Source organism: Cucurbita pepo, chromosome LG10, assembly GCF_002806865.2.
Source record: "Cucurbita pepo subsp. pepo cultivar mu-cu-16 chromosome LG10, ASM280686v2, whole genome shotgun sequence".
Lineage (NCBI taxonomy): Eukaryota > Viridiplantae > Streptophyta > Magnoliopsida > Cucurbitales > Cucurbitaceae > Cucurbita > Cucurbita pepo.
In genome coordinates, this window is record NC_036647.1 from 5,322,151 (window position 1) to 5,457,538 (window position 135,388).

The following is a 135,388-nucleotide window of genomic DNA, read 5'->3' on the forward strand; positions in this document are numbered from 1 at the left end:
TTGTACTGAAGACATCTAGAGCAGAAATTCCTTATAATGTAAACATCAAAGATCAGTAAACAATTCTAGTCAACATTAGAATATTTTACCACATATCATAATTCGAAGTCGTCTCCACCTGATCCGGACTCTAAATCTTCCGCTTCTCCATAGCAGACCAAATCCAGGTAGCTTCCGAAATGACTTTTTCCTAGTTAACTTGTGTTTGTTAACCCTTACCGTGCTATTCCGAGGCCCTGTGTTTCTGTCCATGAAAATACCATTTGATGTGCAATTAGTTCCGCGAGATCTAGAATCATGTGAGAGTCCGATCTTGATGGATGCCCAAGCATCACAGGTTTCTACATCAGAATCACTGCCCCATAATGGTATAGGCTTTATCGTGGGTGATCCACTGTACTTATCAAAATAGGTGGCCAAACTAGTATGCTGCATGTCAAATAATCTCCTGAGAGAAGTGTTTCCTGCTTTCATCAAGTCTAGTAAACTACAGCTTCTGGAAGATGATGCCGAGGTTGAGATAGAAGAAGATGAAGATGAAGATGAAGATGAAGATGAAGATGAAGATGAAGAATACACAGATTTCTGGTACTTGAGTATTTGTCGGATTCTTTCCTTTTGGACTTCAGGATCAATAAACTTAGATACCTCTTCTTCATCCTCAGTTATCTCTGATACTGACATAGCTATCTAAAAGGCTTTGGCTGATACTGATGAATCAGGAAAGACATTTTCGATCTATAGAGAGACATTAGAAACCTCCAAAACACATATAAAAAGCAACATAGACGGCTGAAATCGAATTAAGAAATATATCATTTGCAAAAGCCGGCAAAGATTACTTCACCGTTTGTTTGTCACAGGAAACAGTCTATCCGAGGTTGTAACTACTCTTTGTTTATATTTTTAAAAGGTATGATGTGCAATAAACTAGGTAATCTCCGTTAGTCTATTACAGAGAGAGTAATGGATAAATCGTCCCAAACTCCGCTCAGATCTTAGCAGATGAACAAGCAATTGAGGCTTGCTTGTAAAACCAAACTAAGACAATTGGAAAGAAACTTGTAAAACCATCTCAAATAGCTCAACTCAAGCTTTCGATAAGATGGAGGAGGAAGATTACTTATATTCCCTTCGAAACAAACGCCTGATAATGACGCAAAGATTATCTATGAAGCAGCAAAACTCAGAGTCTTCCTCGGAAATGGTTAAAAGCAAGAGGAGGCGAGAGAGAGAGAGAGAGAGACCATCCTTCGAGTAGACTGAAAACGAACAACAGATTCAAGAAGCTAATGAGTGGCTGAAAATTTTATATAAGAATAATGCGAATATAAGAAGTGGAAGTACCTTCTGAATCTAAAAACACATTCAAATAAACAGAATTAGAATGCTCCAAGATTATCTAGAGAAAAGAGACTCATCAATCTCGATCTTGATTTCGTCTCGGCGTCCCTTTCGTCTTGTCCCGAGGCCTTGCCTGATCATTCCCCTCCGAAAAGAAATCAAAACAAAAAACGAAAGAGAACACATCGAAGACAAAAGAGAAACTCACAGTCAGAAAAAGAATCGAAGAAAACGAAGAGAGTAGATGAGACACATACAGTTACGAACGAGTGCTTGAACCGCTTTCCTTTCTCCGTTTTCTTATCACCTCTGCCACAATACACCGAAAAAGCAACACACAGAACAGAAATTAAGCGATCGAAAGTGAACAGAAGAAACGAAAACACTTGAATCAAGCTAACAAATACATACCAGCAGGAATTGAAGAAGGACACGAAGTTGTAGAGATTGAAAGAGAACCAGTAGAAGAAGCACGCAGAGATGTTCCTAGGGTTTCAGATTTGGAGAAAGAGAAAGAACGAGGAAGCAGTCTGAAAGGAAGAGAAGCCATGGACGGATGAAGATGAAGCAGAGCGAACAAGCGCCTGTAAAAGAATCACGACGACAAAGTTTCACTATATAAGATTGGCGCTCTTTATCAACGACATGTCGTTTGAGAATAGCAATTAATAGCTACGAATTGGGCTCGTTTAAATTTCAAGGCTTCGGCCCACTATGTGGCCCACTAGACTTGTGGGCACAAGTTTAAAAGCCCATACTCCAGGATTGTTCTTTCTTTATTTAATTTCTTTTTTAATAATGATATATTATAATATTAAAAAAAAAAAAAATCATATTCCCTTCTTTATTCATGCAACCACTCTCAAACATTTAATTATATTAAGTTAATTTATGATAATTAACCATATTTAGTTAGTTTATTTTATGTTAAATTAATAAAATAAATATATTTGAACTTTAAATTTGAAAAAAAATATCAAAAATTAATAAATTATCTCCAAATTTTTTAATTTTACTTTAAATTTTTTTAATATTTTTAAAACGTGGAACTATCATTAAGTTTTTTAAGGGTGTTATCGAAAATAAAAAGAATATTTGACACCATTTTAGAACATTAAACATATTTTTTGGTATTTAATTTTATTTTTTTTAAATAAACAATAACGTGGAAGGGTATTTTTTTAATTCAACATTTTAAGAACACGTCTTTATTTGAAGGAAATTACAATTTTGCCCTCGCAACCTCACATATACATAAGAGAAAACAAGGAAAATATTGATATATTAATAAGAACATGGACATAACACATTAACTTATATATAAAATAAAATTAAAAAAGCACATAATTTAGGAAATTAGAGATTAAAATGAACTACACTAAGAAGTAATAGATAAAATTAAATGTAATTGAACAAAAATCCGAGACACACACATGAAAATTCAAGCCTTTTTTAAAGAGGAAAATTATGACGTTATGTTACAAAGTAAAAGTCGAGTTGATTCAGGGACGATGTGTCGGCGGAGGGGCCTGGGAGGGCGGCTTGCACTGATAGCATTTGGCAAACAGGCCGAACGAGTCGATCTGTCGTACGAAGTTGGTGATGCTGGCCCACCCGCCGAACCCGAACCCGACTACGAAGATCCACACCACTATGAAGCTGTTCAATACGTACATCGCCGTCCAGCTTGGGAGGAAGAACGGCGGCTTCTCCGCCGCATTCTGCCGGAATCGGATCATTTTACAATTAATAAATTAAATAATATAATGATTTTTTTTTTTTTTTTTTTTGAAGTTTGAATTTAAAGTAAACCAAACCTGTCTGGCGGAGGCTTTTCTGTAAGTAAGCATATGGGCGACGGCGGGGATGATGTAGACGGTGAAGCTAACCAAAAGAGCGCCGACGGCGGAGTTGATGGGTCCGAAGAAAGGGAAAATAATAGCTAAGAACCATATTGGGATAACCACCGGCAGCCTCACCAACGCCCTTAGGCACAGGCTTTTTGTGTCGTGCATTCCTATCACTTTCTCCCATACGAAGTACAACGGCGTACATGCAAACCCAAACGTTATGAACTGCATGTTAAAGAAAGAAATTAGGATTTGAAATGGTGGCGGGGTGTAACCGCCCAAGTACATCGCTAACAGACATTGTCCCTAACAACCCCTCCCCAACCGACGTGGGGATCTAGCAATTCACCCCCTTCATAGCCCCGCATCCTTATTGGCACACCACCTTATGTCCTCCCCCTTTAGAGCTCGACCTCCTTGCTGACATATCGCCCCGTGTCTGACTTTAATACTATTTGTAACACCCCAAGCACACTTCAAAGTTAGCTGACATTGTCCTTTTTGGACTTTTCGTTTCGAGCTTCGCCACAAGATTTTTAAAACATGTCTGCTAGCGAGAGGTTTCCACACCTTTTTTCGACATGGGATCTCACAAATAGTGTTTTCAAAACGGGTTCTATCTAACCCTATTTTCCATGCATTTCTTAGGGCTTTCGGGTATGCAAACATCGCATTATTCTCGATTAATTTATTTATGGGTAAAAACATAAAACCCTAAAAATTTAAATGCCAAAATTGTGGTTTAATGTTAAAGACAACAGATTAAAGAGGAAAATAAACAAGAAGTCAACGCGAAAGTCAAAGTCAAAGTATAAGAAAACGGGGAAATGGAACGGACCTGGTGAATGAGCATTAAGATAACGGCAGCATCACGGAAGCGGTTCTTGGGGAGTAGAGAGAAGGCGTTGGAATGGTTAAGAAGCTCGTCGCCAAAAGCCCAGTAGACGGCGGAAGCAGACGGAAGCGTTAAAGTGAAAACGTACAGCGTGGCCATAAGGTAAATGTACTTAAACTTCTGGGGTTTCCACATGGCATGCATTATTTCCCTGTCATCATTTTCCTTAATCTTATTGTAATAATTAATCAAAATTATAAATTAATAAACAAAACAAATATAATTTTTATTTTATATATATATATATATATTTTAAAAAAAAAGGGGGCTTACACAGTGACAGCGTGGCCGCCGAAGGTGTACAGAATATTGGTGGCGCCAGTGAAGTAAAGCACCAGTTTTGTCGGCCCCGAATGGGTGACGCCTTCAACCTAAACAAACAAAAAGGCAAGAGTTCAGAGAGAGACAAGGCGGAGAGAGCGGCGGAGAGAGAGAGAGAGAGAGAAGGACCTGGCCGTGAACGAGGGCGGCGACAGCCATGTACCAGGCGGTGTAAGTGGTCATTCCGAGGCCGAGAAACGACCAAATCCGGTAATTGTGAAAAGACGGTATGAAAACAGTGGTGGCGCAACATGCTCCGAAAATGTATGTCCATGTTCTTTTGTCCAAGTGGTCATTAATGTAATAAATATTACTGTCCTCACCAAAAACATTTTTAAATTATTTCAGCTCAATTTCCATTTTTTTTAATTAATTAATTATATATATATATATAAAACACAAATAAAATACTTAATTTAATAATTTTGGTTTTGATATCGTTACCTTGCGCATCCAATAAGCTGGATGACAGATCCAAATAGAAGGAAAGTACAGTTGAAAGCGAGCCCCACAGCCTTCCAGTAAGGTCCCAACAGCCCATCAAGAACTTCGAACCACTGCAGAGTTATAAAAAAACGGCGTCGTTTCATCATTTCGAGTCAAACTGTAGTGGGTTACGAAATTCGAAGCTTCTGAGAAAGCTTTAATGGAGGAACCTGGATGACATGGTTTTTGAAGCTGACGTTTTCCTTCTCCTTTCTGCTACGGTATTCAACATACAGAACACTGATCAAATACGCCGTCCAACTTCCGATCAGCCCATAAAAAATCTGGAAAATGATGCCGGAGAGCATTCCGAGCTGTGAAAATGAGTAGGGCAGAGTCAAAAGCACTTGAGCGACCTGTAAAAATTCGGCAAAATCCAGTGAGTGAGAGAGATTTAGTGGTTTCCCGGGGAAACTCAGAGCTGTATTCCGGTGAGGTAAGGGAGAATTTTACTTGATTTGAAGCGCAGCTAAACCAAGCGTCCCAAACGGAGCCGCCGTGCCAGAGGAGGTTTTTCATTTGGAAAACAGAGTTTTGTGGTTGTTCTCCGCCATCAAGTTCTCCCCCTTTCTCCTTTCCGCTGCTTTGCTCCACCTCGTTCGCGGCGGTCGGAACAATTGCTTCCTCTGCTTGTGTTTGTCCCACCATTTTTCTAAACGTCTAAATCTTTACAGATCTGTTGGAAATTAACGCAAAACAAGACATTAATATAAGACAAAGTTCCCAGATCCAAAAACAGAGTAACCCAAATCAAAATCATCCAAAAACGGAAAACAAAAACATTTAAAAAAAAAAAAACCCAATTTTCCCTTAAAAACAACAAACCTTACACGAAACGTCACTGTCTTCAACACCCAAAAAAGAAACAAACAGATCTGTTTACCGTTCAGTCCAAAACAGAGCAAGAAATCTCAAAACAGAGTAAAGCCTTTAAGAACTTTATTCTTCTTTCGTGGGGTCAAATCGCCATAAACGAGCTCAAATCGAAAAGGGTTAGCTAGTGGAGTCTCAGAAATTAATGCGCCACCATTACAGCAGTGATCAACCCAAAGACGGCGGCCGGCGACGGCGACAGACAGAGAATCTAAAAAGGGTAAAAAAAAAAAACAGAGTTGACAGGGGAAGCAGTAGTTTCTGCAAGTTTCGAAGAGGCTTTTCTTCAGAAAAAGGAGCTTTTTAGCACTGTGTATGGAAGCAGAGGAATGATTTATATCGTAACAAACAGAAGGGTTCAAGTTTTTGGCGTTTTTTTTCTCTCTTTCTCTCTCTAGGATGAGAGAGAAAATGAATGAAGTAATGAAATTTGGGCTGTGGGATTCGATTCTTCTTGAGGCGTTTTCTTTTTCTGGGAAACGCAGAATTTGGAAAAGAATTACAAGAAATTGTGATATTCTTTTGCATCAGCCACAGCCACTGCGCCTATTTATAGCCTCATTCTACTCGTCACCTGCAACAGTAAACTATTTCTACCGCAACTATTTACCGTTCCTGAGGTTAATTAGGGTAAATATAAACCAAATTAAACCGGAAGCTTTAAAAACATACCCCAAAAAAAAAAAACAGATTTTTTTATTATTTCATATTAATAATTATTAAATGCAAATTCGATACATTTTTACAATTTCTGGTTGAATTTTACAACTTTTTTACCATAATTACCCTAGTCAGGAGAATGATAAGAGATATAGATATAATCACATGATTAAAATTCGAGATTTTTTATTTATTTATTTAATTTGTTACTTAGATCACCGGTCATGATATTATAATTATTTATCAATATACTCGGTACATATTAGAAATTAAATTAATATTTTTTAGATTAAAAATTAAAATTATTAAGTGATAAAGTGATACGAACTAATAATTTTCTATTTTATTTATTAAAAAAATTATAAAAAGGGAAATAAATGTAATTTTGGAGAGAAATTATTAATATTTAAATTGTTTTAAATTATTAATATTAAGTGATAAAGTGATATGAACTAATAATTTTCTATTTTATTTATTAAAAAAATCCATAAAAAGGGAAATAAATGTAATTTTGGAGATAAATTATTAATATTAAATGATAAAGTGATACGAACTAATAATTTTCTATTTTATTTATTAAAAAAATCCATAAAAAGGAAAATAAATGTAATTTTGGAGAGAAATTATTAATATTTAAATTTTGAGAAGCTGCCGCTGCCACTTCCTCTCCGCCGCCCCAATGAGTGAGATGATTGAACTTCCGATTCCCAGTTTCTGTTCGACGGCGGCGGTGAGGCCCATCGGCGGGCAGCGGCTCCACCAGGGATCCAACGGCTGAGAGACTCTGATTTATTTATTTTAAAGAATAAAGAAAAAAAATTGGGATGGGATCAACAGCTGAGATGCAATACGGCAATTATTAGAGGGGTAGAGAGAATAATCACACGTGACATAGAGCATAAAGTGCTTCAGTTTCTAATAAAACTTTATAACTTTATTTAATAAAGTCAAATTTCATGGGTTCCTTCAAACCCTAAAAATAACCTTACGAATATTAATACGATAACGAGATAACGACCAATGGGTTAGAGTAGTGTGGAAAATATCGTTCGACAAGAGTATGAAATTCAACGATTTAGCGGTTTTATTGAGTTGACTCATGAAGCAACTTAATCTTTAAATTTATATTTTATATTGAATTCAGTGAATAAATGGTTTAGTATCGAACCTAGATTTGGCCTTAGAGGACTATTCAGCTTCTAGCTTGTTGATGAGGCTAAGTTACGAAATGATTTGTTGGGTTAGTAGCACCTATATTATGTAACAACCCAAGCCTACCCGCTAGCAAATATTGTCTGTTTTGACCAGTTATGTATCATTTTCAACCTCACGATTTTAAAACAAGTTTGACAGTGATAAGTTTCCACACTCTTGTAATAAATGTTTTACTCTCCTCACCAATCGATGTAGGAACTCACAATCCACCCCCCTTGGAAGCCAACGTTCTCACTGGTACACCGTCATATGTCTGGCTCTGATACTATTTGTAACAATTTTGTTTTGACCGTCATATGTCTATTTTGACCAATTAAGTATCATTTTCAACCTCAAAGTTTTAAAACAAGTTTGATTTTCACACTCTTATAAGAAATGCTTTACTCCCTTCTCTAATCGATGTAGGATCTCACAATCCACCTCATTGGAAGCCAACGTCCTCACTAGCACACCGTCATGTGTCTGACTCTGATACTATTTGTAACAATTTAAGCCCACCGCTAGCAAATATTGTCCAATTTATCCCATTACGTATCTCCGTCAAGCTCACCGTTTTAAAACGCGTCTATTAAGGCGAGATTACACACCCTTATAACGAATGCTCGGTTCTACTCTCTTGAACGGGACCAAATCTATTATCACAATGTAATAGAAATAAATTCACTCAACCAAATAAAGTTAACAAATTTAGAATTTTGACTAAAAACGTTTGTCATTTGACTGGTGCTAAAGTGGAGTAGGGGTGAGGTGGAGCCAACCAATAAAAAAACGCCCTAAGATTTCGTCAACACAAATAAAATAAAATAAAATAAACTTATTTTTAGGTTAATTAAACTTTGTGTTTAGTGGAAGAAGTAATGATTAGCGAATGGATTTTGTCCACACTAATTATTAATTATTATTAATTAAAAAAATAAACCCTAAAACCACAAAGGATCAAAATTCGGAGTATGTTCCATTGTTGAGATGCACATGGGACCCTCAATTTTCGGCCTCCTCGATTTCCACTCAAATATATATATATATATATATTTTTTTTTTAATTTTAATTTGATATAATTAAATAAGTAGATATTATATATATATATATATATATATATATATATGAAAATTGAGAGATTGGAAGTGGGTTCTAAAAGGGATTAGTCATTAGAATAAGGGCACTAAGAGGGGTACCCAATGCCTCCACTCAAAGTGATGGCGGACACCCTTTTCACACCTAGAGGAGAGAGAATAAGCACTTCCCAATTATTTTCCTTTTTTTTTTTCTTTTTTTTTTTAAATTTAATTTCAAATTTTAATATTTACAGTTTCTACCCAATAATAATAACAAGCATAGGATTAATTTCAAATATTATTCATATCATATCTTCATATATACACATATTCCCAATATATCATATGCTCTATAATATCCAATGAAACCAAATATTTGTCTAAACTATCATATTTGATATCACTCTTAAACTTTATTTTAAGATAAGATTTAAATTTTAATGAGGCATTCACATATATATTTATTTATATGGTGGAAAAGTGTTTTTTTTAATATAAAGGCAACTATATTTATGAACGTGGATTTGATTTATATGGGTTGAGATCTAAAGCTACTATTTATTTAAATTTTAAATTATATTATAGAATATGCTTTTGAAATTAAAAAAAAAAAAAANAAAAAAAAAAAAAAAAAAAAAAAAAAAAAAAAAAACTTCCATCCTATGATTTCAATTTTGATGCTATAAATAAATAATTATATATATATATATATATATTAATAAATTAAAGCAATTATAATTATTAAATATATAGTATTAAGTATGTTGGGAATAGTTTACACATGCCAATTATTCATATTTTGTGTGATGATATTTGATATGATTGATTTGTATATTTGCTTAATTAAAGTATATGAAAATAAATAAATAAATAATATTTAAATGTATAAAATTTAAAAATATTCGAAAAAGTGATTTCAAATGGAATCTTAGATCTATTTTCAATTTTGTCTACATTAAAAAAAGATAGTACAACAAATAAATAAAATCCCAAATTTTTCCTTTTTTATTTATTTATTATTTATTTTGAATGAAAATGGATTTTATTATGACCATTTTTTGGGTTTCTTTATTAAAATATTCTCTCTTCAAAAAAAATTATTTATCTTCGTTTTTAAATTTGACTAATATCACGTGACCACGCACGTAATATTCTTAATCCCATAACAATTTTAAAGTAAGGTATTAAAAATGAGAAATAGAAATAGAATTAAATAAAATATACTCTAAATCAAAAGAATATTAAGATATAATATCTAAGATATATTCTATCAATAATATATTCTCCAAATATTATATGTCAGTCCAAAGTTGAGTCAGAGTGTGAACCCTATTTTTAGATCGGTAAAGTTGATCCGACTAAAGAAGTTCCAATTCTCAAACCAACTAAATTGGTTTTAGAAAAATTCAACTTAATGCAAACTGAAGAAAAAAAAAATCTAATCTGACTCATAGTCCAAGTTGTTTAGACCATTAGGTCATATGAATATTTGTACAATTATTACAGAGCTATACTTGCTTTAGTGATGTTAATGGAACGCATGAGGTCAATATGATTGACAAATACTTTAATATTTATTAAGTGATTTTGATTTGTACGATATAAAACTAGAAAATTTAAGTGTGTTTGATTTAATTATCTCGATTATAAGTTGATAATCTCCTAATCTTACCTAAATTGAAACAAATCAAGTAAATCAAATTAAAACGTTTCCCTTTAAAATGTCAAAATAAATACGCTAAATTAATAAAAATATCTTTACATTATTAATTTGGTAGGGAATCGTTAGTACTTTATTTTAAAAATACCTTTAAACATTTATTATTGTTTAAAAAATATCTTTAAAATTTAAAACGCTTCGCTGATACCCTTCAACTTTAAAATAAATAAAAAAAAATACATTTTCCGTTAGTACTATGTTTAAAATTTATTTACGAAGATTTAAAAATAGTATTAATACCTTTTAAAAAAAATATGTTTGGTCGAAAACCATTTATCAATACTTCATGTATTATTTCAAAACTTTTTAATTTACCAGGGTTAAAAAGTATTTTTGAAATAAAATTTTTATTTTTTTTNTTTTTTTTTTTTTTTTTGAAAGATTAATAATTTTTTTAGATTTTTTAAAAAATTAAGAGTGGATGGATATTTTTGAACCTGAGAAATAAATAAATAAAAAGGAAAATCTCACGGTAACATTCCAGTTTAATTTTTTTTTATTTATTTCTCCTGTAAGCTTACGTAAGCATGACGAAGTATTGAGAAAAATAAATTTAAGATTAAATGGAATTATTGGTAGTGGAGAAGGAAAATATGATGGATTTTGTGTTAAATAATAATAATAATAAAATAAAAAGTGAATTAAAGTTATCACATAAACATTCTCTCATATTTGAGAATCTTTATGATTATTGGAAGCAAAAAGGGAATTTTTATGATTATCGTCTTCTTTAATGTAGGGACAACCAAGAACTTGAGGAATTTTACTTTTTATAAAATTAATTTACCAATATATTCATTTTTATTGAGTCAATTTAGTAAATGATTTTTTTTTATTTATTTTAAATTTCAACCTATCTTGATTCTAAAAACTTTTCGTTATTAACGTAAACATGATGTTTTGACACGTGACACAAATGAGCATATTGAGTCAAGAATCCACCCTCTTAAGGTATCCAACGTCCTCTCGATGTTTGACTCTCATACCATTTATAATAGCTCAACCCACTCTAGCAGATATTGTCCTCTTTGAGTTTTTCCTCAAGGTTTTAAAATGGGTTGACTAAGGAGAGGGAGAGGGTTTCACACCTTTACAAGAAATGTTTCATTCCCCTCCCAAGTGTTGTGAGATCTAACAATGGTAATCAATTCATTCTATTGGACAGTAAATATAGACACTGGTTCGAGAGGGAAACAAAACATTTCTGATGTAGAAACCTCTCCTTAATAGACGTATTTTAAAAATCGTAAGGTTGACGACGATACGTAACAGATCAAACGAAGAGTTTGAGTTGTTACCAGAACTAAAACAAAGAGTCCCAAATTTTATTACAAATCCTTACTAATACCCGTAAATATTTAGGAACTCCTAATTCACAGATGCTAAAAATCTAAATTAAATTTATTTTATTTTAAATTATTACCCTTCTTTGAAATTAGAACTAACATATTAAATTTATTTATTTGAATTAATTAACTAACTAATCAATTAAAAAAATCATATTAAGCAATTTGTTCTCTTATACTTCATTAATTAACCATATTTTTTCATCAGCAAAAACATACCCATTAAATCAAAAAAAGATTTTTTTTTTCTAAATTAATAAAAAATATTAAATATTTATTAATACAATTTTAATATTTTATATGCAAGTATTTAATGGTTTAAAATTACAAAACTAAAAAAAAAAAAAAAAAAAAAAAAACCCCCAACGTCTACCAAGCATTAATTATTAAGTCTTAAACATTAATTATTTCAAAGATTAATTATTCAGTGTATTCAAACATATAAATTAATTATTCAAAACATTTAAAATTTAGATATTTATTATCCATGATCCAAGGACCTTACGAATTATTATATTTTAAAACATCAAAATAATAATAATAATAATAATAATAATAATAAAAGAAAGAAAGACAGTGCGGAGATTTGAATCCGACAGAAGCATTGTAGTAATTAAAGATTTGGTATAGTGAAGAACATTGAATGGAACCATCAGAACGGCGCCTCCGGTGGTTCCGGCGTCGGGAAAGCCGCCGTGATTCTTTGTGTCAATTACAACTTTACCCTCCCACTGCCCATTGGATTGTCTTGTATTCTGTGTTAGAATTGGTCAATCCATTAGAATAGCTTGAAGTAATAGTGTGAGGCACAGTTTTGCATAAACTTGATATTCTGTATCCCTCGGCATTCGATCCTTTTTCTCATTTATTTCCCCCAATTTTTAGTATTNCGGCATTCGATCCTTTTTCTCATTTATTTCCCCCAATTTTTAGTATTCCCATAATACCCAATCCTTTAGTTCACACGGTCAAAATAATGTTTAAATTTTGTTATCATTCTTCAAGGTTATTTTGGTAAATTCATAATAATTTATCTATTTCAATATTTCAATTTCTCATCCTTTATTTTTATAAAAATATTGATTTCAAGTAAATTTTCAATGGATTATTTCTATTTTTTAATATAATTTCTATTAAATAATATAATATCTCTACTTGTCATGTATTTAAAATATTATTTTTAATAATTTCAAAATTTAACGGGATAATTTTCATTTAAATTTAAGTTATATTTTAAAATTGATTTCTCACATTAAAATTTAAATCTATATATAAAAAAAATTAAAATTAATTTAGTGGTGTGGAAGTTAGGTTAAAATTAAAAATATTATTTGTGTGGATTTGACGTTACTAATTTATTAGGAATCAAATGAGAACCCATACCAGTCTTAGAGAGGAAGATATTAATCCATTTATTTATCAACATTTATGCTTTCAATAAGGATATGGCAAGATCTGTAATTGTCAATAAAGGATCTCAAGATATTATACGCAACTGGATTTTTTTTTTTTTTCATAAATTTTATAATTTATAATTAATTTATTTACTGACTGGTAAATCTCTTTCACTCTCTTGTAAAAAAAAAAAATGTTTTATCTCTCAAACTGACGTGTGATCTTACAAATCATCTCCTTTAGTATCCTCGTTGACATACCATTTAATGTCCGACTCTGATACCATTTTTCAACTAATGTAGTATCTCACAATCCACCCCATTGGGGGCTCAACGTCCTGATTGGCACACTGCCCGATGTCTGGCTTTGATAACAGTTGTCAACCAATGTGGGATCTCACAATCCACTTTCTTTGGGGTTCAATGTCCTCGTAGCAGATATTGTCGGGTTCCGATACCATTTGTAACATCCCACTAGTAGATATTGTCTGCTTTTACTTGTTACGTATTGTCATCAACTTATGATTTTAAAATGCGTCTATTAAGGAAAGGTTTCCACTCTTATAAAACATGTTTCATTCTCATATCCAATTGACGTGGGACCTCACATTAATGATCAAAACTGAATTACACATTCACCATTTAGATCTAAGCTGCACGACTAAGAAATATAAATTCAAAACTCAGTTCAATAAGTCGAGTTTCAATATTATAATTTTTTATTTAAGAACCAACGGTATAATATTAAGAAACAAAAAGCTAGAACTTAATAATGAAAGTTGACGATGTCTTCATCGATTCAACGATACTGATATCGTAGTAACGAGCGTTAGTAAGCATGACGTATGAGATTTATGCAACTATGATAATGATATATAATAAGGTCTAAAAAATGAAAGCATTGTATACATAATAATAATAATAATAATAATAATGGGGTGAGATTGGTAACCCCACGAGGGGACATTGGGGCCTTTGGAGCGTGCGATGCAAATGGGCTCCCACGCACGCCCGTCGCCCTCGCCTTGATTTATAAATTTTTTTGCCTAAAATTTCATTATTATTAATTTCTTCCATTTTCAATCATAGCTTTGGCTTTGTTGTGTTACATGAACATATGCCCCCACCTCTTTGTGTTTTTGAACATGCAACTTTATCTCAACCACCAAAGATTATTGTAAATTGATTTTTTAATTTTTTATATAAAAAAAATTAGGAATATAAACGGGTTAGGTTCGAAAAATCTTTCGAACTAACTTGAAATTTTGGGTTCGATTGGTTGGTGGTCTAAACAATCTGGATAAAGTTCACAACTCGAGTAAGTTAGATTGTCTAGTTGTTTTTTTAATTACTGGAAAATTAATTTTAACTAAAATCTCATAAAATTTAAATATCAAATATTTATCCGTCATAATATATTATTTATATTATATATTGATTATAAATGTTAAATATTTTTATTATTTTTTAAAATAAGTAGGTTGAGTTGGATTGAATTGTAATCTTTATCAGTTAGTTGGTTGACTCAACTTAAAAAAATGTCAACCGATATAAATTTTTTATTTTTCAAAAATTAAATTTGAATCCTGAAAAAAAAAACATGTTTTTTTATGGTTTGAGTCGGTTATTGAGTCATATGAACCTCGTAAAAAAACCATGAAATTTAATCATTTTCTAAGAATTTAAATTGAGATTGTTTTTTTTTTCTTTTCCAAATTTTAAAACAAAAATGAAATGAATAATTATTTATCCATTTTTTAAAATATCTAATTAATACAACGCAATAATTTAAATATTTGGTTTTATAACGAACAAAAACAAGAAAATGTTATTGTACACGTTGCCATATTATTTTTTAAAATAAAAATAATAAAAAGAAAAAAAGAAATGATCAAATACAATTTTCTTTTTCTCCCTTGAAAAAACAAAAAACAATAAATGCAGATCTAAACGGAAATAAAACTACATGATCAAAGTCAAACTTCAAAAATTGTAAGAATAAAAATTATTAAAATTAATTTTTTTATTAAAATACATTAAACTGTTCAAAGTGAGAAAAAAAAAAAAGTAATAAAAATTCGTGTTTTCGTAGAAATTAAAATTATAATAAGCTGACACTAGAGTTGACCTTCTGATACATTCAGATTGCACGAGTTGCAAGAATTTGACTAAAAATAGGTTGACCTTTTGAATTCTTCGGAGATTACTATTTCAATTAAAAATTTAACATTAATTTTCCCTATAAATTTATATGAAAATTATTGTTTTTATTCAAAGGAGATGAAAATAAAAAAATAAAATTACGGTTTTTGAAAAAATGAATATTTTTNTATATATATATATATATATATATATATATATATATATATATAGTTTTGTATCTGTATATAATGTATGGTTTGGAGCAGAAAATTGGGTATGAGTGGGGACGATGAACATAATCTCTTTCATTCTCTATTTAAACGAAAATTCTTCAATCTAAACCTTAACTCCACAGATTAAATAGATGGTCGGACATAATTTCATATAGTTATATAAATATCCTGTTACGTCAATCAACATATAAAAATTATTTATTTATTTATAGCGGTTGAGAGTGAGAGTTTTTGGTCGAGAAAAAGGGTTTTCAACATATTTCTCGAATCCCAAATAATTAATTTGGCAAGTGAACGTTGTAGGGTAAATGTGTGCAAGTAAACATTGGTGTAGAGAACTCGAAATTAAATCTTAGGCAATTGAGTTTAGTCACATTATTGAACTTGAAGATCAATAAGATTGAAATAATGCGCGCGCATATATATATATATAAATTAAACTGTTTTCCATGTGACTATGTTTCTCCATGAAAGATACAGTTTTGGTCCCCAAGCCCATGCCCACACATTTTGATGCCCCTTTCAAGCATTAAAATTGTTTTCGAACCTATTATTTTCTTGTTCACGTTTCCTAAAAATACTTTTTCTCAAACTTGATCGAGTCTCGATCATCCATCGTTAACAGATATTGTATGTTTTAGCCCATTACGTATCGTCGTCAGCTTCACGGTTTTAAAACGTGTCTGTTTTGTTCCCCTCTCCAACCGATCTGGGATGTAACAATCCACCCCTCTTGGAAGCCAGTGTTCTCGTTGGCACACCGCCCTGTGCCTGACTCTAATACCATTTATAACAACTCAAGCCAACCGCTACCAGATATTGTCCACTTTGGCCATTACGTATCGCCCGTCAATCTCACTGTTTCATTTCAGCATGCTGTCTCCTAGGGAGAGGTTTCAACACCCCTTATGAGGAATACTTTGTTCCCCTCTCTAACCAACGTGAGATCTCACAATCCACCCTCTTGGGGACCACCGTCCTTGCGAACACACCGCCTGATGTCTGGCACTAATACCATTTATAACAACTCAAGTCCACCACTAGCATAGTCCACTCTGACCATTACATATCGTCATCAGCCTCACAGTTTCAACACGCGTTTTCTAGGGAGAGGTTTCCACACCCTTATAAAAAATGTTTCGTTTCTCTCTTCAATCGATGTGAGATCTCACACTCTTCTAATTATTATCGAGAAAAAAAAAACAAAAAAACAAAAATGTCGAAGACGGGTGAAGATATTATTTCCCTATTGTTTTGACATAAACAAAACCCTAAAAACAAAGGGACCCTACACAAAGAAGCATTGCATTAATTTCAGCCAATTTCGTTAAAGAAAAATTTGGAGGTGTTCCATGTCATGAATCCACTTTCTTGTTGCCAAATTGCAAACTCCAATGTGATCTGTCGCTCACTTGTCTGGTAAGAGGAGAATATGAGTGAAAAAGCCTTGTCCACCACAACCAATGCCAATCAACAAACACAGCAATTCAAATTCTATATGACCTGCTCTTCTTTTCTCTTGATGGGAAAACACACAACACTTCATCAATCTTTTCACATCAATTTGGCAATCATGGTTTCAAAATTTTGTATGGGTTTCTTATAATCTTACTTTGTGTGGCTCTGAGTTCTTTGTAGGGTTTTGGAATCTTGGCTAGCTTCCCATTTGCAATTCCTCCCAACCTTCTTTACCTCTTAGTATCGAATAATGCTTCATTTCTAGTGTATTGGCCCGTTACGTAGTGTTGTTAGCCTCACGAGGTTTTCACACTCTTATAAGAAGTGTTTCGTTTCACTCTCTTCTCAAACCGATGTGGGATCTCACCGTCCACCTCCCTTAAGGGCTGTTTCCATTTGTAACAGCTCAAGTCCACTGTTAGTAGATATTGTCTGCTTTGGCCCGTTATGTATTGTCGTAAGCATCACGGTTTTAAAACGTGTCTATTAAGGAGAGATTTTCATACCCTTGTACTTCGTTCTACTCTCCTCCAACCGATGTGGGATCTCACAATCCTTCTCCCTTAGGGCTGATATCATTTGTAATAGCCTAGGTCCACCGCTAACAGACATTGTTCGTTTTGGTCTGTTACGAATAGTCGTCAGCCTCACTGTTTGAAAAAGTGTCTACTAGGGAGAAGTTTCCGCACCCTTATAAGAAGTGTTTCGTTCCATTCTCCAACCAATGTGGGATCTCACAATCCTTCTCCCTTAAGGCTGATATCATTTGTAACAGCCCAAGTCCACTGGTAACAGACATTGTTCATTTTGGTCTGTTACGTATTGTCGTTAGCCTCACGGTTTGAAAAAGCGTCTACTAGGGAGAGGTTTCCGCACCCTTATAAGAAGTGCTTCGTTTCATTCTCCAACCAATGTGAGATCTCATAATCCTCCTCCCTTAGGGGCTGATATCATTTGTAACTACCCAAGTCCACCGCTAGCAGATATTGTCCGTTTTGACTCGTTACGTATTGTCTTCAGCCTCACGGTTTGAAAATGCGTCTACTAGGGAGAGGTTTCCGCACCCTTATAAGAAGTGCTTCGTTTCATTCTCCAACCAATGTGAAATCTCATAATCCTCCTCCCTTAGGGCTGATATCATTTGTAACCACCCAACTCCATCACTAGCAGATATTGTACGTATTGTCGTCAGCCTCACAGTTTTAAAATGCGTCTACTAGGAAGAGGTTTCCACACCCTTATAAGAAGTGCTTAGTTCCACTCTCCAACCAACGAGGGATCTCACAACAAGCCTAGTTATTAGAGATGTCCATGGGTGAAGTGTATCTCGTCCATATTTCCCGTTTAAATGTAGATTTTGCGCTCCGCTTAGGATGGTCCCCATATAACACTAGTCTCGTGGTTTAAATGGATATTTCTACTAGTTGTTACGTAAATTCGAACTTTAAATTTAATGGTGCGCAGTTTTCGAAACTTATAACCTAAGTATGTGAAGAACGAGGGTGGGGAGGAGGCTAGAACCTATAGCCACATTTGTTGGTTTGTGGAATATGAACCCTATAGCCCCATTTAGATGCTCGTGGTCAAATGAAATTGAGACCATTTACAAAGAATGATCAAATGAGTAGAGATTGGGAGGACCCAATTCCATAACAACTAGCCTACATATGTAAGACAATGACACACTATTTTGGAGAAAATAATCGAGAATAATACGAGAATGATCAAGTAACAAGAAAATCTCACCATCTATCTTCTTTGAGGCCCAACGTCCTCGTGGGCACATCTTTCGATGTTCGACTCTGATATCATTTGTAACAGCACAAGTCCACTGCTAGTAGATACTGTTAGCTTTAACCCGTTACATATCGTTGTTATCCTTACAGTTTTAAAACGCGTCGATTATGGAGAGGTTTTCAGATTCTTATAAAGAATATTTTGTTTCGTTCCCTAATTGACGTGAGATCTCATATATATATATATATATATATATATATATTTTTTTTATTCTAATTTTTACAACTTTATGACGTGTTTAATGTCAAACTAAATAAAAGTTCGAGAAGGTTATTAGAAATGGACTAAAATAAAAAAAATTTGAAAATTCAAGTATCGAAACATAAATTTTGAAAGTTTAGGAACCAAAATAGGAAATACTGAAAAGTCTATGGACTAAAATGAAAATTTAAAGTTTAGATAGACGAGTATTATCTCTTAGCTATGGAGTGGATACCCATCTTCGAGACTAGGTCCCATGTTCCTAAGCCAAATTACGAAACCACCCTCCCCAAACCATTGAAATTACCAGTAGAACAACAAGGTTTACAATGTAATTCTTAGTGGAAGGGAGGGGTATTTTGGGGACATAGATTATCCTTCTTGTCAAAGCATTTAATGGCGATTCAATGAGTTGAAGAGGTTTTGGCTAGAGTTTGGAGGAATTCGGAGACAAACATTCGAATTGAGGGGCCCTCGTGCTTGTCACGTGCTTATAGTCTTGTAGACCAAAAAGACAGTTGCCCAACAAAGCCAACTCAACCCCTCCCTTATCCCTCATTCTCCTGCCACGTAAGCAACCTACATTTCTCCACGTGGCATTCATAGCCTTTTTAAGAAGGTCCACTCCATGCCACGCTTGTAATTTTCTATTTTATTTATTAAATGTAATGTAAATGAAACTTACAATAACTTTATCCTAATCTTATTCTAATTAAAAAAAATAATAATAATTAGTGAGATTTACTTTTACAGTTAATATAAAAATAAATAGATCTATATATATATATATATATATATATTTTTTGTATTTATTATATATATATATATATTTTAAAAAATATCATTTTTCACATTTTATGAGAGAAAAAAATGAAAAAAAAAAAAGTAAAAGGAAAAGGAAATAATAACGGCCAAAAGCACTTTAGAGAATGGATAATTATTTAAAGGCAATAGGCGTATGAACAGAGCTCTGTTTGTTTCTTATGGCAATGACTAATCATTTCTCCTTTTTTCTTCTTCTCCTTGCAGACAAGGTGTTCGACGAAATGCCCAAATGAGATCTCTATATCAAATCCTTTCCCTTTCATCTCCACCTTTTGGCGACAACTAACAACATAGCGTGGTATGAAATTTAATTTTAAGATTTCATACCTAAATTTCTTTTTCACTTAGATATTAACACGAACTACAACGTCCACTATGGTTTGTTTTGACTCGTTACGTATTGTTGTCACCCTCACGATTTTAAAACACTTTTATTATAGAGAGGTTCTAGCCCTACTTTGACCAGTGTCTCGCATCGTTTGGTGACTGGCTCTAATATCATTTACAACGGCCCAAACCCACCGGTAGTAGATATTGTTTGTCTTGACACATTACATATCGTCGTCAGCCTTACGATTTTAAAACACTTTTATTATTGAGAGGTTCTAGCCTTACTCCGACTAGTGTCTTGCACCGTCCGATGACTGACTCTAATACCGTTTATAACATCTCAAACCCATTGCTAGTAGATATTGTCCATCTTAACTCCTTACATATCGCTGCTGTCAACTTCACGATTTTAAACACTTCTATTATGGAGAGGTTCTAGCCCTACTCCGATCAGTGTCTTGCATTGTCTGGTGACTAGCTCTTATACGATTTATAACAGCCCAAACCCACAACTAGTAGATATTGTCTGTCTTGACCCATTACTTATCGTCATCAGCTTCACGATTTTAAAACACTTCTATTATGGAGAAGTTTTAGCCCTACTCCGACTAGTGTCTCACTCCGTCCGGTGACTAACTCTGATACCATTTATAATAACCCAAACCCACCGCTAGTAGATATTGTCCATCTTGACCCATTCATATCGTCGTCAGCCTCACGATTTTAAAAACACTTATATTATGGAGTGTTCTAGCCCTACTCCGATCAGTGTCTCGCACTGTTTGGTGACTAGCTCTTATACGATTTATAACAGCCCAAACCCACAACTAGTAGATATTGTCTGTCTTGACCCATTACATATCATCGTCAGCCTCACGATTTTAAAACACTTCTATTATGAAGAGTTTCTAGCCCTACTCCGACTAGTGCCTCGCACCGTCCAATGACTAACTTTAATACCATTTATAACAGCTCAAACCCACCGCTAGTAGATATTGTCTATCTTGACCCATTACATATCGTCGTCAGCCTTAGATTTTAAAACGCGTTTGCTATGAAAAAGTTTTCACACTCTTATCTCTAATTGACGTGGGATCTCATGAAGTAAAAATTTGTATTAAAGAGCTTTTGTCGGGATAAGAATTGCAAACGAGAACGAAACGAGACCAAATTTGATTCGGTTTGTTTAAGCTCAAAATACAAAAGGTGAAGAAAGGTGGGTAGGGTTGAATGAGTTGAAAACCCACTAGATTTTGCCTGCTTATGAGTGGGTAATGGGTAAAATGCACGAAGGGATTGGAGGGTTTGTGGCAGACATGGAGGGAACTCATAGTGATCGAGTGTGTTTGTTAACAAGAATGCATGGAAAGAGAGATTCTTTTATGTAATGGTACATTGCCCACCATAATCAAAACCTTATAATAACAAAACACCTTTCTTTCGGTGTGTTTGGAATTCTATACAATTACTCGTTCTTCCTCGTAATCATTGTTTTTCTTTTCTAAGTGCTCGGGACCGAGTTTTAGCTTCTTCGTAATCGAAGGTGTAGGCCATAGTTGACCTTCGAATGGAACGTTTAGGTCATGTTTGATAAGTGTTTATGTTTCGTTTGATGGTCATTTGGTTTTAGTATTTAAAAATTATGATTTGTTTATGCAATTATTTACATGGTTTTCATTTTTTTAAAAATAAATATTTGAATTATTAGTGGGATTTCAAATAAATAATGTTAAGAAAATAAAATTGGATAAGTTTGATCAAGCTTGACATAGACAAGTACGATGGAAATGGTTGTCTCAATATTCAATTGGTCCTGTTTTTTCTCGAACTTGACTTGGATTTGAACCGATTAAGTAATGGGTAGGGCCGGGACGGGGAAGCCATCCTCGTCCTTATCCACGCCACCTATTTCATTCCTCATTTTTGCGAAATTCCCCCATTTATTTTTGTGGGTTTCATGGCCGAAATTCCTTATAAGAAATTTGGAGGGTACGTTAATTTTATTATTACATCATATTTTTTTAATAATTAAAAATTTTAAATATTAGAGAGTTTCAAAATTAACTAATTTTTTTTAATATAGGAAAAATGCATATGTGCATGTGTGATGAAAATATATTTATATTTAACGGGGCGGGGACGGGGACGAGGAATATAATCCCGTTCCTGATTCCATTTATCTAACAGAAAAAAATGTTTCCCATTCCCTCCTTCATTCCCCGTCTAAATGGGGAATCCCCTCCCCATTCGGGATGGGTCTCCACATGTAAAATGAACATCTCTACTACTTGTCCTTTAGTAAATCGTAAAATATGTCAAAAAGCTTCAAAACGTAGACCGATGATATACACTCGAATAAGCATAAAATACGAGAGAAAACAAAGAAAAAGACGAAAAGCAAGATAAAGTAAAAGCTAGTGACACACTAGACAAATATTTCGCTAGTTTTAAAAAATAAATAGTTATCTAATTAATTTACGAAATTGAATATGAGGGTGGATATTCACCTAAGACCTTCGAAAAATTGTAATTTGTAGAGTTAAACTTAAAGTTATACGAGTTCAGTACAATCTCGAACATATGAAACTCTAATTCTCGACCTATTTATTTTAGAAGTGTACTTCACTCGAGAGATCGGATCGAGTTTCTTGAAAGTTAAAGTCTTAGAAGATTTCTTTTATCTTGGAAGAACTCTTTAAATAACATTCTTTCAAAAGCTTGGAAGAACTCTAATTATAGAGTATTCAAGGAGTATTATGGATATTGGGCTTGGATAGCCTTCGGCCCAACTGATTGAACTTGGGCCTGGCTGACCTTTTGGGAGCCTATTTTTTAATTCAATTAATCCAAATGAAAAAAAGCACGTGGAATAATCGAATAAAGCAGGCTACAAAAGACTTGGGCTCGGCCCATTAGGCGTAGAATCATAACTCGCTGTGAAATTATCGAAATATTTACCACACAAGACGACTTTTTACCTTCCATGTCTGGAAATTAATCGCATCAGGATAAAAAATACAGGATCGCGATGAAGGGTAATTCCGTCATAAATATTGTTAACCCACCAACAGAATTGCCTCCGCCCGGCGCTTATTGATGCCAGAGGTCAGCGGCTTCCATTAATGGAGGACGAAATTATACAGCTAGCAAATAGAACCCTAAACCAAGAACGTATCAAGCTCAACGTCGGCGGTAAGCTCTTCGAGACCACCGTCTCCACCACACGTTCTGGCGGCCCGGAGTCTCTATTGTATGCTCTATCCAACCGGCCGAGAGACGATCGGAATCCGATTTTCATAGATCGCGATCCGGAGATCTTCTCGGTCCTCCTTTCTCTTCTCCGAACCAACCGCTTGCCTTCATCGGCTCGTCGATTTTCCAAACAGGAACTCTTCGATGAAGCTATCTTCTACGGCATCGAGGCGAATCTCAAATCAGCGATTTCTCCTCCGTCGTTTGACGGCATCGATGCGTCAATCGTCGCGAATATTCGCCCTACTTCCGACGGTGTTGTATCGGCTTTTACGGCGGGCGATGGGGACGGCTCCATCTGGCTTGCTCACGGTGGTCAGATCTCTTGTTACGATCGGAATTTAATCCACGACAGAACGATTCGAACTCACTTGGAGGAAATCACGTCAATCCGCCGCGTTTGGCCGGAGATTGCAGCGTTAGGTTCAGACGCCATTTCCGGTCTTCATTATTACAATTTCTCCAGCGGCCGACACATCGGTTCGACTAACTGGTCAGATCCAAAGGATCCCCGCATCTACAAAGCCAGAGTCACCGCAATCGCCGATTCGCCGACTAATATTTTCGCCGCCTTCGAATGCGCTCACAGAGAGAATTCCGTACTCGTCATCGACCAAACGACTCTCCAAATCACATCTGAACTCGGCCGGCAACTCGGATCCTCCGCCAAGAGCACCGTCGCCGGAAAGCTTACGTGGATACCGGAAACCAGCGTACTCTTCGGAAGCTCGGTAACGTGTGGTGCGTTTGGGTACTCGGGCTACGTCAGGCTCTGGGACTCTAGGTCAGGCGACGTGGTTTGGGAGACGAACGAGCCAGGCTCGGGCCGAAGCAGTAGGTTCGGAGACTCGTTCGCTGACGTGGATGTCGACGTGGAATCGATGAAACTGTTCAAAATCTGCTCGAAATCGGGGGATTTGGGAGTGGCAGATATTCGTAAACTAGGGGACGACCCGTGGGTATATTTGAAAGACAAGAATCCGGGAATGGGAAACACGGGCAGAAGGGGGAGTGGAAATATCAAAATTCACTGCTTCAGAAAACAGGTTTTGGTGGGGAGAGAAGGAGAGCTGGAGGTTTGGTCGAGAGTGGAAGAAAGAGAAAACGGAGTGGAAGAATCAAAAGATATCGGCGAGGATTTTTACCGTCGGAACTACGTCGACAAGGCGGAGGATTCCGAGAGAGGGATTATAAAGGAAATTGAAGGCGGCGGCGACAGGCTGTTTGTTTCTCGGGAAAATGTTGAAGGCATTGAGGTTTGGGAAACCTCCAAATCATCCGGCGCCGTTTCGATTTTGTGACCCAAAAACCGGTTCGCCCTTCGCAACCGTTCTCATCATTATTGGGCCTCAATTGGGCAACCGCTTTCATCATTATTGGGCCTCAATTGGGCCCTTGTTCCATCATTTTTATGGGCCTGGCACTTTGTTTTTCTTTTCTTTAGGGAAAATTCAAATTTCAATTTAAATTTTAAATTGGACTATACAAAATATGAGGTTTTTTAGTATTACTTCAATATATATTTATTTATTATATTAACGAAAATTAATAGTTTAAAATTTGAATCGTGATGGATATTTATATATTTTTGAAAGAGAAACGAAACCCGTACTTGATCTTACACGTGTGAAACCATGGAAGGTCAGTGGACCGAGGGTCCAAATCACACACGTGTGAGAAGGTGGAACGTGCCAGATATTTATTTATATAATATAATCTCTCTTTGTCGCTATCTGTATGGGATCGCTTTGGCGGCAATGATCATTTCCACAAAACCCAAAAGATAATTCCTTTGTGATCATATTCATATATTCTTCCTTCCTATTTATTTATTTTTCCAAAAATTAGAATATCGGTTACTGGCTATAGCCAGTAAAAGGTCGCTCTTCGGGGGCTCGTGTGGCGGCAATTGTTGCATGTGTTACCGGTAGTTCCGGTTGCTCTATTCAATTTCCTTCTCTCCCCGGGTTCGAATTCAACCCTGGTTCTTTTGAACTCTTTTGTTTCTTCTATCACTCTCTCTCTCTCTCTCTCTCTCTCTGAGTCTTCGAAATATCTCTGTTGTTGATTCTCTATTCTCTATTTCCTTCCCGATTCCTTTTGGATCGGACGGCTTGGTTCATCGAAGGTAATCGATTCTCAGCTTTCTAGATCTCTTCTCTTCTTTGTTTTTTGTTCGTCGTTCTACTTTTCATCTACTTTTGTTTGTTTTGCCTGCAAAATTATCGTCGGTTGAAGCTAATTTGTTTAGTTTCTAAGGTTGCGTTCGTTTTCTTTTCCTCTATTTCTGTGGAGAATGATCGTTGTTGATCTACATATGTTGTGTTTTTATGTATTTATCATCTTACTAATTGGTACTGGAGTTGTTTAACAACTTCAACGGGAGAGTGAACTGAAGAAATAGCAGCAAGAGTTCAAGAATTAAGTTGTGTGAATTCAATTACATTTTAGGTTTATTTTTCAGTCTAAAGCTCTGTCCCCGATTAAACAAGTGATTTTTCATAGTTGTAATACGTAAGAATCTGCCGAGTCTTATTTTCCTTTTTGTATGTACTGTTTACTGTTAATCGTCTGTAGCTGGTTGATGTAGTTAGTCAAACTTAGAGACGGTTTTTTCAATTGAAATTTAGGGATTCTAGTCTCGTTAAGGTCAAATATGTTTCAAGAACATGAATTATTACACTATTGACTTCCACTTGATTTGTTTGCTTCTGGATATTCCTCAATTAATACATATCATATCGTGTTATTGTTCCTTCTACTTCAACGGTTTCTCGAGGTTGCTTTCACTGCGTTTTTGTACTTTTGGCTTGTACTTTTATGTTAGCAATCTTGTTATATTGATTCTTGTCAGGACTATTTGAGGTACTGCGCTTTCTTATTTTGCCTCAAATTGTTCTAGTCCTGATTCTCGTGCATGTAGACTGTTTTTTAAACTGTTGCACTTTTTAGAACTCGCCGTATCATTATACTGCTACTCCATAACTAGTCATTTTGAACAGGCATTTGCCTTGCATAATGAAGGGACCCAAGGGTAAGGGAACATCAAGGGTCTCCAAAGAAGCTTTGAAGCCAGTGGATGATAGGTAGTTTTTTGCCCATTGTCCCACTAAGTTTTATTAGTCTGATAAAACCTTGCAATTGTTGGGTTAGGATTGTCTGCGATCCATGGCTGGCATCTTTTTTTTGGAGTATCGAATTTCCAGCAAGTTTTTTAGTTCTATTGAAATCTAATATCCACATACTTGGTGGTGTGTATACAGCGTTTACAGGAATTTTGTAGTGACGGATCATAAATATCTCTAATTCTTTTCAGAAAGGTTGGGAAGCGAAAGGCTGCCATCAAGGCTGACAAGGGTATCAAACGACCGACAAAGAAAGAATTGAAAGCCTTGAAAGATCCCAACAAACCTAAGAGGCCTCCGAGTGCTTTTTTTGTTTTCCTGTTCGTATTGCCTTTTGCCATTTTGTCTTCGGGCTAAAATCTAGTTGTTTGATTTCCTTTATGAAGCAAATTTCTAATCTTTTTGAAATTTTATGAAACAGTGAGGAGTTCAGACAGGAGTACAAGAGGGAAAATCCTAATGTGAAGGCAGTATCTGCGGTATGTGATCTTTGAAATTGTTATAAAGATTCACACAAACTTGAGATGCAAATATACAGTCAATTGTTAACGTTTCATCCTCACCTGCAGGTCGGAAAAGCTGGAGGACAGAGGTGGCAATCATTGACTCATGATGTAAGTAATGTTGTGTATTACATAACAACTCAAGCGGGCTTAAAATGGTTGCCCTCATTTCAGTTTTCCTGCATGTATGTATGATGTTGATTGAGGAAACTCTGTTTCTAGAGGTGTGACATGTATTTTTCTGCCTCTGCAATGATATTTTCTTAACATATATGTTGGACAATAATCCCATTTTTAATAATAATTGCCTGGGTTAAAAGGAAAAAGCACCATATGAAGCTAAGGCGGCTAAGAGGAAGGCTGAATATGAAAAGCTTATGAGGGCATACGACAGCAAGAAGGTAGGCGCGCTCTGTATTTTGTGTATCGATCAAACTTACAAACTTCACTGCGACAAACGCTTATACATGCTGTTATCCTGGAATAGGCTAGTGAAGCTGATGACGAAGAATTAGAGAGGTCGAAATCTGAAGTGAACGGCGAGGATGAGGCCAGTGAGGAGGTATTTGATACACAATACGCAAATGCTCCAATGCTTGTACATGTCTATTTCAGTTAATAATATGCAAATTCAGATCATATCTTCTGTTTCATGTGCGCATATTTCATTTTATAAGCCTGCTGATTGTTTGAAGTTGAAAGTAACAAAGTTATGTTCTACCTACTTAGCTTGTTGCATACTATGAATAGTTTTTCGCTTCTCTATCAACACGTGTTCAATACTCGAACTCTTTGCAGGAACATCACGAAGACGATGACGAGGAGGAGGATGACGAAGATGATGAAGAGGATGATTAAATTAGAAGCAACTTTCTAACTTTTGCAATAGCCAACCCAGCTGCTAGAGGGAGGGAGTAGCTCATGTATGTTCATATCTTCAGTACTTGCGTGCTTTCTGTTCTTTTGTATTTATGTGCAAATGATAAAGTGTTGTATGGCACTTCCGCAATATTACTGTTTAAATGGTCTGCTCCACTAGCATCGCCGTTGTCATAATTTGATAAAATCTCTGGCTATTCTGGCCTTCTGATAACCGAATATATAAAATTATCAAATCCGTCTTTTGGAAGCTGTAAATCGAGTTTTTCTCTAATTCTCTTGCCTTTTTGCAGTTGGAGAATTACGTTTTTTTTTTTTAGAACTTTTAGAGAGAGCCTCTGAACCATCCGTGATAGGTAATGGTCTGTCTATCTAAAGTCGAAGATTATGACAACAATAGTAGTAAAATAAATGTATAGGTTGGAGAATTCCCATTTTTACATCCTTGACAACATCCTTTTAGGCGTTTCTACATAAAAAGTTTACCATGAGTTACTCTAATGGACATGAAAGATAAGTAGCTAGTTCATTAATATGCTTGCAACTTTGCAGTTCTCTAATAAAAATATATTTTTGACACTAATGTATAGAAATATTAAACTTGAAATTTTAATTTTGAGGCTCTCTGATAAGTATCTAATTTTAAAACGTTACTTGATATTTCAGAAAATTATAAAATTGTATTAAAAGAAGTTCTTACTAATGGTTTTAAGGAAACTTAGACATAGTTGTTATGAATTTCAAGTTTTGAACTATGCTAATTAAATTTTAACATTCTCCGAGCTATAGAATCTATATGTGTAATTTAGCTTAAAAACCTCGTTAAGCTACGAGCCAAAACAAAGATACTGCAGTGAACCGATGTGGGAAGGGAGTGGTAGTAGAAGAATACCGTGGAAGAAAATTTTTCTCCATCCATTAACTCCAATGATACATCAAAGATAATTGATGGCCTTGTAAATCTTTCCCACACTTGTATGATTTCTTCTCTGTTGCAATCAACCGTTCCTGAAAGAAAGATACCAACATGTCCATCATTCTCGCGGTGTGCAATAAATGACTTACCGGTGGAAGGAAAAAATGAGACGACAAAAAGGTGAACCTACAAGAATCTGACAAGTAAATGAGCAATTAGCATCGGCAAGATTCAGCCACTACGTTGTAGCGGTTGAATAAAGAATAGCGGAAATTTCACGCAAAAATTTGAAATTTGTGCTGGAATTCTGTACGAATTTACAAATAATCACAGATGTTCATAAATTTGGAGAGTTTGCTTCGACACCGAAGGTATTAGCTCCTTACTCACCTCTTCAACATCTAGAAAAAAGTCCTATTAATTAAGCTCTTTCTTAAAAGCACCCTTGGACGGTTGTTCCTCTCTTTTTCTCTTTCCCCCCCAAAGAGAGCGAGAACAAAAAAAAAAAAAATCACTCGATTCCCTCACAACAAGGCAGATAAGAGACTTTTTTCCATTCTTAAGTCCAGGATACGAAAACAATTCCTCCCCACTAAAAAGAGCGATTGCGAGTGGATTTCAGGTTCGATAGTATCGAGAAGGTATTAGCCCCTTACTCACCTCTTCAACATCTAGAAAAATACGCATCATTCTTTCTTTGCATAATATCATACACTGCTATATGCTCCCCTTATGCCCTTGCTATGATACGAGTCACTTAAAAGTTAAAAGCATGTTTCCATTCCCATATACTTTCCAAACCAGAAGCAAAGCCTTGTAACCAAAAACAAAACAAAAAAAACGAACACTGGAAACAAGAGAAACTGCACGAGGATCTAGTGGTTCAATTGTGTTCTATGCATTGAAGTGAAAACATTACATATATTTATAGGAAAATAAGAAACTAGCCACTAACATAGGCCACCTTAATCATCCCCACTAATCCATAGGCCACCGCCCTACTAATTAAGAGGCACTGACCTAAATAAGTGCCAGTAAAAATATGGATACCGGTGTGTGAGATCTCGACGGCCTCTTTGTGCCTTTTGTATATCGATATGATAAAAATATGGATACCCGTGTTATTTAGTTAGCACAAATATTTGGTTCATGCACAACATGATACACATATAAGGAAGTTTCAACCTTCGATTAGCAAGATTTGGTTTCAGTTTAAGAAACTAATGATGAATGCATAAATGTCAACAACATAGGTGAGTATTTTTATGCTTTTCAACATAATTTAATTAAAAAAACAGGTACACGACTAGCTGTGTTAAATACCTTGGTAAGAATGCCAAGGGAAGCCAATGGTAGAAAATAGATAGGATGCATGGAGTAGCAAGATCAAAGGTGCTGCATAATAGGCAATTACAATTAAAGGTTTTACAGTTTTAATAGTAAAATCAACATTTCTGTTGTCAAAATTGAGAGATTGGAAAATGGCACCTGTCTGCACTGCCAATGAAGTCTGCATACATGCGCCATTGTTCTGGAACATCATCAAAAAGATTACCAAACCGTCCACCTGGAAAGGATGCAACTCACTGAAAAATTCAATATAATCTTCCATATTATTTTCTCTTTATGTGCAAAGTATCCATTATTAGGCCTTTTTGTGCGTACATATGAAAGTATTACATAGATAAGCTCAAAGATTACTCAGTCACGGACAATGCCAAGAAAATGTTGTGGGAAAAAAACACTTAGAAACCTGATGGCAGCATTAGAAGCGGCTGCAGTAGTAGTTCCAGAGAAGGAGCATATACCAACTGCCTGCAAATAGTCAATAAAAGAGTGGTTTAAATAATGTTAATGACCTTTTCTTTTCCATTTTGCTAACAGAACTGTGTTATAATAGAATGAAACTGTACTTTCAGAAACAGTTATCAATTATGTAGAATTTGAGTTTTGAATCCTCTAATTATAGGAACTGGATGTGACCAACGCGTGACACATCCATCCAATAATATTAGTGGGGAACTGCAGTATCATGTACCGCAAGTAGTTGTCTGAAACTGATTCTGCAATGAAATTTATATAAAAGTGAGATAGCAGGTATAACTAGATACTTCCTGAAAAAAGAAATTGAGATATTACTTTATCGATCATTTTTTCTGATAATCCACCATACTTTCATTGAGAAAAAAAGAAGATGAATACAAAGACATCCAAAATAACCAAGCCAACAAAAAGAGGAATTCCCATTAAGGAACCCCAATCGAGCAAAATGTGAGCGGATAAATAACAAAAGGAATTTGACACCGACGCCCAAAAGAAAACAAAGAACCTTGCAAGGGACCAAACATCCCTACTGTCTTGCTCACCCTTCTAAAGATCCTATTGTTTCTCTCTCCCGGAAAGGCCAATCATCTGGCTGTATAGCTACAAACAGCTTGAGCAAACATTAATGGATGTATTTGTCACACGTTGGTCATATCCCAAATGCTCATTGGCTATATGATATGAACTCTTGGCTGTAATCCATATGACAAACAAAAGTACATGCTCATAAAAAGTTTACGGTTTCTTTTCTATCTTCTAGTCGGTGTACACCCATACAACGTTTCCAATTTACGATTCATTACAATTGAAAAGCTTCTTTATAATCTCCTTGAGGTTGCGTGGATTCAAAAAGGGATAATCCAATTGTCCTTTTCATATTTTCTACTCTTTTTCGCATGACAGAACAATTTCTAACTGATGGGAATCAAAAGAGGGAAGAGGAAAACCTAGAAGTACTGGAAAAATCCTGATCTTTGGGAGTGCAAGATTATTGTAGAAAAATTAAATAAGTAAAACGGGATACATCTAGTTGTATGAATCAACTAGAACCCAAATATTCCCAAATATTCTAGCGTGGAAAACATCACGTAACAAAAAAGTTCAATGAAGAAATATTAATGGGAAAAGTGAGAAAGAAAAAAAGTCCACGCACATTAGGTATCATGTTAGGAATCACGACTCTCCACAATGGTATGTTATTGTCCACATTGAGCATAAGCTCTCGTGGCTTTGCTTTTGGCTTCCCTAAAAGGCCTCATACCAATGGAGATGTATTCCTTACCTATAAACCCATGATCATTCCCTAAATTAGCCAACGTGGACTCTCTCCCAACAATCCTCAACACCCTTGGGCAAGATAAAATCTTGAATGATATCTGGAAGCCAGGATAATTTTGTTTCCAAAAAATGAGATACTTTGAGACCATTGGATGTCGGAGATGTTTGTTCATCAAAAACAGATTGCAAACGTAGTTATCATCTAGAAAATACCTGTTCATGGAATCAAATTTCCCAAAATGAAACTCTTATTGTAGCTATAGGAAGCAGAAAACGGTATACCAGTTCTCAAAGTCTACAAACTATGCTGAATACCGATCGTTAATTATCTCAACCATCAGCTTTATCCTAAAAGAAATGTGAACCTCTATCTATCCTCAGGAAGTTTAAGGCAAATTTTTAATTCACATAAAATGGATCAAGCATATAGATTGCTTCAGTAGAGTGATATTAGCAAAACCATAGCAATATGAACGAGAATACATTATATCTATTATAAGAATTTGAAAAGACGAATTCGAGGAATGATTACGTAAAAAGTGAATTCTAAGGCAAACATCACCGGCTTCTTCACAGCGCCATTTCCGTACTTCTCGACAAAAATTACTCGCCGCTGGCCGTGTACTCTGCAACAAGAAACACAAGACAAAAGTAATACAATCAGATGGAATAACACCGAAAGCATTATCACTAGCAGAGAAACAATCACCACTTCCTCTAAATCGATATTTTCTTTCGCCTCTTGAGATATTAAGACATTTCGTCTCGGACATTTTCCGCTCAGTATGGAATGAAATTGATCAAGACTTCGAAAAACTTAAAACATTTCAGGAAGATACGATATATCACATACAAACTACGCTGAACTTCTCTTCATCCATTAATATCCACAAGTTTTCAATATAACAGAACAGAAGAATGTAGGGGAACAAAAAAAAAGATCTCGTACCTGCACGATCAACACCGTTCTTTACATTGTCTTCTCCATCGGAAAATCGGTTTGGCTACATAAAATCTGATGACGATTTCGCAGTTTTCCACTGTGAATCAAGCTCAAAGACTCAAAACGCACACACAAGTAGCCAATGAGAGTTGCGCAGCGCCAGGCATGCGGAGACAGCGCTTTCTGAAGCTAAGCGACGTGATAGAGCTCCTTATTCAAGTCTGTCAAATACATACGGATGAACGCACAGTCGCTGTGTGAATCTGTTGGCGGTTGCCTGTTTTGTTAATTGCCGCGCGGCAATCCAGGAAGACGGCCTTACTCCCCTAATTATTATTATGTTCATGCCTTTAATTATTTTAATTCTTTTATAAAATAAAATTTAAAAAAAAAAAAAAAAAAAAGAATCAAAATTAATTTTAAATGATTAAAAAGTAATTTTTTTTAGTAATTTTAAACATAAAAATGGATTTTTAAGCTTATAAATGCAATTAATCAAAATTAATTCACGGATTTTTTTCACATGTCCAAACATTTTCGTTTAAAAAATGAGACAAATTTTGAAATATTTCACGGAGTTTTGAATTACACTACGAATTTATATACCACCCGAATAAATAAATAGTACATGAATAAACGAGACTACAGAGCAATCTAAGGATAAGATGGCTACCAAAAACTTAAAAGAATTGAAACTTACTACCTTATTATCAACCAGATGTATCTTTGGTGTTTCAATCATAAATTTTCAAAGTTAAAGTGTCCTTACAAAGGGGGTCGCAGGACCAGGCTCGAGCGCGTGTAGCACTCTTGCAAGAAAATGGGCTCACTGCAGGAGGGGAATGAAAGGAGAGGAAAGAAAAGATTCGAGACCAAAGTGGAATCAGACTGAGTTTCAATTCATCGCAGGGGAAGGCTACTTCATGCTACGCGTCCGGACCTACTACGCCTGAGCCGCATTTCAATTCAAATCCGGATTTTGGAATTGAGAGATGGTTTTAAAATTATAATAATAAAATTTAAAGTATAATTAAAAAGGAGAGGAAAATAGAAATGATATGATTCTCATTACCGACATATTCTTATGATACATGAAAATTCAAACACAACGACGAAAAATGCATATAAAAACACAAATTAAAAAAAGCATAAAAATATTTATTGCAGATTGCATGCGATTAATTATTAGCCCACAAACTGCCTTCATCAAACTCCCCATAGTTTGAAATTTTCTAAGCTTTCCACCAGGCAGGCGGCATGCGTTCGATCCAGGCCAATTCTGATATCAAAGAATTTAATAACAAATCCATTTGATTTTGCTGTTTGGTCCTTCTTCATGACCAGATTTCAAAAGTAACCCCTCTCTCATTTTGCAATTTGACCCACTTAAAAGCATCATATTAGCCTTTAAGCTCTGAAGATTGATTGGCTTGATGATTGGAGTCCCAAGTTGGGGGCATTGTTGTCATCTGCAAGGGCGAAAAACAAAAATACGTTAATTTAATGACCTAATTACTCGACCCGATACCTAATTGAAGTACTTTCATTAAAAGTACTCATGTAAGAGCCCAAAATTAACCTAATTATTCGACCCGATACCTAATTGAAGTACTTCCATTAAAAGTACTCATGTAAGAGCCCAAACCCACCCTAGCAGATACTTTTGTTAAAAGTACTCATCATATAAGAGCCCGAACCCACCCCTAACAGATATTGTCTTTAGGGTTTTCCTTTCCAACTATCTTTCAAAGTTTTTAAACCCAAACTCACCCCTACCAGATATTGTTCTGTTTAAGGTTTTGCTTTTGAGGCTTCCTCTCAAAGTTTTTAACCCAAACCCAACGCTCGCAGATATTGTTCTCTTTAGGGTTTTGCTTTTGGGTTTCCTCTCAAAGTTTTTAAACCAAAATCTACCGCTATATTGTCCTCTTTGAGGTTTCCCTTTCGGGCTTCCCATCAAAGTTGTTAAAACACGTATACAAGGGAGAGGTTTTCACGATCTTCTCCAACCGACGTGGGATCTTACAATCCATCTCCCTTCGAAGCCCAGCGTTCTCGCTGGCACTCCCCTCTACACGAATTCACACAATTCAAACCCTTCTTAACCCTAAAACTACACAAAAATAGACTATTGAAACCCATGAACTAAACTCACTCGAACCGAACCCGAACCATGCAATTTAGTCACTCACCTTCTTGAGTCTTGGAAACAAAGAAGCAAGCAGCAATGATAATGTAGCAGAGGAGAAGAATGAGGCCTTTAATATAGTGAGAGGTTCCATCTTGTAAAGTGAAGGCCGTGGCAATAATGGCCAACCCAAGCGACCCCGTTTCCATGAGGTTAAAGTTCAGGTCCATGTCCACTCCCATTGTCCAAGCAACTATCACACATAGTGGAATCTGCAATTACATATTCTTCAGGGGTCAGTTGGTGCAATTTCAACCTTTTTCTAAGAGGGGTTTAAAGTTTTCATTAATTACACATACGTACCACAAAAAGTGCAATTTGTGTTGCAGATCCCAATGCAACTCCCAATGATATGTCCTGTAAACAAAAACAAAACATTTAATTTTATATTTAATAAATCTCGAAAAATTTAATTTTTTTAAAATTAATTGAACTACTTATACGTGAAAATTTACGATACTTACCAACTTATTCTTGAAGGCGAATATGATAGCTCCGGCGTGTTCGGCTGCATTTCCGACAATTGGGAGCAAGATTATACTAAGGAAACTGACCGACAAACCCCAAGTAGTAGATGCTTCCTGAAATTAATAATAAACTTTAGTTTATAAAAAATTATAATTATCCCAATTTTAATTTTTTATTAAAGAGAGAAAAAAATAATAATATATTTCATTTTTTGCTGAAAAGCCCTTTAAATATACAGTAATTAAAATTTACCTCAATTGTGTTGACAACGTATTCGGACAGCAAAGCAATAAGAAGTGTCATTCCAGCAAGCCATGCAAATGCACTCCAGAATCCGATCACTGCCTCTTCTCCAGAAACGTCGTCGTCTTCGGTTTCCTAATTTTCCAATAATATAATTAAATAATTTAATTCTCACACAATAAAATAAATAAATAAAACATTTCAATTTTAATAAATAAATGTTTATCTTGGTTCAAAAATCAACCCACGAAGACATTGGTTATTATTATTATAATTATTGTGTGTAATTTTAATAAAATCTTAAAAATTATAATTATTGTGTGTAATTTTAATAAAATCTTAAAATTAGTTATTTTTATTTAATTTTATAAAATACGAAACCAATTTATAGTCGGGACTATTTTTACGATCTATTAAAAATTTGAAACTAAATTTGAATATTTATTAGTAGATAAACGACTATTCTAGTGGAAGATTCGGGACCATAGCATTTTTCCGATAAAGTCGACTTTTGTTGTTGCTGTCGTGGCCGTGGTCGTAGTCGTAGTGGTTCATTTAGAACCACCAAAACATCCTTAGCCACTAGTCAGTGTGACAAATACATCACCTTCTTATAATTATAGTGTACTAACTTTTTACCTGATTTAATTTTGAAAATTAAATAATAATAATAATAATGATGGATAGAAATGGTGTTTATAAACTTAAATTATTTAAATAAATAAATAAATAAATAACTGAATTTTTTTAAATTAAAAATAGAATATTAAAGAGAGGAGAAGGAACGTACCTCAGTTTCAAATAATGTCCGGTGAGTCCAGAGTTGGAAGACCAAGTAAGCAATGTAAGCGGCGAGCATTACAATGCTGCTGGCTCTGGACAAGTGGAGGGTGGAGGCGGCGGCAGTGGAGGCGGAGGAGGCGGAGGAGGCGGCGTACCCAAACAATAACGGCAATAGGTGGCACAGTAATGACAGCATCAGCATTAGTGCGTTCACATCCGCTTGCCTCTGTTAAAATTACAAAATTACATATTTAATTATATTTCTAAGACTTCAAATCTATTACCGTTCACCTAATAATCCGGTTTAAAATTCACTTTCCTTTCCGCTTCTCCAAAATGCCTTATACCAATGAAGAGATATTTCTTAATTATAAACTCATGATCATTCCCTAAATTAGTCGATGTGGGACTTTTATCATCCAATAGCAATAACAGATTTTCACACCCTCCACTCATTGGGTCCATTATCCAGTTATGATATTATTATAATAGTTCAACTACACCGTTAGATATATTGTCTTCTTTAACCTCTCTCCCAATATTTTAAAACAGGTTTGTTAGACAGAGGTTTTCATATCATTTGTTCTCCTCTCTGACTTGTATGATCTTATTTAGGTCCGGCTTTCTCTCCTAGTCTTTTCCTAAAGCTTTAAAATGTATCTGTTACTTCTCCAACTAACTTTGAGATCTCACAGTAAAAACATGTTTTAAAACTTTGAGAGTAAGCTCAGAAAGAAAAGCCAAATATAACAATATGTGTTAGCGGTGAACTTAGATGGTTCGTAAAAAATTAATATAACGAGAGAGAGAGAGAGAGGTGTTACTTACTCTGTCATAAGTCTGCTCTTTATTAATAATGCCACCACAGAAGAGAGAGGTGCCAAGAACAAGAAGAAGGTTGGAAAGAACAGAGCCCAAAAGAGAGAACTTCACCACGTCTATCTTTCCTTGTGTCAGCGCCAGAATTGCAATTATCAGCTCCGTCGCATTCCCACATGTTGCATTCAAAAGCCCCCCAACTATATACCAAATTTTTAATTAAATCTTTTTTTTATTATTATTAAAAAAAAAAAAATTAATATAAACGACCGATTACCTGTTGGGCCGGTGAAATAAGCGATTTGCCTTCAAAGACGAAAGGAAACAATAAGAGGAAATTAAAGAATAATAATAAATATTTGATATTAATAAAAAGGTTAAGAGAAGCTTACTCGGTCAGGAAGCTGACACGTTCAGCCAATGGCGTGAGGCCAAGCAAGCTCAAAGCAAAAATCCACGGCTAAATACATAAATAAATTAGTTAATTAATTAAATTAACCAGAACGACATGTCGTTTCACGGGAAATAGAGAGGGGATAAGGGTTCTCACTCTTCCAAACCCGAAACTCTGAGCGACAATAGCGAGCGGAATGGCAGGGAAGAGAATGGAAAGTTTAGTTCCCAAAATGACCTCCTGAAGATTGATGAGGAACTTGCGGAGACAGCCGAATTGGATTTTGGAGACGAGGGTTAAATCGGACTTTTTGCGTAGGGAAGAGGAGGACAAGTTGTGGGCAGTTCGGCCATGGCCGTGGCGACTCTCCTTGGTTAAGCGCTTAAGGGTTCCGTTTTCCATGAGCCATGGCTCGGACTGGGAAGCCATGGGTTCGCTTTTTTTGAGGCTGGAAAAAGGGACGAGGAAGATAGAGTTGGCGCTGTTGGTCTCAGATGTTTTCTGAGAGATATGGCGGTAAGATGGAACTCTTTATAGGCTGAACCAAGAACCTTCCGCGAAATTTCGTAACTAACTGCCTACTTTGCCTCATCATATTCTGGGTCCGGTCCGGTCCGGTCCGGTCCGCTTTTCCTCCAAATCCATGACAAATTTGTAATATTAAAATATGTATTTTTAAAATTGAATCCTATAAATTTTATTAACTTAAATTAATAAAAACAACTTTATACTTAAAATAACTTTCAAGAATAATATTTTTACTGTATTATATTTATAAAATATATTAAACATTATTTACGTTTGTAAAAATAGTTTAAAATTTTGGATATTACTAAACTTATGAAAGGTCGATATTATTTTTTAAAACATTTTGAAAGTTCAATAATATTTTTTAAACAAAATGTTAATGACATTAAAACGTTCTTAAACAAATTATTTACGATTTTCATTTAAAACTATTTTTAAAAGTTTAAAACGTCAAACAAAATGTAAAATTTAACGATATTTTTATTCATTTAGTCAAATTTAGATTAGATTAATATATATATATATATATATATATATATATATATATATATATATATATATATATATATATATATATATACACATATACATGCACGCTTGCATGTATATATTCTTGAAATGTGAGGTTAAAAGAAAAAAGAATTGGGGAGTAAATACTTGAAATGATAAGATAAGGAATTCCTACCAGGGGAGTAAGATTCGGATTACGTTGTTGATCGAATATCTCAACACTAGAACACTTGGTTGAGATTCGAATCATTCCACAAGCAAGATTGATCATGTCGAGATTGAATGATTCTACACGCAACCTAAACTATATAGAATTGCAAAGAAACTTAGTCATTGGCTAAAGAAAGCATAAACGCTCCTTTTAATGTATTTTCAAAGTCTACTTACAAATACAACATATATGGCTTTATAAACCTTAAAATGAAACTATTAAAGACATTCCAAGAGTTGTAACATTGATACTTAATGGTCATAATTAACGTAACTATAACCTAAAGTAAATAAAAAGTCTTAAAATATATTAATGAAATATAATTTATAACAGAGAACTTCATTATTTTTCAATGTGGTAGGAATTGAAATATCTTTTGATACTTTCAACAATATTTTATTCACGTATTTATTGAAGTATATTATATGATTGATGTCTATTAGTTCATACTAAGGTCCGACAAAATGCAAAATTTAAGGATATTTTTATCCATTTAGTCAATTTTAAATTAAATTAATATATATATATTCTTGAGATGTGAGGTTAAAAAGGGAAAAGAAATTTGGGGCCCATTAAAAAGCATAAAGTGTATGACTTTATTGCATTTAATAAATAATTGGGCCCTTGATAATAATAATATGATTGAATTACCATGTGAAAGGACAAAATTAGAGCTATAAAGTAACATATAACCAAAAGGGGAAGTTCACGACTACCATATAACTTTCCAATGTTGTAGGACCTAAAAAGGGAATTTTATTCCTTACATTTATTGTCTTGTGTAAAATTAAAAATATCTAATAAAAATCCATCGAGTCACCCGCTTTAACTCAATTTTCAGATATTTGAAGTCTGTGTGTTGTTAGAAAAAAATTCATAAATTTACTAGACACGGATGAAAAGGTGATGAAAAGGTGATGAAAAGGTGATGAAAAGGTGATGAAAATGATGGATCTTTTAATATATTTTTATAATAATATGATATTGTCCACTTTTTTTTTGTATAAGTTCTCGTGATTTTACTTTTTAAATTACCCAAAAGTTATCGTACCATTCGATATAATTGTCCTCTATGTAACAAATGCGAGACTTTGTTTGTACCTAACGATCCTTCTCTCGAACACAATACCCCTTCAAGACTCCTTTCATAGCCCACTTCTATCCGAAATTGTTCGTTTTGACCCGTTACGTATTGTCGTCAGCCTCACGGTTTGTTTTAAAACGCGTCTATTAGGGAGAAGTTTCCACACTTTTATAAGGAATGTTTCATTATTTTTTCCAATTGATGTGAGATCTCACAGTTCACCTCTCTTAAGAGCCAGTGTCCTTGTTGGCACAATGTCGTGTGACTGGTTCTAATACCATCTTTCACTCGAACAAAGATTTAATCCTTCTATAAGTCTACTGGTGTTGATAAGGATATACTCTCCATCCAAATTTACCTAATTCCCTTGTCGCATTTCAATTACCTTTTTATCCAATCTAAGGACCGATACACAAACCTCATTAATTTTGTTTGGAATCTAAGAACATCACCAACACGACTAGGTTTTGACCATGATTCCGATACCAATCAATAAGAACAATCAACACTCTAAATATTTTTATAATAATATTGATATTGTCCGGTTTATGCATAAGCCTTTATAATTCTGCTTTCACAATCCTCGAAAGGTCTGAATCTCCCCTTCATAATTTTGATTAAAAAAAAAAATAAAATAAAAAATATTAAAAATAAGTTGATTAAAATAGTTTATAAAGTAAAATAATATTTTTAATCTAACTTTTCCAATAATGATGATGATACGGATTGGAAAGATTTCTGGTAGAAGAATAAAATCTCTCCTGCAGCAAGCCACGTGTTCCAACAGATTTTGAACACCTTCTGGCAGCTTTTTCTTATTTATTTATTTATTTAATTTCAATAAAAATATTAACTCCCTAGCTAAAATATCCAATTTATCAACATAAATAATATATCTTTCTTATTCCTCTAATTATCTTTTGTTTGTTTATTAGTATTCATAATATTGTTTATGAAAAATAATTAAGTTTGAGAAATATAAAAAATATATATTTACAAAAATATTGAGATCTCAAATTTTATGAAAAATGTCAATAAATATACCAATAAAATGTTGATAATGAATATTAAAAAAAATTAATTCATATTTTATACTTATTTGAAAAATACTCCTAAATTTAAAAAAAAAAATCTAAAAAATACGATTAAACTTAAAAAAAAATATTATTACGATTTTGGATGTAACAGTTAATACTTTATTTCAAAATGGTTCAAGGACAGTTTAAAATTTTAAAAAAAATACTTTAAAAATATATCCTTAAATTTCTTTAAAAATATTTAAAAAAAACACATATTTAAACTTAAAAAAAAAACACATTTACGATCCGTACACATTTCAACTTTTCAAAATAATATTAAAATATTTATAGATAATCTATAAGGTTTCGATTGACCGTAATAATATTTTGAACTTTTTTTTTTTTTTTTTTTTTTTATAAAAGTAAACGTTGTTAATGTTAATTTAAAAAATTTATGGGTATTTTTTAAAATGTAATTTTTGAATTCGAGACTGAAAAATGAAAGTATTAATGAAACTTTTTAAAGTTTAAATGTATTTTTGAAATATTATTAAAAATTTAATGGTATTTTTAAAACAAGTTACTGATTGTTTGTATCGAAAGCTAATCGTAATGATATTTTTTAAACTATTTTTAAAAAATTAAGAATATTGTTGAAATTTTTAAAAGTTGATGAGTATTTTTTAAAAGTCTTGGTTTACAAAATATTATAAAATATATATGAAAATAAAATAAGTGCAAATCTGGATTTTATTTTCTTCTTTGGTAATAATAAAAATAGAAATTCCAGAAAGAACTCGAAATAATAATAAATTTGAAAATATTGCCCCCATACTTTTAGAAATTAAAAAAAGCAACCCCAAAAATTTGCAAAAAGACCCAGATTTGTTATATATATAGCCAAATATGTTATGACTGCCACCTCACAAATGGACAATACAAAGGAAATTTCGAGGAAGTTTCTTGGGGATTTTCAAATTGACCCCTCAAGAATCAATCATTTCACTTCCGTTCATTTTAAGGGACACCTCTGCTAAAATTTAAAATATAAAAGCCTATGGGCCAAATTATTTGGGATAATTATATAATTTTATATCCCCATAAAATAAAATTAATTAAAATTTGAATAATTATAAATTATTAGTTTAAATTGGCCTGGTCGGCGGAATGATTGGACGTTGGAAATAAATAATATTTAAATATTTAAATTACCAAACAATAATATAAAACATTTCAAATTTTACCTTCAAACAATAATTTCTAAATTTTCATAAATTAATTAATTGTGGCCAACGTAAAAAATAATTATAAAATATTAATAAAGAATTTTAAAAAATATAATTTTATTCCATTTATTTCAACAATAATTGGGATTCGCAGAATGTTGGTTGGATTTATTATTATTATTATAAGAGATGGGAATCACATGGGTTTGGGGAAGCTACTGTGTTTTGTTTTTCCTTAAATGATCTGAACTATGCTCAAATTGATAGTTTACACTGATAATTAAAAGAAAAGAAAATCGTTTTTAATCTTTTTAGGTCGTTTTTGTCTTTTAACTCTAAAAACGGCCCCGTCCTTCTCTTCTTCATTGCTTGTCTTTTCTAATCATTTCACGTTCTACCCACTTGTTTTGGTTCCCCCCTTTATCTCATTTATTTCTTCTAAATCAATTGAATCATGCTTAAATTGACAGTTTAGATTTATTCGAGGTATACAACTTGAATCAATACTGAGAATTAAAAGGATACAAAATAATTTTTAATACTTTAGATCGTTTTTGTCTTCGGCCCCAAAAAACACCCCGTCCCTTTCTTCTTCATAACCATTAGTGTAGTTATTACATGTGTCAATTTCTCACCATTAATGAATATTCTCGATCAAAACAATAAATATGTAATATATTTAAAAATAATAATAATAATAGACGAGCTTCCAAGAAAATTCGTGAATAGTGACGATGATCGGTATGGATAGAGTTTTAAAGAAGTTGAAGCCATTTTCAAAAAGGACAAAGGGTTGCATGTTACTTGCTACGCTTTCATTTTTTCGTGCCATATAGAATGAACATGTCCCACGAACTCTACACTTTTTTTGTGGTCTAATATTCTTTGGGATTTGATTTCTGACCGGCCCTAGAGTTTTATAAGCCTTAATTATTTAAAATAATATAATAATGAAAGAAAAAATAAAGTATAACGTCTCACGCTCAAAACCCTGATATCGCACTGAAACATGGCTACATTACCAACTTCTCATAATTTTCAAGTAGTCACTAAATATAGAACAGCTCTAATCAAAACTAGTTTATCTTTAGAATCTTTAAGGTGCACATTGTTGGTATAGACAATAACTTTCAATTCTTTTTAAGTCTTTTTTAGACATCTTATCTTAAGATTCACTCACGTCCCCTTCTTTGCTCGGGTATTATACAACAATTATATTTACGTGATTCTCTTGTGCTCGTATAACCCACAAGCGTGAGATTAGAATTTGAATGGTTGAATGGCAATGGTCCACAAGAATTTCACTGAATACTCCATTTTTTTAAGTACTTTAGATCTCCACACATTCGGTCAAAAGAATGAGAAAAATATACACCATCGATCTAAATATATTTTAACTCGTTAAAACATATATCTTTGATCTAAGTCATAGATTTAACCATCCGTTACAAGAAGACGTATCCACCATTGATGGAATTTAAAGACGATAATTCACAACACAAGTCAATCTGCCGCTCCATTTTTGAAAAAATTTCATAACAGCTCCATCCTCAGCTCGGGTATATATATATATATATTTTTTTGGAAGAATGTCAGAGATTCTTCACATCGAGGCCACTCAATTCAATAAAAATATCAACGAAAATATCTTTGGGAGTGAATGATTTGTACTGAAAATTCGATAATTTGAAATTATTGGTACAATGATGAAGCATTATAATAATTTGGTTAAAATATCAGCTTCATCTTTATATTTTTGAAATTTATTTAATTTTAGTGCTTTTAGTAAAGATTTAAATTTATTTCCATTTTGTAACTTTTTATTATGATAATTTTTTTTTATTATTACATAACTAATTTTAAAAAAATTAAATTTAATAAATTAATATTTTATGAAATAAAAAAAATCGTTTTTTTCCGTACAAAGGACCGTGAGGTTTGTAATGGGCAAACTGTGGAGTACTCTGAAAAGGACACTGTCAAAGTTTTGGTTTCTGCCATACGGATGGATTTTTGTAGTTTTCTGCTAAAATAAGGGACCATTATTTATTTATTTATTTATTTATTTATTATTATTTAAAAAAAAAAAAAAAATTTTGAATATTTGATTTTAATAAATAGAAAAAGTAACATTTGTTAGACGAACACAACTATCCACAGTGGTATTGGTATGATATTGTCCATTTTGAGGGTAAGCTCTCATGACTTTACTTTAAACTTTTCAAAAGGTCTCATACGAATGAAGATAGTATTCTTTGATTATAAACTCATGATCATTCCCTAAGATGTGTGGCTTTCATCCAACAACATGAAAAATAATAAGTTTTGAGATAATGTATGAAAATTGACGGGGATTTTTTTTTATTATTATTATTTTTTTATATAAAGGGTATTATAGTATTTTTAGATTTTTATGATATAATTATTTTTATGAATTTAATGATAAAAAATGAATTTTGACATCATCAAATTTGGATACTATGGTACTATTTTTCTGTTCACTTTAATAAAGAAAAAAAAAAAGTAATTGTGGTCAGGATACTACGTGTCGTCAAATTGCTTCACAAGATAGGACGATGCATGATCTTTGGTGTCGCTTTCGCCGCGAGAGATCGAATCCGTGATGAACTTGGCCGACTTGTCGGTTGTCATATCCTGCGTGAGGCTGCCGACTACATGTCGTTACTGCATAATAATTGCTAACGTGGAGATTTGAATCTTTTACCACATCACAGAGAGGCCGTACAATATGAGCTTTACACCCGACTGCCATGTGGATGCCTCTTTGGGGGTCCACGTCATGTGAGATGTATCCTGGAAACTTCCATGAAACTTCCTTTGTCCATGTCACAAACCGAATTCAATAATAATAATATATTTCATATAATTTCCTATCTCTAAATTTTGATTTTTAAAATGGGGTTTTTATTCATCTAAATTCATTAAATAATGACAATTTTCATATTAATGTAAATATATTTCTAAATTTTTAAATGATTTATTCTTTTTCTTTTTAGAAAAAACCCAATAATAAATTAACATTATAAATTTAAATAATAATAGGTTATTAAGATTTTAAGAAAGCCGATATAGTGAAATCGGTAGACAGGCTGCTCTTAGAAAGCAATGCTAGAGCATCTCGATTTGAGTCTAAGTAGCGACATGTCATTTTGCGACCAATATGCCGTTTTGTAATTGTATGGCATGAGACGGAACCATAGAAATGAAAGGACTCCTTATCATTATCACGTTAGGAGATAATAATAGGATCAGAAGTTTACTCCATACTTCTGATACCGGAGTCATTCCTCTATCAACTAGACATGACTCGTGAGTTTAACTAGCATAATTGATAAGAATTACGGTGTTTCAAATGTTTTAACTGAATCTATTACGCGATTTAAGGTCAAGAGGATTCAACAAACATTGCTTCTTCATCTATAAAATGACTTTCGAAGACGGATTATTGAAGTTTTCTATCAGACAGGAATGTAAAAACTCATATTATCGTACTCACTTTCACTATGTGTTTAAAGGGTATCAAAAACTTCTCTTTGTTTGGTTTGTGGTTATAATCTTGTGGACGTTTTTTTATTTTATTATTTTTGTTATCGAACCCAATAGTAAGTATCATTTGAGTCTATCTAGCTTAATCGGTAGAGCGCAAGGCTCTTTACCTTGTGGTCGTGGATTTCTACAATTTTAAAATTGTTGTTAGGCTCAATTATTTTTCAAATTTTGTCCTATATTATTATTTACTTTTAAAATTTAGAAAATGATGGAGTAGACCTGAGATCCAACCCAATAGTTTGCACCACTTGGGGCTTAATTGGTAGGCAAGGCTCTTAACCTTGTGGTCATGGGTTTGAGCCCCATGGTGGGTGTTTAACATTTAGAAAATGATGCAATGGACCTGAGATTGAACCTAATGGTTTGCACCATGTGAGCCGGTCTAGCTTCAAACTTTGTCTTATATGATTATTTATTTTTAAAATATAGAAAATGATGCAGTGGACCTGTGATAGAATCTAATGGTTTGCACCATGCGAGTCGATCTAGCTTAGTTGGTAGAGTGCAAGGCTTTTAACTTTGAGCTGGTGGGTTTGAGCCCCACATTGGGCTTTTGTTTTTTAAAATTTTATTGTCTTACTATTTCTACCGTTTTAAAAATATTGTCGAGCTTAATTATTATTTAAACTTTGTCATATATTATTATTTATTTTTCAAATATAAAAAATGATGCAGTGGACCTGAGATCGAACCCAATGGTTTACACCATGTGAGCTTGTCTAGCTTAGTTGGTTGAATGTAAGGCTCTTAAGCTTGTGGTTGTTGGTTTGAACCCTACGTTGTTTTTTTTTTTTTTTTTTTTTTTTATTTTTTTTTATTTTTTATTTATTTATTTATTTTAAATTATTGTCGGCTCAATTATTATTCAAACTTTCTCTTATATTATTATTTATTTTTTAAATTTAGAAAATGATGCAATGGACCTGAGATCAAACGAAATGGTTTGCACCATGCGAGCTTGTCTAGCTCAGTTGGTAGAGTGCAAGGCCCTTAACCTTGTGGTCGTGGGTTTGAACCCCATGGTGGCCGTTTATTTTTTAAAATTGTTGTCGGACTCAATTATTATTCAAACTTTATCCTATATTATTATTTATTTTTTAAATTTAGAAAATGATGCAGTGGACCTGAAATCGAACCTAATGGTTTGCACCACTTGGGCCGTCTAGCTCAGTTGGTAGAGCATCTTGTGGTCGTGGGTTCGAACCCCACGGTGGGAGTTTGTCTTTTAAAATTGTTCTCGAGCTCAATTATTATTTAAACTTTGTCCTATATTATTATTTATTTTTTAAATTTAGAAAATGATGCAGTGGACATGAAATCGAACCTAATGGTTTGCACCACGCGAGCCCGTCTAGCTCAGTTGGTAGATCGCAAGGCTCTTAACCTTGTGGTCGTGGGTTCGAATTCCACGGTGTGCATTTATGTCTTTTATAAAATTGTTGTCGGGCTCAATTATTATTCAAACTTTGTCCTATATTATTATTTAATTTTTAAATTTAGAAAATGATGGAGTGGACATGAAATTGAACCTAATGGTTTGCACCATGCGTGCCCGTCTAGCTCAGTTGGTAGATCGCAAGACTCTAAGCCTTATGGTTGAGGGTTCGAATCCCATGGTGTGCGTTTGTCTTTTAAAATTGTTGTCGAGCTCAATTATTATTCAAACTTTGTCCTATATTATTATTTATTTTTTAAATTTAGAAAATGATGCAGTGGACATGAAATCGAACCTAATGGTTTGCACCACGCGAGCCCGTCTAGCTCAGTTGGTAGATCGCAAGGCTCTTAACCTTGTGGTCGTGGGTTCGAATTCCACGGTGTGCATTTATGTCTTTTATAAAATTGTTGTCGGGCTCAATTATTATTCAAACTTTGTCCTATATTATTATTTAATTTTTAAATTTAGAAAATGATGGAGTGGACATGAAATTGAACCTAATGGTTTGCACCATGCGTGCCCGTCTAGCTCAGTTGGTAGATCGCAAGACTCTAAGCCTTATGGTTGAGGGTTCGAATCCCATGGTGTGCGTTTGTCTTTTAAAATTGTTGTCGCGCTCAATTATTATTCAAACTTTGTCCTATATTATTATTTATTTTTTAAATTTAGAAAATGATGCAGTGGACATGAAATCGAACCTAATGGTTTGCACCATGCGAGCCCGTCTAGCTCAGTTGGAAGAGCGCAAGGCTCTTAACCTTGTGGTTGTGGGTTCGAGCCCCACGGTGGGCGTGTGTCTTTTAAAATTGGCGCTCAATTATTATTTAAACTTTGTCCTATATTATTATTTATTTTTTAAATTTAGAAAATGATGCAGTGGACATGAAATCGAACCTAATGGTTTGCACCACGCGAGCCTATCTAGCTCAGTTGGTAGAGCGCAAGGCTCTTAACCTTGTGGTCGTGGGTTTGAGCCCCACGGTGGGCGTTTGTCTTTTAAAATTGTTCTCCGACTCAATTATTATTCAAACTTTGTCTTATATTATTATTTATTTTTAAAATTTAGAAAATGATGTAGTGGACCTGACATCGAACCTAATGGTTTGCACCATGCGAGCCCGTCTAGCTCAGTTGGTAGAGTGCAAGGCTCTTAACCTTGTGGTCGTGTGTTCAAGCCCCACGGTGGGTATTTGTCTTTTAAAATTGTTCTCGGGCTCAATTATATTATTCAAACCTTGTCCTATATTATTATTTATTTTTTAAATTTAGAAAATGATGTAGTGAAGCTAAGAACGAACCTAATGGTTTGCACCATGTGAGCTATTCTAGCTTAGTTGGTAGAGTGCAAGGCTCTTAACCTTGTAGTCGTGGGTTTGAGCCCCATGATTGTAGTGTGTATTTTAAAATTGTTGTAGAGCTCAATTATTATTTAAATTTTGTCCTATATTATTATTTATTTTTTAAATTTAGAAGATGATGCAGTGGACCTGAAATCGAACCTAATGGTTTGCACCATGCGAGCCTGTCTAGCTCAGTTGGTAGAGTGCAATGCTCTTAACCTTGTGGTCTTGGGTTCGAATCCCACTGTGGGTGTTTGTCTTTTAAAATTGTTATCGGGCTCAATTATTATTCAAACTTTGTCTTATATTATTATTTATTTTTAAAATTTCGAAAATGATGCAGTGGACCTGATATCGAGCCTAATGGTTTGCACCACGCGAGCCTGTCTAGCTCAGTTGGTAGAGCGCAAGGCTCTTAACCTTGTGGTCGTGAGTTCGAGCCCCACGGTGGGCGTTTGTCTTTTAAAATTGTGGTCATGGGTTTGAGCCCCACGGTGGGCGTTTGTTATTTAAAATTGTTGAGCCCTCTTATATTATTATTTATTTTTAAAATTTAGAAAATGATGCAGTGGACCTGACATCGAACCTAATGATTTGACCATGCGAGCCCGTCTAGCTCAGTTGGTAGAGCGCAAGGCTCTTAACCTTGTGGTCGTGGGTTCGAGCCCCACGGTGGGCGTTTGTCTTTTAAAATTGTGGTCATGGGTTTGAGCCCCACGGTGGGCGTTTGTTATTTAAAATTGTTGAGCCCTCTTATATTATTATTTATTTTTAAAATTTAGAAAATGATGCAGTGGACCTGACATCGAACCTAATGATTTGACCATGCGAGCCCGTCTAGCTCAGTTGGTAGAGCGCAAGGCTCTTAACCTTGTGGTCGTGGGTTCGAGCCCCACGGTGGGCGTTTGTCTTTTAAAATTGTGGTCATGGGTTTGAGCCCCACGGTGGGCGTTTGTTATTTAAAATTGTTGAGCCCTCTTATATTATTATTTATTTTTAAAATTTAGAAAATGATGCAGTGGACCTGACATCGAACCTAATGATTTGACCATGCGAGCCCGTCTAGCTCAGTTGGTAGAGCGCAAGGCTCTTAACCTTGTGGTCGTGGGTTCGAGCCCCACGGTGGGCGTTTGTCTTTTAAAATTGTTATCGGGCTCAATTATTATTCAAATTTTGTCTTATATTATTATTTATTTTTAAAATTTCGAAAATGATGCAGTGGACCTGACATCGAGCCTAATGGTTTGCACCACGCGAGCCCGTCTAGCTCAGTTGGTAGAGCGCAAGGCTCTTAACCTTGTGGTCGTGGGTTCGAGCCCCACGGTGGGCGTTTGTCTTTTAAAATTGTTGTCGGCTCAATTATTATTCAAATTTTGTCCTATATTATTATTTATTTTTTTAATTTAGAAAATTATGCAGTGGACCTGATATCGAACCTAATAGTTTCAACCATGCGAGCTTGTTTAGCTCAGTTGGTAAAGCGCAAGGCTCTTAACCTTGTGGTCGTGGGTTCGAGCCCCATGGTGGGTGTATGTATTACATCTTTTAAAATTGTTGTCGGGCTCAATTATTATTCAAACTTTGTCTTATATTATTATTTATTTTTAAAATTTAGAAAATGAGTCTTATATTATTATTTATTTTTAAAATTTAGAAAATGATGCAGTGGACCTGACATCGAACCTAATGGTTTTGACCACGCGAGCCCGTCTAGCTCAGTTGGTAGAGCGCAAGGCTCTTAACCTTGTGGTCGTGGGTTCGAGCCCCACGGTGGGCGTTTGTTATTTAAAATTTTTGAGCCCTCTTATATTATTATTTATTTTTTAAATTTAGAAAACGATGGAGTGGACCAGAAATCGAACCTAATGATTTGCACCATGCGAGCCCGTCTAGCTCAGTTGGTAGAGCGCAAGGCTCTTAACCTTGTGGTCGTGGGTTCGAGCCCCACGGTGGGCGTTTGTTATTTAAAATTTTTGAGCCCTCTTATATTATTATTTATTTTTTAAATTTAGAAAACGATGGAGTGGACCAGAAATCGAACCTAATGATTTGCACCATGCGAGCCCGTCTAGCTCAGTTGGTAGAGCGCAAGGCTCTTAACCTTGTGGTCGTGGGTTCGAGCCCCACGGTGGGCGTTTGTATTTTAAAATTGTTATCGGGCTCAATTATTATTCAAACTTTGTCCTATATTATTATTTATTTTTTAAATTTAGAAAACGATGCAGTGGACCAGACATCGAGCCTAATGGTTTGCACCATGCGAGCTCGTCTAACTCAGTTGGTAGAGCGCAAGGCTCTTAACCTTGTGGTCGTGGGTTCGAGCCCCACGGTGGGCGTTTGTTATTTAAAATTTTTGAGCCCTCTTATATTATTATTTATTTTTTAAATTTAGAAAACGATGGAGTGGACCAGAAATCGAACCTAATGATTTGCACCATGCGAGCCCGTCTAGCTCAGTTGGTAGAGCGCAAGGCTCTTAACCTTGTGGTCGTGGGTTTGTGCCCTACGATGGGTGTTTGCCTTTTAAAATTGTTCTCGGGTTCAATTATTATTTAAACTTTGTCCTATATTATTATTTATTTTTTAAATTTAGAAAATGATTTAGTGGACCTGAGATCGAACCTAATGATTTGCACCATGCGAGCCCGTCTAGCTCAGTTGGTAGAGCGCAAGGCTCTTAACCTTTTGGTCGTGGGTTCGAGCCCCACAGTGGGCGGTTGTTTTATAAAATTGTTGTCGGGCTCAATGATTATTCAAACTTTTTCCTATATTATTATTTATTTTTTCAATTTAGAAAATGATGTAGTGGACCTGAAATCGAACCTAATGGTTTGTACCATGTGAGGCCATTTAGCTCAGTTGGTAGACCGCAAGGCTCTTAACCTTGTGGTTGTGGGTTTGAGCCCCACGGTGGGTGTTTGTTTTTTTAAGTTGGTGTCTCTGGCTCAATTATTATTCAAATTTTGTCCTATATTATTATTTATTTTTTAAATTTAGAAAATCATTTAGTGGACCTGAAATCAAACCCAAGTGTTTGTACCATGCGAGTTTTTCTAGTTCATTTGGTAGAGCGCAAGGCCCTTAACCTTGTGGTCGTGGATTCAAGCTCCATTGGGCGTTTGTTTTTTAAAATTGTTGTCGGACTCAATTATTATTCAAACTTTTTCCTATATTATTATTTATTTTTTCAATTTAGAAAATGATGTAGTGGACCTGAAATCGAACCTAATGGTTTGCATCATGTGAGCCCGTTTAGCTTAGTTGGTAGACCGTAAGGCTTTTAACCATGTGGTTGTGGGTTTGAACCCCATGGTGGGTGTTTGTTTTTTAAAGTTGTTGTCCGGCTCAATTATTATTCAAATTTTGTCATATATTATTATTTATTTTTTAAATTTAGAAAATGATTTAGTGGACCTGAGATCGAACCTAATGATTTGCACCATGCGAGCCCGTCTAGCTCAGTTGGTAGAGCGCAAGGCTCTTAACCTTTTGGTCGTGGGTTCGAGCCCCACAGTGGGCGGTTGTTTTATAAAATTGTTGTCGGGCTCAATGATTATTCAAACTTTTTCCTATATTATTATTTATTTTTTCAATTTAGAAAATGATGTAGTGGACCTGAAATCGAACCTAATGGTTTGTACCATGTGAGGCCATTTAGCTCAGTTGGTAGACCGCAAGGCTCTTAACCTTGTGGTTGTGGGTTTGAGCCCCACGGTGGGTGTTTGTTTTTTTAAGTTGGTGTCTCTGGCTCAATTATTATTCAAATTTTGTCCTATATTATTATTTATTTTTTAAATTTAGAAAATCATTTAGTGGACCTGAAATCAAACCCAAGTGTTTGTACCATGCGAGTTTTTCTAGTTCATTTGGTAGAGCGCAAGGCCCTTAACCTTGTGGTCGTGGATTCAAGCTCCATTGGGCGTTTGTTTTTTAAAATTGTTGTCGGGCTCAATGATTATTCAAACTTTTTCCTATATTATTATTTATTTTTTCAATTTAGAAAATGATGTAGTGGACCTGAAATCGAACCTAATGGTTTGTACCATGTGAGGCCATTTAGCTCAGTTGGTAGACCGCAAGGCTCTTAACCTTGTGGTTGTGGGTTTGAGCCCCACGGTGGGTGTTTGTTTTTTTAAGTTGGTGTCTCTGGCTCAATTATTATTCAAATTTTGTCCTATATTATTATTTATTTTTTAAATTTAGAAAATCATTTAGTGGACCTGAAATCAAACCCAAGTGTTTGTACCATGCGAGTTTTTCTAGTTCATTTGGTAGAGCGCAAGGCCCTTAACCTTGTGGTCGTGGATTCAAGCTCCATTGGGCGTTTGTTTTTTAAAATTGTTGTCGGACTCAATTATTATTCAAACTTTTTCCTATATTATTATTTATTTTTTCAATTTAGAAAATGATGTAGTGGACCTGAAATCGAACCTAATGGTTTGCATCATGTGAGCCCGTTTAGCTTAGTTGGTAGACCGTAAGGCTTTTAACCATGTGGTTGTGGGTTTGAACCCCATGGTGGGTGTTTGTTTTTTAAAGTTGTTGTCCGGCTCAATTATTATTCAAATTTTGTCATATATTATTATTTATTTTTTAAATTTAGAAAATGATTTAGTGGACCTGAAATCGAACCTAAGTGTTTGTACCATGCAAGTTTTTCTAGCTTAGTTGGTAGAGCGCAAGGCTCTTAACCTTATGGTTGTGGGTTTGAGCCCCACGGTGAGCGTTGGATTTTAAATTGTTGTCGGTCTGAGTTATTATTCAATTTTTGTCCTATATTATTATTTATTTTTTAAATTTAGAAAATCATGTATTTTTTAAATTTAGAAAATCATGCAATGGACCTAAGATTGAACCTAATGGTTTCCATACTTGAACCCGTCTAGCTTAGTTGGTAGAGTGCAAGGCTCTTATCCTTGTGGTTGTGGGTTTGAACTCCAAGGTTTTACAATTTTAAAATTAAGATCGTACCCAATGTTTTGTAGTGAACCTGAAATCGAACCCAATAGTTTGCACCATGCTAGTTTGTCTAGTGTAGTTGGTAGAGCGCAAGGCTTTGAACTTTTTTAAAATTGTGGTTGGGCTCAATTATTATTCAAACTTTTTTCTATATTATTATTTATTTTTAAAATTAAAAAAATTATGTAGGGACAGAGATCGAACCCATTTGGTACACCCAATTGTTTGCAACACGTGAGCCTGTCTTAGTTGTTGAAGCTTAAGGCTCTTAACCTTTTTGTCATGGGTTCAAACCCCACGGTGGGCGTTTGTTTTTTTTAAATAAGGTCGGTCGGTGTTTTTTTCTTTTTTTCTTTTTTAGGCTCAATTATTTTTCAAAATTTAGCGTGAGCCTGTCTAGCTTAACGATGTAGTCGTGGGAGATAGCCCGAAGCTGAGCGTTTTTGGTTTTTATACTTTTTAAACTTTGTTCTATTGTTGTTTCTATAATTAAGAATTGTTGTTGAGCTTTAAATTATTTTTCAAAATTTTTCTTATATTATTATTTATTCTTCGAACAGTAAGCTAATTTAAAAATGTTATAAACCACAGCCAAACCAACCATGGCATTCTTAGAGCTTCCAAATTCTCTTGTTTTTTTTTTTTTCATTTTGAAGGTCCACTGATACAAATAAAGGCATAAATATAAAGCGGAGAAGTGATACAAGAATTAATCCTCAATTGGCTTATATATTACAAAGAAATGCCTTTCCTAAGGAATCATTTTCCAGTGTGCAAAGAACCAACCAACCAACCAACCTTCAATTTTACATGCCTACCCGAATGTATAACAACACAAATTAAAGAAACAATACATACAAAAGCCTTTTAAAGTACAAACAGTCGCACCACTCACCATGTCATTTTGTATATGGAGGTCAGTCAACTCTCTGGATGTTTTCAGCCAACTTCACAAGATTCAACAATGAAAGTCTCCGCCGAACACGACCTTCAAATCAAATTAGTCTAAAAAGGATGACGAACATGAAAGAATTTATTGGCCTAGTCGGTTTTTGATTTGTCGAGGCAAGAAATACAGTTACGAGGAGAGCTGGAACCTGCCAGAAGGCTTTTTTCTTCTCCATCCCTTGAAGTTTACAATACAAAAGGAGATACCATGGTGGGATTAGAACCAAAAATTGGGGTTTAAAGAACAAACTAGTGCATTAGTTTTTGGAAGCTTACAAAGGCAGCATAATACGCGAAGGTCAATCCTGCCAACGCAACGAATGCTATTTGGAAAACATTATACCTGCAATGCAACAGCCAAGTATATTCAACCAAATAAAAAGCACAGATGGCATGGATTCAGGATCAAAAAAATCAGTGGATAAAATTCTCATCACTCACTTGTACAAATATCTGATACCGCGAAGAGACTGCAATGTGTGTCCAAAGATTTCTTGTGCTGCAGTTGCTCGTGCATAGTACGCAAATGCCGTGGAGCAAAATTGAATCACACTATAAAAAAGAAAACAGACATGATATAATCAGTCAAACATCTTGATTAAGATACAGAAAGAACCCTTCTAATTTCAGCCATAGATGACAACTAAATAACTGCTCAACATTTAACAAAGATCTTCCTGATCTTTGGGTCAGACTTTTTTCTTTTAATGAAACGAATGACGTTCATTGAGAAGGAATAAATCTCGAGTTTAGACTAATGAGAACATCTTAAATTCATCCACCAGCATCCCAAAAGAGACGAGCAATCAATCTCGTGCTTGTCGTCTGGAGAGCCTCATATCTTTAAAAGAAAATCAAGGTAGTGCCTTTCTGGGTTCCTTCTGTGCCTTAACACACAAAATAAAACTACAGCTATGCACCTATGGCTGACATATAACACAACACAAAACTGCACAGTCAACAATTGAGCTCCTAGAAAGGAAGGGCACAGGCAATTAGAATAAAAGTCAGTTATTTGGCACTAATTTAATTACTTTAATCAACCGAAACCTCAATATTTGGTAGGGGGACTAATAATAGGATTTGTAATGATAGAATAGGTCAGGGGTTCTATTTTCCAAACAGAGAGTTTTGTGTAATCATTCTCCCTTTTTTCTTCAAGACAATCAGTGACGTTTTTGTAACACCTTGATTAAGGAGAGGGATTTGAGACACCATGTCCCCTCCCATCCCTGTTTGTACATCCTTTGAAATTAATGATAGTTTCTCATACTTATCCACAAATGTATCCCGGGTTTTGTCGCCCCAAACTGTTTCTTCATTGGTGATCATTATTGGCCAGCCTCCACCATAGAAGTTCTAATGCAAATAGTAGATAATAAGCAATAATAATTGAAGATCCTAACCTGATAGAGCATAGGAGGATGAGCCCCACATTAAACAGGAAAGAGTTCATCAGTGTGGCTCCCCACCTGTATACAAGAATAGATGGAAGAGAAACAAAAATGTGACGTCAATTTTGAGCAATCAACAGCTGGACAGACAAAAAAAAGGAACAAACTCAACACTAAGAAAACTGTAAATACTTCATAGGATGAATTGTGATAAAAACTAGTCTCAAGCCAAGCATCATGGCTCCCGCAATCACTGCTAGAAGAAGGTAGAAGCAGAAGAATGCAAATGCTGCAGTTCCAAGAAGACCTAGTGACATGGGAAAATAATCTTCATATCAACATCTATCACAGAAAAAAGCATGAAAGGAAAATGTGAGGAAAAGAACTGTACCCCAAACATCATCCAGCTTGATAAAAACTTCATTTAGAAAAGGAGACAGCGGGGGATCAACTAGCAGATATATAATGATATGTACAACCCAGGCCACTGAAACAATCAACCTGTCAAACAGAAAGAAAAAAAAAAGAATTATACAATGCGAGTGAATATGTCAAAAATTGTGAACAAACAGAGATAAACACGAGTCTAATATACTTGCTTAAGAAACTGATCAACAATGGACCATAACTACTTCAAAAAAAAAAAAATTTAAAAAAAAAACAAGGCCTTAATTTTATGAAAATGTCAATGGAAATATCGATAAAATGTTGTTGTCGATAGATATTTTTGGAACACACACACACACACACACATATTTTAATTTTACACTTCTTAACCAAGTTTAAATGCTTATTATTTATATTATATTCATTGTAGCGACATTTCGTTGCTCCATTTTTATGATTTATCGATTTTTTTTACTATATAATGGAAATATCAGTTCACCCCTTATGTCAATGTCAACCACATGGATATGTCGAAATGTCAATATGTTGATGGAAATTTAATATACCCAGGTGGCAACTAGGTCAACTAACTTGTGAAGAAAAACAGAGAAAAAAAAAAAGAAGTGGAGTGGACATTATCTATCTTCAGTAAAAGCCCAAGTTCCTGACTTTGGAAGAGCAACAACGTTTTATCAATCTTTCCACCAAATATTTTAAATTCGAGAGCTCAACTTGTCACCAAAACAAAAAGAAAAGAACCTCCAATATGATCTACCCCCTTAATCTAGCAACATATAGCAAAAATTGCAAGATGTCGTCTCCTTCACTCTTCAACAAATCATCGTACACGGTTAACCACCTATTTTAAAATAAAGTGTGGATGTGAAATAGAAGCTAAGAAGAAAGAAAGAAAGAAGAATATGTAATGCTTTAACAGAAAAATCTAGGGGGAGCATAACTTCACTCACCCCAAAACTCCCAACACAAGTTTTGCCAAGTAGCCAAGAACGGTCAATGCCCATGCAGTCTCCGCCTGTGGTTCAGCATATTAATATTTTCATAAAAAGGATAATAGAAGTTAGTGCAATTGTACAATAGAAAAGATAAATAATAATAACAATAAATCCAGCAGTCCACCTTTTCTCCCTGTGGGTACATCTCTTCTAAAAGATTTACATCTTCTTCCAATTGAAGCAACTCCTACAAAATTAAACAAGTAGATGCCACAATAAACACATTAAGAATTGAGAATGAACATCTAAAATCAAACTTAGTAATGTATTGAAGTTCTCATCCGACAAAAACGACACTCACAAGACTACTAGCAAAAGCTGAGGATCTTCAGCAATTATGTGATAATAGTGAACAATGCATTTAATCAAAACCAAAACCAAATTCAAAAATAAAAGGAAGGATAAAGCCCAAAAGAACATCAGCACCAACATTGTCCAGGGTGAAACATACCTTCTCTACAGCCTTCACATTCTTTCGCCATTTTCTACCCTTAGAACCACTTCTTTCTTCTTGATGGAGTGAATCAGCAGCTTTCTTCAGTTCTCTTGCCTTTTTTCCCAAATCTGTTGCTTCCTGCAGGATATTAAATAATAACTTATTGAACGATAGAAATTAGCATGTCCATCCCACCATTAAAATAATAACGAATGTGCATTATGAATTATGAAAAGCTAAAAAGCACCTTGATATACTGTGAACGAGTGATAACAGCCTTTGGACGCCTAACAAATGAGAAAATGAGGCCCAAGGGCAGACAAGCAATGCCAACACCTCCANAAAAAAAAAAAAAAAAAAAAAAAAAAAAAAAAAGATCAGCATAATGTACTTTGATTATTGTGAAATTAAACGGTAGGAAAAATTGTCCGTAGATTAAGAAGTAAAAAATTTATAAACACCAAAAGTTTTGCTTCATGAAAATAACTCACTAGTGATCTTTATATGGCACAATGGGCAGTATACATAAATTCTACTTGAAACATTTGTCAATAAATTCAATATCATGCTTCCTTGTGATTTCCAACTAATAGACAACCCGGTTGGCCATAAGAGAAAGGGCAAAGTACTTGTATTTAAATTGTTCACTATTTAATAAAAGATGGATATCCAGTGGCTTCTTCCAATCTCCATCACTTAACTTACAGAGAAGAGTACGGATCCAACAATAGTGGCAAGAGCAACAACATATTCGGGAAAAGTAGTGCGCATTGTCCACGTTTTCTCTGATGAAGCATTTGCCGTGAATGCCGAACACTACAACACAGTGAATAAAAGTAGTCAAGTAGATGTGCATTTGTCGAGGCCTGAAAATCCATAATTAAAACTGCCACCTGAAAACCGAATAGAACCATATATTATGAAATGTAAGATTTGCACACAAGAGTAGAACCTGGTGGGCACCATTTCCAATGCACGGTTGGCTGCTAGAGAACTCCCATGAATTCGGAAAAGAAGCAGTGTTTGAAGAGAGATGCATAACAGTAAAGTCAACTTCTCCAACGAACCCTGATAAATATGCCAGCGAAGTTCATTAGTTAAAACGCATGGCAATTTTCCGAACGGAAACTAAGTCTGGAATGGAAATAAGAAAATATTCTAATTTAAATACACATCTCCATCAACTGAAAGAACGTTGATATGCTACAGTAACAAAGCCATGAAATATATCAATTCGTCACTTGGCTATTTTTTAGGTATAGTGAGAACGTAATTCTAAGGGAAAGCAAAAATCGAGGCAAGCTTAATGTTGCCTTCAACTTTATAATCGGCACAACTTATAAATACTTCTTACAGTCAAAGCTAAAAACCAAATGTAAGAACAACAAAATGTAAAAATCCACAAGAATGAGCATAAGAGCTGACCGTATAAAATTCCCAACAGGAGAGCACAGACAATGGCCATTACCACAACCCATATCATGGCGCTTTTCATCCGTTCCCCAATGCCCCTTCACAAAGATAACACAAAACAAATAAAGCCTCACATAATGAATATAATATATTCAGAAAAGACTCCAATTCTAAGCAATTACTTGTCCTGGTCTCCTTCGTAGTAGAACATGGCGAAAGGAATAATGAAGAAGACGAGAAGAGCATCGACGATATAGATAGCGAGCCATAGATCCTTCATCGGCAATGTAAGGTTACATGCACCATTATACAAAGCGTGCTTGCATGCCTGTCGGTTAGCGACGTCGGCCGGTAACATCAAAATGGATATCAACGCAATAGACAGACCGAAAACAACGACAAATTTAGGAAAATACGCCTGGTTCTTGTCATCAGGATGCTGATAATTAATCAGAAGGTACACATTGAAGATGAATACAATCACACAGACGACAATAGCGACGATTACGAGAGCGAGATTGAAATCGCCCATCGTTCACGAACTCCCGATTCGAAACCAGTAAGAAATCGAATCGAAGAGATCGTTGAAAAAACAACAATCAGGCGTCCTCTTCGCTTCGAAATTCGAAATGGAGCCTTCGCGGATCTCGCTCGTCTCGGGAAAAATATGGAAAAGAGGAAAGGGAAATAGGGCTAGATTCCGAAATTCCGATGACATTGTTTGATGACAAGCGAGTCAAGGGATGAGAGGTTGAAATTACGATTTTGTCCTTTAGAAAAAGATGAATTTAGAATCAAACAGAATTGACAACGCGTTCTGTGGGGGTATAAGAGTAAATTAGAAAAAATTGTCGAACAGAAATTGACGGACGTTCCGTCAAAATTTCTGTTTTCTCGTAAGGCAATGGTATGGGAGAGAACAATGGGACGGTTTCCACTGCGGAAGCGGCTGAGTAATATGGCGCGTGATGACGGGGCAAGCCCCGCAGCTCTAGGAAATATATTTATTTAATTTATGTCATTAAATGCCTAAATTATTCCATGTCAAGTTACAAAATTAACCCTAACACCAAATTTTTTTTTTTTTTTGTCTGAGTTTTTAAAATTTTTAATTATTTAATATATCTTTCGTACAAATAAAACAACTCGAATAAAATAAAGAGAGAATTCATAATGAACCCTAAATTTCCATTCTTCGTTGTTCATATGACAATATCAAATGATACGTTCTAATCTTTGAAATAGTTTCTCTTCAATCGAGTCAGTTGAAAAGGATTTTTTTTTTTTTTTACAGTAGAATTCAAAACCAAACATTTGATAACATCAAATGACATGTTGTTGTTCTAGCCGTTCAAATAATTTTTCTCGATCGAATCAGCTGAAAAAGCACGTGTCGTCCCGATCAAGTCGGCTTATAAAGTTCTGCGACGATCAATGATCTCGATAGCTATATTTTAAGCTTAGCTCGAAGTTTATACCAACATTTCTTGCAGGCTCCGACTATCTTCCATCCTTTTGTTGAAAGTGATTCTTTAAACACAATGAAACTATGACTCTTTTTTGCGATCTGATTCTCCACATCCTCCATTCCCTTTTTTTTTTTCTTTCTTTTTTTCTTCTTCTTCAATATTTTCTCCTTTTTCAGTCCCTTTTGCAATGGTTCGTTCTTTATAGGCTTAGTTGAAGTGCCTAATTTTGCTAAGTTTATATGGAATTAGGCTCGTTGGTTACGTGCTTCTCTGGATTTGACTTAGAAAATGGTTAAGGTTTTGTAGTTATCTTCAATTCGGTTGCTTCGTGTTTGGACCATTTTTATTATTATGGGTATATTCGGTTGGGCTAGGTTGAATTGGGAAAATCCTCTTGACTAACCCAAATTTTTGGGTAAGTTGGGTTAGTGACTCGAATAACCAGAATAAAATTCACAATCCAACTCAACCTATACTTTTATTTTCGGATTGGGTAGGTTGGGTTGTCAAAGTGGTTATTTTTTAATTATTTAAAAAGGTATACTTATCTATGATATATATTATATTAATAACTAAAATCTTGTAAAATTTAAACCTCATACATTTATAAGTCACAACATGTCGCTAATATTGATTATAATTGTCATTAATTTCATAATAATCTTAAAAGTAAGTTAGAGTTATAATTTTTTCAGGTTGGTTAGGTTAACCTGACCAAAAAAAATATCAAGAACCCATTCAAATTTTTTTATTTTAAAAAAATTCAACTAAAAAAAATCTAATCGAACCCAACCTTTATGGTTTGTGTTGATTTCTCGAGTCATACAAATATCTCAAATTTTTGTAGGTGGTAGGCTGTATCGTGTTCAAAAAGTGATTCTATTATTTATACAAATATGTCATAATTTTTTTCTTATGATTAATCACTTTAACGTTTTTTTTTATAGTTCAATCTCGTGTTTCTTAAAAAAAAAAGTTTATGAATTAATTAAAAAAAAATGTTTTTATTTTTTATTTTTAAAGATTAAAAAATATAAATTCACTCCATGGCTTGATTACCTTAGTATATGTATACATTAATATACGCTATCACGTTTATTTAAATATTATATCCCAGTTTTTAAATTGGGTTTTATTTTAAATAAATAGGGACAAAACAAATCCATTTTAACTTTTAATATTTAAATTTACCACTAAAATAGATGAAAAAAATGATATTTTTTATGCAACAAATTTAAACATGTGCATTAATTGTTTTAAAATTTTTGGATAAAATACAAATTTTCAAATTGATATAATTTAAATAATATCGAGATTTTTTTTATAAAAAATTTAACTTAAAATTTACCATTGTTTTATTTTTTAAATCAATATTATATAACTAGAACTATAATAGTAATAATAATAATAATAATTAAATCACGTATAGTATTAAGATGTTTAATAAAACAAATTAAAGTGAATGAGCAAAATTGGTGGAAGAGGTTTATTTTCTCATGTGTAACGCAACCCATAACGAAAATGCTATTTAAATTCCATTTGAACCAGTTTTTGATACAATATTGTTTCTATAATTTGTCATTATTGTGAACAGTCAGCAGGTTTGCCCGAGTGGTTAAGGGGGAAGACTTAAGATCTTCTGCACATAAGTGCGCGTGGGTTCGAACCCCACAGCCTGCAGTATTTGTTTTTATGATTTTAAAAATAAAATAAAATGAGCCGCAAAAACAAAAAGAAAAAGAAAATAAGGCTTTGGCCTTCTCTCTCGCTCTGGATGAGCAGCGAGCTCTGATTTTTTCTTAAGCTCCCTCCACTCTCCCGCTTCACCCTTCTTTTCGGAACCAGGAATTCTGTGCAGCGACACTTGAAATTCGAAGTTCTTCATCTTCTTCATTCGAAAGCTATGGTCGCCGTGATGGCGGCTGTTGATTCAAAGGAGAGGCTCTCTCGTCTGATTAACTCAACCAAGATTGCTGCAGATATTCCTTCCAAGCTTGCTCGTTTGCGTCAATTAAAGAATGATTTGCCGCCGGAAGATCCTGTTTTACTTACTGAGCTCCTCCCTCGTATCCTTGAGCTACAGTCTGACCGCTTCAGCCCCATCCGCAAGTTTGTCACAGAGTACGCTTCCTTTCTATCTCTAGGTTAAGCTCATTTATGCGTTTATGTCCGTTTTTGCATTCACTTCACGGAACGACAGAGATGCGAGTTTTTTTTTTAATTCTTAGTGTTCAGTTTCGTTTTTCTGTTTTCGTTTGCTGTGATGTTGGGGCTTGGGGAGCTGAATGAAATTTCAAATTCGAAGTGTCTGAATTTCACGTGTAGATTAGGTGTACTGTTATGCATTTCTTCTGTGCATTTTGTATATTCTGGAGAAATATTCATTGATGGATACAACTTAAGATGCCATTCATTGATGATGGACTGAGCTGTCTAAAGCTTATTGTCATTGATATCTTGGGGTATGTCAATGAGTGCTGGTGGTTCGTATTAAATCCTACCAGAGTGTTATGGTGTTCCTTTATTTATGGGATGTCTGATTGCTCATCTCTCCAAGGTATAGATGTCATCTTAATTCTCTTATGAATCAATTTTGCCTGGTGAACTGTTAAAAAACTGGGCCTAAGTGGTTCAGTCCTGACTGATTGAGGTAGCTTTGGGAATGGTTCTTACTTATTTAGTTGTTTTATTACTGTGTAGGATGATTGGTGAAATTGGATTCAAGCACATCGACTTGTTGCCTCAAATTGTACCATTATTGATAACAGTTTTGACTGATGATACTCCAGCTGTTGTTCGGCAATCCATTACTTGTGCCATTGATTTATTTCGCATTTGTCTTGTAAAAATTGCGATGAAGGTAACAATATTCTGCATACTTTGTCAGGTGGTTTTGTTTATACGTTTTCTGTGTATTGCCAGTTCTCATCACAAACTATTCCATGATTTCTACTTCTGCAACTTATTTAGTTTATAGTGTCCGGTGCAAATATAAAAGATTTTTCATTTTCATGTTTCAGTTTTATTAGCCAATGGTCGTGTATTTTAAAAACATTGAAGCATATTGTAATTTCTCAAGCTTTATGATGGGCACACTCACGTACATTTTGGTTTTTTTTTTTTTGATGTAGCTGAACTTCTGTGGGCAATAAAATCACCTCTCTCTGAGGAAAAATGTTGTAATCTCACTGTTTTAGGTTCAATTCTATTATGTTACAGGGTCTGTATTCTAGCGTGATAGACAATTCACTTCAATCATTGTGGACATGGATGTTAAAGTTCAGGGAAGAGATATATTCAATAGCCGTTCATGTAAGCAAGAATTATTATGCAATTAGCTATATTCTTTTTGTTACTATGTTTTTAAATACACACTTTTGCTCAGGGAAATGGTGGAATGAGTTTGCTAGCTCTCAAGTTTGTCGTAGAAGTAATTTTACTTTACACACCTGACCCCAATGGCTCTTCAGAGCCTCCTGCTACTGCAGGTAGTTGTCGTCTACTTGGCTTTGTATTTCAGGTCCATCATTGCTTGAGAGGCTTGAGCCTTTTCTAATAATTTAAATAAAACGACTTAAGTTGTCACTGACCTTGGAAATCATTTCTTATTGTGTAGAAAATTCTGTCTATTTTAATATATCGTGGCTTCGTGGAGGTCATCCTATACTCAAAATTAGAGACTTATCAACTGAAGCCAGTCAAAGTTTGGGTTTGTTGCTCGATCAGCTCAGATTCCCAAAAGTGAAATCTCTCAATAATGCAAAGATCATTGTGCTCATTAATAGGTTATATTAATTTCCCTGTATATAAGACCACATTTAAATGTTTAATTTCTACTCATTTATTTCTCAATACGTGAAGATAAACCTTCTGAATCATATTAATAAAACTTGAAGTCCTTGAGCCGTCTAATGATTGGTTTAATAATAAATGAAAAATGGACATATAACTATCAGTTCCTTTTGAACTACAGTTCTGACTCATTTTTTCTCTTATATGTTTCTTATTAGTCTTTCAACAATTGCAAACAAGAGGCCTGCTTTTTATGGCCGAATTTTGCCTGTCTTGCTTGGTCTGGACCGGTCAGGCACTATCTTCAATGGGTTGCATGCTCCTGGTGTACATTATGCCTTAAAGAATTCATTTCTCAACTGCTTGAAGTGTACCCATCCAGGTGCTTTACCGGTAAATTTCCAAAACTAAAATTTACCTTCTCGAATCCCCCACCCAAAAAAATGGCATGCTCCTAGTTGGGTGAATTTTCTGTGTTTCCTTTTGCTTTCTTTAACAGACTGTTTCATATTTTATTATGTTTTACAAGTTATTCTACTTGTACATGTCTTTTGTTCTGTATTAACTTTAACAAGAATATGATATTTTCTCTGTCAGGCAAACCTTTGGCCATGGTTCAAAGGAACTGCTGTTTAATCTGATATATATATCCTTGTACTTAGTTCCCTGGGTTGGCTGCCTGATGATCATAGGACTGATCTATAAATCTTGATAGCTTTGAATTTATGGGTTCATGGTCAAAAGAAGGTGGCCGCTTAGGATAGGAAATATTATACAAGTTACTCAATGCCAAATGTAGAGTTAGGAAGTAGTCTTGTGAAATTAGTCGAGAAATCGATAAGCTAGCTTGGACACCCATAATTATAAACGAAGTCCTGCAATTTTTATTTGATTTCTTCTCTGTGTTGAATAGTATAGTAAAGCTGCTATCAGAGATCATTCACCTTCTTGTATGAATTGAATTGATAATGGAGATAATTGTGGTAACTGTAGTGGCGGGATCCTCTAATTGGTGCCCTGAGAGAGATGAAAGTCGGGGGAGTGGCTGAGCCAACCCTTCATCAAGATTCAACAGTTAATGGATCTGTAAAGGAGGAGCTGAGCGATGGCCATTTTACCAAGGTAAGTACCAACATCTTTGTTCATTCTTGGTTAAGTATTTATAAATTCAATCTCGATTGACGGTCTGCTGCCTGAATATGGCATGCAGGCGAGCAGATCTAATTAAAACTTTATTCTTGTATAGGATGATAAGGCTACTGTTCAAAGAATTCCTGATATTATGCATAATACTTTGGGGAGGAAGAGGTCTGGTGAACCAGACACCTGTGATTTGAAAGAGGATGGAAATGGATCTGGAAAACGTGCCAGACCAACACCTAAGGTCTCGGAGTCTGAGGAATCATTTAAAGAAATGGAGAGTACTGTTAAGCCTGAACAAGATACATCATCAAGTGGAACATCTTCAGCAGGAGAATTGGATACCGGACCAGCGCACCAACTTGTAGCCATGTTTGGTGCCTTAGTTGCTCAAGGAGAAAAAGCTATTGGGTCCTTACAGATCCTTATCTCTAGTATTTCTGCTGACTTGCTTGCTGAGGTTGTCATTGCTAATATGCGTTTCCTTCCTCCTCATCAGCCTGATGCAGGAGATGGAGAACTTCTGCAGAATATGTGTATAAGTGGTAGTGATGCTCAAGTCAAATATCCGTCATCATTTGTAGCTGATGTTCTTTCATTATCTAGCACCTTTCCACCGATTGCATCATTGTTGGATTCTTCTAGGTCATTATCTGATGACACGGTATTACAATCTTTTCTGTCATGATACCTTGAATTCTGGACCATATTTTCTGTGATGTTTCATTATTTCTTTGTTTGTGTCGATTTTGTTAAATTAAGCTGTCATTTATGCATTTTCTTTCTCTCTTTCTTTAACTTGTTCTGCATTGTCCTCTCCTTAATTTTTTTTTCTTTCCAATCTCATCCTCAGAAGCCTCAAGAGGGAGGAGACCATCATGCAGTTCCTATTATTGACAGTGCTGGGACAAATGATGATTCTGAAAATGCTATAACGCCAACTAGTTTACCTGTTTCCAAAGCATCTATATCTGAAGCGGAAGAAGTTTGTTCAATCATTCCATCTAGTATACATGATGTGGCCAATTTAGAGAGTGGGATACCTGGGCTCGATTCTTCTGTTCAAAGTGATGGGTCATCAGATCATGTTGTTACTCCCTCGCTTGCATCATCTGGTTTTGACGATTCTAATCAAGAGAACATTTCAACTTTGGAACTAAGCTCCTCCTTGAAATTATCAGTTTCTAGAGAAAAATCAGAGGAGCTTAGTCCAAAGGCAGTTGTTTCAGATGTCAACAGCTTGGCCTCTTCAACTGCAACTTCTGCGGGGTTGTCTTCTCAGTTGGTCTTGCCCAAGATGTCAGCACCTGTTGTTGACCTTGTAGATGAAGAGAAGGATGAATTACTAAGACTGGCATTTGTGCACATTGTTGAGGCGTATAAGCAAATAGCAGTCGCTGGAGGTTTGCAAGCCCGCTTTTCTCTATTGGCATATTTAGGAGTGGAGGTATCAAGTCTTTCTTGTGTGTGGTTATTATGAGAAATGTCCTTCCTTAAATTGAATTTAATTTCCAGGCAGATTAAATGATTCATATTTTGTTCAGCGACCAGTATTCCATATATCATACAATTTAGTTGTTACTACATACAATATTTTCATGCACTAAAATTTGATAATTTCTGAGTTGATTCATCATGTCCATCACGTACCATATACTATGAGAGTGAGGCAGCACGAGAAGTTATTTTACCATTCCATTTTCCTTGCCCCTGGTACAAAATGAGTTTCTCTTGTTACATATTGATCTTAAGAGGCATTTTTTACAATTTAGAAATTTTTAAAAACTTTCAGTGAGTGTGTTTCTTCACAGTGTCTTTCTTCTGATGGGCACTGAACAATTTATGAACTTATACTAACTTTTGTACAGGCTATGATTTTTTAAACTTTACAGTTGTACTTGGTGCGAGTCCTAGTTTCTAAAACATTGAGATGTCTCCAATTTTATGATTTTCAATTTGGCTGGAAGCTCATCTTATTTTAGATTGTGCTTGTTCTATACTTTAAATTTTCTTTGTAATATTACTATCTAAAGACATAAATTTTGGACTTATTTATTTGCTTAAACTTTCTTTCCTTATTGGGCAGTATCCCTTGGAATTAGAGGCATGGAAAGTGTTGCAAAACCATATATTGGCTGATTATGTAAACAATGAGGTGAGCATTGTCTTAGAATAAGGCTTTTACAAAATGGTCCTGTATCACTATTAAGCTTTTTTTTTCCTTCGTTGTTCTCTTGTTACTCTGTTCCTGTATAAATCTACTTCTTTTTGTACCTTCAGTATTGTCTTAAATCCATATGGGTCTTTGCCTCCAATTGTTATTTTTCCTCATCTGCAGGACATACTAGACATTTGAGGAATATATTTACTTGCAACTATCAACATTTGCAGAGATATATAAACATTATACTGTAGTAAAGATTCTTTCCTTTTGATACTCTCTAAGTAGCTTGAGCACTCTCTAAGGTCTTGTTAACATCATTTCTTTAACTTCACTCTCTCTGAAGTTCTCAAGTGCTCAGCCTAGAGTCTGATATTGTTCAAGGCGCTAAAAGTAACAACTATTGATCAAGTAGAACTCTAACTTGAATCTCTTAGGGTTTGCTCTAACATCATTTGGTCAATGTTGCTCCAACTTGTATTGAAGTACACTCCCACTTATTTTTATTGAATAAAGTGTCATACTACTTTAAGTCCGCTACTATTTTTCTTTTGCATTGAAAATAAATTATATTGGTTTATTTTTGCTTGCTTGGTTTGTCAGAAATTTGAATTCATGTTTCATTTACTCAATTAACGTAAGATGCATGAACTTGAATGAGATGTCTGTTACTCTTTCTCTCTCTCTCTCTCTCTCTCTCTCTCTCTCTCTCTCTCTATCATCTCTTCTTTTCTTCTGTCTCTGTGTTCAACTAAATCCATACATTCTAACCGGAGCAATTGGTTCAGGGACACGAGTTGACTTTGCGGGTTCTGTATAGGTTATTTGGAGAGGCAGAAGAGGAACACGATTTCTTTACATCTACGACTGCTGCTTCAGTATATGAGACATTTCTTGTCACTGTGGTGTGTGCTTTGTGACCCTAATTCCTGCAAGTATTATTTTGTGTAGATGCGAATGATTTGATTTTCCATGCAGGCAGAAACACTTAGAGATTCTTTTCCTCCTGCAAGTATTATTTTGTGTAGATGCGAATGATTTGATTTTCCATGCAGGCAGAAACACTTAGAGATTCTTTTCCTCCATCGGACAAGTCATTGAGTAGATTGCTTGGTGAAGCTCCTTATCTACCAAAGTCAGTCATAAACCTGTTGGAATGCATGTGCTCTCCTGGAAACAGTGAAAATGCAGATAAGGATCTCCAAAGTGGTGATCGTGTAACTCAAGGTCTTAGTGCAGTGTGGAGTTTAATTTTATTGAGACCCCCTATCCGCGATGTCTGCTTGAAAATTGCCTTACAGGTTTTAATTTTCCTTGAACTTATTTCAGTTTTTGTTCTACTTCAATTACTTTCTTTGTAACACAAGGTTTTTTGTTCTTTACTTCCATTTAATGTTTTATTGCTGAGCATAACTATGTTTAAACAATATTTAACGGTTAAGAGATCATGACTACAGTATGATGCTCTGTCTGATGCAGACATCTAATCCTGTTGGTTTTTTTCGTCCTTAGTTAGATACAAATTCATATTTGATGTTTCTTTTTAAATATATATTTTAAAAAATTTATTTATGATTAATTGGGATAATTTGTAATACCTTGTTTGTTCAAGTCTTTAGGTATTTTATGTCGTGTAATTGCCTTACATGTGTTTGTCAAAACCATGATGTCTGCCTGACAATTTCCTTCCAGGGTTTAATTTTCTTCGAACTTATTTCAGTTTCTCAGTTTTTGTTCTACTTCAATTACTTCCTTTATGACATAGCTTTTAGTTCACAGATTGAAATTGCTGAGCATAATTATGTTTAAAATAATAGTAAACGGTTAAAAGTTTGAGTATGGTATAATGCATTGTCTGAATGCAGATGACAATTCCTGTTGGATTGTTCGTACTTAACTAGATATGAGTTCGTATTTGATGTTTCTTTTTTAATATTTTATTTATTTATTTATATTAGTTTGGATCATTTGTAATACATTTTTTGTTCAAGACTAAGTATTTTAGTTGTGTAATTGCCTTGAACGTGTCTGTCAAAGCATGTGATGTTTGGAGCCTTCCCCCCCCCCACACACACACACACCGACATACACTTTGCTCTAGAGGAGCATTTTCCCTGTCATTGATCTCACTTTGATTTTCTCTTTTTACCATTGAAAGAGCACTGTGCATCTCTCTGAGGAAGTGAGGATGAAGGCAATTCGTCTGGTAATTTGTTGACAACTTAAAATTCAACAAAATTATCTCTTTCCAGTTACTTAAGTTGTTCTCTCTTTTTGTAGGTTGCTAACAAGCTTTATCCTATACCGTCCATTTCTCAACGAATAGAAGATTTTTCTAAGGAGATGCTGCTTTCTGCCATTAGTGACCTTGTAACAGATGCGACAGATGCTGATGGATCAGTATCAGAATCACACAAGGTTTGTTTTCATATGGCGATGCAAGAAAAACATCAAATGCTGGATCAGATGCAACTTTCTTTCAAGTATTACCTAATTGTAATTTTAGATGTCTTGTTCGGGTTCATAAGTGGAATTTTGGTTTAACATGAAGTTCCAAATTTTAGTTAGAATTCCTGATTCTGGAGTTCACGTATTACACCTTACCTAATTCTGGTTCTTCAATTCTTTTTGATGTTTCAACTATTTAATTAGATTTGTTGTCACATAGTAGTCTTGAAAATTTAGAATTGACTTCTACAATTGTTACTTTTTTAGCAGGATGTTCATCCAGAAAAATCTTTAATTGAATCTAGTGCCGTTAGTAAAGATATATCCTCCGATGCTTGTCCTTCATCCATTTCACAAGCTGACACATCTCTTCCAATCTCTGAGGCCCAGCGTCGGATGTCCTTGTACTTTGCACTTTGCACAAAGGTTTGAGGTTGTCTGATTTAGTAACTTAAGTTTGTCTTGTGAAAATAACTTTTTTTTGAATCTTACAGTCTATTTGTGTAATCTAAATGACAGAAGCACTCACTTTTTCGCCAAATTTTTGTCATGTATAAAAATGCCTCAAAAGCAATTAAGCAGGTTTGTCCCACTTCATAATGCTGCTTTTCTTCTCATGAGTTCTGATTTCTGAAATTTCGATCTCTTGTATTTTGTATAGGCTGTTCATGACCATATCCCAATACTTGTCCGCACAATGGGCTCATCCTCAGATCTTCTTGAAATTCTTACTGATCCTCCAAGTGGAAGTGAGAATCTTGTAATGCAGGTCTTTCCTGGATCAATCAAACTATTTTTTTATTATACACTGAAACCATGAAAATGGAGACATAACAGTTACTTTTATTTCCCTGATATATTGCCATTTTAGGTTTTGCAAATTCTGACAGATGGGATTACTCCTTCGTCTGAGTTAGTTTTTACCGTAAGCAAGTTATACAATTCAAAACTAAAGGTGAGCACTGTTCTCTTTTGACAATGAAGCTATTAGCTTAAAACTTCTCGATTTATTTTTATATTGTATTTCCCTCTAAGTTTTCAGGATGTTGAGGTTCTGATCCTAAATTCCAAGTAGAAAAGTCTACTAATAAGAGGCTTACTTTTCTAATGGTTGTCATGTGTTGATTGCTTTTAGGATGTGGAGATTATGATCCCTGTATTACCATATCTACCAAAAGAGGAGGTGGGTAACCTCTCGCTCTTTCACTATTTGAGTACCTATATGTTTTGAGCTTGTATAATGGCAGCATTTTTTAATTTGAATTTTTATCTTACTTAACAATTATGTTTCAACAATCTTCTATATCACTTATCCTTGAAGCATTTTTATCATATGTTTTACTATCCATGTTTTATTTCTTTGTCGTAGGAATCTGGCTAATATCCTCTACTTTTGTCTAAATTAGTTGTTCTCTTATCGTCATAAGGTTAAATTATAGTTTGTCTCCAAATTGTATATGACTTTTCAATTTGGTTCTAAACGTTTAAACTTGAGTTAACTCCCTTAAAAAAATTGATAAAATTATCACGTAGGGGTTCACAGCTCACTAGCATACTAACTAGGGAAAAATTGTTCAATTTGGTCCTTGAACTGTGAATACTTCTTCAGTTTGATACTTTAAAATTTTAAGGGATTATTTGGCCCACAAGGGTTGAAGTTGGGAAGCTTAAGTTTGTAGAACTTGTGCTTGGATGGTACAAAGATCAATAGAAACCTGAGTATAAGTAACTTTTGTTTGGTGTTTGAGTTTATGATTTGTAAAAGCTAATAAACAGTTATGAATCTGGAATTCATAAGCCAGAATTTATGTAACTCATGGGATTAACATACTTATAGCATGGAAATAAACCTGTATACCCAATATAAGTACTAACCCTGTGCTATGTTAAGCTCCAATAAGAAGTTTCATTTATATTCCTTACTATCTCGACTGTTTTGAAACTACCCTTCAAGCCAACCCTAAGCTAACTTTGAAACAAAAGAGATATGATATCACTATCCTATTTACTTCCAACTTCGTAAAAAAAATGACCGCTTCTCCCAATTTCTCCTCTGTTTCTACAGAATTCGAAGGTCTAATATTGTTTCTTGGTACATCATCTAAAAATTTAAAAATTAAAAAAAAAAAAAGCCTTCCAGTTAAGCAATGGGTTGTTAGGACTATGATTTGTGAACGATGTGTAGTAATATTAACACCAGTAAAATGCTTGTATTTAAACTCTTTCACAAAACTTGTCTAAAGAGAGTTCGTCTTTGAAAGTCCGATTGTTTCTTTTTGTCCATAGCACCAGTGGAAAGCTCTGATACATTTATCAATGTTTCCAGTTGCCCTTTGGTATCCTCCGTGTTACTTCTTGATGCTTTCATTTTCTTTCATTTTCAACATTTCCAAATTTCATTGTGACTGCTTTCTATTTATTTTTGTTCTCATGTTGCTTTAAAAATGTTCACAATCAATTGAAATCATCTGATTCATTTTTTTTTTGTTAGGTCATGATGATTTTCCCCCAGATTGTGAATCTTCCAGGTGACAAATTCCAAGCAGCACTTCTGCGGATATTGCAGGTATTTTTCCCCGTTCTTCCTTGCTCGCGTATGTAGCATGGTGTTTACTTTCATGTTTTTCAGGAGAAGAATGTGAACTCCCATCATGAACCTAAAATAGATTTCCGTTTCTAGCTGGGAATATGTTTTATGCCTAATCATTGCAGCATTCAACAGGCAAATATTATTTTCTTTAATTATAAAGCTATTTTCGTTGATGCTTGAAAAGAAAAAAATTGAATGGACTAGGTATTGATTTTGGGTAAACCAGCAGTATAATCTGCATGAGGTAGAACTATTCATTTGTTATTTTATCAGCTTGGCTGTGCAATTATCTTTAGTAGATTATTTTTTGTATCCCTTGTTTAGATAACTTTGTTTTTTATGGCAAGCTAAACAGCCAACCATTTATTTTGTCCTCAACCACACTGCGTCTCTTTTCTATAGGAGTGTGACGAGCTCACTAATTGCATTTAGTTTCATACTTCAAAACAAGAGACAGAATGTTTCATGTCAGCAAGTGTTTCCGCCATATAATTGGTCGTGGTGTAGGTTCTATATTTATTTAATTTCCTCTAATATCCTACTCAGGGATCATCTCAGTCTGGGCCAGTTCTAAATCCAGCTGAAGTTCTAATTGCTATTCATGGAATTGATCCTGATAGAGATGGAATTCCTCTCAAGAAGGTTTGGCCCTCTTCATTGTCTCTATGTAAAACCTTACCATGTCTCCTTTTTGAACTACTGGTTGCTTCACCTGCAGGTCACAGATGCATGCAATGCTTGCTTTGAGCAGCGTCAAACTTTCACGCAGCAAATCATTGCAAAAGTTTTGAATCAATTGGTTTGTATGATAATGAATCTTTCGATAGCATATGAAGNTTTTTTTTTTTTTTTTTTTTTTTTTTTTTTTTTGAAATGACACCAAGTGGCTTGTCCCGTGCAGGTTGAGCAGATTCCTCTTCCATTATTGTTCATGCGCACGGTATTGCAAGCCATCGGCACTTTTCCATCACTGGTAAGATTATGACTCTTGCTCTCCTTGATCATAATTTCTGATAAATGAGAATGTATCATTCTTTTTCTTTGGTTGGCAACGGATGACATCTGTCATGGTACTAGGTCAATGTAGAAGTATGATCTATGTATTGCATATAAAGATTTCCTTTGTTATGTCTATTCTGTTCAAATCCTCAATTTGATAATGGTTGGGGAAGAGGCCAATTAATTGTTGTTTTTGGCTTTACTTTTTCCTCGTCAAGTGCATGGATTCTGCCCCACTTAAAATGTAAGGTGCTTGTATATTCGGTTTGAGATTGCATCTTTGCATTTCTATAATCCATATTTTTTCCCTTGCACTATCTTAATTAAAAAACTTTAAAAGGTGTGATATGCATTCCCCTAGTCTAATATGTTGGACTGAAATGGCTCAAAATTATTGATTGCTCGATTCATCTCAGATAAACCATTTCATTCTCCCTTCTTTTTGTTTCTTCTTCCGTTTCTTTTTAATAAGGATTGAGAGGTCTTGAGACAAAAGATAGGGAAATAAACAACCTAAGGGTCAGGAGAAGCTGGACCCTGCCTAAAAACTACAAAAGCAGCGGCGTCCAATCAATTTCTTTCTCTTTTTCTACAGTATCCCATGTACTAATAACATTTTTCGTTTCCTTCTTTACAGGTAGATTTTATAATGGAGATTCTATCTCGTCTTGTTGGCAAGCAGGTCAATATTTTTCCACTTTTAGATTACTTGTGAATGTGAATTAAGTTTTCAACATTCTAAATCTGGCTATGAGCTCTTGCAGATATGGAAATACCCCAAGTTATGGGTAGGCTTCTTGAAGTGTGCACTCTTGACAAAGCCTCAATCCTTTAATGTGCTGCTTCAGGTGTGTCTTGATAGTAGGCGTTCCTCTATTAACTTTTTCCTGTAATCCCCTATGATTATCTGGTTATTTATTGTTTGTTGAAAACATTGTATTGAGTGCCTTGTTGTCTTGGAAGGGTTTGAGGATGCATCTGAGGTCATGGCTTGACTTATGGGTCCCTGATGGTTGGCCAGTCATCCTCAGGGCAAAGCTTTGGACTACAGTAGGGGTAGGAGCCATTCGGTGTGTGTATGGGATTCCTCACCTGAGTGGTCTGAAATCAGAGAGAAAAAGAACTAACTACTATTTTCCTTACCTTAGGGGATTAGGCTGCGGTTCATACTCCTGTCGTTTGCTTTCTGCCAAGTATCCATGTTTGGCTTGTTTATTAACTTCTTGATCCATATGACAATCCTCACTCGAATCCTCAGCAAAAACCTTGTAGGAGCAAGGTTCCTTGTAAGGGATTCGAAGGATGATGCCAAATCAAGTGAGGGACTTCCATGTGATGGACAAGCTATGTGAAGAAGATCGACTAATTTTCTTAGTTGTTGCTCTGTTTCCCCTATAATGATCATCGAAAGCAATGGGGAGTCTTTTGGTCTATAGTTATTGCTATGGTGGAGAAGTTCCAGTTCAGGTGAGGTGGGTGGTTTTATTCTGCCATGGGAGGGGTGGAGAAGCGTAGTGTTCATGAGGGAAGGATGAAGGGGAGGGACGAGGGTGAAAGAGAACAGATAGATGCGATACCGATAGGGTTATTTATTGCTTTGATAACAAAACACAATTTCATCCCAAAAGAAGAGCTATAGAAAGATTACCACCATGAGGCATGAGCGAAAATACATTTACAAGAAAAGCCTCCAGTTATCATTCATAAGAAAGAAATATAGTTGCAAAATGGCTTTCCCTTTAAAAGTTTGACATCTGAACAATTGGAATAACGCGTTAAATATCCTGCACAATACCCCGTCCAAAATTATTCAGCAGGTTGGCCCAGCATTTATTGAAATAGGAATAAAGAAAGAGAATGTGGCAATGATCTTCGGCAGACTGGTAGAAATTTTGATCCCGCCATCTAGTTATTTTTTCAGGAATATAACCTTGCTTGATAGGGTTACAGAGAAATCTCTTTAGAGCTCAGGTTAATTAAGTTTTTTCGATCTGAGCGGGACTTAACTTCAAGCTCTTTCCATTAAAGTTAAACAAGCTCTTTCCATTAAAGTTAAACAAGCCTTTTCCATTAAAATTCAACTAGCCGACAGTCTTCGTCATCTGATCACCAAGAACTATGGTCCTGCTTCCTAGCATGACAAAGAAGTTATGGTCCTGTGGACTGGGTTCAGAGCGCTTTTTTGATTATGAGTTTAGTTTAGTTGTTGATTTTAGATTAATTAGTATTTTTGATTTAATAGTTACTTGTTTTATTCTTTCTGTAAGGCCATAAATAGCCACTATTAGAAATGTAATGGGAGCTTTTAAATACTATTTTGATATAGAATTTTGTTTTAAAGAGTGTTCTCTTAACCTTAGGGATGGATTTCCCTTGTTTAGCCATGGATTTGGCATCATCTCTAATCTTTTGCATCATGGCCTTTCATTAAAAACCAGCTTTTATAGGTTTTGCAGATTCTGGACATTCAGGAGGAGCCTTAAGGTAGTGTTTTTCTCCAATATCCCTTTTAAAAGGACCTTAGGAAGTCCCCGAAATCGAAGCTGGCTGGCACAGCGGTAAAAGAAGAGAGCCTTCGAGTAAAGAATCTGCAAGGCCAAATGGTTTTGGGAGGGGTTGAAAATTTTAGTTTATTTATTCTAAGTGCCTCTTTCAATTCCTTTTATGGCAAGTTTAGAGGTCTCTTAAAGCCTTGAGGGAACTTAGACGAAACGTTCTCCCATCTCCTTTTCTCTTGGATGTTATTAGTAGCTTGGTGGCTGAACCTTTGCGAACTGGAGTTCTTGAAGTCCTTCAAATTGCTCTAATGTTGTAGTTTGCTCTAGGATATTAAAGGATGCTGCAGCAGTAGGACTAGGAGCATGGTTCAATATTTGAGATATATTGTATCGATCATCGACGAAGTCTCTAAAAGGCTTCCATCTATTGTAACAATGATCTCGACTACAAAAACCTTGTAGGACTAGGACCATTGGTTGAGACCTTCTATAAAAGGTTGATTTGACTATATATTTATATGATATGAACTACATTCTACAAATGAATTACACGAAAGCAACGTCCTTATTATCAACTTTCATGTACTCTTTCAGCTACCACCAGCACAGCTCGAAAATGCATTAAACAAAACTGCAGCACTAAAGGCACCTTTGGTTGCTCATGCTAGCCAACCGAACATCCGATCGACACTCCCAAGGTTGCATAACTACTCAATTTCATAGTATTCTTTGCTTCCTATGTTAATCAGACAGATTTGCTTTTCATTTTCAGGGCTGTATTGACTGTTCTAGGGATTGCCTTAGATGCTCAAAATACTAGCCAGGTGCAATCGAGTCAGGCTAACACGGTCGATTCAGGTAACTCGGAGAAGGAGGTTACAGTCCAAGACAAATCTAAAGAATCATCTGTAGCCAGTTGATGGATTGGGATTGATTTTTCTCAGCCATGTTCTTCAAGTTCCATGCTTTCTCACAGACAAGATTTTGACGTAACAGGCTTTCCTTCTAAGAGGTCAGAAGTGAGAAGGGTAAACATGATTCCTTTGGATTTGCTTCCTTCCAAGTTACAAAAATCACATCAAGACCCTATAAAAGCTGTGGCATAGGTAGAGAGTACTCATTGTATTATGTGTGGGGAAGTAGTGCATTGCTCTAAGATTGTAATAGCAAGAGAGTTCTATACACTTGTTGCAAGAAATTTATACAATTTGAAATCCAAACTTCATGAAAGCATCTAAATCAAAACTTAGATAATCTTTGTTGCATCAAAGTTAGATAATTGAAAGTGTGTTTAATAGTCACCGAAAATAAAACTATTAGAATTCATAAGTTTTGAGGTTGTTTTTGTTCGTATCGATTCCTTAATATTATGTAAGGTATATACTAACATCAATTACAATAGTCCACTCGAGCATAGTTCAATGATCTACCCTTTTTGTCGATGTTGAACTCATGTCAACATGGTTATGGATTCAGCATTTGTGTTCATAATGAACATAATTTTAATAAAATGAACATAACGAAATCTATCTCAAGTCCACTCGAGCATATAATGAACATAATTTTAATAAAATTAAGTTTCCCATATTTGGGCCTGGGCTTCAGCATTGTGTTCGACAAGGCTGAAGTTCTTATACACAATGGGCCTTGGCTCCACATTATGTTGAATAGTGGGCCGGGATCCTACACTTAGCTAATACGGGCCCACGTCCCCTATCGTAGGAAATTGTTTTCGAAATTTATTTTNTTGTCTATGAAAAAAAAAATTAATTGAAAAATATGAATTCAGAATAATTTATATGTTCTAGAACTTTTTGAAACTTGTAACTTTAACCAAGTAATACCCTCCAAACTTTTTGACTTTTTTATTTTTATTTTTATTTTTTTTTGTTTTAAATGGTTTAATAATTTTAAAAAATATTTAAGAGAATGAGAAGGGAGTGGGTGCCCAGCTACATGAATCTATTTGTTTCTAGTTTTTGGAATTGTAGCTGAAATGCCTTTTGGTTCTCCCTAAAAAGATGGTCTGATACTTAATAATCTCGCATGCGAATAGGAAGATCGGCCACAATTTGAGTCGTACCGTCCACCCTTCCCTACCACTTATAGGAAGTTGTGAGCCCTACAGCCACCGCTCGACCATTCTCTCCTTCTCGAGTCGAACCATGACGGGAAAGTTCCCATTAGACAACATCTACCTAATAAAAGATACTGTACCCAATCAAGGATGAACGTAAACTATAAATTAATAGTTGTGTTAGACATATTGAATCTTATTTTAACTTTTACCATTTAAAAAAAAAAAATATTTATGTCTTAACTTTTAAATTAACTTTTAAATTTAATATTTAATTTTAAAAGTTATTAATCGAAGTGTTACTCTGTTCTCTTAAAAAATTTCATAGTTTTTCATTTAATAGCTATTTTTTAAAATTAGAATTAAAATTTATATAATTATCAGAGCTTAATTATTTATTTATGTTCCTTCATTGTTCTACTTATATAATATAATTGTTCTATATCTTATAAATTCCCTCCGATTTTCGAAATTTTATTCATTGAGACTATTACTAATTGTCTCTTATGGTTGAACATAAAAAAAAAAATATGTATGTTTCTAATGATACAAATTCAATGTATTTTTACAATTTCTCTCTCGTACAATCTGTTAGGTAACACGGATCTGAACGAGCACGAGCTGACGACGAAAACATTCGCTGCAGGGTATCCCACGCCTTCTTGGACGTAGTAGCAGTAACCACATCGTGAAGGATCTCCTCAGACATGGAGGAGAGAAGGCCGCTAAAAACCTGTTGATCCTGATCATACCACTTATCATAGGCTGGATTAGAGACCATATCAACACCAGCAGCAGTTAAGGAAGGGACCAGCTTGGCAGGTGCGACAATGGTGCCATCGAGATAGCCCATAAGCTTCGTACTTCGTAGGTAGGGGAGGAGCTAGGCGCGCCATATGATGAAATTGTTTTTGGTGAGACTAATTGTGACAGCGTGGTGAAAAGGGATTGGACCAAAGGTCGACGCCATGACAGTTGAAATCGTGTTGGAGATGGTGGATGAGGAGGAGGATATGATAGATATTGTTACCTTGACTCTGATACCATACCAGACTGTGATCTATACGGATTACAACTATTTATATATATATATATATATATATATATATATGTATGTATGTATGTATGTGTGTGTATAATGAGAATTATATAGTAACAAACCAGTAAATCATAGATTTGGTAACAAACCAACAAATCAGATTCTCCAGTCATGTAAGAAACAAGTAAATCAGTAGATTATCTTACAATGTACAGATACGATCTATTCTACGTTTAACACACACACTCGTAGATTATCTTACTATGTACAGATATGATCTATTTTACGTTTAACACACTCAACTTTATATTGTGGTAGATTCCTCAAATAATTTCTTCACATTGATCAACCATAATTAAAATCTAACTTGAAATCTAACAAACAGTTTGTCACAATCGACGACTAATCGACATCGAGACCGATTAAACTATATATAAAAAAATATTAAAAAATTAAACTTTACCGAAATTGTCAGATATATTTCTCATTTAGGCCGATTTTTGGCCTCAATAATTAAAAAATAAAGTCAAATGTTCAAACTAATTCTCATTTCAATGAAAGAATTCCAGGAAAAATATTGACTTAATTCAAAAATGGTTCATCATTACAACTAAAAAAAAGTTGTATTTATATAAAATTTTAGTTGTCGGTTCAAATTAATAATAATGTTGAAAATAAAACTTTAGAGAATATAACTTTATTATCATAAACATTCGGTAGGAGAATAAAATAATTTAAATTCATATACATTCGAAATCATAAATAATAATTATTATTATTTGAATACTTTTTTCAAGTATTTATTTGATTAAGAGATTGGGCATTGGCGTGGAGGAATATCTCTAATTATTATTTTTCTACTTTCTTCTATATAATGAGTATAAACTTTAATATAATATTCTTTATTTTAACATTTTATATAAAAGCTTTAAATTTTATTTACTAAAAATTCAACTGTGTTAAATATTTATAAAGTAGACTCAATATACTTATTAATGGCCGAGGTGAATTCTCCGCTCCTGGTATTATTTCGAGACGTTTCGTATATGAGCCTCTTCAAACAGGACTTATTGCTATTGATTCGATGATTCTTATTGGACGTGGTCAACGAGCATTAATTATTGGGGACAGGCAGACCGATAAAACTGCAGTAGCCATGAATACGATTCTTAATCTATAAGGTGAAAATGTAATATGTATGATTTAATTTTAAAATTTTAAAAATTTATAGACTTTAAAATATGGAAAAGACTAATTTAAAAACTAAATTTATATTAACAAAAATTATATAATCCATTAAGATAGCATTTTTTTAATATATATATATATAATTTAAATATAACTCGATTTAAAATAGCTCATTTTATTTTATATATATATAATATAAACATAATTTAGCTGGCGAATTAAAATAATTCCTTTTATTGTTAAATTATATATATATATATAATTCATATACATAATTCAACCGAACGTACTAGATCAAGATCGAAAAAATGAAACATAAATTAATTTAAATGTCTTTATCGGCCAAAACATAAAATTAATAGAATTGTATTAATTAAAACTAAACTATCACAAATTATTCCTTTCATGAAATTCTACATAATTGTTAATTCTTTAAATAATTTGAAAGAAAATATGAATTTTAAAATAAAATTCAGTTAAAATTATATATATATTTTATTGTAAGCGTGACGACATGTCGACGAAATAGATGACACATAAGAAAATCGCGTGAAAGGATAAAGACGCTATATCGCACTGCACAAAAACTCACTCAGCTTTGTACGCTTTCATACGCCGATTAATTGACGTACCAAATCGTCCTTCTCTAATCTCTCTCTCTCCGCGGGGCGATCTTTCTTTCAAAAGCGGAGATCGACGAACCGGATCTCTCTGCGATTGCGATGGAGGATTGCGATCGCCGTGCTTTTCTTCACCGACGAACGAATCGAATCGGCGTCAATGCGGAGGCGGCAGCGGCGGCGGATAGGTTTCCGGCGTGGAGCGTACCGGAGACGAAGGAACTGCTAGCGATAAGAGCGGCGCTGGATAGAAGGTTCTCGGAAATGAAACAGAACAGAATGCTTTGGATTTCGGTCGCCGGTAAGATGAAGGCGAAAGGCTTTAATCGGAACGACGAGCAGTGCAAGTGCAAGTGGAAAAATCTCGTCACGCGCTATAAGGTAATGGATCTTTTGGTGAGCGCGTGATTTTCTTTTAGGGTTTTTGGTAACCGCTAAGGGATATTATCAAAATATTTATTCTTTTACAATTTATTTAAGTTAATGATTTGATTACTAATTTTTTAAAATTATAAATTTTATTCACTGATTTACAATTTTTTTTTATTATTATAAAGAATTACTATACACTAAATTAACTTTTTTTTTACCATTCCAAGTGGATGTTTATTGAAATTGAATAAATATAAGAACTATTGTTATATTTTTTATTTTTGAAAATTGGGTTTGTTTTTTCACATTATAATCTAAATTTAAATATATTAACAATATTATAATTATTGAAGTTTTCCATTAATATATAAATTACCAAGAAAATAACTTATAAAACATATTTATTTTTAATAAGAATTAAATAAAACAAAAAAATATTATCAAAACACAGTTATAAATTTAAAAAGTGATTTTTTTTTAAAGAACCATTCAAAATTTGAGGTTAATTAGGTGGTAATCCTAATCGGGTTGACCCAATAAAAAAATCTTCAAACCAAACCGAATTTTCAGAGTTTTTAAACATTCGGCCCAACCTAAATCAGGAAGAAAAAAAACTTAACTCAATCCAATCTTTATGATTTAGATTGAGTAGTCTACATTAACATTACTGGGTTATATAAACTAAGTAGTCTAGTCTAGGTTAGTTGTGTTACTGGGTTATATGAATTAAGTAGTCTAAGTTAGTTGTGTTACTGGGTTATATGAACTGAGTAGTCTAGGTTAGTTGTGTTTCTGGGCTATACGAGTAGTCTAGGTTAATTGTGTTACTGGGTTATGGGTTATATGAACTGAGTAGTCTAAGTTAGTTGGGTTACTAGGTTATATGAATTGAGTAGTCTAGGTTAGTTGTGTTACTGGGTTATATGAACGGAGTAGTCTAGGTTAATTGTGTTACTGGGTTATGGGTTATATGAATTGAGTAGTCTAGGTTAGTTGTGTTACTCGGTTATATGAACTGAGTAGTCTTCTAGGTTAGTTATGTTACTGGGTTATAGGTTACTTGTGTTACTGGGTTATATGAACGCTCTTAGAGAGACATAATTTACCTTCAAATATGAATAGAGAACTTATTATCAAAGGTGGGTTCGAGAGGCAGAAGATCAAATCCTTCTTATCCCGACCCTACATGTTGTTGAACTAAAAAAATATACGAGCACCAAGATTTTGACTTGTATGACGTTCTCATCAATTAATTTTCACATCTCTTTTTCCTTCGTTCTCTTTACTGTCTGTTATCTTACAGGGGTGTGAAACTATGGATCCTAAAGCTCTAAAGCAACAATTTCCATTTTACGACGACCTCCACACCATTTTCACCGCAAGGATGCAAAAGAATTGGTGGATCGAACCCGAAAACCGAGCAAAAGACTCGAAAAGGAAAGCCATGACGGAGCGATTGTCTAGCGAGGACCCGAAAAGGGGAAAAAGGAGGAGAGAAGAAGATGAGAGAAGCAATTTGAAGGAAATAATGAAGGGGTTTGTGGAGAGAGAGAAGGAAATGGAGAGGCAATGGAGAGAAGCGTTTAGGGTTAGAGAGGAAGAGAGAAGGTTGAAGGAGAAGGAATGGAGGATGAAAATGGAAGGTCTAGAGAGAGAGAAGATGATGACGTGGATAATGTGGAGAGAGAAAGATGATGAGAGGAGAGAGAGAGAGGAAGCAAGGGCTTTGAACACTCATGCTTTCATCTATGCTTTGTTGAGTAGCTTCACTTAATTAATTACCATATTAATTTTATGTTGGATGTTNTTTTTTTTTTTTTTTTTTTTTTTTTTTTTTTTTTTTTTTTTTTTTTTTTTTTAATAATTATAGATTGATATGTGTTTGTTTGTAAACTTTTAATATTTTTTTATTTAAGATTATATCGAATAATTATGAATTGTGAATAAATTAAAAAAAAAATTTTAAAAAACTTTAGCAATGGAGAACCCAACCCGAAAACAAATGATTGGGTTCGGTTGGGTTGAATTGTGAAAATTCCAACCCGAAAATAGAGAGTTGGGTTGAATTGTGAAAATTTACGAAAATAGAGAGTTGGGTTGAATTGTGAAAATTCCAACCCGAAAATAGAGAGTTGGGTTGAGTTGTGAAAATTCAGCCTGAAAATAGAGAGTTGGGTTGAATTGTGAAAATTCCCACCTGAAAATAGAGAGTTGGGTTGAGTTGGAAAATTCCAATTATAGTTGGGTTGAATTGTGAAAATTCCAACCCGAAAATGGAGGGTTGGGTTGGGTTGTGAAATTTTTTTGGTCAGATTGGGTTACCAATCCAACTAGCCCGAACTTTTGGGTTGGATCAAAAAAATCTCCCAACCCGAACCATGTACACCCCTAAAGCTGGAAGGTAGGTCTTTCTTCATCCTCTAATCTCATTTTACAATTTAATCATATTGTTTTTAGGAATATTAATCCATAAAAGAGGCTTAATTAACTTATAAAAAATATTTTAATCATTGTTGCTAATGACTTAATTCATAGATCTCGATGATCTTCAATCTATTTTGTTTTTTACAACCGTTTAATAATATATTCTTCTATTTCATGGGCTCCACACGTCTTAATGTCGTTATTGGATCGAGACGTCACATGTACTAAATTTTTATTATAATTTCTTAATAAAAACAACCCGACAACCCAACCCAATACGAAACCAAAGACTTGAGTTGTGAATTCTATTCCGATTGTTCTGATCAATCAAACTAACCCAAAATTTTGGATTGGTTTAAAAGATTTCTCCGACTCAATCTACGTATACCCCTGGCTTTTACATGAACGAGCATATATATATATATATATTTTTTTTTTTTTTCTTCCTCTAATATTATTATTATTATTATTTATTTATTTGCTACTTAAATAAAATAACAATAAATTATTAATAAATGGAATCAAATTAGAAATTAAATACACATTATTTTTCCTTCAACTTTAATATTGGTCATTAATAGTTAAATTTAAATTACGTGTAAAAGTCACAAAGATATCAATTAAAGTAATAAAGAAAACGATAAATTTGAAATCAAATCAAATCAAGTATATCATCCAGAAATTAATTATAAATCCTCAAAATTTATTTTAAAAAATTCAATTATAAAGCCCGTGTAACAGTCTAAACCCGCCACTAACAGATATTGTCTGCTTTGACTCGTTACATATCATCGTCTGTTTCACGATTTTAAAATACGAGAGAATCTAGCCCTATTCCAACTAGTGCCTCACTTGGTCCGGTGACTAACTTTGATACGATTTGTAATAGTCCAAGCCCACCACTAGTAGATATTGTCCGCTTTGGTCCGTTACATATCGCCTTCAGTATCACGATTTTAAAAACGCATCTATTAGGGAGAGACTTTCATACCTTCATTAGGAATGATTCGTTCCCTTCTATAATTGATGTCGGATCTCACACGTTCCCTTTTATCACGAGAAGCTCGAGACATTAGCCTCTCAACCCACCCACCTCACTCCTCTAATTAACCTAATAAAACTCAAAGCCAACCACACATTCCTTTAGCTTCACTCCTACTCCAAACACACACACACACACCCATAAAATATTACCTCAAAATCTCCTAAAATATCCTCCAACTTCTCTTCATTCTCCTCGTGTTTCTTACTTCATGAGCTTGTCGACGTCGTCTCCCTCCGCCCTAATGACGTCGAAATGCCCTATCACCCGACTCAAGCCTCGTCTCCCCTTCCTCACCGTCGTCCTTTGCGCCTTCTCCTTCCTCGCTCTCTTCTACACCGAGCGCATAACTTTCTTCTCCTCCATCTCCATTTTCAAACTCAAGTCATGCCCTCAAAAACCCGCCTCCTCGAAAACAAGTAGGTTTAATTTTATCATCTATTCTAACTTAGAGCGGCCAAGGCGATTGGCTCCTTCCTCCCTACTTCATTCCGTCATTGAAATTGTTGTTTTTGTATTGAAGGGGAGAAGCCAACGGCGGAGGAGCGATCGACAAACCCGTTAACGGACGACCGATTCGAATTCGACCCGGAGGAGTGCAACATAGCGAACGGGAAGTGGGTTTTTAACCGGTCGATGAAGCCATTGTACACGGACCGGTCGTGCCCGTATCTAGACCGGCAAGTGTCGTGCGTTAAGAACGGGCGGGTGGATTCCGATTACCGGCGGTGGGAGTGGCAGCCGGAGGATTGCACATTGGCAAGGTTTGAGGTGAATTAGTATATTTGAAAGAGTAATTGAACCAATAAATTAATGGAATTAGGGTTTGGATGACAGATTTAACGCAGAGATTGCTTTGAACAAGGTGAGGGGCAAGAGGGTGATGTTCGTCGGAGATTCGCTGCAGCGCGGCCAGTGGCAGTCGTTTGTTTGTATGGTTGAGTGGATGATTCCGGCGGATAAAAAATCTCTCAACAGAGGCTCATTTCTCTCTGTTTTTACCGCTAAGGTAATTTTTTTTTTTACCCATCTTTTAGAGAGAAAAAAACTTTAATTATAATATTTAGAGGGAATTTTAGGGAGCAAGGCACTTGAGATTTACTTCTTAATCAAGTTTAAGAATGTGTTAATTAAGAAATGATTCCCTCTTTGAAAATAATAAATTAAATTTAAGTTAAAAGTTATATATATTTTTGTTCTAATTTTTTTTATTTTATCCTAAAATTTTATAATTTCTACGATATTTCGATTTCAACTAATTTATCGACTAATTTTAATTAAAAGTAATGTTAAAATCATAGTAAACTCTCGTGCATTAATTAAGAATAATGTGTCTTTATAAAATCGAAAATTTAACATTTATTTCTTTTTTTCATTTTCTTTATGATGGTCGGTGTTACTTTTAGGAATACAACGCTACCATTGAGTTCTACTGGGCTCCATTTCTAGTGCACTCAAATTCGGACAATCCGATCATCGGAGATCCAAAGCAAAGAGTATTGAGAGTAGACTCAGTTGCCAACCATTCCAAACATTGGACGAATGTCGATATTCTTGTCTTCAATTCCTATGTATGGTGGATGAGTGTCGCTAAAATTAAATCTTTGTAAGTTCTCTTTTATATATTTTATTATTATTATGACGTGTGAAATTAAACTCAAAACTTACGAGTATAAATGTAATACTTTGAATATACACAGATGGGGATCGTTCGAGAATGGAGAAGAAGGGTACGTAGAATTTGATACACCAATTGCTTATACAATGGGATTGAAGACTTGGGCCAATTGGGTTGACTCTAATGTTAATCCCAATATGACACGTGTTTTCTTTACCACTATGTCTCCAACTCATACAAGGTATTTTTCATATTTTTTTTATTTATTTATCTCTTTCTTAAATATTACATTTTTTAAAAGTATTATATGATAATAGATTAAAAAGAAAATTGAAAAAAGAAATGAAAAGTTTTAAAAAATGTACTAAATTTTGAAAAATAATACTCTTAAAATTTAAAAAAAAAAATAATAATAATATTTTGTTTAAAAAATAGGTTTAAATTTTTTAAATGTTTTCAAAAATACTTTTTTTAACTCTCAAAATCTTACAAAAAAAAATACATTTTATTTTTTAAAAATTTTATTAATACCTTTAAAAACTTTTTTTAAAAACTTCAAAAAAACACTTTAAATTTTTTAAAAAATTTCAAATAAATATTTATCATTATTACCATGTTTTAAATACTTTTCACTTAACATTAAAACATTTATAAATAATTTATAAGGTATCGATATATATTGACGATAAGAATTTTTTAAATTTTTTTAATAAAAATTTAGGAGGTTCGAATCTTTAGTATTCTCTTATTTATTACCTATGTCTACTATTTAGGCAGAATACTACCGGCTCTATAAATTCATAAGTTTTAAAAAATATAAAATAAATTATTTATGATTGAACAGAAGCATGGATTGGGGGAGAGTGAATGGGAGCAAATGCTTCAACGAAACAAAGCCGATACGAAACAGAAACTTCTGGGGGAGTGGCTCCGACAAAGGAATGATGAGTGTGGTCTCCAAAATAGTGAACAAAATGAAGGTTCCGGTCACATTCATCAACATTACGCAGCTTTCCGACTACAGAATCGACGCCCATTCCTCCATCTTCACCGAAACCGGCGGCAAGCTGCTAACGGCGGAGCAGAAGGCCGACCCTCTCCGCCACGCCGACTGCATCCACTGGTGCCTCCCCGGCGTCCCCGATACTTGGAATCAAATCCTTTTCGCACATTTGTAGCAATATAAACCAACAAGGTACCCAATCTTGAAATGAAATGATTTCAATTGTGCAACAAATCTATTAGAACCTAGCATCGAGTATTAAACATCTAAACATGAAACATTTTTCGGCTAAGAAACAATATATGTTTATAACCATTATCTATTCGATAATGTCAGTTAACAGTAGGCATCATTTCAATCCAATAAGATCCAATAAGATACACGTGCAAGATATGATGTCAGTTTTGAACGAACATCATAACAAACCATCATATTATTGCCGCAGCAACACGAGGAAAGCCATAAATTATAAGACTAAGAATCCAATGAGGGAAGCTTTCCCCCTTAGAACCATGGGGAAGCAGTATATCTTTATTTTGATGTCCTCTTATTATTTCCCAACATTATGATTATTTAGGCTACGTATAGAAATATGTATCTATATATTATCCATATATCCATATACTTAGTAGATTGTCTTTGGGATCTAAAGTGCCGATCTTATCCCAATAAGAAGTATTTCTCATACTACCAACGTTAAACTATGCCCACATCAAAGCTTCGGCTAGACAGACCCTCAGCTACCATTTGCACTTTTTGTATATACTCTCCTTCTCCCCCGCTTCAAATTTCTTCGTCCGGGTGCAACAACATGAATCAAAATCCAGCTCCTTCGTCGAGGCGATCGAATGACACCCAAATAACCGAACCTTCGAACTACCACCTAAGAATATAAATAATCCAGTGTGGTCTTAAGTGTTTCATCACTGCTCATCACTTTTCAATCTCATCAGGAAGGTCGGCCTTCCCAAGATAAACCAGCTGCATTTCCTCTCTCCAGATCTTTTAGGAGGGGAGGAAGAAAAGGGGCAGAAAAATGAAATTGTTAGGCGATCCCAGAAATCTCTCAAATGAGAAGGGAGAAAGGTAAGAAGAAAAAAGAAGTATACCGTGTCACGGAATTCCACCCTGATGTGTGGCACATTTGTTCTGTGAATATCATTTCCTGCTGGTCCTCTCTTGTAATATTCTTTTCCAATCCAATGCGCCTGCAACGACAAGGCCGAGTACCAGAAAAAGGAAAAGAATACATGTCATTGTTGCGAGCACGAACAATAAGAGACGTTGGAAGAAATTTGTAGATCTCAATGATCCTAGTATTTGCATCGGAGAAAATAACGTTTACAAGGACATATATCAATGATCTCATTCAAGTGTGAGCTCAATTTATACTGATTAGCTGTGCTCCTCGAGGGAACAGTTCTACAGCCTATAAATAGATCTGGTTCACGTAAGGGAGTTTTCTTTCATCATAGTAAGATAAATAAATGAATATACATTTGATCTAGAACATTTAAGGTGTTCTAACACGACGTAGAGGCATGGATGTTTTCTGTTGAACACATTTAGACTGGATCATAGTTGGATGCAGAAAAGAATGCAGGTGCAGGAATTAAATAAGAGGAATATTTTCAATGCATCATAAATCATAGTATAGTATATGGGTGGGGGATTAATTAATAATTTATATTGCTCCAGAGTTCTGTATGTACCTTCAGAGCATGAGAGAAACCTGATTGGTAGACAGAATTGCGAGCTATTTCACATAGATCACATGAACTCAGCTTCCAGACCTGTAAAAATAAATTTTAACTTCAATTTCAAAAGATTTAAAAAAAAGTAAACCTTCATAAAATCCGGTTCTCATATTGAGCCGCATAAAAAGAACAGAAATTTAACCTTATACACATGGTCAAGGAAAGATACTCACCGAAGCAGCTATGCTATATTCTTCCACCAGAGGTTCTTTTGTTAGGTGGATTTGAAGAGGATCATCAGTAGAAAGAGAGACATTTAGACCACGAGAAAAGAATACGGGAAATGGATTCCGATGATAGTCCAAAAACAGGGAGTTGTTGCTAAGGGGAGACATAGCAAGACCAACCTGTAAATGCACATGTCGTGTTTAAAATAAGGGACTGGAACAATGAGAATTCCGAGTTCAATAGGAAGAAATTGTTGTCTGCGTCGCTACCTGTGCTAGATAATATAAGTACTGAAGAACTGGAGACTTCCTCAAATTGATTCCATGTGCAATGCTATGAGCAGTTAGGAAAGTTGTAGCAAGGTGGTCAATATCACCAGCCTGAAAAGGATTATATTCATAAGTTGAACGTAAAAATGTAACGTATGCATCAAATTTGAATAGATTTCCAAAGTACCTCTCCAGAATGTGGACGAAGATTTATAGTGGTCATGCCCTTTGATTCACGAAGCTGAAAAGCAAATTCAAAAGGTTATATAACCCTTAAAAAAAGTTAAACATGGAGGAAGCACAGGCCAAAGCATCCATCATGATATCAATGCAGGAAACAACGAGAAAGCCCAAAAACGGCGAGGAATGAAAATAAAACCTCTAAAACGCCACCAAGATATAGTTATTTTAAAACAGACTCGTCTAAAGTTGTAAGATCAAGTACAAAATTTTAAAATGGGCTATTTATACTATGCATTCAAGTAACGGACTGCCATGTACTCTAAAATTTGATAAAAGATATGAGATAAAGTAAAGCGCTTTAGATCGTTTGGCGAAACCTTGTTTAGTGTATAGAGATTGGCATAGCAGTAATAGACATAGTATGAGAATGCAGGATTAAAAACATTCGTCCACTGAGCAGGTGTTGGCATGTGCTTGGTAGGGCGTCGTTCAGGCTTGCTCTCATCATCAACCAAATCCAAACCAACAACCTGAAAAGTTCATAAAAGAGAACAAAATTTAAAAATTTTGCACCCACATTGAGTCAAAAAGTTTATGGTGTAACATAGGTTGCTTTAAAACATAAGTAATAATGGTAGAATAAATGAGAACGCAATTTTATCAACAATAGTTTCAGATCATCCCTACAAAAATCAGTATTACATATTCAGACACTATCTTCGTATAAACAGACTGAGAAGCTCTTGTAAGATAAATTGAAGATTCTTTTGGTTGATAACAAACCTGTTTCAAGAATACATGCAACTGCGGATGTGAATCTGGATCCACCGTGGCCTCAAATAATGGAATGAAGATGTTGTCAAGAATGTTTTGAAATGAAGTCACAATCCCCATTTCCTTATACACATTGTAAAGTCGTGGCAGCTGAAATGCAAACCATAATAAAATAAGAAAGAAATAAGCAGCATTAAGATTAACATCGTCAGATACAAAAGTAAAGCAAATTTCAGAAAAGAAAGTACTTCTCAGTGTCGTTGTGAAGCATAAAACTTATGAACCACAAACTCTAATTTTCACGAGAAGCATTAGGTAAAGTTAAAACTGTGGCATAAAGTTGGTGACAAATTTGACATGACAAGCCAGGCATATATGATAAGCCAAAAGGACCTTTTTTTTTTTCTTTCTCTTGGGCTTTTGAAGCATTACCTGAATTAACCACACGACATTTTCACTGTATAAATCATTATTAATTATCCAACTGGCAAGTTGATCCCATTCACTTTGCTTCCTTCCATATATAGATATCCGATATTCAGCCATCTGCAGTAAAAGAATGAAACATCAAACATGGAAAAATAGAGGGGGATCAATGTCTTTAAAGGAGGAAGGACACTATTATTTTCATCTATATTAAATTTGCATAAAGCTACCATGAGTTTATTTTTCATGCATCCACGTCATCTGAAGTTTTAGACAGAGCCAAAAATAGGCTGGTAAAAACTTTGTACCAACTCTTTAGCTCATCGGCTTCTTTAATTCAACCAAAAACGCTTACAACCCGTCAAGGATATTCTGATGCATCAGAAGGGAAATAGATCAAGTATCAAGAGACGAGTGTGTTTTTTCTAGTTGATCTATGTACTGCCCCGTTCTCTTTTTTCTTTCTTTTTTTGTCTTTTAATGTTTTTAATGTCAACAGCAATACAAACACTCTGACTTGCTTACTCCATATAGCGTGGACATAACATGTAACCTTCCAAATATTAATAGAGATTCATATGAACAAAGGCATCATGCAAGATAAACTTCAAGGAAGATGTGAAGAAAATGTTGTTCAAATCATCACCACATTAAAGAAGAACCAAGCTTCATTTATTCTTGGATGGTTACAAATTTTGGATGGATAATAATTTAGAGTCATGGTATTTTATTAATGTATTTTAGAACTTATTTATTTTATCATTACATTTACATAGTGGATAATTATGGTATAAAATAGGAAGGTTAGAACTCTTTAAATGCCTCACAGAAGGTCAAGGGTTCTCACCTTGAAGCTCTATAAAATCAGGTCAAGGGTTCTCATCTTGAAGCTCTATAAAATCATGTATGTTATCTTTGAAAGGTAGACTTGGAAAAGGTAGTAAAAATAGCATTTATGCTTTCCTTTAGCAAATGGCTGCTAAGTTTCTTTGCAATTCTTTGTAGTTTAGATTGCATGTTTAGAATCATTCAAGCTTGACATGTTTAATCTTGCTTATGGAGTGATTCAAATCTCAAAGAAGTATTCTTGTCTTGAGATATTTGATCAACAAGCTAATCTAAATTTTACTTCCCTTGGATGATTCCTTATCATTAGGACCAAGTTTCTTTGAAATCCTATGTAGTTTAGGTTACATGTTTAGAATCATTCAAGCTTGACATGATTAATTTTGTTTGTGGAGTGATTCGAATCTCAAACAAGTGTTCTTGCTTTGAAATTTTCAATCAACTAGGTAATCCGAATTTTACTTCTTTTATTGTGATTCCTTATCAGAGATGAAAAGGACGAAGTAAAAGATTCTGTACATGGTCCTCATCATATATCACTAGAAAAAAAAAATTATTTCATAGACTGGAAAAGAATAGGAAATAATTCATTAGCATAAAAAGGTCGATTATATTACAATTACAATTTTCTAAATGAATATCAGGAAATAAAAACAAACATTGCACGCAGTATGTGAATATGGAACTTTATTGAAATAACTCCATTTCTCATTCACATATTAAAAATAAATATCCATTATTTACATTTTCTTTTGTACAAAAGCACCGAAGTCTATTTTAATGTCCAAAAGGTGCACTGTAGGTATAAGTTAGTACGGTTAAATGAGATAGGAAATGTCTCATCCAGTAATCATTGGACTTTACAACATCAAGAATTGAAGACAAGATAAGGATTAAAAGAAGGGCTGAAGACAAAAACTTATTTCTCTACAAAAATTAAACCTTAGGTTGGAATCCTTGGTTAAGGGATAGGATAGACATGAAGCTTCTTCTAAAAAAATTATTGTCTCTCAACAAAAATGGATAATCCCCTTGACTTTGTTTCCTCTGCAAAGTGTCGAATATCAGTTTGCTTAAGTTTGGTCCAAACTTTTAAGTCTAGAGATTCTTCCATGTCCATTATAGCTGGGGGAAATCTTGAAGAGTGAACCCGTTTCAAAATACCTTTTGGAGACTTTCCTTTAAAGTGCAATCTTATTACTCCCCCTGTAAAGAAGTCCTTAGAATTGGTGCATGATGACGAGCTTTCAGATACTGCGGTGGTAGGTGTGTAGAGTTCACAAACATAGTTTACAAANAGTTTTTTTTTTTTTTTTTTTTTTTTTTTTTTTAATAAAGAAACCGAGCTTTCATTGAGATAAAAGAATACAAAAGGACATACAAAAAGTCAATCCAACAAGAGAGGCCAAGCATCTAACTGTACACGAAATCTAAATTGAAAGAGCCTTGTGGTTTGGTACTCTTCTCATTCTCAAGTAACCGACAGCCAGCATCTAAAAGTTTTTGGGTTGTCCAAGACATATCCCCTCTAACTGTCACAACACATCCGTGAAAGTAATTCTGAATTCCCTTTTTGAAGTAGAGTTACCATGGAAAACCAATTTTGTATCAACCTTTAGATACATTTGACTCAAAATGAACGAGAGGATTTATGAGCCGTACAGGAGACTTGGAGGATGTCTGGAATCTGTCTGTTTTGATTCACCTATTTAGCTTTTTCTTCCAAGTCTTTTGTAATTTTTCTTTTTCCTTTATTACAAATGATTAGAGCTCATTCTTGCAACGAGTGTTAGTTGTATTTATTCTCTTCTAGCAGCTCCCCGCTAGACTAATGTTTTAGAGAGGGGAAAAGGGATCAGTTTAGATTCACTTATAGGGAGTTGACGTCGTAGAATTTACTAAAAACACACAAAGATGAACGATCAGTTTTTTTTTTTTTTTTCCCTTTCATCTAAAAATTTGTTCTATGCACACGTTTAACGAACAGAGAATACACTACAGATAGATTGAGAATATACATAGTATATGCTAGAGAAAATCCACGCCATAAAACAAATGAATTCAAAATAGCGTATCTGACTATAAAGAAGGAAGAATGATGCACCTGATATTTACTTGCACCAAGATCAGAAAATACTTGTTTGGTCACCTCACCAAGGAAACGGCCTTCAAATAGACATCCATCCAAAAATCAAAAACTAATGAAATGCAGTAATCTAGTAAAATTGCTTAATGATACTAGATACATGACACTATAGTCCATAGTCTATATCTACAACCACATCTCTGGTCATTTAAACCAGTAACAAAACACTTGCATGCTATCATGATCCATTGATAAAAGGATTGATAGACATGGGATATGCGGGGAATATAAAGTTATATGAGAACAGAATGCACCTGTAGGGTGTATGAAGTTATTTCTTTGAGAAAATATGTTCATAGACCCGGGTTTTAAAGGATTGAAGATATCCAAACATATGTCAACAATATTCTATATAGTGTTTCAAAAAGCCCACTGAGGCGCAGCCTCCTTTCTTAATGAAGCCTGATTGGAGATGCACCTCAGCACTTGTGGGGTGCTCCCCAAGCCTAATTTCCTACTTTATTTATTTTATTTTTATAAGAAAGAAATACATGAATTTCTTACAAACTCGAATAACATCTCTATTTTCTTAAATTTCATCATCTTATTATTTATCATTTATTTTTCTTCATATTTAAAACTTTATTTACATTTTTTATTATGTGCCTCATAAATGAAACCTGCATTCTATTTTATTCTTTTTGCACCACACACTTAAGCTCCAAAGGGCTATAGCACTTCAGTACGCTTTGAACTTAAAAGAACACCGAATTTTGTGTGTGCGTATATGAGTGAGAGAGAGAGCTTCCATCTAACCGTTGAAAAAAAATTATCATTACATAAACAGCAAATGCATGGCTTTGGTTAGAAGGTTATAAATGCTCCCGATTCCTTAACTAATTTCAGAATGCAAATCACAGCCCTGAAACCAAAGTTGACCAACCAAATATGCAACACAGGAGAATGTGCAACCAAAATCAAACGTCACACTATTCTAATGTCAAATCTAAAAGTTTATAAAGTAAGCAACATATACCTTGAATTAGGTTATCCTGCTTTAGGAAGATCTCCCTGAGCCTACTTTGACCACAGGGGTTGTATTTAAGATTAAACTTGTCAAAGCGATGAAATGTGCTCTTGTCAGCATGAACATCCAAGAGGTCAACATTTAAGTCGTACCTGTGCTCCATATGTCAAAAGAAATCAATATTCCAGACTCGGACATATTTAATAAAAGTTCGAATTGGATAAAATCAGTATCTCTTGTTTTCCCTTTTTGGATTTTGAATAAAAGTGACTATTCACTATGAAGGAAAAATGGATAAGGAAAAACTTACCCAGATAAGTCCAAGCTCTCAAAAACTTCTTTCAAGGTCAAATACGTACCATCCCGAAATATTACAACCTAAGTAGAGGAAATTGTCCACCATTATTTGTTTAATAAGAAAGAAAATGCCTAGAAGCAGTTAACAGAATGAATTTTAAGATGTGGAGCATCAATGTTTACAACCATAATAGATATGGGAAGAAACACTATCACATTCATTACCTCATCAGGCTCTTTTCTCAACTTGGACTTTATAAATCTTAAGAGATGTTTCTGGTTCATGCACGCGGAGTGATGAACATGAGTATCAACTTTCCTGACATTGTAAAAGTCACGGTGTGGAGCACTTTTCTGAGCCAGAAATTCCTTGTCCGCATTAAGCATCAGATGAAGATTGAATTTCTGAATGACGTGAATATATGGGATATTCATCAGGGATGAAAAATAGAAACATAACAACCATTTCAATAACTAAAGGTTTACAGGACACATGCCTGTTCGAGAAGATTCAGTCGATGGTGGCACAGAGTTCTAATGTTTCCTGCTGCAGTGACTCTAAGTATGTGATGAAGATCAGTAAAGAAGGTGGTTGCATCAGCAACAGGAAAAAGTTCTTCCTTCGCTGCAAATAATTCAAATAAAACTCATAAGAAGAGCAATTAAGAATAGACATCAGAAGTTTGTGGATAACTCTCATGTTCTTACAATCTTTGTCTGCATAGACGTGAATGACCCCGTCTTGCATCTCAAAATGATGCTGCAGAAAGAAAATATAAATTGAATAAGAGGAACAACAAAATAAAATGCATATCTATGAAAACAAAGGACTTTGAAGCAAAATTAGTAACATGCAGCACAATATACTAAAAGTATTTATCAACGATGACAAACTCACATCAGACTTGCCCTCAGAAGTGTATTGAAATGGATCGGGATTAGGTTTCGGTGTACTGGGGTCGGATATGACTTCTTTCTCCCATGGAGCAACAGCCTCCCTGAATACATATCGTTTACGCATCTCAAGGCATTCTTGAAGAACCAGATATGACTCTACTTCATCAGGTAATGGTACCTCTAGAAAAGCGTCAGACAAATAGAAATATATTAAACATCAAGTCTGCATACATGTGAGAAAAAATCCAATTCAATTTTTACTTCAACTATTGACCAATGAGCTTGCATGTGAACAAAGTACCTAATAATTCATTCAATACAACAAACAGCATGGCATACTTACCTCAGTTTGTGTTTTCTATACAGAGAACATATCGCGTTATACATTCTTTATGAAAGATTACATTAATATACAGCCACAACACAAACAAATAAGCCTATGTTACCATGTTAAGCACCTTAAAATCATGACTGTATAGCATTGTTATCTAATGGCCAGGGAAAGACAAGAAATAAATCACATAAAAAGTTTCCAATTAGTAATACCAGATGGGGTAATTTTGAGCCGTACAAAGGTTTCTTGCTCAGGCTCTTTCCTCAAAATATCAGCTGCGATTGGATCAGGCTGAACACCATGCAGATCACCTGATACACTATGAGATCGAATCATACTTGAAGCAGCCAACGCAATCTGCTCACCACTGGCATTAATGTGATCAGGAAGATTTTCAAATATGCCCTTACATTCTGCACCCTGCACGTGGAGTTTAAATGCAACACTATAAATTCTCCCAAGCTCCAGAGGCCATTAGGTGTCCAAGAAACTAAGAACATGCAAGGGAGTTAAGTACTCACTGCATTTCCATTAGCAAGCAGATATGCTGAATTTAATTTAGTATCCTCAGCTATATTATCGTCTTCATCCGATCCTTCAACGCTCTCAAAGGCACTCGTACTTGCAATGGGTGACTTCGGTGAAGTAGGCCGAATTGATCTCTTGGTAGAATTTTTCCCTGATACAATTGATTATTTGGAGGGAAAAGTACATTAATATAGGTAATTCAATCTAACTATATATACGTGAAAATTTGTATGAAAGATTGCAAGGATAATTTAGATAATCTGGAGTTTTCTTGGCAGAATGAAATCATGAGTTCTGAAGTTGGACTTGCATCAAAAATATGAGCCAAAAGGATAGTTGAATCAACCATTTGATGCCAAGTGCTAACTATTTTTTTAGTCTATTTGGAAAAGCCATGGGCCACCAATATCCTAGACAGTTCTTAAAACACAGATTAGGAATCAAGTCAAAATGATATATCCAAAATGAAATGAACAGGAGCAAATTGCCTTAGCTCATGCGTGATCTCCTACCAAACATTGTCACGCAATATCCATATCATCTTTAAACCCATTGACTTGAGATTTAGATTACCATACTTGATGAGTTGTTAAGACTTCAAGCTTTATCTTTTAAATAAGAAACAGTCAAACTTTAATCACTATCCATTTCCTATGCCCTGGATACCCATACCAAATTCTTTCAATTGTCTAAATGGCAGGATAATCCGTTTTATACTTCCAAAGGAAGGAGAAAAGACTTATCAAGATGAGAATGAAGGAATCACAATAATCTCAAGGTTAGCAGGTTATGTTACAGATAAGCAGAACATTTTAGAAATAAAATATTTAACTATCGGATTCTGAAATACATGACACGAGACTCCTTGGATTGCATGGCTAAAGAATTAATCAGCTAAATAAGACCATGTTTAATTTTCACAAATAGGGTAAGAGAAAGTTCGCGACCTTACTTAAACACGATATCTACAGTATTATCCGACACACGAAGATTAAGATACTCCAAATTTGGAATCGTCTTAAGAAGACCCGAATGGGAAGTCCTCATATCAATGAGCTACGATTCAGACAGTAGCGCATCGACCGATTCATTAGAACTTAATAGTTAATCACGATTCTAAAGTTCAAGATAATTCATCAGCCGTATAAATTGAAACAGAGTAGTGAGTGATAAGCCTCCGTCTAAATTATTTAGAACCAAAAGTACCATAGAGGCATCCAGTACCAGTAGATGATAAAAAGCGAAGCATTCCCCTCGAAATCCAACAAAACCATGATGCATAAACCACTACACAAAACTGAATAGCTTTTATGCATATAAAGTCCATAAATCTCCTGTAGAAAAATCCATCGAATCCATACCTTCAGGAAGTGTGTGTAACCTCGGCAGCCCTGCCGGAATCACGTCCAGAAGCACCTGTCCATTTCGCTTCTCGTCTCCATCAGTCCCACCGGAAATAGCAGTGACGTCCGGCAGCGAAGCGGAGCCTCGCCGATTGTAGCCGTTCCCCTTCCGCCGTACATGGCCGCGCTGCTTCTTCGAATGCTGAGGCGAGTCAACCTCCAAGTTATCATCCCTCTCCCTTTCCCTCTCGACAGTCTTGGCAAACTCCAGCAGCTGAGTTAGGGTTTTCCGGTGCATATAATACGCCGAAACAGCGACGACAGAGGCCCCTATCAGAGCCGCCATAGCCATGTGCAGCGGATAAGTATCCATCGGAGTTGCGTATGAGAAAACGACACGCCCCTAACCTGAGAGACAGAGTTGTGAATCGTTAGCAGCAAATTACAGTGCGCCAAAATCCTTAACAGAGCACCGATTTATTCGAGCAACCGAGGCTCTGCTTTGATATTTATAGAGGAAGAGATATCAGGGAGAGAGCCCAGTGTGACTGCACACACAGACGAAGAGAGAGCTTTTTCTCTCTCCTACTCCGCCCTCTCTCTCTCCAATTTTTAGATTTTTCTGTTTATATATTTCCTATTAGGGTTTTTTTTTTTTTTTCTTTTTTTTTTCGCTCTTAATAAAATCCTATTTTATTCATTTAAAACCTTTTTAATTTTTAAAAGATCTCTTTATTTTATAAATATGATAAAATTATTTAATTTAATTTTGATCCTTATTATATGATTATTAAAACACATTGAATTTATATTCTTATTTAATTTTATGTAACAAAATTAAAGTGTTTTATTATTAATTTTGTTGGATAAAGTTATTGATACTATTAAGTTTCATTCCATAATTTTTTTAAAATTGTATTAATTTTTAACACTTTTCAAGTTTTTGTTATTAAATAAAATCTTTTAAATATATAATTAAGTTATCCCATCGATAAATTTATTGGGTTCGTTTGACAAATAAATTCAAATGTAGTCCAAACACGTTCGTCAATCCTCCACTGCAATATGGTTACGTTACTTACTTCTCGTTTCTTAAGAGTAAAAACTATCTCCACAAACCAACACGAGTCCATATGTTGTCATAACTCACATGCATCCTAGAAAGAAAAATTTAAGAGGTCACCCAATAAACACTTAACTATGAAGTTCCCGTAATTGAGTTACAAAAAATAAAGGTATATCTTGTTGGTATAAGTAGTAATTTTTATTTCCTTTAAACCTTTCTTTGTTATTATATCTATAGGTCTATGGTCTCGATTCATTCATGTACCTCTTATTTACTTGGGTGTCATATGTCCACCAAATTTCGGTTTGGTTCGTACTCGAACTACATCTTACTGAAAGAGGTACCACTCTGATACCATTTTCATATACTTAAAACAAACAAACTCGTTACAACTAGTTTAACCTCTTTTTGTATATTTATTTTATTTTAGCGTTATGATAAAGCAAGAACTGTGAGTCATATCTTTATGAAAAACGACTAATATCTTAATTATTCCTTTCTTTTTTAATCAATTATTGGATTGTTGGGTTATATGTGTGATCTCATATGTCTTTATGTGACATTTTTTCAAAGGAAATGACAAAAATTCAGTTTAAAAGTTTGGTGATGATATTTCTAAAAATTTAAAGAGGTGTGGAATTTAGTTTGGAAAGTAGAAAAAGGACAAAGCTTTTCATAATATATATATAATGGGTGAAAGTTCCATTTTACCCTTCCCTTGGTTTAATTTAATTTTCATCCTTTTAAAACTTAAAAGCTGATACACAATCACATTGATCGATAATGATTCATATTGTAGATATCTCCCGAGTCAAACATAGGTATACAACTCTATTGTAACAGCTCAACCCCACCGCTATTAGATATTGTCTTATTTGGATAATCTATTTCGAGATTTCACTCAAGGTTTTTAAAACACGTCTACTAGGGAAATGTTTCTACACCCTTATAAAGAGTGTTTCGTTCTCCTCTCTAATCAATGTGGGATCTCACAATTAACCTTCTTTTGAGGCTCAGCGTCTTTACTGTCACTTGTTCTTCTCTCTAATTGACGTGATATATCAGATCAATTATCATTATTTTCATATATGATGTTATTTGAATTTTAAAAAATAAAAATAAAAATAAAAATTCTATCGGCGTGGCATGAGGCACGTGTAAAACGGTGGGGCCCACAATGAGGGAAATGAAGAATCGTGTTATGAGAAGAGTGGATCGAGGTCTCTTTCAAGCCTGCCGTGTCTGTGGCATCTTGAAAATGTGTGGATTATTATTATTTTTGTTATTTATTTTTATTTTATGCAAAGGTATATATGTATACAATTATTAAAATATTTATAAATTGGAGAATAATAAGATATAAATATTAAAGATTAAACAATATTATTTACAAATATATAACTTAGTTTGGAAGTAAAAGCAAAATTAATTATTAACTTAAATAATTCTTATAAATATAATTATTTATAAAAATATTCGTCTTTTATTGATAGGTTCATCGAATATAAATTTGTAAATATTAATTATTTCTATTAAACCTTCTTAAATTTTTATTCTATTTATTATTAAACATGGAAAGTATATAAACCGAGACAATATCTGAATGAGAGCGATTTTTAAATTAATATGCTAAATTCGAAATTATAAAAAATTAATCAAATTCTAAATATTTATGGAATTAATTATGAATTGGATCTTGAGGAATGTTTGAGTGATGGAAAAAATAATTAGAAAATAACTGGATTTTATATTTATTTTTTTTTATCAATCAGGGAACAATGATTTCTTGCTTTATTGTTTTTTTATTTTTTATTTTTTTATAAATAAAATGGATAAGATTTGGCCGATCTTGATCATGTTTCCAGCTCAGCTTCGTGAAATTAGTCCCTCATGGGTCCCGCCCTACCCTCTATAAAATTATTTTTATCTATATTAAAATATAAATTTATATTAAATCACAAATTTAATGTGTTAATAAAAAATTAAAAATTAATAGATTTGTGAATTAAAAAATTAAAAAATTCATATTTTGAAAATAGCTGTAAATCATATTAATATTATTTAATTTCATCTTAATTTTGAAAATAGGATTATTTCCAAAAAAAAAATAAAAGAAATAAACTTTTTATTTTTAAAAAATAATTATCAACCAAATATTCCCTTATTATTGTCTGTGACCTTTTTGCATTACGTATGCCAAAGCCAATGATACTGAATATTTAAGTTTTTTAATAAAATTATTAAAATAATTAAATTTAAGTAAAATATCCCAAAAAAAAAATAACCTACATTTTTTAATTTTTAATTTTTAATTCAGATCGTTTGGTTCCTTGCGCCAAGTTTAGTGCACATCACACAACAAACTTGGCATCTCCCAAGACATGTCCTTGTCCAAGGGAAGGGTTCTTGGAATATGCTTTCGGTACACACGGTCGGAGATGGAGATGGGGATGGGCAAAGAATATCGATTATAGAATAATGAAGATTTTTTAAATTGTCAATTCAAGCCTAATTCAGAGATACGATATCAATTCTTGTCACAAAAGTTGATGGTTGATCTTGTACGGTTGTATTGCTGAACTGTAAAAAGAAAATTTTTGAAATTGTCTATCGAAATGTTGCCAATTTTAAAATATATGTTCGTGTTTGGTTTAGAATCTTATTAGGATTGAAGTGACATCCATGTCTAGGATTCGTGACCTGTGTGTCGTGAAATTCTCTTGTCATCATCCAACATGATTTGTTTTTACTTACGTGCATTTGATAAAGATTTTCAGGAGGTTACCCAATAATGGAATTGGGTTAAGCAAAATATGCTTAAATTTAAAGTTTCTATGATTGAGCGGCTGAAAACGAAGGTGCGCTATGTTGATATAGGTAGTGACTTCTGATTCTTTTAAGTCTTTCTTAGTAATCCTATCATCAGGATCGTTATCATTCAAATGTAGTCTCGATTCATTCATGTACTCCTCTTCTTTACTCGAGTGTTACATTATAAGTGAAACAAGTGATCCGTAGAATTGGAACAAATTCTTCGGAATTATTTATTGGAGGAGGAGATGTTAGGGGAGTTTAGCATATAAGCTAAATTATTAAAGCCATGAATCTTTGGCAGTGGTGGATTGCTTTACTTTCATGTGTGTTGGATAATGGATTCCCTTTGGAAACCAAGTGCTAGACATGGTCTGCAGTTCGAGCAGTGTTCATACCAACCAAAATCATAAAGGTGTTGAGTCGAGGAGAGTCGAGTTAGATTAGATTTTTTTTTAAGTTGGGTTAATTTTTTTAAAATAGAAAATTCAGATCGGTCCACGAGTTGATACTTTCTTTTGTCGGGATCAACCCGACTAATCTGAAAAATAGAGTTATAATCTAACCCTATCTACTCGGGAATATAGAGTTGGATTGAGTTAGTTTGGTTGATTTTGACTGTAAACTCTATTCTGCGAGTACTTTCCTCTAAGGCAGAACGCTCTCCTACCGATGCATTTTTACATCTCATAGCTTTGGCAGATCACTTAGCCCTTCTCATCTTCTGCTTTGAGTGCATAATTATTCCTTTGCTTTGCTGTGCTTGAAACATTCATTCTCCGCAAGAGCGGTAGATCAGTGACCTATTACGCATTCTTTCAAGGGTGGCTGCTTGTAGGCAAACTTCGTGGCTGTCTCTACACCCCTACCTCGTTTATCACTGAGTGGTCATTAGAGGCCTTAACTGGTGATCCGGGTTGTTTCCCTCTCGACGATGAAGCTTATCCCCCATCGTCTCACCGACCGACCTTGATCCCTGTTCTAGTTGAAATAGTATGAAATTTAGAAAATAATTTTATTTAAGTAAAGCATAAAGCTTAAGAAGAAACAATAGATCTCTTTGTCCTCATCCACAAGCTGTGAAAGCCACGTGAAGAAGTTGTTTGTCTAAATTTGAGAGTAAAACACAGTGGTCGATGTGCTTCAACGATGAAGCCAAATTGAACGGCACCTTCGAGACCGCATCACATGTGTAAGAGTTTAAATGTGGGTGGTGAGGACAATTTCAATTTAAATTTTAGAAAATCGAAGATTCGGTTCGGTTCGTGGGTTGACATTGTTTTTATCACGTCAATCTAACTAACTCGAACATACATTTACAACTCAACCTACCCTAAATCATCTTTAGAAGCCTAGCTTGCGAGGCTCCCTCCCGCAATAGGATGTCAAATCCCGTCTCTATGTTTCCGCTCTTCATTTCGAGGTAAAGGGCGAGTCCCATGCATAACTTTGTGGATCTTAGCTTCAAGCACTAATCGTTACAGGTGTCTGTAGTAGGCTAACCGCCCTACCTAAACCAATTACCATATCGGTCTCTAGGCCCCATTACTGGAAAGGCTAAGCTTCAAGACAGAACGTGGAGCTTCCGTCTCATATGGGTCCTCTAGGAATGGAGGTAAGTCCAGAGATTTAGACTAGGTTGGATTGTGGACTCTATTTAAATTACCCAAGTCACTAATCTAACCTGCCGAAAATAATGATAATAAAAAGAAAATTCCTAAGGTATTAAACAATATTCTTAAAAAAGTAAATATATGATAAAGAAATTGCGAGCAACTACCACTTTTTTACAATATAAAATGGTTATTAAAGAGTTTTTTTTGGAGTAAAGTTACAACGTGGTAATTTAGTTACTTTTATGTTCCTTTCTTTTAGTGGAAAATCATTTTCAACTTTATTTATATTAATTAGTAAATAATTTAAAAGGTGGAAATGGGTTGAAACTGCCTTTTTATTTTATTTTATTTTATTTTAAAGTGCTAGTGCTCCAATAATATATATATATATATCTATATATATTTGGAAGGACACAAATAATGTATTATTTGCTCAACCTTAGTCACTAATCACGTTTTTTAATAGTTATTATTTATATTTATTAATTTTCGCAACAAAGTTATTGATAAAATTATAATATATTTTTTATTTTAATGTTTTCCATTAGTTAACGTTAAATTGTCATAATCCAGCGCGTTAAATAAGATATCAATTATTATTTTAAAAGTCGATAATTTTATTATTTTAAAATTTGATAATTAAAGTTAAAAGGCTAAATTTATAAAAATACACTGAAAATTTACACTTTGTCCGAAAAAAAATACTCCTAAATTATAAACAAAGGAAAAAAATCAACAACCCTTAAACTTAAAAAACAAAATTAAAAATATTTTCACGGTTAGTTTTAGATGAAAATCATTAATAGTTTCTAAACATAATACTAGCGGTAAAGATAATTTTGAATCTTTTTTTCAAATAGAAGGGTTAATTAATTTTTAACTAACATTAAAGTTATTTTTGAAACAAAATATTAATAGCATTAAAGTTTTTATTTATTTATTTTTAATTTAAGGATAGGGAAGCTTTTCAAGATTTATAAATATTATTTTAGACAAATTACATAATTTNTCTAGAATACATGAAAACAGATTTTAAAAACAGAATTAATTAACCATAGGGCAATAAAAATATGGAAATAAAATTAAATTGGTAAAAAAAAAATGTGAGAGAATAAATAATTGNTTATAAGATGTGAGCTAGCATATAATAAAGAGAATAAATAATTGAAAAATATAAGTAATAAGATAATTTTATTTAATGAAACTGATACATAGTTGTCTTGTAATAATAGTTGAATCTACCTATTCTAATAATATATGAATATAAATTTGAGATATATATATATATTTTTCATGTATACAATTCAATATTAAATAAAATTTCGACTCTCTATTTGGCCGTTTACCCGAATAATTTATCATGGAATTGATCTAAAGTTGTAAAAAAAAAAAAATAATAATAATAAATAAATAAATGGAAGGACTAATCCATTTGACAAGATTGCCCTCTTAGTCGAACGCTCGTCTGAATAAGCCCAATGGGCCGGCCCAACTATTTCTATTTGTTATTTATTTATTTGCTGATTTGTTAATATACAACGGGTCTATTTTACCACTGAGACCTACCTTGAACACGGAGGAGATTCCCGATTTAGACAGAGAATGGAGAGTGAGTGTGAAACATGTTTTACCCTGATAAATAGGGTCGGGGACGAGATTATATTCTTCGTCCCCACCCAATTCTCTACCTCGCTTCGTTTAATATATAAACAGAGATAAATCAATTAATTTTGAGATTTTAAAAATAATATTTAAATTAAAATTATGTTGTAAATTTTTTTAATATTAAAACTATGTTGTAATATTAAAGATTATGTTAATAAATGTATAAAGTTTGTTTATAAAATATGTTAATAAATATATTGTTGTAACTTGAAACATGGTCACCACTTAAGTGAGAACATCTTGATTATGGTAAGCTAAGATGTAGAGTAAAATTACCCTCCTCGATAATAGTCCGGTTAACTTTATTTCTATGTATATTATTATTATTATTATTATTTTATTGTTTCACATTCTAAGCTGGTTAAATTTCACCATAGTGTCTCCTCTTTCTCTCCGCGCAGGATCTTAGAGTCTTAGTGGGAGTTCCAAGAAGCACTGGAGATAGTGCTTCAATGGCGTTGACGCTGAATACAGCTCCATTTGTGAGATCATCGAGCATCCAAGCCAATCGAGTTCGAAATCAGTATGCTCTATCGCCGGTTTCTGTTTCGTTTTCTAGTGAGTTCACTCTGTAATGCATCAACAGTTTCTGAAAACAACATAAATGAATATACATTGATATCCAAGAGCTTTGAAATCGAAGAATGAAACTCTGTGTTACGTGCATGACTGTTCTGAGTTTCTTGTTATTCTTCACGGACTTCTCTGGCTTCAATGCCGATTTTGAGATATCATGTGCTAATTCTTTTTATATTAGTAACGACGGATTGTTCATTTTTCCAGGAAGGAGACTATCGGTTATTGCCGCTGAAACTGACAAGAATGAAGGTCTTTCATGCGTTTTTTTTTTTTTTTTTTTCGTTTTGCTTCCTTTTTAATGTGGACCAGGGGAATACTCTGAATCTTGCAGTGTAGATTTCTCAAAACTTTAGAAACGATTAAATTTGAGCTGCTTTATTTATTTTTTTTCTTTTCATGATTTTCTGCTTATTTATATTTTGCTTATTCGCTTTGATCAGTTAAATCTCAGGCACCAGATAAAGCGCCGGCGAGTGGTGGTTCGAGCTTCAATCAGCTTCTTGGAATTAAAGGTGCTGCGCTAGAAACTGTGAGTTACCATGTCCTAAGCTTGTTTTTTAGGAAGATTTTAATGTACATATCACAGTAAGTCGTTAATAAGTTCTTCATGTCATTTATGCAGAATAAATGGAAGATTCGTCTTCAATTGACAAAGCCTGTTACATGGCCGCCCTTGGTTTGGGGAGTAGTGTGTGGAGCTGCTGCTTCTGGTAATCAAATTCTACATAATAAGACATTAAAATTGAATTTGAAAAGTTTTTGATGAATCACTAACACATATTACCGTCAACTTATGTCTTAGTCGTCTGATGATGAGAGTGAGTTCTTCTCTGATAAGAACTTTAAGATCTACTCTCATGTTGTGTATTATATGGTCTAATGCATCAATGGTGGTCAAAGGAGTGATTACACGTAGAGATAAATTAGGGATAGGACTAACTGACCTTTTTTCTGCTTCATTGATTAGTTACCTCACTGAATCATTGAATATGCCTTCAATGATACATGCTTTTTTTCACAGGTAACTTCCATTGGAATTTCGAGGATGTGGCTAAATCAATTACTTGCATGCTTATGTCTGGTCCATTTCTCACTGGCTACACGCAGGTAAACTCTTTTTAATGTAAAGCTTTCCTATGACTTATGAAAGTATTATTCATGCACAAATAAAATAGAACTGGTACTTTGGTTTTTTTAGACGATCAATGATTGGTATGATCGAGAAATTGATGCAATTAATGAACCTTATCGTCCAATCCCATCTGGGGCAATATCTGAGAATGAGGTATGAGCTAAACCACTTGATATTCATTAGCAAAGGCATATTATCCTTCCTTAATGGTTTCTTCCTTCCATAAATTTTATCAGGTTATGGCACAAATATGGGTGTTGCTTCTGGGAGGACTTGGCTTGGCTGGTTTGTTAGATGTGTGGGTAGGTTCATTGAATTGATAGAACATACTCATCTTTCATATGTATTGTTTTTCCTGAATTTCGTTCTTATCCTTCTTAGGCAGGGCATGACTTTCCTATAGTCTTCTACCTTGCTCTGGGTGGCTCTTTGTTATCATACATATACTCTGCTCCACCTCTAAAGGTAAGTCAAAGGTTTTTGTTTCTAAAATTGGATCTTCTGAATGATAAGAGCATTTATTTTGTGGTTGCAGCTTAAACAAAATGGATGGATTGGAAATTGTGCTCTTGGAGCTAGTTATATCAGTTTACCATGGTGCGAAATCCTGTGATCTTTAGTAATTGGTAAATTGATATACATTGGTAGTGAATAAAAATGTCACCGAAATTACTGCAATTGACAGGTCGACAAAGTCAATTGCGTTTCATATGAAAATTTGAAAGCTTTCTTCGTATCTCTGGTCAGTGATTAATATTCACACTCATTTGAATGGCCTTGGACTTTTGAGCATATTGTTATCCTATGGGCAAAAGCTGATCAAAGGAGAACATCCTTTCTCTATTGACCATGAAATCTAATGTTATGATTACACTTTATCCACACAAATTTAGATAATGAATACTTTATAAACTTCTAATGCACTTCGAGTGGAACCACGTGTGTCGAACTTGAATCCTATACATGGAACGTCCAATCGATGGCTAGTTTGCAGTTATCTTCAATTTATTGTTTATATAAAGTTAATTGGATTGTTCCAGGCTCTACAATAATCATATGTATTACAAAATTTTCTCTGTTCTTTATAATATGATAAGTTTTCCCTTTCCAGTAACAGCTAATTTTTAATCTCAGGTGGGCAGGTCAAGCTTTATTTGGAACACTCGCTCCTGATATTGTGGTTCTTACACTCTTGTACAGCATAGCTGGAGTACGCTCAATTTATTTTTTGAGTTCCTACTTTCACAAAATCCAATACTAATGCGACTGCCTTCTGATTTGCCTTAACCAGTTTGGAATAGGCATTGTAAATGATTTCAAAAGTGTTGAGGGGGATAGAGCTTTAGGACTTCAGGTATTTCATTCTAAAACAGTCTTTGATTTGTAAAACTAATTTTGGTCTTATTAGATTCTTTTTGTTTTGTTATTCTATTGTCAGCTTTTATTGTTTACTGCTCTTACAGTCACTTCCAGTAGCTTTTGGTGCTGAAACTGCTAAATGGATTTGCGTTGGCGCTATTGACATAACTCAATTATCTGTTGCTGGTAATTCTTTTAGCACTGTTTTATTCAAGGGGTCTTCACTTTAAATCCATGCGCAAAATTAAGGTCACCAGACCATTGAAAAATAAGAACATAAGTTGATCATTTCTTGGCTTCTGCCTGTCTGGTAATTTACATTTTGTAGGGTCTTCACCATGTTTGAGTTTCATCTTTTCGTACATGCACCCTTCTATTGAATTTTGTAATAGTTGTGCTCTTCTATAATATCGAACCACCTCCAATGTGCCTACATCTATTAAGCTTTGTTAGCCACCGAAGGAATTGAGCAATGTTGAAAGTACTGCAGATGATATCTCTGATTCTCAACGTAACAATTAACTGAGATAAGGATAAGAATCCCAAAAGTTTGTTTGCAACAAGCGAATATTTAATATTCTGCATTCTGATTGTTGGAAAGATAGATTGCTCGATCTCTCTTTGCCTTCTCTACCAAAATAATATTCCTGAATGCCAAGGTCTGAAAGATGGTGTTCTATGAACTGCATTCTTGAAGGAAACTGTTAGGAAACATGAATCTCTACGATGGTATGATATTGTCCACTTTGAGCATAAGCTATCGCGGCTTTGTTTTTTGTTTTCTCCAAAAGGTCTCATGCCAATTGAGATGTATTCTTTACTTAAAAATCCATGATCATTCTCTAAATTAGCCAACGTGGGACTTCCCACTTTCCTCCACAAAAACCATATATGGGTCTCTCATACTAAAGGCTTAAAAGCTATCATCCTGCCATGTGTATAAAATGAAAATTGCTATTTATTTGCGATGTAGATCCAGAAATCATAAGGACTAGAATCGGGACTTTGATCTGCAAGCTAATTACACTGTTCCCTCTACCATATTTGACATGAACGTGACCGCAAATACTATTACTTATTGCAGGTTATCTGTTGGGAGCTGGCAAGCCGTATTATGCATTAGCCCTCCTTGCTCTAATTGCTCCCCAAGTTTTTTTCCAGGTATATACTTTTAAAGAAACGTCATATGGTGTCAGTTTTCTCTTAAGTAGGCAGCCGCTGCTGAACAACTGTCTAGTAATGTAAGGGGGTATTATTTGGTATTCAAGTATTGGGATGTAAATTGTGATCCCATCTCTTTCTATTTTCTTTAATTATAATTGAATAGTTGTGTTTGATTCGACAATCAGCCTTCTAGCTGAACTTTCCTTTTAGTTGCAACGAACATTAATACTCGACTAATGCATTCTATTATGGTTTTTGCAGTTCAAATACTTTCTCAAGGACCCCGTCAAGTACGATGTCAAATATCAGGTACTCAAATTCTTCTTTAAAGTGTAGAATTGCGTTCATAGAAACTGCTATATAGAGCCGTTTCTCTCTGTGCTATTTGTCAAAGCATTATCGTTCTGCCCTATCCAACAACTTTAAGTGGTCCGAACCCCATGACGTCCATAATCGTGTACCTACCTGCCACTACCACGCCAGATTTGTCAGCTTCTTTATACTTCTTTATATTTCTTTTTACAGATTTTGTTGGGTTGAGTTGAGATTTTTATATCNAAAAAAAAAAAAAAAAAAAAAAAAAAAAAAAAAAAAAAAAAAAAAAAAAAAAAAAAAAAAAAAAAAAAAAAAAAAAAAAATCAATTAAATAGTTTATTCAAATNACCATTTCTAAAACACTTTTTCCAAACATGGCCAAGGCTCACTTAAACGTCCAGAATAACTGATCAAAAAAATAATTATGTTATTAAGTATATATATATATATTTTAAATGAATAATTATTAATAAATTTGAATGGGTTTATTTTAGTATAATTCATAAACTACCCAACCAACCCACCCAACCCATGATTGAATTGANTTTTTTTTTTTTTTTTTTTTTTTTTTTTTTTTTTTTTTTTTTTAACTTTTTTTTCAATTTACGTTTGCATTAACATTTCAGGCCAGTGCCCAGCCATTTCTTGTGCTGGGGCTGTTGATCACTGCTCTTGCAACCAGCCATTGAACTCTAGCATGCGGAAAATCAAACGTACGTACACGTACAGACATGCGTGACAAACGCAATGCCAGCAAGAGCAGACAGCAAAGTCTGCAGACTACCCCAGCAGCAGCCAGACCAAGTCAGGTTACATTCGCCTGGTTTGGTAAACCAGTTTTGGATCTCTATCAGCATATTTCAAAGCTTTGATTTAGGATTGTGTCACAATAAGGTCTTATTTAACGATTAAAGTAGGAACAAAATTTCCTCAGTTCTTCAAAGCCTTCAACAGATTTAGTTTGTGCATTACACGTGAATTTTCTCGGTTTCTAATGAGATACGTCTCCTTACTTCAGGTTGCAATTGAATCAGAATATGCATACATACTGGAATTCTGTTCTCTTGCTTCCGGCTGGCTCATATATTTTTCAGGTCGGCCAACCAACTATGCTGGCTTAAATTTCTTCTCGTTTAGATTCTAGTATTCTATTTGATGCATTTTACTTGCAACTGTCTCAAAATTATCAACATCGTTATAATTAAGATACTTAGTTCTTGAGAACACTTAGGATTGAAAAACACTTATATATTTAGTTCTGTTTAGCCATATGTAGGATTTTAGGTGGTGTTCTCTGATAGAGAGGACATTAATTTCTCACTTCAAGCAGAAACATCCATATACACACCCGACACTGTAGGGTAAGGCATCCAAGGACATGATTTATTCAAGATGCTCCAAAAGAAAGCACACACTTAAAAGAAAGCCAACGACATTATGAAAGCTTTTACTTAGCCCTGAACTTGGACTCGTCAATTTCAACCCCTTCCTCAGCCGCACGCTCTCCTCCTGGCATACCCGAGTTGCTCAACCCTCCTTTACGGCCCATCTCTTGGTACCCTTCGTGTCCCAACTGCTCCTTCCTCGTCTGACCCCCACGGCTCCGCCCTGCATTTCACCATCGAACAAAACCTCTCTAGTCAGTTCAGTACTTGCAAGGCAGTATAAAGAGTTTCCATAGTTAGTTGCTTGAGGTGAGGATTTTAGTAGGTTCAGCTTAGAATTGGTTAGACAAAACTACATATTTTGAGCGTACCCCAAGTTTCTGGCTTCCTAAGTGCTCTTTTCAAAGGATTAAAAGGTGTTTTTAGAGAATTAGAAGTATAAAAGTCGACAAGTCGGTACACCTTCTGCAAGGTGCTCCTGAGCTTCCAGACTCTTCCCCCCAGTTCCACCGGGGACGACAGTCTCCCCTTGCCTAGCCCTGGCGTCGAGTTCACATCTTTCCTGCTCCGACGACATCTCTCTCTCTCTTACTGTGTCAAATACTTAGCTTTAACGTTACAAGATTGTTGTATGCTATCTCTTTTTGCCACTCAGGTTTATATAGAATTTGAGCTTTGTAAGTCCCAAAAAAAAGGGCAAAATGGACACTTCGCAGTGTCTACGTGGCAGATAGTGGACCATAGAGCATTGGGTGACTGACACGTAGGTGATTACTCAGTCTAAAATTGTCTTCTAGTGTCAAAAGAATGACACGTGTTGAGGAGAAATTAATCTGGTAGCGGTTCCAACATCCTAGCATGCCGACTCATCTATCAACATTTGTTTTCAGATATGTCCTCAACTTTCTTCTCATGCATGGTTATCACTGGAATACACCCGGGGCTAGAGCATGTCGTGGAAGAAGCACACTGGCCGTGCTTCGACTGTGTCTCCGGGACACAGTTGAATGTAGATATCATGAACGCGAGGTGCAAGATTCCCGGCCGAGAAACCCGGGCAACCACTCTCCTATGTACTGATCGCTAGCGCATCTAGGGCCTCGGTGCCTAGTGGAGCTGGAGAGGCCTAGCCTGATCTGAGAAGTGCTAATTCGGTTCGTTTCGACTTCATTCAAGAACACCGCACCTGGAATCAATAAGAAAACAAGTGCTAAGTTTTAGATCAGTGAATAAACCGAAACGAAAGAAGAGACCTTTCTCGCTCGGTGCCTAAAGTGCACTATGCTCCCCTTCAACAAATGAGAGTTTTCGGTGGAACAGGTGAATACGCGAGCAGGTTAGATGCGTGGGACAAAGGGCTCGTAGTACATGCTAGCGCAGCTATGCAGTGGAAGGGAAGGAACCAAATCGACTCCCTTTTTTCTTTGATAAAAAAACAGTACAAAGAGATTAGACTCTCGAATGAGACTAAGCAGCTACCGACCATTCCGACGCGACCCCTAATCTACCTTGATTAAGACGGAACAAACCAAACCTATAAAAAAAAATGGGAGTAATAATTATTATTGTTCTTAAATACCACAATTTCTGAGAATTTTTTTTTATTTCTCGGATGTTGTTTTCCCTTTTCTTTATATATATATATATATATATATATATATATATATATATATATATATATATATATATATATATATTTTACAAAATTCCTCTTTAATAAATTCTTTAATTGATCATTTCTATTTTCTAAAATGATTTCTATTAAAAATATAATAGATTTTAATAAATTAAATCATATTAGATAAGTACAAATATAATATAAACAATATTTAACCAACATAATTTTTAAAAATTTAATTTTCAATATAAAAAAATTAAAAAAATTATATAAAATATATATATTTATAAAAATTAATATTGTATGGCTATCTAGAACTATATAGGGACCGTACCTATTTTCTAATATTCAATCATTTTTATTTTTATATATTAACCTTTTTTTTTTCTTTTTTAAATCTATATTTTTATTTACAAAAGCGTTGCCTCTGTCTAAAATTAAAATGAGGTGGCACTGGTCAAACTTCCAAATAAATGCTATTTTTATTAGATAACTCCATTGAAATTTGTCGTATAAAAAATTGATGTGATTATTTTAGTATTTTATCAAAATATTTTAGACATATAATGACAAAGGTTCCGGTGCGAGAAATTTCAAAATGTCATGACATTTGAAATCAGAACTGTTCGATTCTTAAAACTGAAGTTTCACTTTAATCATTAATTTTTATTTATTTTATTCATTTTAATCATTAATTTTTATTTATTTTATTCTTAATTGAATTATGAACATGTTTCATTTTAATCATTAATTTTTATTTATTTTATTCTTAATTGAATTATGAACATCTATCATGTTTATGTAAATATTATTAGAAACTAATTTAATTTTATTTATTTTTTATTTATTTTATTCTTAATTGAAATATGAAGATCTTATCATGTTTATGTAAATATTATTATGAACTAATTTAATTTTATTTATTTTATTCTTAATTGAAATATGAAGATCTTATTATGTTTAGGTAAATATTATTATGAACTAATTTAATTTTTTATTTATTTTATTCTTAATTGAATTATGAACCTATGAACCTCTTATCATGTTGATGTAAATATCATAATGTAAATATTGTTCTTATCATGTTCATATAAACTAATAAAGGGCGAATAAGGAGATATTAAGATATTATTTATGTTCATGTAAATATTATTTATGAACTAATAAAGGGCGAATAAGGAGATAAATCGACCGTACAAGGCGAATAAAGAGATATTATTTATGTTCATGTAAATATTATTTATGAACTAATAAAGGGCGAATAAGGAGATAAATCGACCGAAAAGGTTTTGAAGAAATTCTAAAAAGGTTTTGAAGAAATTCTATCCTCATCTAACTCTAAAACCTTGTTGAAGAAATTCTAAGAAGGTTTTGAAGAAATTCTATCCCCATATAACTCTAAAACCTAAAACCTCGGATCCTTCTCTTTCACTTTTCCTTCTTGAATTTTTCGTTTTGAAAGAACCAAACTATCACGTTTTCCTTCTTGAATTTTTGGTTTTGAAAGGAGAACCAAACTATCATGCAACTTGCTCCGATTTCACCTAACGAATGAGGGAATTCCAATTTCACATATGGGGGAATTCCAATTTCACTATCACGCAACTTGCTCCGATTTCACCTAACGAATGAGGGAATTCCAATTTCACATGTCGGGGAATTCCAATTTCACATGTCGGGGAATTCCAATTGTCGGGGAATTCCAATTTCACATGTCGGGGAATTCCAATTTCACATGTCGGGGAGGAGTTCTGATTTCCTGTGGATTAACTAGAGATTAACCCATTGGCATGGGTCGAGAGATTTCGCGTCTTTTTACAACTTCTATACCCAACTCGTGTTGGGCGTTAGATTGTGCCCCAACATGGACACGAAAGAGTCCAACGTTTGAGAAGAGAACCTGAACCTAGATGAATTGATGAATGAATGTTCAAGATATCTACATTAGATTTTAGACTTAATTAAAATTCGATTCCTAACAGATATCTCGAAACAAGTCGAAATGGTAGATAATGGCGTGTATGACACGAACAAACGTAAATTATAACAAAATAAAACCAATATTCAAGCATGGCATAAGTTTATAACTTCAAGCCCCCCTACTTCTATTTCCATGTAGAAGAGAACACAAGGTACAGCAAAATTCGTCCCTTCCACAAACACCAAACCCCCCCGACAGCCGGCAGCCAAGACAACCGATAAGAGATGGCCCGGCCGACGTACACGTGTCGAGAAAACAAAAGGCAACCATAAAAGGAGAACAGTAAAGGAAATGAAAAACACCCGCCCACATACATATTATTGTACATACACCAAAGCCAGGGTGGTTCAGCGGTCCTTGGTCCTGAACTTGGACTCGTCGATCTCGATTCCTTCCTCCTCCACCCGCTCGGCGGCGGACTTATCCATGGTGCTCAGCCCACCCTTCTTGCCCATCTCTTGGTACCCTTCTTGCCCCATCTGCTCCCTTCTCGTCTCTCCTCCCCGGTGCCCCATCTCCTGATACCCTTCATGCCCCAGCTGCTCTTTCCTCGTCTGCCCGCCCCGGCTCCGACCTTCAACCAACCAAGTTTCACTTATCCGTTCATAACAAATAACTGACCATGCCCTTAACTTAATCATATCAATAATAAAATTCGACCGATCCGTAATTCGTAACAACATGGTATTAGAATCATACCCTTAACTGTTAATAAAATTCAACCATAAAAAACAGAGAGTTGCCATTCTTAACATGATAAAAGAGTCCTGCTCTTGCCTTAATCATATCCATAAAATTCAGCCGTAATTCGTAACATGATATCAGAGTCATGTTCAACTTAGTCATATCAATAAAATTCGATGCTGAAAAACCTTGGATGCTTAAAATAGACAATATTATACCATTGTAAAGCCTGATTTAACATGTCACCAGTGTCATACCCTTGACTTGGATTAAATGCTTAATCCTATAGACAATATCGAGAGCTTGATTTAAGCTGGCACCCGTGTCATGCCCTTAACTTAATCATATTAATAAAATTCTCAAATCAAAATATATGAACAAAATATGTACTTCGAAGACTCCAAAAAAGGAACCGAGTCTCGATTAAGCTTGTTTGAAGAGGGTGATTCCTAATAATTATTACCTTCAGCGAGGCGTTCTTGAGCTTCGAGGCTTTTCCCGCCGGTTCCGCCCGGAACAACGGTCTCTCCCTGCTTTGCTTTGGCCTCCAGCTCCGATCTTTCCTGCTGCGCCGCCATATTCCTTCTTTTCTTGCTTTCTGGTTTGTGCGTATATGTAAGGCCTTAAATTTTTTGAAGTTTGAAGAAGTGGTGGAAAGGGACGGTTCTGGGAGTTCATTTATAAGCCGGAAATTGGAAGAGCTCCGATGACGAAACGCCTTGTGAAATGGACACGTAATATGGCAAACGCGGCGAATTCCGGTGCGAATAAGCCATTTCTTCAAGACACGTCATTAAAACTGTCGTCTTTGTGCACTGTGTCGACACGTGGATCTCTACTCTTATGCCCAACCCTTCCTTAGTTTCTCTCCCATCCTCACTAGGCCACTGTTTGGTGTCTGTCTCTAATATAGCAGTCCAAGTCCACTGCTCGCATATATTGCCCTTCCCATTAACAATTTGGATCAAACTATTTGCAACTGTTACAAGGGTTGTATTACAGGCCGTATGTCCATGGGTGCAGGATTCTTCGAAAAAGCGCAAGTTGACTTGGAGACCTGGAACCTTGGCTTAGCAACGAATGAAGGGGAGCTCAAAGAGCTTTCTTCCCCAGTGGCTTATGTAGTGGTCGGACGGCAGAAAGCCTAGTGTTTAACACTCAATTTTATTCATATACTATAAACTCTTTAAGTTATTACTTAATATGATTTTATTATACTAATGACCTTGAATTTTTCATACGATTCGGATAATAAAATTAGTATTAAGATCAAATTATTAATTATGAAGTCTAATCAACATGAATTAGGAGCTCGAGTCGTTGCTTTTCTCTATGTTACTTTTGAAAAAGAAAACTCTTTTACCTTCAACCGCTCAAACTTTCTATATTCCTTTTATTTCTCATCGAACAAACTACATCTTGTATTCTTGGCTTGATATCATAGAATTTTCCTACTTTATAGCATGCCGACGTAATTTTTCTACTACATGTTTGTTTTCATGGTGTTTTTCCAAAATTAAATATGTTGTACCACAATTGGTGCATTAATCTTTTCAACCTTAACGTTTTTTGTCGGTTGGTTTCATTATTACAAGGCTGATCTAAACTTGGCTTGACTCCAAGACGTCGAATCCATGTTAAATTACCATTTAGCGAGTATGTTAGGACTTAATACATGTATCTTCACCGATCAACGTATTTCTAATGGCTGAAAGTAGATCATAAAGAGATTTCTCTTCAATCTATATTGAATAAAAAAAAAAATACCATTGATTATCTCGATGTGAAATTAATAAAAGAAAAAACTCATAACCGATTTAAAAAAATATCTCTAAATTTTTAAAAGTTAAAAAAAAAATCTAAAAATTATATTTACTGTCAGTTTTTAGATAGATAAACACTTTATTTTAAAAATATTTTTGAACAGTAAGTTTCATTAATATTTTTAATTTAAAAAAAATTTAAAAAATAAAGTATTATGTTTAAAAAAATGTTCAGATTAACCCCTAAACTTTATAATAAAAATTAATTTTTTTTTACTACACATGGTTATTTCTAAAAGTTTATTAGTAGGGTTGAAAAGGTGGTATTAAGGGTAATATAATTTATATATATTTTAAGTTTTAAATTTTTTAAAAAATATAAAAGATATTAATAATTTTTTTAAAAGATGAAGTATTTTTTAAAGTTAAGTATTTTTAAAATAAATATTAACCAATTTCATTTCAAATATATTTATTATTTTTTTAAAAAAAATTTAAAAGTATTTTTAGACTTAAAAAAAATTAAAATATTTTTAACCAATTAAATTTTTTTTTTGCAGTATATATATTATATATAAACACAAAATCTANAAAAAAAAAAAAAAAAAAAAAAAAAAAAAAAAAAAAAAAAAAAAAAAAAAAAAACTCATTAATTCAAGTGATGAACGAATTAGAAAATTCGACCTCCCAAGAAAAAAGAAAAAAGAAAAGAAAAAAAAAAAGGAACCCAAAACCCTAATCAGCACAGAGCTGTTCCTATATAAACAAAGGCAGGCGGAGATGGAGAGTGAACCCTAGTTTTCTTCTCTGCCTTATGCTTCCAGTTCGAGAGTTGCTACTTTCAATTTCCACTGTTTTTGTTGTTCTTAGCTGGTGAACTTGAGTTCTCCTTCGCTTCACGTTGCTGAAAGGTTTCTGAATCTCCAAAGTAATGCCGTCGGACGATGAAAGGGAGGAGGTGGAGTTGGATCTCTACTCTCCGGATGTTGTTACAAACTACAAAAATGTTGCCGAGATCATAAACGGTGAGTTATCTCTGTTTTTCTATTACAATCTTTTCCCTTTTCTTCATCATTAGCATGTCTGATTGATCTCGCGGCTTAATTACTCTTCGATGTTCTGATATGTCATTTATGATATTGTTGTTGGAAATGAAACAATGTTGCAGAGGCAATGCAGCTGGTGATATCCGAATGTAACCTAATGTTAAAATCGTTGACATTTGCGAAGAAGGCGATTTCTTTTCTCAGAGAGTAGGCTTTAAAATTAGATCTTCAAAATTTCTCCAGCTTGCGCTAATCGTTTTTTAGCAAGTTCTTTTTTTGTTTGAATGTGAAGGAAAACTAGCAACATGTATAAGAATGTTCAGATGAAGATAGAACGGGCGTTGCCTTTCCAATTTGCATCTCTGAAACAAAACTGGCGGCCACTTTTCACCCCTAGTTAGCGATGAAACAGTGATGGAAGAAGGAAATATACTCAAGATATAAGCAACTATAATGCACTGGTTATCAGGCAGCTTTGCCGAGGTGATATAGAACTTGGGGTTTGCCTCTTTTCCCTGTTGCTTATATTGTGTATGTCAAATTTGAGATAAAATATAAATTGTCACGAAAATCTATTGTGATCTTATGATAGTGGGTGAAGTCTCTATGGTTAAACAATCCATTTCCCCATAACTGGATTATGAAGGCAACTTTGCCGAGGTAATTTGTGACTTGTGGGTTACCTCTTTTCCCTGTTGCCTATATTGTGTATGGTTAATTTGGAATTTTGTAGGTTGACATCTTATGTATGATGCCTATGGTCTCAATTGTCCAAATTACATACGAAATATACTGCCATGATAATCTCTTGTGATGTCTTATGATAGTGGCTAGAGTTTATATTATTAACAAAAAGATATGCTTTCCCTCAACTAGATGAAGGCAACTTTGCCGAGGTAATTTGTCACTTGTGGGTTACCTCTTTTCCCTGTTGCCTACATTGTGTATGGTTAATTTGGGATTTTGTAGGTTGACATTCCATGGATGATGCCTATGGTCTCAATTGTCCAAAATACATACAAAACATATTGCCGTGATAATCTCTTGTGATGTCTTATAGTAGTGGCTAGAGTTTATATGCTTAACAAAAGTTTCCCTGTACTAGATGAAGGCAACTTTGCCGAGGTAATTTGTAACTTGTGGGTTACCTCTTTTCCCTGTTGCCTAGATTGTGTATGGTTAATTTGGGGTTTTATAGGTTGACATTTCATGGATGATGCCTATGGTCTCAATTTGTCCAAAATACATACAAAACATATTCCCATGATAATCTCTTGTGATGTCTTATAGTAGTGGCTAGAGTTTATATGATGAACAAAAGATATGTTTTCCCTGAACTAGATGAAAGGCAACTTTGCCGAGGTAATTTGTAACTTGTGGATTACCTCTTTTCCCTGTTGCCTAGATTGTGTATGGTTAATTTGGGGTTTTATAGGTTGACATTTCATGGATGATGCCTATGGTCTCAATTGTCCAAAATACATACAAAACATATTGCCGTGATAATCTCTTGTGATGTCTTATAGTAGTGGCTAGAGTTTATATGCTTAACAAAAGTTTCCCTGTACTAGATGAAGGCAACTTTGCCGAGGTAATTTGTAACTTGTGGGTTACCTCTTTTCCCTGTTGCCTAGATTGTGTATGGTTAATTTGGGGTTTTATAGGTTGACATTTCATGGATGATGCCTATGGTCTCAATTTGTCCAAAATACATACAAAACATATTCCCATGATAATCTCTTGTGATGTCTTATAGTAGTGGCTAGAGTTTATATGATGAACAAAAGATATGTTTTCCCTGAACTAGATGAAAGGCAACTTTGCCGAGGTAATTTGTAACTTGTGGATTACCTCTTTTCCCTGTTGCCTAGATTGTGTATGGTTAATTTGGGGTTTTATAGGTTGACATTTCATGGATGATGCCTATGGTCTCAATTGTCCAAAATACATACAAAACATATTCCCATGATAATCTCTTGTGATGTCTTATAGTAGTGGCTAGAGTTTATATGATGAACAAAAGATATGTTTTCCCTGAACTAGATGAAAGGCAACTTTGCCGAGGTAATTTGTAACTTGTGGATTACCTCTTTTCCCTGTTGCCTAGATTGTGTATGGTTAATTTGGGGTTTTATAGGTTGACATTTCATGGATGATGCCTATGGTATCAATTGTCCAAATTACATACAAAATATATTGCCATGATAATCTCTTGTGATGTCTTATAATAGCACCTGGAGTTTATATTATGAACAAATGATGTGCTTTCCCATAACCAAATAATGAAGGCAACTTTGCCGAGGTGATCTGTGACTTGTGGATTACCTCTTTTCCCTGTTGCCTATAGTGTGAATGGTAAAATTTGGTATATCATAGGCTGATTTCCATGGATGATGCCTATGTCCCAATTGTCCAAATTGTTGTAAGATATACATTCTGATGATATTCTCCTGTGATGTCTTATACTAATGTGTAGACTTTCTATTATTAATCAATAATCTGTTTCCCCATAACTTGGAATCACATTTAGTGATAATTTGAAGCCTTTAGACTCACAGTTATGCTGTTGGAGTTTTGGTTAGTGCTTAAAATATCGTTATGTTGTGTAAATAGTTTTTTAGTGCTCTTATTCCTTCAATTTTGTGGCAAATAGTGGTTGTCTCTTATGTTTTCTATCTCTGCTTGTTTGACCAAGAGCCCTACATGATGAATACTTTATGGAAGCTATGGAATGTATTCCAAATGAGGCTTTTGTCATAGTTACTCTGATAGGGCATGCTACTTTTTCAGGCAATCTATTGTTTTTTAACCATCTTTATTGACATCATAAGTTGCTATCATATCATGTGTAATGTTATTGGGCTTGGTTTATACGTAGTTGAATGTTTTGTGATTTATAAATGCCTTCTTTCTTGTGGAGTTTTCATTTTTTTTCATTGAATACGAGACGGGTTTCTATTGGCTAATTGAATCCTCTTTGGGACTAGTTGAATGTGTTAATCACGATCTGCTGCAAACCTATCCTGTCTATTATAAGCCTGGTAGCATTTTTTTCCTCCTTTGAAATTAATTTTAATTTTGTTTCAGGTGTAGTTTGTATGGTTCATTTGCTCCTCGTGCAATTGGTTACTTTGCAGGCGATCACATTGCCCACATTAAATATACAGTCTTACTAATGCCTAATGGATCTGATCGAATTACTTCTCATGCAATGCAACAACTTCAGCCCACAAAAAGCTGGTGATGATCCGGAAATTAAGACCTGGTTATCCCACAAAAACTGTTGATGATTCGGAAATTAAGACCTGGTTATCCCACAAAAACTGTTGATGATTCGGAAATTAAGACCTGGTTATCCCACAAAAACTGTGGACTCCATTGTTAGCATGCATGATTAGAAGATTATTGAACCAAGTTTTCTTAACAGGCTGGGCTAATGGATTCAACATCGCAGGAATGGAATGAATTACTCCTTTTGATCTGCTTCCTCCTTTCCATCCTTTCAATTATGGCACTGTTTTCTTCTTTTGATTGTATGTTTAACAGAACTTATCTTTAACTGTGTGGGGAAGCCTACTCAAAAGTCCAAAGAGACTGTACTTCTAGCGATTGGCTTGGATTGATACACTTGTTCAATGTAGAATTTTAGACACTAAATTACGTCTTCATGTATCATCTACATATTGTTATTGGCTTAGTATACAACTTAGATCAATAAACAAACATGTGCAAGGTCTTATTTATTTATTCTAAAAATAGTGGGTTCCATTCCATACATTTCTCCCCCTTAAATACTACTCTAGTTAAATAGATAGCTAGTAACCAAAAACTTTATAGAAATTACATTATAGCATATATGGTATTGTTTACTGGTACTTATCGAGGTTTGTTTCACTTATCTCGCTCGTAAGGTAAGGTAATATAGTAGGCAGTAAGGCATTGGTACGAAGTTGCACGCTTGAATCTCTTCTTCTATTCTCTTGACTTACACCTTACACTTCTATATTTGTTATTTATTTTTGGCGTATAAACCTCGGGATTATTTCTTTCATATAAACCTCTAATCCCGAAAGCTTATTCATTAATTAATTATTATTATTACATATAGTTATAAGTTCCAATTTCATCAAGGAATTTTTCAATTAATGATAACTTCCATTTTACCTTAAATTAATCAACAAGTGAATTAAGACTTAAATTTTGACTCCAAAACATAAAACCGACCAAGTGATGAAGGTTTAATCTTTTATGATCTTAAACGTAACCAAAGTTCTTGATAGGTTACAAAATCAACCAATATAAGTATGAGCAAAAAAGAAACCCAATACACAAATACAAATTCTTCTAAATTTTCTTTGTTCTTCGTTTCGAGTTCTAATTTTTATACATACAATTATGCCGATCAACCTCGAAAACGGGTTCCAAGCCGAAACCTTCTCCTCGACAATACCAATGCCAATGGCAGCGGTTCGGTCTATGCTCAAGCCTCCGACTTCCAATGGTTCGTACAAACCCCAATCAAAACTTCAAACTAATAATTGTAACAATGGAGTCGAAATAGTCGAGTCCATGGTTACACCGTCTACCTTGGGCCACTACCTAGCCCGCCGCCTCGTTCAAATTGGCGTCTCGGATATCTTCTCGGTTCCAGGCGACTCCAATCTCGTGCTGCTCGATTACTTCGTGGCAGAAAAAGGCCTAAACCTTGTGGGGTGTTGTAGCGAGCTCAATGCTGGGTATGCCGCTGATGGCTACGCCAGACGCCGTGGCGTTGGTGCCTGTGTTGTCACCTTCACTGTGGGTGGGCTCAGCCTGATCAACGCCATTGCCGGTGCTTACTCAGAGGATCTTCCTCTGGTTTGCATCGTGGGTGCACCAAACTCGAACGAATATGGGAGTAACAAGATTCTCCACCATACCATTGGCCTGCCGGATTTCAGTCAAGAGCTCCGATGCTTTCAAAATGTCACCTGTTATCAGGTAGTCTTACTGAAATGGGTGTGTAAATTTTTGACGGGTCTCTGCTTTTTTGCTCTGTTTTGCTGTTAATTTCCTATGGGTCTCTGTTTTTTAGCTCTGTTTTGCTGTAAATTTTTATGGGTCTCTGTTTATGAGCTATGTTTTTCTGTAATTCTTTATGGGTCTCTGTTTATGAGCTCTGTTTTTCTGTAAATTTTTATGGGTCTCTGTTTTTTAGCTCTGTTTTGCTGTAAATTTCTATGGGTCTCTGTTTTTTAGCTCTGTTTTGCTGTAAATTTCTATGGGTCTCTGTTTATGAGCTCTGTTTTTCTGTAAATTTTTATGAGTCTCTGTTTTTGAGCTCCGTTTGGCTGTAAATTTTTATGGGTCTCTGTTTTTGAGCTCTGTTTTGCTGTTCTTGTGGCTGTAGGCAGTGATCAACAATTTGGAAGACGCACAATGGGAGATCGATACTGCAATTTCGAAGTGTTTGGAACAGAGCAAGCCCGTTTATATCAGCATTTCTTGCAATTTGGCGGCCATTCCTCATCCTTCTTTCTCTATGAAACAATTCCTTCCACTCTCCATCTCTTCCAAGCAAACTAACCAAATGGGTTTGGAGATGGCGGTGGAGATGGCAGCTCAGCTTCTAAACACCGCCGTTAAACCCGTCATGGTCGGCGGAAAGAAGCTGCGAGTAGCTAAAGCACAAGCGGCGTTCGTGGAGCTAGCCGATGTTTGCGACTACGCAGTCGCCGTTACGCCGTCGGCTAAAGGCATGTTCCCGGAGAACCACCGTCATTTCATCGGAACTTACTGGGGATCACTCAGCTCAGCCTTCTGCGGCGAGACAGTGGAAATCGCCGACGCCTCAATCTTCGCCGGAGCTATTTTCGACGAACTGGAAACCGTCGGCTACTCGCTTTCGTACAAGAAGAATAAGGCGATTATTGTAGAATCGGACCGCGTTGTGTTTCCAAATGGGCCGAGTTTTGGGCCGATTTTAATGAAGGACTTTCTTCGGGCCCTTGCTAAGCGGCTCAAGCCCAATCCAACAGCTTACGAGAATTATACTCGGATTTATATTCCAAAGTCGGGTCCTACCCAGTCGGAGCCGGGCGAGGCCTTGCGGGTCAATGTCCTTTTCAAACATATACAAAAAATGCTGTCGGGAAACATGGCGGTAATTTCTGAAGCCGGTGATTCATGGTTTCACTGTCAAAAACTAGAATTACCACGATCATGCGGGTAAAATTCTTCCCAAACTTTAAACTCAATGGGTTAAATATTATGAGTACGATAATGGAATAATCTTCGGAGAAATATAGGTTCGAGATGCAGCTGGTTTATGCCTCCATCGGGTGGTCTCTCGGCGCCACGCTCGGCTACGCTCAAGCTTCACCCGAGGATCGTGTGGTTCTTTGCATTGGCGATGGGAGCTTCCAGGTAAATTTTCATTCATATGATATTATCCACTTTGAGCATAAATTCTCGTGGCTTTGCTTTTGATTTCCCAAGAGGTCTCGTACCAATGGAATCGAGCTAGGACTCCTCTCCGAACAATCCTAAAAAATCCTCCCCTTAACAGAGTACACCATAGAGCCTCCCCTGAAGCCTATGGAGCTCTCGAACAGACTCCCCTAAATCGAGTCTCAACTCCTTTTCTAGAGCCTTCGAACAAACTACATCACTTGTTCGACACTTTAGTCACTTTTGACTACACCATCGAAACTCACAACTTCTTTGTTTGATATTTGAAAATTCTATTGACATAACACAATTAAGGGCATGACTCTGATACCATGTTAGAAACCACAACTCTTCACAATGGTATGATATGGTCCACTTTGACCATAAACTCTCATAGTATTCCTTACTTATGATTAACTGACGTAGAGATTCTCTCCCAACAATTCTTAAAATACTCTCGAAATTTTACTCCATTTTTTCACTGTTTCTGTTTAAAAATAAACAGATGGCTCCACAAGATTTGTCAACAATGCTACGGTTAGGCCAGAGAAACATAATATTTCTAATAAACAACGGTGGATACACAATCGAAGTCGAGATTCACGACGGCCCGTACAATGTCATCAAGAACTGGGACTACACGGGTCTAGTCGAGGCCATGCACAATCAAACCGGTAACTGTTGGACGACCAAGGTATGTTTTTTTAAACAAAGTATAGTTAATTGAGATGCATAAAGTAGTTAAGAACAATGTTTGAATATTAAACGAACAGGTTGAAACGGAGGAAGAGTTGGTGAAAGCGATTGAAATGGCAACGGGAGATAAAAATGAGTGCTTGTGCTTCATCGAGGCCATTGTTCATCGAGATGATACAAGTAAAGAGTTGCTTGACTTTGGGAACAAATTGGCTGCTACCAATAGTCGTCCTCCCAAATAATATTTACATCACTTAATCAACTTTTATATCTCAATAATCTATTCTTTCTAATCAATAAGGTTTAGAAATATTATTAATCAATAAATTATGTAACAATTTAGTCTCGTACCGTATCAAACGTTCATTTTTATTGATTTTTATCATGTAATGACGTGTTCTAATTAGTTTATAAAAACATTCCTTTAAACCTTAATAATTATTTTTTTTAATTAAAACAAAAATAAAACATGCACGAACCAAATTTATTCACTGCTAACAGATATTGTCTGCTCAAACTCACTGTTATTCAATATTATCCTCTTTTTACTTTCCCAATATCTGCCCATATTGTCAGCTCAAATTCATCACTAACACATATAGTCAGCTCAAACTCACTTCTAACAGATATAGTCAGCTCAAACCCCTCTTGGTACTTTACCTTTATATTGTCAACTTCAGCTCAAACTCATCGCTATTAGATATAGTAAGCTCAAATCCACTGCTAACAGATATAGTCAGCTCAAACCCCTCTTTGTACTTTACCTTTATATTGTCAACTTCAGCTCAAACTCATCGCTAATAGATATAGTCAGCTCAAATCCATTACTAACAGATATAGTCAGCTCACATCCATTGCTAACAGATATAGTCAGCTCAAATCCACCGCTAACATATTGTACTCTTTGTACTTTCCCTTTATATTGTCAACTTCAGCTCAAACTCATCGTTAACAAATATAGTCAGCTCAAATCTACCGCTAACATATTGTACTCTTTGTACTTTCTCTTTATATTGTCAACTTCAGCTCAAACTCATCGCTAATAGATATAGTCAGCTCAAATCCACCGCTAACATATTGTCCTCTTTGCACTTTCCCTTTATATTGTCAACTTCAGCTCAAACTCATCACTAACAGATATAGTCAGCTCAAATCCACTGCTAACAGATATAGTCAACTAAAATCCATTGCTAACAGATATAGTCAGCTCAAACCCACCCCTAACATATTGTCCTCTTTGTACTTTCTCTTTTAACACTTCCCCTCAAGGTTTCAAAACAAATATGTTAGGCATTAGTTTTCAATAAAAACTTGTTCGTTCTCATCTCCAACCAATGTGAGATCTCACAGTGAGTTAGTGATAAACCAGAATCATAACATAATAAATGGCTTAGAGAAAATGAGTTTGAGTAACCACGAACCTCCACAATGATATGATATTATCCACTTTGAGCATAATCTCTCGTGGCTTTGCCTTTGGTTTCCTCAAAATGACTCATACCAATGGAGATGTATTCCTTACTTATAAACCCACGACTATCCCCTTAATTACCCAATGTGGGACTCCCTCCTAACAATCCTTAGCAAAGCGTATCTACGGTTCTGACGAGTTTTCTTGACAATCAAATGTTACAAGGTGCAGGCGAGTTGTCTTGTGAGCGATTGATCGAGTTGCACACAAACGGGTTCGAATACGTACAAAATATAAACTCGAGCATAGGCAGAGAGAAATGAAAAGATTTGGGTTATAAAGAGTTGAATGATGAGGAGAGAAGTGAAGAAAGCAAGAAAAGAAAGAGGGGGACAAGAAGGACTGAGTTTGTTTTATTGAGGTGATTGTTCATTAGGAGTGACGGGGCAGACAGGCCGCAACTGCTCCGGTGGGGCTCCCCCCCTCCACCTCTGTCGCCACCCAATGTCTCTCCTCTTTCATACGCTCAAACCCCAAACACCTTTCGTTTCTTTCATATTCCATTGGATCCCAACCATGTTCGTTGGACTGTTTTTAATGCCATTATCAACTACAAAACCACTCCCCCTACTCAAGGTTATATATGCTAACTCGTTGTTATCTCTCTCTTGCTTGCTTATATAACGTTTTTTTTAAAAATCTCTCTCTACCCTCGTTTTCTAAAACCTTCTTTTAAAACCGAGGCTAGAGGCTCGATCATACGTCACTTGGCCGTAGGCGACGCAAGAACAAATTGGCTTAGCTCACTTGTCGTTGGAAAGTGAGTGCCGCACAATCGCTAGTCCGCTGCCTTCAAAAGTGCGATTGTGTCAAAACCTTTAAGCTATAGAGATGGGAGGACGTAGGGCTGACACTTTTTTAGTTGGGTCAATCTAATCCATTCAAAAAAAGGGTTGTAATCCAACCGAACCCTACCCTACCTTTACAACTGTAACAGTCCAAGATCACTGCTAGTAGATATTGTCTTCTTTGGACTTTTTCTCTTGAGTTTCCCCTAAAAAATTTTAAAATGCGTATTTGCTAGGGAGAGATTCTCTTACTCTTATTAAGAATATTTCGCAACCCTCTTCAACAGATGTGGGATCTCACAATCCACCTCCCTTCAGGGACCAGCGTCCTTGCTGGTACTCGTTCCTCTCTTCTTTGGGATCTCACGATACACAGGGGCCCAACGTTCTCATTGGTACTCTACCTGTTGTCCACCCCTTTCAAAGCTCAGCATCCTCGCTGACACACTGCCTGGTGTCCACCCCCTTTCGAGGCTCATCGTCCTTGCTGGTACACCATCCGATGTCTGGCTCCGATACCATTTGTAAGAGCCCAAGCCAGCATCTTCTAAAAGGGTGGATTGTGAGATCCCACCTCGGTTTGGGAGAAGAACCAAGCATTCTTTATAAAGGTGCCCCTCGCAGGCGCGCTTTAAAAACCTTACGAGGAACCCCGAAAGAGAAAACTCAAAGAGAACAATATCTGTTAGCGTTAAGCTTGTGTTGTTATAAAAACGATTACTAATATTTAACGTTTGTAACATGTATTGTGGATAAACAATATTTTTTTAAACAAGAACAAAAGAACGACTCGACAACTCAACTCAACGAGTTACGAACTCTATTTAAGTTGCTCGAATCAAAACAGATTCAAATTTAGTATGGACTAAAAGAAAGTGATGATTTTTACTGTTTAGGCCTTAAATGTGGGAGTGAGAGAGGCAGGGAAATTGGTCCCTAGAGGGAATTAATTAGAATAACGGAAGAGAGTCGTTTTCTTATACTGTTTTTGCATGTTTTTTCATTTATTGTCTTTCTGCTTTAATTAAAATAAATAATAATAAGTAAATAAAATAAATAATATATTTTCGAAGTAAGGAACATATTAACCGGAAATTATGAACCATTTGAGGACTTTCTATTTTAAGATTCTTTTATGTTACATACACAAACATGTTTGTCTCTCTCAATCAACATATTAATAAATTATCCTTTTTTCGTGGATATTATATATATAATAATTATTTAATTAAACATCAAGATCTAATTAAAGATTACCAAGTACAAATTTAATTTTTTTACTTGTTCTTATTATTATTATTTTTAATTAGAAAATCACTTTCCAAACATTAATAAATTTTCAAATTAAATTTTCAAAAACAAGATCACATCGTTCTCAGCTAGATCCCAGCCATCTAGGTGATCGAGATTCAAGAACAGCTTAGTTCGATGGATAAAACAACTATTAATTACTATATCTCGAGCTCGAACGAACTGATCCCCATGGTGCATGGAGAGAAAGAAGAAGCTATAACATTCTGGGGTTTGGTTTAATTAAATAAAACAGAGCACTAATAACGTATCTTTACCGACTACGAATTTTGAGATTCTAGGGTGACGAGGAATCGTACGAATTTTGAGGTCTGTAGAAAGCTCCAATCAATAGGTTTTTCTTAATCCTCCCTTCCCGAAAAGAGAAATTTTCCTTTCTTCCCGGGAAATTTGTAGTGATTAATAATTAAGTACATAGTAATTAATTATCCAAAATACATAGTAATTAACATAATTAAGTACGTACAAATCATAGATTAAAAAAAAAAAAAATTAGAAGTTCATGTAAGCATCAAAAGAAGAGCACATGAATTGGTCTTGTCCGGAAGGGAAATAGATATTGTCGGGATCGAGATGAGGCAAGAACGCCTCCTCCATTTTAACAACCTCGTTTTCAGGGAACACAAAATTCATGTCACCGCCGACAGGGATGCCGGAATTCGGACAGTTGACGGCGGTGGCGGCGGCGGAGGAGGAAGAAGGATCATCATAATCAACGAAATTAATCATGGTTTGATGAAGCCAAATCTGGGTTTTTAAGAACTTGACATAATGAATGGCTTCGTCGAGCATTGAGACGGTGTCCATTTTGTTGCCGCCGGGGACTAAGCTTTGCAAAATCTTGAACCGGTCGCTGATTCTATGCCGTCGTTCTCGCGCCGCCACGCTTTGTGGGTCGGTTGATAGTTTCATAACGCCTTTGCTCCTTTTCCCTCCGCCGCTCCCGCTGCCGCCGCCGCCACCGTTCTTCTTCATCTTCTCCTTTCTGGTTTCTCCTCCGTCGCCACCGGAGGAGGAGCCACACGAGCTGGGGTTGCTCGCCGGAAAGCTGTAATCCATTATTTCCCAACACACCCACTTCAAGAAACTAACTAAGCTTCAAATTTTCAGTACATGGAAATGACTGGTAGGTTTTTTAGCTTATATATATATATATACATATATATATATATATATAATGAAGAGAGAGAAAGAGGAGAGAGAGAGATGTCGTCATGTGAGTCAGCCAATCTCTGGCGTTGGATACGGGTTGTTTAACCCTACAAAACCCTAATGGATTTTTTTTTTTAAATAAAATTTACTCTCGGTTAAATTACAAATTTAATCTCGATAAAATTTTATAAGATTGATAGAGTATTATTATACACGATCTTCTCGTTTTTTAAAAAAATTTAATCGTCTAGCTAATATAATCAGCGATGTTACTCGTTATTATGTGAATAGAAAATGTCTGAAATGACCATCAATTTCTCAAAATTTCAATTCTGACTCTAAGGTTAAATCGGTAATTTAACCTACGAAATTCCAAATTTTTGTTACCCTTTTATTATTATTATTTTTTTTAATTTTATGGGATTATGAATTAAAGGTGTGAGTGTGACATTTTAAAATTATAATATGATATGTTTCCAAGGTGGTTTTCTAATGATTTATTAGAATAATTTATTAATATATATATAAAACAGTATATTTTGATTGCTTTTAATTGTACTATGAATACTATTTTTTTTTCTCTTAAAATCATATAAAAATTTAAACTTTTTATAGTCAAATAGACAAGTTATTAAAAAAAAAGAAAAGAAAAAGTCTAAAGAACTTTGACCTTTCTCCACGTAATCTTAAGCAAATACGCATATACTATTTCGTTCTTCACAAAAACGATCCTCGTCCCATCTTAAAGAGATATTACATAGATGGTTACTTTTTGACCGTGACCCTTAAATTGAAACTCGTGGAAACCTCTCTCTAATAGACACGGTTTAAAAACGGACAATATTTACGCGATGAGATTAAGCTGTTACGAGCGTTCTACGTTTTGATAATTTAACATGATATTAGAACATGACACGTGGTCGGGATTGGAGGGAAGGAAAGAGGGTTAAAAGGGACCCCCAAGTAAAGGGGAACAGTGTCCTTATGTACACAATCACAAGTCGGCAAAGAGAGGAAAGAGATCACTTTTGGTCACGTTTAGGGGTCAGAAAATTGATTTTGAAAAATAAAAATTTATTTATTTATTTATTTATTAATTAATAGAAAATTAAAAAAGAGATTAAAACATGTCTCATCAGCTCTTCTTTTAAAGGAATGGGGAATTTCAGGTTTTTGGTTTCCCGAGAAACAAACAGAAAATATTATGTATAAATTTGTGTGTGTTTGTTGGAGGTTGGGTAATGTGTCCATTCTTATGTTTACTTGCTTTCTTTCTCTCTACGTAAAAACCTAAAATCAAATCCCTCTTTCCCAACTTTAAGGTTTGTATTTCGAACATGTTCGGTTTATTAGACGAACACGACTCTTCACAATCATATGATATTGTCTACTTTGAGCATATGCTCTCATGACTCTGCTTTCGACTTCCTCACAAAGCCTCATACCATTGGAGTTAGTATTCCTCACTTATAAACTCATGATCATTCCCTAAATTAACCGATGTGGAACTTTCATCATCTTAACACTATTAAATATTTCATAGATCATCTCGACAAAAATTTAAAAGTTTAGAGATTTATTAGACATTGAAAGCCCCTAAACAAAAACGTTTAAAAACTTTAAAACAAAAAGATATAGACTAATATATTATTATTTTTTTTTTTGCTATTTATTAGTCAGTTAATTTAATTAAAATAAAAATTTAAGGATTTATCAGACACAAAATTAAATGTTCATAAACTTATTATTTACGATAATATCTTACACATGGACTTAAAATTCACGAATTAAATTTAATTTATAATTAAATGGAAACTTACCATATGGTCCCGAATCTCTCCTTTTACTTTATGAATTTATAATATTAAAAAAAAAAAAAAAACAGTAGAAGGTGATGATTAGCGGACCCCCTCCAATCTGAAAATATAGGACGAGGGGCATCGGTATCGGAAGCATGCAATATTGCAAATCTGGCTCTTTCCCTTTTCCCTTTTGCCCCTCCACACAATTTTGCTTTCTCGAACCATCTGTGAGATATTGTACACTTTAGCCCGTTACATATAACCATAGTGTTATCTTTATAATCATTACTTTGTTCCTCTCTTCAACTGTGTTAGTGAGAGGTTTCCATACCTTTATAAACAATATTTTGTTTCTCTCTCGGTCGACATGGGATGTCTCAGTGTTCTCGCTAACCCATTGCTTGGTGGGAGACTCTGACACCATTTGTAACAGTTCATACCGACGATATTGTCCGCTTTTACGTGTTAGATATCATCGCTAAATATAAAAGTAATATAATAAGGGGAGAAAGAGGAAAAAAAAGGGTAAAGAAATGGGGGGAGGGGGCCTGGGGAGAAAAGCGAAACAAAAGCACATGGTAGTAGCTCCGGCATTCGCGTTGGGTTGGTAAAATCCTAATTATTTTTACTTCTACTACTCATATTTACCCGCTTTTTTTTTACCTCACCCTCCTCTCCTTCACCTTCTCAAAGATATGGATTTGTTGGACAAAATCCCCACGTCCATGTCACTCGAGTACACCTATGTATCGATAACGAATTAAACCCTTGATCTATAAACAATGGCGGTCTTTGCTACAACTCTCGAATTTGTCACATCCCATTATGACACACTCTATGCAGCGTCGAGATGCTCTTCTCTTAACCCAATTCATTTTGTAGTACATTTCAAATGACAATGACGATGAATTTGTCACATCCCATCACGACATGCTCTGTAGCGTCGAGACGCTCAACCCAATTGGGTTTGTAGCACATTTCGGATGATGATGATGATGAATTTGTCATATCCCATCACGACACATCGAGACGCTCTTCTCTCAATTCAATTGGGTTTGTAGAACATTTCGGATGACGATGACTACGACGACGTCGAGGGATTTAGGTTTAGGTATGAGTGGTGTGTGTACAGTATTGAGACAGAGAAGAAGGAATTGGTACAAAATTTGGATTAGCCAATTGATTGAATGATTCATATTTGGGTCCCTCAATGAATAGTGAATCTGATGTGAACTTTGCTAAAATACCCCTCAACTTCTCTCTAATTAAAATCAACCTCTCCAAATAAATCCTAATAAATCGATATATTTCATATTTTAATATTAAATATTATAATTATACTCTCAAATTAATTTATTTATTCTTTAAATAAATGAAAAAAATAAACTATCTCGAGTTATAATTAAATTAATATTATTATTTTGTAAAATTTAATTTAGAATATAATAGTTTAAAACTACGACAAATATAATTATTTTTAATTTTTTATAGAAGAAATCACTTTTTTTTCAGGCAATAAAGACAAAATAGAGGGGGAAAATTAATATAAGAGAAAGAGAAAGGGACGTATTAGAAAAGGCGGAAATGTAAAAGGCTATATTTGCAAAGCAATCCTAAACTTGAGGTTTAGTGGGGCCCAACAAGAAGAGAATCATTACGGCCCAATAGAAGTTCGAGGCCCATCTTGAATATTTAAAAAATAATAATTAATTAAAAAAAAAATCCAACCATCAATTTTCAAAACCCTATCTGTATTAGATTTGACTATTTTATTTATAATCTCAATTTAAATTAATAATTAGAAAATTTTTTAAACTATGATCATTTTAATATAATTATTCACTTTAATTTATTTTAAATTGAATTAGAAAACGATTTTTTTTTTTGTAAATTGATAAAATAAATAAATTAATAAATTAATGAGTAATTTTATAATATTGGAAATTTTAATTAAAAAGACTTTTTCGTTCTCACCATATTTTAAAGGTGGATTATTGCTTTTCCCTTACTAAAAGGAATAGTTTTTAATTTCTTTTATTTATGAAAGAAAAAAGAAAAGAGAAAAAGAAAAAGAGGGTGTAAAAATCATTTAAAAAAAAAAGAAAAAAGAAAAGAAAAAGCAAAAAGCTTNAAAAAAAAAAAAAAAAAAAAAAAAAAAAAAAAAAAAAAAAAAAAAAAAGTTCGTCTAAAATTTACAAAAATTGAAAGATTTTTGAATAGTTTAATGTGGTCGGTTAGACCGACCTAGATGATCTGGATAGAAGTAGAAGAGATCGTATTTGTAATTTGGATTAGGATTCGTTTCAATTTACAGATATGGACAGTCCAAAATTTCTACAAATTCGTGAAACCAATTTGGATCGTGATTTTCCGAACCCTAGAAATCCCTTAGCCGATCAATAAATCTTCTCTTAAGCCGGCTTCTGTTTCTGTTTCTGTTTCTGTTTCTGTTTCTGTGTTCGATTGAAGGATTTTAGTGTGGGAGATATGAACATGACGGAGAAGAATTCGTCCCCGAGTGGATCGGCCACTATGCAGGACGAGAAGAATCACGAAACTGAGTTGGATATGAGGCCCGGCGGCATGTTCGTCCAGAAGCGGGAAGTTGATAATGGCGCCGATGTTTCTTCCAGCGACGCCATGATCTCCGTCAGTGTTACTCACGGCTATGGCCCTACTAAGTACAAGATTTTCCTTCCTCCCCAATCCACTTTTGGTACCGCCCTTGTACTCTTTTCTCTGCTGATTTCCCCTGTTCTTCAATTGAATAAGGCTTGTTCTTAATTTAGGGCTTTGTATTGCTCTTTGAGTTTGAGGAATCTGATTTCTTATATCGAGTTTTCTTTAGGGTTTTACTTCACCTGTTCATGAGTTGAGATTGTATGGATTGAAATCAACCGATA

The 135,388-nt window shown here is 34.6% G+C and overlaps 18 protein-coding genes and 21 non-coding genes across 62 annotated transcripts in view; 30 read left to right on the forward strand and 9 right to left on the reverse strand.

Moving 5' to 3' along the window:
• Positions 1-1,953, reverse strand: part of LOC111803216 (serine/threonine-protein phosphatase 4 regulatory subunit 3-like) — a 2,251-nt gene extending 298 nt beyond the window's left edge. Inside the window, exons 1-5 of one of the 3 annotated variants that reach the window (XM_023687526.1) lie at positions 1,756-1,953; positions 1,602-1,653; positions 1,348-1,477; positions 119-1,262; positions 1-30 (exon numbers count right to left, since the gene is read on the reverse strand). The exon at positions 1-30 is cut by the window's left edge and continues 298 nt beyond it. In XM_023687526.1, coding sequence (XP_023543294.1) covers positions 1-30; positions 119-684 — 596 coding nt within the window. In that variant the 5' untranslated portion in view covers positions 685-1,262; positions 1,348-1,477; positions 1,602-1,653; positions 1,756-1,953. Of the gene's footprint in view, positions 31-89; positions 1,263-1,347; positions 1,654-1,755 lie in introns of all 3 variants that reach the window. The other 2 variants (XM_023687525.1, XM_023687527.1) reach the window with 2 other exon arrangements.
• A 760-nt stretch (positions 1,954-2,713) lies between these two features.
• Positions 2,714-6,277, reverse strand: LOC111803199 (auxin transporter-like protein 4). 3 transcript variants are annotated; one of them, XM_023687499.1, is made up of 9 exons: positions 5,780-6,277; positions 5,350-5,572; positions 5,067-5,252; positions 4,855-4,967; positions 4,540-4,723; positions 4,363-4,460; positions 4,033-4,240; positions 3,162-3,419; positions 2,714-3,065 (listed from the first exon to the last, which is right to left on the reverse strand). In XM_023687499.1, exons 2-9 carry the CDS (start codon positions 5,542-5,544, stop codon positions 2,847-2,849), a joined length of 1,461 nt encoding a protein of 486 aa, XP_023543267.1. In that variant the 5' UTR covers positions 5,545-5,572; positions 5,780-6,277; the 3' UTR covers positions 2,714-2,846. The 3 variants fall into 3 exon arrangements, with proteins under 3 accessions (XP_023543267.1, XP_023543266.1, XP_023543265.1); XM_023687498.1 differs by having other exon boundaries at positions 5,727-6,277; XM_023687497.1 differs by having other exon boundaries at positions 5,722-6,277.
• Positions 6,278-23,056: 16,779 nt separating this feature from the next.
• LOC111804529 (BTB/POZ domain-containing protein At3g09030) lies at positions 23,057-24,912 on the forward strand. The gene has a single exon (XM_023689373.1). The coding sequence runs from the start codon at positions 23,269-23,271 to the stop codon at positions 24,697-24,699; it is 1,431 nt and encodes a 476-aa protein (XP_023545141.1). The 5' UTR covers positions 23,057-23,268; the 3' UTR covers positions 24,700-24,912.
• A 456-nt stretch (positions 24,913-25,368) lies between these two features.
• Positions 25,369-28,163, forward strand: LOC111804532 (high mobility group B protein 1-like). The gene is made up of 8 exons (XM_023689375.1): positions 25,369-25,526; positions 26,401-26,484; positions 26,715-26,843; positions 26,945-27,002; positions 27,093-27,137; positions 27,347-27,427; positions 27,514-27,588; positions 27,825-28,163. The coding sequence occupies exons 2-8, from the start codon at positions 26,417-26,419 to the stop codon at positions 27,882-27,884; spliced, it is 516 nt and encodes a 171-aa protein (XP_023545143.1). The 5' UTR covers positions 25,369-25,526; positions 26,401-26,416; the 3' UTR covers positions 27,885-28,163.
• A 420-nt stretch (positions 28,164-28,583) lies between these two features.
• On the reverse strand, positions 28,584-33,162 carry LOC111804533. Of its 5 annotated transcripts, none has more exons than XR_002816525.1 (7): positions 32,873-33,162; positions 32,486-32,549; positions 30,860-30,884; positions 30,575-30,636; positions 30,310-30,388; positions 30,145-30,216; positions 28,894-28,913 (listed from the first exon to the last, which is right to left on the reverse strand). XR_002816525.1 is itself a non-coding variant. In XM_023689376.1 (6 exons), the coding sequence occupies exons 2-6, from the start codon at positions 32,480-32,482 to the stop codon at positions 28,711-28,713; spliced, it is 462 nt and encodes a 153-aa protein (XP_023545144.1). In that variant the 5' UTR covers positions 32,483-32,549; positions 32,873-33,162; the 3' UTR covers positions 28,584-28,710. The 5 variants fall into 5 exon arrangements, 1 of the variants encoding a protein (XP_023545144.1); XR_002816523.1 differs by having other exon boundaries at positions 30,735-30,884; positions 32,456-32,549; XR_002816524.1 differs by having other exon boundaries at positions 30,310-30,407; positions 30,735-30,884; positions 32,456-32,549.
• Positions 33,163-33,909: 747 nt separating this feature from the next.
• On the reverse strand, positions 33,910-38,270 carry LOC111804530 (vacuolar cation/proton exchanger 3-like). Its single transcript, XM_023689374.1, has 10 exons — positions 37,918-38,270; positions 37,760-37,827; positions 37,645-37,673; positions 37,377-37,567; positions 36,556-36,774; positions 35,775-35,900; positions 35,519-35,635; positions 35,358-35,411; positions 35,059-35,266; positions 33,910-34,335 (listed from the first exon to the last, which is right to left on the reverse strand). Exons 1-10 carry the CDS (start codon positions 38,188-38,190, stop codon positions 34,274-34,276), a joined length of 1,347 nt encoding a protein of 448 aa, XP_023545142.1. The 5' UTR covers positions 38,191-38,270; the 3' UTR covers positions 33,910-34,273.
• Positions 38,271-46,865: 8,595 nt separating this feature from the next.
• TRNAK-CUU lies at positions 46,866-46,938 on the forward strand. Its single transcript has one exon. It is a non-coding gene; the product is annotated as a tRNA-Lys (tRNA).
• Positions 46,939-47,254: 316 nt separating this feature from the next.
• TRNAK-CUU lies at positions 47,255-47,327 on the forward strand. Its single transcript has one exon. It is a non-coding gene; the product is annotated as a tRNA-Lys (tRNA).
• Positions 47,328-47,660: 333 nt separating this feature from the next.
• On the forward strand, positions 47,661-47,733 carry TRNAK-CUU. Its single transcript has one exon. It is a non-coding gene; the product is annotated as a tRNA-Lys (tRNA).
• A 333-nt stretch (positions 47,734-48,066) lies between these two features.
• On the forward strand, positions 48,067-48,139 carry TRNAK-CUU. The gene has a single exon. It is a non-coding gene; the product is annotated as a tRNA-Lys (tRNA).
• Positions 48,140-48,262: 123 nt separating this feature from the next.
• Positions 48,263-48,335, forward strand: TRNAK-CUU. The gene has a single exon. It is a non-coding gene; the product is annotated as a tRNA-Lys (tRNA).
• A 128-nt stretch (positions 48,336-48,463) lies between these two features.
• Positions 48,464-48,536, forward strand: TRNAK-CUU. The gene has a single exon. It is a non-coding gene; the product is annotated as a tRNA-Lys (tRNA).
• Positions 48,537-48,867: 331 nt separating this feature from the next.
• Positions 48,868-48,940, forward strand: TRNAK-CUU. The gene has a single exon. It is a non-coding gene; the product is annotated as a tRNA-Lys (tRNA).
• A 128-nt stretch (positions 48,941-49,068) lies between these two features.
• TRNAK-CUU lies at positions 49,069-49,141 on the forward strand. The gene has a single exon. It is a non-coding gene; the product is annotated as a tRNA-Lys (tRNA).
• A 152-nt stretch (positions 49,142-49,293) lies between these two features.
• Positions 49,294-49,366, forward strand: TRNAK-CUU. The gene has a single exon. It is a non-coding gene; the product is annotated as a tRNA-Lys (tRNA).
• Positions 49,367-49,518: 152 nt separating this feature from the next.
• TRNAK-CUU lies at positions 49,519-49,591 on the forward strand. Its single transcript has one exon. It is a non-coding gene; the product is annotated as a tRNA-Lys (tRNA).
• Positions 49,592-49,743: 152 nt separating this feature from the next.
• TRNAK-CUU lies at positions 49,744-49,816 on the forward strand. The gene has a single exon. It is a non-coding gene; the product is annotated as a tRNA-Lys (tRNA).
• Positions 49,817-49,944: 128 nt separating this feature from the next.
• TRNAK-CUU lies at positions 49,945-50,017 on the forward strand. The gene has a single exon. It is a non-coding gene; the product is annotated as a tRNA-Lys (tRNA).
• A 127-nt stretch (positions 50,018-50,144) lies between these two features.
• TRNAK-CUU lies at positions 50,145-50,217 on the forward strand. Its single transcript has one exon. It is a non-coding gene; the product is annotated as a tRNA-Lys (tRNA).
• A 174-nt stretch (positions 50,218-50,391) lies between these two features.
• On the forward strand, positions 50,392-50,464 carry TRNAK-CUU. Its single transcript has one exon. It is a non-coding gene; the product is annotated as a tRNA-Lys (tRNA).
• A 106-nt stretch (positions 50,465-50,570) lies between these two features.
• Positions 50,571-50,643, forward strand: TRNAK-CUU. Its single transcript has one exon. It is a non-coding gene; the product is annotated as a tRNA-Lys (tRNA).
• A 106-nt stretch (positions 50,644-50,749) lies between these two features.
• On the forward strand, positions 50,750-50,822 carry TRNAK-CUU. Its single transcript has one exon. It is a non-coding gene; the product is annotated as a tRNA-Lys (tRNA).
• A 128-nt stretch (positions 50,823-50,950) lies between these two features.
• On the forward strand, positions 50,951-51,023 carry TRNAK-CUU. Its single transcript has one exon. It is a non-coding gene; the product is annotated as a tRNA-Lys (tRNA).
• A 106-nt stretch (positions 51,024-51,129) lies between these two features.
• Positions 51,130-51,202, forward strand: TRNAK-CUU. Its single transcript has one exon. It is a non-coding gene; the product is annotated as a tRNA-Lys (tRNA).
• A 128-nt stretch (positions 51,203-51,330) lies between these two features.
• TRNAK-CUU lies at positions 51,331-51,403 on the forward strand. The gene has a single exon. It is a non-coding gene; the product is annotated as a tRNA-Lys (tRNA).
• Positions 51,404-52,134: 731 nt separating this feature from the next.
• Positions 52,135-52,207, forward strand: TRNAK-CUU. Its single transcript has one exon. It is a non-coding gene; the product is annotated as a tRNA-Lys (tRNA).
• Positions 52,208-54,344: 2,137 nt separating this feature from the next.
• On the reverse strand, positions 54,345-59,940 carry LOC111804299 (LIMR family protein At5g01460). Its single transcript, XM_023689053.1, has 14 exons — positions 59,420-59,940; positions 59,250-59,335; positions 58,777-58,892; positions 58,527-58,640; positions 58,072-58,167; positions 57,840-57,962; positions 57,513-57,575; positions 57,344-57,408; positions 56,380-56,489; positions 56,181-56,295; positions 56,001-56,066; positions 55,036-55,146; positions 54,871-54,937; positions 54,345-54,772 (listed from the first exon to the last, which is right to left on the reverse strand). Exons 1-14 carry the CDS (start codon positions 59,767-59,769, stop codon positions 54,725-54,727), a joined length of 1,530 nt encoding a protein of 509 aa, XP_023544821.1. The 5' UTR covers positions 59,770-59,940; the 3' UTR covers positions 54,345-54,724.
• A 2,363-nt stretch (positions 59,941-62,303) lies between these two features.
• Positions 62,304-62,386, forward strand: TRNAL-UAA. Its single transcript has one exon. It is a non-coding gene; the product is annotated as a tRNA-Leu (tRNA).
• Positions 62,387-62,435: 49 nt separating this feature from the next.
• Positions 62,436-77,613, forward strand: LOC111803506 (symplekin). 4 transcript variants are annotated; one of them, XM_023687941.1, is made up of 27 exons: positions 62,436-62,827; positions 63,407-63,566; positions 63,926-64,018; positions 64,092-64,194; positions 64,323-64,491; positions 64,717-64,891; positions 65,492-65,620; positions 65,745-66,302; positions 66,492-67,085; positions 67,725-67,793; positions 68,588-68,704; positions 68,855-69,100; positions 69,958-70,005; positions 70,080-70,217; positions 70,515-70,673; positions 70,767-70,829; positions 70,909-71,016; positions 71,119-71,202; positions 71,383-71,430; positions 72,739-72,813; positions 73,384-73,479; positions 73,556-73,636; positions 73,739-73,810; positions 74,474-74,518; positions 74,601-74,684; positions 76,929-77,032; positions 77,107-77,613. In XM_023687941.1, the coding sequence occupies exons 1-27, from the start codon at positions 62,610-62,612 to the stop codon at positions 77,252-77,254; spliced, it is 3,984 nt and encodes a 1,327-aa protein (XP_023543709.1). In that variant the 5' UTR covers positions 62,436-62,609; the 3' UTR covers positions 77,255-77,613. The 4 variants fall into 4 exon arrangements, with proteins under 4 accessions (XP_023543709.1, XP_023543710.1, XP_023543707.1 ...); XM_023687942.1 differs by having other exon boundaries at positions 70,518-70,673; XM_023687939.1 differs by lacking the exons at positions 76,929-77,032; positions 77,107-77,613 and adding an exon at positions 74,800-76,876.
• A 3,636-nt stretch (positions 77,614-81,249) lies between these two features.
• LOC111804397 (trihelix transcription factor GT-3b-like) lies at positions 81,250-83,418 on the forward strand. Its single transcript, XM_023689185.1, has 2 exons — positions 81,250-81,639; positions 82,934-83,418. The coding sequence occupies exons 1-2, from the start codon at positions 81,361-81,363 to the stop codon at positions 83,402-83,404; spliced, it is 750 nt and encodes a 249-aa protein (XP_023544953.1). The 5' UTR covers positions 81,250-81,360; the 3' UTR covers positions 83,405-83,418.
• A 1,849-nt stretch (positions 83,419-85,267) lies between these two features.
• Positions 85,268-87,951, forward strand: LOC111803385 (protein trichome birefringence-like 3). Its single transcript, XM_023687752.1, has 6 exons — positions 85,268-85,515; positions 85,620-85,860; positions 85,934-86,105; positions 86,503-86,702; positions 86,797-86,955; positions 87,559-87,951. Exons 1-6 carry the CDS (start codon positions 85,308-85,310, stop codon positions 87,890-87,892), a joined length of 1,314 nt encoding a protein of 437 aa, XP_023543520.1. The 5' UTR covers positions 85,268-85,307; the 3' UTR covers positions 87,893-87,951.
• Positions 87,952-88,207: 256 nt separating this feature from the next.
• LOC111803384 (AMP deaminase-like) lies at positions 88,208-99,251 on the reverse strand. The gene is made up of 19 exons (XM_023687751.1): positions 98,671-99,251; positions 97,303-97,460; positions 96,994-97,201; positions 96,449-96,627; positions 96,259-96,310; positions 96,048-96,175; positions 95,776-95,955; positions 95,564-95,631; positions 95,263-95,405; positions 94,245-94,306; positions 91,301-91,414; positions 90,878-91,018; positions 90,472-90,624; positions 90,099-90,152; positions 89,912-90,022; positions 89,648-89,821; positions 89,430-89,510; positions 88,827-88,925; positions 88,208-88,719 (listed from the first exon to the last, which is right to left on the reverse strand). Exons 1-19 carry the CDS (start codon positions 99,023-99,025, stop codon positions 88,651-88,653), a joined length of 2,529 nt encoding a protein of 842 aa, XP_023543519.1. The 5' UTR covers positions 99,026-99,251; the 3' UTR covers positions 88,208-88,650.
• Positions 99,252-106,176: 6,925 nt separating this feature from the next.
• Positions 106,177-113,318, forward strand: LOC111803248 (chlorophyll synthase, chloroplastic). Of its 4 annotated transcripts, XR_002816362.1 has the most exons (17): positions 106,177-106,368; positions 106,594-106,638; positions 106,830-106,918; positions 107,012-107,099; positions 107,411-107,496; positions 107,588-107,674; positions 107,758-107,823; positions 107,903-107,986; positions 108,057-108,118; positions 108,656-108,731; positions 108,813-108,875; positions 108,985-109,066; positions 109,965-110,041; positions 110,306-110,353; positions 110,986-111,168; positions 111,378-111,453; positions 112,635-113,318. XR_002816362.1 is itself a non-coding variant. In XM_023687571.1 (15 exons), the coding sequence occupies exons 1-15, from the start codon at positions 106,263-106,265 to the stop codon at positions 111,046-111,048; spliced, it is 1,122 nt and encodes a 373-aa protein (XP_023543339.1). In that variant the 5' UTR covers positions 106,177-106,262; the 3' UTR covers positions 111,049-111,389. The 4 variants fall into 4 exon arrangements, 3 of the variants coding, with proteins under 3 accessions (XP_023543339.1, XP_023543340.1, XP_023543341.1); XM_023687571.1 differs by lacking the exon at positions 112,635-113,318 and having other exon boundaries at positions 110,986-111,389; XM_023687572.1 differs by lacking the exon at positions 112,635-113,318 and having other exon boundaries at positions 106,224-106,368; positions 106,841-106,918; positions 110,986-111,389.
• On the reverse strand, positions 111,589-112,645 carry LOC111803249 (protein EMB-1). The gene is made up of 2 exons (XM_023687574.1): positions 112,207-112,645; positions 111,589-111,967 (listed from the first exon to the last, which is right to left on the reverse strand). Exons 1-2 carry the CDS (start codon positions 112,319-112,321, stop codon positions 111,807-111,809), a joined length of 276 nt encoding a protein of 91 aa, XP_023543342.1. The 5' UTR covers positions 112,322-112,645; the 3' UTR covers positions 111,589-111,806.
• A 2,096-nt stretch (positions 113,319-115,414) lies between the features above and the next one.
• Positions 115,415-116,672, reverse strand: LOC111804227 (carrot ABA-induced in somatic embryos 3). The gene is made up of 2 exons (XM_023688958.1): positions 116,491-116,672; positions 115,415-115,917 (listed from the first exon to the last, which is right to left on the reverse strand). Exons 1-2 carry the CDS (start codon positions 116,603-116,605, stop codon positions 115,691-115,693), a joined length of 342 nt encoding a protein of 113 aa, XP_023544726.1. The 5' UTR covers positions 116,606-116,672; the 3' UTR covers positions 115,415-115,690.
• Positions 116,673-118,538: 1,866 nt separating this feature from the next.
• LOC111804203 (ERBB-3 BINDING PROTEIN 1-like) lies at positions 118,539-122,511 on the forward strand. 10 transcript variants are annotated; one of them, XR_002816484.1, is made up of 4 exons: positions 118,539-118,815; positions 118,959-119,043; positions 119,129-119,319; positions 119,429-122,508. XR_002816484.1 is itself a non-coding variant. In XM_023688925.1 (3 exons), exons 1-3 carry the CDS (start codon positions 119,290-119,292, stop codon positions 122,078-122,080), a joined length of 255 nt encoding a protein of 84 aa, XP_023544693.1. In that variant the 5' UTR covers positions 118,948-119,289; the 3' UTR covers positions 122,081-122,511. The 10 variants fall into 10 exon arrangements, 1 of the variants encoding a protein (XP_023544693.1); XR_002816480.1 differs by having other exon boundaries at positions 118,540-118,815; positions 118,959-119,336; positions 119,429-119,496; positions 121,924-122,511; XR_002816476.1 differs by having other exon boundaries at positions 118,540-118,815; positions 118,959-119,496; positions 121,924-122,511.
• Positions 122,512-123,231: 720 nt separating this feature from the next.
• On the forward strand, positions 123,232-126,203 carry LOC111803735 (pyruvate decarboxylase 1-like). Its single transcript, XM_023688267.1, has 5 exons — positions 123,232-123,816; positions 124,226-125,043; positions 125,124-125,241; positions 125,771-125,959; positions 126,039-126,203. Exons 1-5 carry the CDS (start codon positions 123,232-123,234, stop codon positions 126,201-126,203), a joined length of 1,875 nt encoding a protein of 624 aa, XP_023544035.1.
• Positions 126,204-129,927: 3,724 nt separating this feature from the next.
• Positions 129,928-130,625, reverse strand: LOC111804508 (transcription factor LAX PANICLE 1). Its single transcript, XM_023689338.1, has one exon. It carries the CDS (start codon positions 130,588-130,590, stop codon positions 130,024-130,026), a length of 567 nt encoding a protein of 188 aa, XP_023545106.1. The 5' UTR covers positions 130,591-130,625; the 3' UTR covers positions 129,928-130,023.
• Positions 130,626-134,700: 4,075 nt separating this feature from the next.
• LOC111804149 (BAG family molecular chaperone regulator 4) overlaps positions 134,701-135,388 on the forward strand; it is a 2,920-nt gene continuing 2,232 nt past the window's right edge. Inside the window, exon 1 of the mRNA XM_023688855.1 lies at positions 134,701-135,201. Coding sequence (XP_023544623.1) covers positions 134,973-135,201 — 229 coding nt within the window. The 5' untranslated portion in view covers positions 134,701-134,972. The remainder of the gene's footprint in view (positions 135,202-135,388) is intronic.

What these genes read in the sequence shown, in the direction of transcription:
- LOC111804203 (XM_023688925.1), top strand. Translation starts at nt 119,290, where the DNA reads ATGCACTGGTTATCAGGCAGCTTTGCCGAG. An exon ending in TATCAGGCAGCTTTGCCGAG is followed by an intron (nt 119,320 to 119,428) that starts GTGATATAGAAC and finishes ATCTTATGATAG; the next exon opens with TGGGTGAAGTCTCTATGGTT. An exon ending in ATGAAGGCAACTTTGCCGAG is followed by an intron (nt 119,497 to 121,923) that starts GTAATTTGTGAC and finishes ATTTTGTTTCAG; the next exon opens with GTGTAGTTTGTATGGTTCAT.
- LOC111804508 (XM_023689338.1), bottom strand. Translation starts at nt 130,590, where the DNA reads ATGGATTACAGCTTTCCGGCGAGCAACCCCAGCTCGTGTGGCTCCTCC.
- LOC111803506 (XM_023687939.1), top strand. Translation starts at nt 62,610, where the DNA reads ATGGTCGCCGTGATGGCGGCTGTTGATTCAAAGGAGAGGCTCTCTCGT. An exon ending in TATATTCAATAGCCGTTCAT is followed by an intron (nt 64,019 to 64,091) that starts GTAAGCAAGAAT and finishes ACTTTTGCTCAG; the next exon opens with GGAAATGGTGGAATGAGTTT. An exon ending in ATCATTGTGCTCATTAATAG is followed by an intron (nt 64,492 to 64,716) that starts GTTATATTAATT and finishes GTTTCTTATTAG; the next exon opens with TCTTTCAACAATTGCAAACA.
- LOC111804227 (XM_023688958.1), bottom strand. Translation starts at nt 116,605, where the DNA reads ATGGCGGCGCAGCAGGAAAGATCGGAGCTGGAGGCCAAAGCAAAGCAG. An exon ending in TCAAGAACGCCTCGCTGAAG is followed by an intron (nt 115,918 to 116,490) that starts GTAATAATTATT and finishes GGTTGGTTGAAG; the next exon opens with GTCGGAGCCGGGGCGGGCAG.
- LOC111803249 (XM_023687574.1), bottom strand. Translation starts at nt 112,321, where the DNA reads ATGTCGTCGGAGCAGGAAAGATGTGAACTCGACGCCAGGGCTAGGCAA. An exon ending in TCAGGAGCACCTTGCAGAAG is followed by an intron (nt 111,968 to 112,206) that starts GTGTACCGACTT and finishes GGTGAAATGCAG; the next exon opens with GGCGGAGCCGTGGGGGTCAG.
- LOC111804529 (XM_023689373.1), top strand. Translation starts at nt 23,269, where the DNA reads ATGGAGGACGAAATTATACAGCTAGCAAATAGAACCCTAAACCAAGAA.
- LOC111803248 (XM_023687571.1), top strand. Translation starts at nt 106,263, where the DNA reads ATGGCGTTGACGCTGAATACAGCTCCATTTGTGAGATCATCGAGCATC. An exon ending in AAGGTGCTGCGCTAGAAACT is followed by an intron (nt 106,919 to 107,011) that starts GTGAGTTACCAT and finishes TCATTTATGCAG; the next exon opens with AATAAATGGAAGATTCGTCT. An exon ending in GGGCAATATCTGAGAATGAG is followed by an intron (nt 107,675 to 107,757) that starts GTATGAGCTAAA and finishes AAATTTTATCAG; the next exon opens with GTTATGGCACAAATATGGGT.
- LOC111803199 (XM_023687499.1), bottom strand. Translation starts at nt 5,544, where the DNA reads ATGGTGGGACAAACACAAGCAGAGGAAGCAATTGTTCCGACCGCCGCG. An exon ending in CAGCTTATTGGATGCGCAAG is followed by an intron (nt 4,724 to 4,854) that starts GTAACGATATCA and finishes TGGTGAGGACAG; the next exon opens with TAATATTTATTACATTAATG. An exon ending in TCTTAATGCTCATTCACCAG is followed by an intron (nt 3,420 to 4,032) that starts GTCCGTTCCATT and finishes TTTAACATGCAG; the next exon opens with TTCATAACGTTTGGGTTTGC.
- LOC111804532 (XM_023689375.1), top strand. Translation starts at nt 26,417, where the DNA reads ATGAAGGGACCCAAGGGTAAGGGAACATCAAGGGTCTCCAAAGAAGCT. An exon ending in TTGAAGCCAGTGGATGATAG is followed by an intron (nt 26,485 to 26,714) that starts GTAGTTTTTTGC and finishes AATTCTTTTCAG; the next exon opens with AAAGGTTGGGAAGCGAAAGG. An exon ending in AGTGCTTTTTTTGTTTTCCT is followed by an intron (nt 26,844 to 26,944) that starts GTTCGTATTGCC and finishes TTTATGAAACAG; the next exon opens with TGAGGAGTTCAGACAGGAGT.
- LOC111804533 (XM_023689376.1), bottom strand. Translation starts at nt 32,482, where the DNA reads ATGTTTGCCTTAGAATTCACTTTTTAC. An exon ending in CCTTAGAATTCACTTTTTAC is followed by an intron (nt 30,637 to 32,455) that starts GTAATCATTCCT and finishes GACTATTTGCAG; the next exon opens with GCAGTTGGTATATGCTCCTT. An exon ending in CCCTTGGCATTCTTACCAAG is followed by an intron (nt 28,914 to 30,144) that starts GTATTTAACACA and finishes TCTTTCTTTCAG; the next exon opens with GAACGGTTGATTGCAACAGA.
- LOC111804530 (XM_023689374.1), bottom strand. Translation starts at nt 38,190, where the DNA reads ATGGCTTCCCAGTCCGAGCCATGGCTCATGGAAAACGGAACCCTTAAG. An exon ending in AAGAGCAGACTTATGACAGA is followed by an intron (nt 36,775 to 37,376) that starts GTAAGTAACACC and finishes TAATTTTAACAG; the next exon opens with AGGCAAGCGGATGTGAACGC. An exon ending in TCGCCTTCAAGAATAAGTTG is followed by an intron (nt 35,412 to 35,518) that starts GTAAGTATCGTA and finishes TTTTGTTTACAG; the next exon opens with GACATATCATTGGGAGTTGC.
- LOC111803384 (XM_023687751.1), bottom strand. Translation starts at nt 99,025, where the DNA reads ATGGATACTTATCCGCTGCACATGGCTATGGCGGCTCTGATAGGGGCC. An exon ending in GACTGAATCTTCTCGAACAG is followed by an intron (nt 95,956 to 96,047) that starts GCATGTGTCCTG and finishes CACGTCATTCAG; the next exon opens with AAATTCAATCTTCATCTGAT. An exon ending in AATATAGCATAGCTGCTTCG is followed by an intron (nt 89,511 to 89,647) that starts GTGAGTATCTTT and finishes TTATTTTTACAG; the next exon opens with GTCTGGAAGCTGAGTTCATG.
- LOC111803385 (XM_023687752.1), top strand. Translation starts at nt 85,308, where the DNA reads ATGAGCTTGTCGACGTCGTCTCCCTCCGCCCTAATGACGTCGAAATGC. An exon ending in GAGGATTGCACATTGGCAAG is followed by an intron (nt 85,861 to 85,933) that starts GTTTGAGGTGAA and finishes TTTGGATGACAG; the next exon opens with ATTTAACGCAGAGATTGCTT. An exon ending in GTCGCTAAAATTAAATCTTT is followed by an intron (nt 86,703 to 86,796) that starts GTAAGTTCTCTT and finishes GAATATACACAG; the next exon opens with ATGGGGATCGTTCGAGAATG.
- LOC111804397 (XM_023689185.1), top strand. Translation starts at nt 81,361, where the DNA reads ATGGAGGATTGCGATCGCCGTGCTTTTCTTCACCGACGAACGAATCGA. An exon ending in ATCTCGTCACGCGCTATAAG is followed by an intron (nt 81,640 to 82,933) that starts GTAATGGATCTT and finishes GTTATCTTACAG; the next exon opens with GGGTGTGAAACTATGGATCC.
- LOC111803735 (XM_023688267.1), top strand. Translation starts at nt 123,232, where the DNA reads ATGCCGATCAACCTCGAAAACGGGTTCCAAGCCGAAACCTTCTCCTCG. An exon ending in AAAATGTCACCTGTTATCAG is followed by an intron (nt 123,817 to 124,225) that starts GTAGTCTTACTG and finishes TTGTGGCTGTAG; the next exon opens with GCAGTGATCAACAATTTGGA. An exon ending in GAATTACCACGATCATGCGG is followed by an intron (nt 125,044 to 125,123) that starts GTAAAATTCTTC and finishes GGAGAAATATAG; the next exon opens with GTTCGAGATGCAGCTGGTTT.